General features: G+C 43.6%; 3 protein-coding genes, 1 long non-coding RNA gene and 2 pseudogenes across 9 annotated transcripts; 3 read left to right on the plus strand and 3 right to left on the minus strand.

Annotated features, from left to right (window-relative positions):
• Positions 1-3,723: 3,723 nt before the first annotated feature.
• On the plus strand, positions 3,724-13,905 carry LOC124033267 (protein unc-45 homolog B-like). Of its 3 annotated transcripts, none has more exons than XR_006838349.1 (21): positions 3,724-3,856; positions 4,403-4,573; positions 4,695-4,731; positions 4,878-5,053; positions 5,289-5,378; positions 5,531-5,698; positions 5,877-6,042; positions 6,276-6,446; positions 6,673-6,844; positions 7,103-7,403; positions 7,582-7,676; positions 8,066-8,207; positions 8,345-8,485; positions 9,154-9,281; positions 9,416-9,482; positions 9,631-9,744; positions 9,881-9,996; positions 10,355-10,472; positions 10,585-10,740; positions 11,097-12,142; positions 12,181-13,905. XR_006838349.1 is itself a non-coding variant. In XM_046345251.1 (20 exons), the coding sequence occupies exons 2-20, from the start codon at positions 4,403-4,405 to the stop codon at positions 11,367-11,369; spliced, it is 2,802 nt and encodes a 933-aa protein (XP_046201207.1). In that variant the 5' UTR covers positions 3,724-3,856; the 3' UTR covers positions 11,370-12,167. The 3 variants fall into 3 exon arrangements, 1 of the variants encoding a protein (XP_046201207.1); XR_006838350.1 differs by having other exon boundaries at positions 12,226-13,905; XM_046345251.1 differs by lacking the exon at positions 12,181-13,905 and having other exon boundaries at positions 11,097-12,167.
• Positions 13,906-33,136: 19,231 nt separating this feature from the next.
• Positions 33,137-68,592, plus strand: LOC124034234 (kinesin-like protein KIF2A). Of its 3 annotated transcripts, XM_046347129.1 has the most exons (22): positions 33,137-33,426; positions 45,341-45,435; positions 46,287-46,409; positions 46,751-46,805; positions 46,917-47,033; positions 47,246-47,290; positions 52,152-52,252; positions 52,447-52,542; positions 52,625-52,679; positions 52,863-53,025; positions 53,204-53,294; positions 53,518-53,581; positions 53,683-53,774; positions 54,178-54,320; positions 54,454-54,658; positions 56,023-56,133; positions 56,419-56,486; positions 56,937-57,059; positions 67,256-67,400; positions 67,552-67,653; positions 67,908-68,043; positions 68,318-68,592. In XM_046347129.1, exons 1-22 carry the CDS (start codon positions 33,366-33,368, stop codon positions 68,404-68,406), a joined length of 2,280 nt encoding a protein of 759 aa, XP_046203085.1. In that variant the 5' UTR covers positions 33,137-33,365; the 3' UTR covers positions 68,407-68,592. The 3 variants fall into 3 exon arrangements, with proteins under 3 accessions (XP_046203085.1, XP_046203086.1, XP_046203087.1); XM_046347130.1 differs by lacking the exon at positions 47,246-47,290 and having other exon boundaries at positions 33,140-33,426; XM_046347131.1 differs by lacking the exon at positions 56,937-57,059 and having other exon boundaries at positions 33,146-33,426.
• Positions 68,593-75,332: 6,740 nt separating this feature from the next.
• LOC124033268 lies at positions 75,333-75,984 on the minus strand. Its single transcript, XR_006838351.1, has 3 exons — positions 75,936-75,984; positions 75,671-75,723; positions 75,333-75,466 (listed from the first exon to the last, which is right to left on the minus strand). It is a non-coding gene; the product is annotated as an uncharacterized LOC124033268 (long non-coding RNA).
• A 426-nt stretch (positions 75,985-76,410) lies between these two features.
• Positions 76,411-79,377, plus strand: LOC124033270 (annotated as a pseudogene).
• A 9,069-nt stretch (positions 79,378-88,446) lies between these two features.
• LOC124034235 (mesoderm induction early response protein 3-like) lies at positions 88,447-104,306 on the minus strand. 2 transcript variants are annotated; one of them, XM_046347132.1, is made up of 13 exons: positions 104,248-104,306; positions 102,726-102,750; positions 98,161-98,306; positions 97,760-97,894; positions 97,307-97,430; positions 95,933-96,006; positions 95,642-95,711; positions 95,359-95,507; positions 95,065-95,146; positions 94,883-94,977; positions 94,575-94,702; positions 92,539-92,693; positions 88,447-92,373 (listed from the first exon to the last, which is right to left on the minus strand). In XM_046347132.1, the coding sequence occupies exons 1-13, from the start codon at positions 104,254-104,256 to the stop codon at positions 91,910-91,912; spliced, it is 1,656 nt and encodes a 551-aa protein (XP_046203088.1). In that variant the 5' UTR covers positions 104,257-104,306; the 3' UTR covers positions 88,447-91,909. The 2 variants fall into 2 exon arrangements, with proteins under 2 accessions (XP_046203088.1, XP_046203090.1); XM_046347134.1 differs by lacking the exon at positions 104,248-104,306 and adding an exon at positions 103,948-103,970.
• Positions 104,307-128,618: 24,312 nt separating this feature from the next.
• LOC124032997 lies at positions 128,619-138,326 on the minus strand (annotated as a pseudogene).
• Positions 138,327-144,179: the final 5,853 nt, after the last annotated feature.

Consider the following 144,179-nt stretch of genomic DNA (forward strand, 5'->3'; position numbering starts at 1 on the left):
CCGGTGTGCCAGGCTTCTAGCGTCATACCCAAGAAGACTCGAGGCTGTAATCGTTGCTTTTTTTATTTAATTATTAATTTACCAAAAAATTCGAAACCTGTTTTCTTTGTCATTGTGGGGTATTTATGTGTAGATTGCTGAGGGGATTTTTTTTTAAATCAATTTTAGGATGAGGCCGTAAAGGAAAGATTCAAGGGGTCTGAGTACTTTCCGAATGTACTGTACATGGTCTCTATTTCCCTCTATTTGTTTCTTACAACAGCTCTAAATAGATCAGTCAGGAGTACCATCAAGTAGCTCTCAAACCCTTCTCCGTATGTAAGGTTTTCAGTCATTACATTTGGCTCAGCGTAAACTACAATTCTGACGCTGTGTTAATGTTTCGAAACGTCAATCATCGCTTTCAATACAAAACACTTTTCAAAACGTATACTGATATGCCCCTTATCTTTCATGTCAGCAAGAAACAATCTTTCAAATAAAGATACACTGACTATAGCAGTTTTGCACAGATCTATACACTGTGTATGCCTCCAGTTGACGAACTACACTTCCTCTTCAGCACAGGTGGCAGTTTATGTCTTTCGTAAACTAACGCTTTAACATGGAGATATGGCCGTGTGGGAACACAAACCCTAACCCTATAAAGGTGTGTGGCAATTTCTCGTAGATGTGAAAGATACACAACCTTATGTTTCCAAAACAGTACCACAAGAGAATCGTGTTAATGTTTAGAGCAACTATCGGGGCTCTTAACAGAAGATGTCAGAAGATACTATCGTCAATAGGCGCTAAAGTAGTTTGCGTCCATGAAGTAGTTTGCGTCCATGAATGGAGTAACCCTTAAGTAGACCCAGAAAGTTGTAGAACATGCCTAACACACACTCACACTCGAGAGCTTTCTCTTTCTAGAACAGGCCTGGGCAATTATTTTTCATAGAGGGCCACAGAATATATTTTTGCAAACGCGGGCCAGAATCATATTACAGGATTATACATTGTGTATGACTGTGTTGACAGATATATCTACTGTAAATCACATCCAGATATGCTACTTATTTTACTTTTTTAACATGCACAGAAATAAACCACATCCATGTTCTCCTTTTGGTAGATATTTTCATTATAAGACATGCAATGAACGACACGGAGGGAAAAGTAAACTGTACATTCAGAACCACGGACAGAGCTCTTGTTAACGGGTATGCACAAAACACAAGAAAGAGAGAGCTTAACATTACATTTAAACTGATTAAACTTAATCAGTGTGAGGAGTGAAGTCTCTGATGGGCATTGACTAGAGCAGGGAAGTCAGATATAGTTTATGACGTCACTATGCGCAGGATTGCTGAGAGGTGAGAGTTAGTAAGAGATCTGTGCCTTGACTTGTTATATTTCATCACTGAAAATGTCTGTTCACATACATAGGTTGACCCAAACAGTACAAACATATTCTGAGCATGACTCCTAATCTTTGAAAACTTTTGTTCATCGAGAGATGCATAGAACCTCGTCAGTGACATTGTTATGAAAAGTTCTCAAATCACTGCATCAGACTGAAGATCGATAAGCTCGAGTTGCAGGTCACTGGGAGCGTTATCCACATTGAAGGTGAAATGAGAGGAAACCAACAGCATGTCCTTTTCCAACACTTTGAAATCCTTAAAATGATGAAAACTCACCGTTCAAAGCACGCAGCAGCGATGATGTCTACTTCTCTCGCTGGTCATCTGACAAATCAAATCAAATCAAATTTTATTTGTCACATACACATGGTTAGCAGATGTTAATGCGAGTGTAGCGAAATGCTTGTGCTTCTAGTTCCGACAATGCAGTGATAACCAACAAGTAATCTAACTAACAATTCCAAAACTACTGTCTTATACACAGTGTAAGGGGATAAGGAACATGTACATAAGGATATATGAATGAGTGACAGGGAACAGACTAGTAGTGTCGGAAGTTGGGTGATATTGTTGGCTTCTATTTGGCGGGTCAGGAGGAGTAATTTTACCTTTAAGGATTTGACAAGGATGTACATCTGATGTGCAAAAAGGCCCTTCCCCTGTAGTTTGAAATTCAGTTCATTCATGAGGGCCATGATGTCCACCATTCTTTATCTTGCAGTTGAGGGAAATCCACATTTTCCTTTCATTTGCAAAAACTCAGAAATCTCCTGGCTTCAGGTCCCACACCCTTTTAAGCACTTTCTCCAAACTCAGCCATCTCACGTTTGTGTGGCAGGGGAGATCTGCATCACCCGACTCTCTTCCAACAGTGAGACAAACTGCCTGTGGTTTAAAGATTTTGCTCTTATGAAGTTTACCACTTTAGTGACTATCCACAATATGGCTTATTTTCAGAAACCATTTACAGAGCACCTCCTGATGAATAATGCAATGCAGGAAAATAATTTGCTGATCTTGGTTTAGCTCAACTACTTGATATTGTATCCTTTTCAAAAGACCTTATGGTTCTGTTCTTCATTGACTTCATTCAGGGCCAAGGAGAAATAGGTTTAATTCTCTACCTTGTACTTCAGCTGTTGTTCCATATTCTCTGGGATGTCCTCAACATGCCGTGTCACTGTTCGTCTTGACAGCGAAACATTTTCAACCCGCTCTTTGTTGTCGGGGAAAAGTATTGCTGCAGTCAATTAAACATTATATCAATGGATTCGCCCTCAGCGAATGGCTTGCTATGTTTAGCAATATTGTGGGACAGTACATAGCTATCTCTCGCAATTCCGTCGTTTGCTGAATGCATTTTTGTGAAAAGTCCTTGCTGAAAAAGCAACATTTTCGATGCACTTGCCATCTGCTAAGAATGCATATATCTATATTTCCCTGCATTCTTCGTCTAGAAGTGTCAGGCCAAGTTGTAACGTTAGCGATGCTCTCTTTGCACACAGCTTTCCCTGATACCTCAATAAAGACATATTTCGATGTCCACTCTTGCTGGAACACCCTGCATTCATTGTCTACTTTCCTTTTCTTTGGAATCTTTAAAACGTATTTTTGCGCAATTTCTAGCTAGTTACGATGTGTAACTGACGTGTATGTCAGCTTGTCAGTCACTGTATGTTCTCGTGCAGGTGTTATTTATACGTGCCTTCAGAATAAATGTTCCACAAGCGGTGGGAGTTAAATCATTACAGAAAGCCGAGTATTCATTTGGCTTTTAATTTGAATAACAAATACGTTTTTCAAAACTTGACTATTGCAAATTCTTTATGTGATTTGAGCATGATTTCATGGGCAATATTGAATCAGGTTGCAGGCCGCATACGGTCCCCGGGCCGGCCTTAGGCCAGGCTTGTTCTAGAAGCTGCCAGGTCATTCTTGTGTGTTCCTACAGCTTCCAGTGAGCTGCCAGACCCCCCTACTACACCTACTCCCGCCTCACTAGAGGTGCACAAGCATTTTCTGGTGAGTTCTCAGCTGTCATCGAACCTATTCTTTAAATAGATCATATCAGGGCCAGACCATGTTTCAGGGGGTTACCCATGTCATAACGTACAAAAAGATAAACTACTACGCAATTATTTTAATGACTCAGCATTGGTATGTTGTCATAAAATAAATGAGACATTTTAACAAACCCGATCCAATGCTAAATGTGAGAATTCAGTGTACAGTTCTCTCAGGAAGTGTCTCTTCTGTGTAGAGTAGACCCCCATCCATTTTTTAAATGGTCCCACCCTGGTTTTGGCCCACCTCATGAGATGAGTATTAAGGAGAGGTGGGGTTGCACTAATACCAAAAAAATAGAACGCAAAACAATCAGGGAGTGAAGCTCAACACTGGACACTCAAGTGAAAATAAAAGGAGAAGAGAAGAACACACAATCCTGAAAGGTATAAATTATATGGCGCTATTGAGAGACATGTATTGAGTGTACACAGTCTTGAGTGACATGCTTGCCTGTCAGGGGCTCTAGGACAGGGGACAGAGGACAGGGGACATGTCTATCAGGAGCGGTGGAGTGGCTGTCCATTAGAATGATTGTATTAGTGGTAAGGCCCCCACTGTGGTGCAAAACAATGCCCAAGTAAGGCATGAGGGGTGGCCATTTAAAGTTAGAGAACGTGCTGGGCCATTTGCTAAAGGGGACTCGGGTAAGGAGACATTGTAGTGAGAACGGTAAGAAGAGTATTATTTTTTCTTACAATATTATATTTGTTTGTCATTTTTGGGACAGTGAGGTGTAATCACTCATGCTGATTTAGAATTTTGAACTGTGATTATATGTATTTTTCCGAGATCAAAATGAATGGAAACCTTGTCAAGGTGTTGTAATATGTGCTGTTTACTCTTTGAGTACCAGTCATTCATTGGCTTTAATGTTCAAGTCATACTGTAACCTGGAACTGTTGAACTATAACTTCTCATTTCCTCACCAGATGGGAGAGATGGCAGATCCAATCCAGTTAAAAGATGAGGGAAACAAGCATTTCCAAGCCGGTGAGGTGGACAAGGCCATTGAGTGCTACACAAAAGCCACCAAGTTGTGCAAAGACAAAAAGGTGCTCGCTGTCATCTACAGGAACAGATCAGCCTGCTTCCTGAAAAAGGTAAACACCTAACCTCAACCACAGGCCTTCAACAAGCAAAAACTGCTTTGTTTCCTAATTATTCATCCCTGGTTGTGATTCCCTGATCCTCTGATGTTTTTGAACTCTTTTTCTTTCTCAGGAAAGCTACACCAATGCAGCCTCCGATGCCTCCAAAGGTACGGTAGAGTCTAGGAAATGTTTAGGAATAAACATTTTGCCATGCTCACCATAACATAAACTGACAAATCATGGATTATGCTCATACCACAGTGGTATTTTCACTTCAACCCAGACACTTGTATTATTCTCTGCTCTCCATCAGCCATTGACGTGGATGCAGCAGACGTCAAAGCCCTGTTCCGGCGGTGCCAGGCTCTGGAGAAGCTGGGCAAGCTGGACATGGCCTTCAAAGACGTCCAGAGGTGTTCCACCATCGAGCCCAAAAATAAGACCTTCCTGGAGACCCTCAGGAGGCTGGGGGCGGAGATCCAAGCCAAGGTGTGCTACCAACTGGGACCATTTAGACACAAGCCATTGGTTTACTTACTGATAACTATGTGATTATAATATTTGTTTGACTTATGAACAAGACATAAAAACACATTACGGTACTTATCTGCATCTCTCTTTCCCTCTTATGCTCTCTCTCTTATGCTCTCTCTCTCTATGCTCTCTCTCTCTCTTATGCTCTCTCTCTCATGCTCTCTCTCTCTTATGCTCTCTCTGTCTACAGCTGAAGACAACCTTCTCCACAGACTCACGGGTCAAGAACATGTTTGACATTCTGCTTGATGAGGAGATGGACAAGGACAAGAAGGAAAAGGTTTGAATGACACCGAAGTAGAGATCAGTTCCATTGATTCCACTTACTGTGATAAGCATGATGCTGTGGTCTTTAATAATTTTACAGTCTGATATCAAATGCAATGTGTGTAACTTTTATGCCAGTATGATTAGTATTTACTTCCCATGTAGGCTGCTAACAACCTGGTGGTTCTGGCCAGAGAAGATGCTGGCGCTGAGAGAATCTTCCAGAACAACGGAGTGCCTCTGCTGTTGGATATGCTTGAGACCGGAAAAGTAGAGATGGTCCTGGCTGCTATCCGTACCTTCGCGGGAATGTGCACTGGACACAAAGCACGGGTGAGGGGCAGGTGAAGACAGGGCAGTGCGTACGGGATTCTGTAAGAAGGGGAGCCAATCCTCCCCATTCCTGGTCCATTGGGACAGATATGGATCCTTTTCAACGTTTCTATTGTAATGTCTAGCCATAGTCCCCCTTGTGTACACTCAGTTGACCTGTATGTTTGTCTCTAAACAGACCATGGCCATTATCCACCTGGTGGGCATTGACAAGCTGTGCAGCATCATGGCAGTCGACAATGAGGACATCGCCTTGGCAACTTCCGACCTGTTCCAGTGCATCAATGACTCCCTTACCGGAGGAGACCAGAGGATTTATGGGAAGGAGGAAGCCCTGGTTTTGGGTGAGACATCCACTTACGTTTCTGCATTCCTATCCTGTTCCAGTCAAAAGCCCTACATTTATATACATGTATGTAGGGTTTTTTACCCAATGCGTATTGCCTCCGAATAGCATCTATTAGCTATATAAACACATTGTTCTGTTTTATATTTATTTACTTGTTATATAGTTACTTGTTTGTGTTTTTTAAACGCTTCATAAAAGTGGTCTGACACTTATTCTGTTCCCCTGCAGATGCCAGCAAAGACTTGAAGAGCATCCTGATGGCCCTGCTGGAGATGGTTGCCAGTAAGAAGGTTTCAGGACACGGCAGAGACCAGGCCCTGAACCTGCTGTGCAGGAACGTGCCTCGCAAGGACAAGAAAGACCATGACCACTCCAAGAGCCTCTTCACCATCGACCATGGTGAGCGAGTCGGTTAGCTTTGATCATGATCTGTGACACTAAGTAGACCTTTGACAAATGTTTGTAGTGGAAATTCTTACACAGGGACACTGATTGTTTATGACACCAAAGACGAGATGAACATTCTCAAGACTGTTTCTTCACAAAGTAAAATGTCCTTCCTCACTGTTGCTCAACTTAATTTAGGGACTTTGTCATTCATCTGGCTTTGTGAACCCCCCGCCAGGTCTGAAGAAGATCCTGAAGGTGTGTGGCCAGATACCTGACCTCCCAGACCAGCTGCCCATGACGGAGAACACTCAGCTCATCGCCAGCGTGTTGCTTGACAAGCTCTGGGACGACCTGCGCTGCGACCCCGAGAGAGACCACTACAGGGAAGTCTGTGACGAGTACATCAAGTGAGTTACATATTAGTAACATAACAGTGACATATGAGTAGCATATCTAATCAGAGTAACATCATACAGAGATTGATAGGTATCTGTGATGCACGCGTACATCATGAGTAATGTTACAACGAGGGAACTATCTAACGGCACTACCGTTGATGATGGTGATGAGTACTAAGTCAGCTGACTAACATTTATTCCTGACCTCTCCCCACCTCCCTCATCTACCCTTAACACTACTCCCCCTGACCCTGACTCTCTCCACAGAGGCAAGTTTGACCCCAACGACATGGACAGGAACATCCACGCCATCAACGCTCTGTCAGGCCTGCTGCAGGGGCCATTTGAGGTTGGCAACCAGCTGGTGGGTCGCCAGGGCATCATGGAGATGATGGTGGCGCTGTGCGGCTCTGAGCGTGAGGTGGACCAGATGGTCGCCGTGGAAGCGCTGATCCACTCCTCGACGAAGATGAGCCGCGCCTCCTTCATTATCACCAACGGCGTGTCGCTGCTCAAAGACATCTACAAGAAGACCAAGAACGAGAAGATCAAGATCCGTGCGCTGGTGGTGAGTGAGCTGTAGATTTACATACTATAGAATAGACATTTGCTCTTTTGAGGGGTTCATTGATAGTTCTTCATGTTTGATAACGTTACAGTGACTCTTCAGATTGATCTAAGTGTAACTTTCCCTCCAAGTTCATGAACTCACTGTTTTGTGTGTGTTTGTGTGTCTCTTTCCCCAGGGTCTGTGTAAGCTGGGCTCAGCAGGTGGAGATGACTATAGTATGAGGCAGTTTGCTGAGGGCTCCACTGAGAAACTGGCCAAGCAGTGCAGGAAGTGAGTCTGTTTTTTGGAGTCGGTAGCTTTGAAAGCTTATCTTCCATTACGTAACTTTGTGGTCTTAATATCACTGAAGTATTCATAGACACAGTCGATCACAGCCAAAAAAAAGTATTATGGACTACAATTATCAGGAGTAATAGAATGTGAACATATCTGTACCCTTATACTTGACTAATTACACACCAAGTCCAGACAATTATGACTCTTTATCTGGATAATTATGTGCTATTTGTATTGATATATTGACGTGTTTCAGTTGCAGAGAGAACAATATTATATTCCCTCAGTGTGATTTAGAAATGGCTTCCCATTGTCATAATCTGAAGATGGAGGACCATTTCCTGTTAGCCCGGTTCCCTGTTAACCCTCTTCCTGTGTGTCAGGTGGCTGTGTAACTCTGCCATGGACACGAAGACCAGGAAGTGGGCTATAGAAGGTCTGGCCTACCTGACCCAAGACGCTGATGTAAAGGATGACTTTGTTGAGGACGAGCCTGCTATGAAAGCCATGTTTGAACTGGCCAAGGTAGGTACTGTACTATTAAAGACAGAGCAGAGACCCAACTCATAGAAGATGACCGGAGCATAGTGGCATTAAAGGGTGAATATGGGACCTGGACGAGAGTACCTAACTTCACTCTTCCCTGTTTCCCTGTGATACAGTCTAAAGATAAGACCATCCTATATGCTGTGGCCTGTACCCTGGTCAACTGCACCAACAGCTATGAGAAGAAAGATATCATGCCTGAGCTGGTTCAGCTGGCCAAGTTCTCCAAGCAGCATGTCCCAGAGCAGCACCCCAAGGTAAGATGAGAGAAAGACACAGGCCTCCCCCTGTCTGTCCAGCAGGCAGGGGGAGGCAACTTACACACAGCTCTGACACACACACAAACACACCAGACATGCCACCAGCTGTCTTTTCATAGCCCCCAAATGCAGAACAAATTCAAGAAAGCATACATTATATAGAGCCATTATTGCATGGAACTCCCTTCCATCACAAATTACTCAAATGAACAGAGAACCTGGTTTCAAAAAACAGATAAAGCAACACCTCACGTAACAACGCCTCTCCCCTATTTGACCAAGATAGTTTGTGTGTATGTATTGATGTGTAGGCTATGTGTGCCGTTATTAAATGTATGTAGTTCTGTCCTTGAGCTGTTGTTGTCTATTAATGTTCTGTATTATGTCATGTTTCATGTTCTGTGTGGACCCCAGGAAGAGTAGCTGCGGCTTTCGCAACAGCTAATGGGGATCCTAATAAAAAAAACAAATACCAAACAAGTCATCCTTATTTATATCAGGAAATAACTGGACACCAAGTCACTGTAAACTAAACTAGTATAAAAGCTATATACATGTGACTATGCTGCTCTCTACAGTTAGCAAAGTTTATTATTCCTATTTTGAGGTCCTAGGTATATTGACTGGGGGAGGTGCTGACAATACACACGCTTCTCTGCCCCTAGGACAAGAAGGATTTCATCCAGAAGAGAGTGAAGAGGATGCTAAAGGGAGGGGTCATCTCAGCTCTCACTGTCATGGTGAAAGCTGACAACCTTCTCCTGACTGACCAGACCAAAGAGATGCTGGCAAGGTGAGCAACCTGGGACTGTACTAGGCTTGAACATTTAGCTTCTTATCCAGAGCCAACCTACAGTCAGTACACGCAATAAGCAATGCTGCAGAACAAATCGGATTGAAATCAATGGTGTTTGCTTTCATCCGCAGGGTGTTCCTTGCCTTGGCAGATGATGCCAAAGACCGTGGCACGATTTGCGCCCATGGAGGGGGCAAGGTGAGTGACAGACACAACAGACTCATCAGATCCTCCGTTCTAGAATCATCACTATTTCTTATAGCCAGCCTTACATTTGATGTATTACCCTTATCTAACCAGAGGGTTTCTGACTGTCTAAACCTCTGATCTTTTGTGTGTTCCCCAGGCTCTGATCCCATTGGCTCTGGAGGGATCAGCTATAGGGAAAATAAGGGCCTCCCACGCCCTGGCTAAGATCGCTGCTGTGTCCAACCCAGAGATTGCCTTCCCAGGAGAGAGGGTAAGAACCCGTCTGACCACTTCCTGTTACGTGGGGGAGAGGGTGTGGGCTCTTTCTCATTCTGCTTCCTGCTCTCTTTCTCTCTCTTACCCTACCTCCCTCACACTGCCTTGTCATCTCTCTCTCTCTCTGACAGATCTATGAGGTGGTGCGTCCTCTGGTCAGCCTGTTGCACCCTGAGAGAGATGGGGTGCAGAACTACGAGGCACTTCTGAGTCTCACCAACTTGGCTGGTCTCAACGACAAACTGAGGTGAGGCCTGTTAATTTACCAACCACACCACAGTATGTATAACCCAACTAAACACCTGAGACTATTACAGATTATTCAACAATCACTATAAGGTAGTCGATGTGTGAGAGGACAAGTGTTCAATAAGTTTAACCAGAAAACAGCTGTGAGCTCAGATATGCTCTGGGGACATTCCAGAGTTGTTAGTGTTTTTTCACTGTTGCTGTCAGAGCGTTTTGAGTGGAGGAGATGAGATGGTTGCTGCCAGAGTGTTTTGAGTGGAGGAGATGAGACGGTTGCTGCCAGAGTGTTTTCAGTGGAGGAGATGAGACGTTTGCGTGATTTCTTAACTATTACTTCCCATCCTCCACGGCTCCAGAGTGAAGATCCTGAAAGAGAAAGCTCTCCCTGAGATTGAGCAGTACATGTTTGAAGACCATGATCATATCAGACAGGCAGCCACAGAGTGCATGTGCAACCTGGTGACGTGCAAAGAGGTGAGAGGACACCCCTCAATCTTAGGGAACAGTGTCATCACATATGGTGTGTTGTGTGTGCAGGTAACAAACGTGTCACCCAGTGTAACTAACGTCACCATTGTGTGTTCAGGTACAGGATCGGTACCTGGAGGATGGGAATGATAGGCTGAAGCTGCTGGTGCTGATGTGTGCTGAGGACGATGAAAAGCTCCAGAGAGCTGCAGCCGGAGCACTGGCCATGCTCACTGCCGCCCAGAAGAAACTGTGCACCAAGATGACCCTGGTGGTATGTCTGTCTGGTTGCATTCACACAAGTACACTCACCTTGGGGTGACCCAAAGGCAGTTCCTGTGCAAAGATATCACCGATTTGAACTGCCGAATTGTGCCAATCAATCACAACGCTGTATCATCGCAGCATCGATTTATAGTCGTGACAGTCGGTATGTATCATGACAACAATGACTAGTTATGTGTTACGTAATCAATATGTATAATCACAACACTGAATATTGTTATATATTACTTAATACATTTGTGTCATCACAACACTGATTATAGTTATACTTATTCCAAATGTATGGTGAGGCCTCATCCACTTCATCACTTTGACTGACCAGTGTTTTCTCGGTTCACTCCGCAGACTTTGCAGTGGATGGAGATCCTTCAGAGGCTCATTCTCCATGACCAGCCCCAGATCCAGCACAGAGGCCTGGTGATTGTGTACAACATACTGAACTCGGACGACAACGAGCTGGCCAAGAAGCTGATCGAGAGCGAGATCCTGGAGATCCTGACAGTGATTGGCAAAGCAATGGACAACCCCAAGAGGCAGCTTGTGATCGATGTGGCACGCACCTGCCTGGTCAAGGCCATGGACCTCGGCCTCATTAAGCCATTCACAACCCCTTCTTAAAGCAGTGTTTCTTAAGCTTTTTATAGTACTACGGACTGGCTTGCAATGGACCTACTCCCTTAAAGGCGCAACCCAATCAACCAGAAACAAATCACACAGAAATAAGAACATGTATGACAGTTCCATTTTAGTCCAATGAGTGTGTATATTTGGTGGGTACACTTGCAAACGCCCATACCCCTCACTGCCCACAGTCCTCCCAAAGTGTCAGGCCAACACTTGTTACAGTACATTGGACTTACAGTTTGTGCCTTTTAATGAAAACTGCAACGTGTGAGCTAATTACAGTCTGCCTAACTTGCTGATCAGATACACCCCACAGATTGAGGTCCAGAGACTGAAGATTGAGAAACTCTGTGTTGAGTGTGGGCCAATGGACAGGGAGGCCAGGAGATGGGACTGATGGTGCACCTGAACAGCCACCTATCATGAAATCAGAGACAGTACAAATTAATCTCTTTAGATATTTTATTTAGAATTTTCAGAAAGAAAACACCACGTGAACGTTTAACCATTTTTTAGAAAAGACAACAATGCCTGTCTTGGCATTAAAGCTCTGTCCTGCAGGGTAGCTCACTGCCAGAGCCAAGCGTCATATGAATGTTATAATAAAACTATAGGCAGTGAGCATGATACGCTATATCAAATCCCCCCCCCCCCGATGGAAGAAACAGAACCCACAGGTGGAGGCTGGGCTGGTGGTGGGACATCAGAAACAGAACCCACAGGTGGAGGCTGGGCTGGTGGTGGGACATCAGAAACAGAACCCACAGGTGGAGGCTGGGCTGGTGGTGGGAAACAGAACCCACAGGTGGAGGCTGGGCTGGTGGTGGGACATCAGAAACAGAACCCACAGGTGGAGGCTGGGCTGGTGGTGGGATATCAGAAACAGAACCCACAGGTGGAGGCTGGGCTGGTGGTGCGACATCAGAAACAGAACCCACAGATGGAGGCTGGGCTGGTGGTGGGACATCAGAAACAGAACCCACAGGTGGAGGCTGGGCTGGTGGTGGGACATCAGAAACAGAACCCACGGGTGGAGGCTGGGCTGGTGGTAAAAACCCTGAGTGTAATATTTTCAATTATCCACCATCTTGGTATACAGCTTATGTCAGAATTGACCTCCAGGTGACCCCTACCCCCACAAAAATAAGACTTCCATCTTGATGACTTCTAGAAAAAGAAGGCAAATAGCCTCACACAGATGTTGATGTGTGTGTGTGTATTGTTGCATGTGCAGTAAGCCCACAAGCTGATTCTTTCCTCCTTTCTTGGCAGAGATCTCAGAAATGGTTCATTTGTAAACCCCAAATTGATCACGTAGAATGTACACTGAGTGTACAAAACATTAGGAACACAGACTGACCAGGTGAAAGCTATGGTCCTGTATTGATGTATTTTGATAAATCCACTTAAATCAGTTTAGATGAAGTGGAGGAGATAGGTTAAAGAAGGATCTTTAAGCCTTGAGACATGGATTGTGTATGTGTGCCATCCAGAGGGTGAATGGGCAAGACAAAATATTTAAGTGCCTTTGAACTGGGTATGGTAGTAGGTGCCAGGCGCACCGGTTTGAGTCAAGAAGTGCAATGTTGTTAGGCTTTTCACGCTCAACAGTTTCCGATGTGTATCAAGTATGATCCACCACCTTAAAGGCATCCAGCCAACTTGACACAACTGTGGGAAGCATTAGTCAACATCCCTGTGGAATGCTTTTGACACCTTTTAGAGTCTATCCCCCAACGAATTGAGGCTGCTCTGAGGGCAAAAGGGAGTGCAACTCAATATCTTAATGTTTTGTACACTCTGTGTATATGCTATATCTCACATCAGGCCTTCCGAATAAAGTAATGTTTGCTGTGACACATAAAACATTTTCCGTAGGTCTGTATTATTCCGCAAAGTTCTATCTAGCGCTGCTGTGAGGGGGAGGAGCGCATAACCTTGTGATGTAGCGCCAAGGATTGTCTATTATATTGACAAGATATACACGTGACCACTCTAACAAAGGAAATACATGTCCTCAAAGATGGCAGGCAGGCGGGAGGAGGCGAGATCAGGTGGGACCATTCTAGCCAATGAGAGTGCAGATACGATTGAAAACAACAGGCCAGCGAGATAGAGGACTCATCTTTGTATCTGTTCCATTATAGCGTTTGTGACAGCATTGGCAGCACCATTGAGCCTAACTCCATTTTAAAGTAGATGCATGCCAGCAAAGCCACTACACAACACAAAACCGAACAATACATTAACTGCACTATAATTGTGACAAATGGTGCCCACAAACTATTAGGGCCTACATAAAACTGTCCCAACAGAAAAGCTTTCTTTTCAGCACCATGGAGTGAAACCTTACCACCGCTACACCTGGCTATCAGTAGATACTTATCTGGCAGCGAAGCAGTTAATTCAGCCTCATCTACTGCCTTTTAAAAACATAGTTGGTATTTTTTCATTAAATTGAACTTTTATTTAACTAGGCAAGTCAGTTAAGAAAACATTATTATTTACAATGACAGCCTACACCAGCCAAACCCAGATGACACTGGACCAATTGTGCCCCACCCTGTGGGACTCCCAATCACAGCCGACTGTGATATAGCCTGGATTTGAACCAGGGTATCTGTAGTGACCCCTCTAGCACTGAGATGCAGAGCCTTAGACCGCTGCGCCACTCGGGAGCTATGGCTGACTTGTGTCACGCCCTGACCATAGTAAGCTATTTTTTCTCTGTGTTGGTTGGGGCGTGATAGTGTCTAGGGTGGGTCATCTAGGGTTTTTTGTATGTCTATGTTGGCCTGATATGGTTCCCAATCAGAGACGGCTGTTTATTGTTGTCTCTAATTGGGGATCATATTTAGGTAGCCATTTCCCTTTTGTGTTTGTGGGATCTTGTCTATGTTTAGTTGCCTGTCTGCACTAGTTGTATAGCTTCACGGTTCATTCATTGTTCTTTATTGTTTTGTTTAGTGAGTTTCTCTTTATTCAAATCATGTAGAACTCTATGCACGCTGCACCATGGTCTCATCATTACGACGATAGTGACAGAAGATCCCACTAACAAAGGACCAAGCAGCATGCCCAGAAGGAGGAAGTATCCTGGACTTGGGAAGAGATCCTGGATGGGAAGGGATCCTGGACTTGGGAGGAAAACCTGGCAGGACCCCAATCATTTTTTGGGGGGAGGCACATGAAGCAGTCGGCGAAGTTGAGGGGTGAGTCCGAGACTGTCGAGGAGTTATTGGACGAATTGGAGGAGAGTGAACGGAAGGGCGAGTTACAACCTTTGAGGAGTTGTTGATCAAATTGGAGGAGTGAAGAGAGAGAGCCTTTGGTTTGGCGTAGTATGCACGGCATTCGCCCTGAGGAGCGTGTTAGCTGTCCGATGCCACCTGTGCCAGTTCCTCGTACTCGTCCTGAAACGTGTGTTAAAGTTCCGGAACAATTGATGCCGGCTATACACACCAGGTCTCCAGTGTACATTCACAACCCAGTACGTCCTGTGCCAACTCCTCACACTCTCCCTCAAGTGCGCTTTTCCAGTCAGGTGTGTCCTGTTCCTGCTCCCTGCACTCTTCCTCAAGTGCGTGTCCCCAGTCCAGTACATCCTGTGCCTCCTCCCCGCACTCGCTCTGAGGTGTGTGTCATCAGCCTGGTGCCACCTGTACCGGTCCCACACATCAGGCCTCCAGTGCGCCTCCACAGTCCAGAGCTTCCGGCTACGGTTCCCGGTCCGGAGCTTCCGGCGACGGTCCCCGGTCCGGAGCCATCGGCGGCGGTCCCCGACGGTCCCCGGTCTGGAGCCTTCGGCGACGGTCCCCGGTCCGGAGTCTTCAGCAGGGGTTCTCAGTCCGGAGCCTCCTGCGACGATCCACGGTCCGGAGCTTCCGGCGATGTGCCCTGCACCGGAGCCGCCCTCGACGCCCTGCGTCATCTATCCTAGATGCCCACCCGGACTCTCCCCTATTGAGTCAGGTTTTGTGGTCGGAGTCCGCACCTTTGGGTGGGGGGGTCTGTGTTGGTTGGGGCGTGATAGTGTCTAGGGTGGGTCATCTAGGGTTTTTTGTATGTCTATTTTGGCCTGATATGGTTCCCAATCAGAGACAGCTGTTTATCGTTGTCTCTGATTGGGGATCATATTTAGGTAGCCATTTCCCTTTTGTGTTTGTGGCATCTTGTCTATGTTTAGTTGCCTGTCTGCACTGGTTGTATAGCTTCACGGTTCATTCGTTGTTCTTTATTGTTTTGTTTAGTGAGTTTCTCTGTATTAAAATTATGTGGAACTCTATGCACGCTGTGCCTTGGTCTCAATGTTACGACGATAGTGACAACTTGCTTAAACAAATGTGGTTTCTACTGACAATTGAGAGGTACAAACTACGGCATAAGGGAATGACGAGCAGATTAGAAGCAATCCGTAATTTCGATTACGACATTAATGAGCGAGCTAGGATGGACGTAGTCAATAAAATTATTTGTTCAGCACTTTTGAAATGTACAGTGACAGAATTCAGAACATGGGCCATTCTTACAGTATTCTCCCTGTACACCAAGCCAGAACTGTAGGCTATGTTAAGAGGGGGAAAGGGACCGAATTATTAGGGTGAGACATATGGGCTACTAACAGCTTACTACACAACATACACTTCGTATTACTTTCTAAGCTACAGTATACATATCTACCTGGCATATTACATCATTATACAGTAGCATACAATACATTTTTGGACTCACCTTGTTCTGTACTCACTTGAACAGGAAGGTGGCGCAGCAGTCCTTCTTGTGGGAAAATGTTGACATCAAACTTTGTCATTAAAGTGTGGAATTCTCTAGATTTATGGTGCTGTCACGTCTACTCCCCCTCCTCCACTCCAGCATTTGACGTTGCCGGTTTACTAACCACCGGCTCTGGCAATCATCAATACGCACACCTAGCATCCATCATTACGCGCACCTGTGTCTCATCATGAGACCCACCTGGAATCTATGACTTCACTGAATACCTCCCCATATATCTGTCACTTCCTTAGTTCCATTCCCCAGGCAGTATTTACTGTGTTTCATGTCTATACGCTACTCGTGGTTCTTGTATTATTCTGTTTAATATTAAATTCACTACCTGCAATTGCTTCCCGACTCCCAGCGTATACGTTACAGAATACATCGTCAACAAATGGAAGAGGCAGATAATCAGGACATCTCCCAGACGGTTGACGAACAGGGATACCTACTCACGCAACTGGGGAAGGCTGTGGAAGAGGTTCTTCGCCTTCTTCAATGTCTCGAACATGCCCAAGCAGCGTTGCCTTCATCTAGAGGAGGACTGTGCCACCAGTCAACCTAGTGAGGTAGCACCAGTCCACTCAGTAGTCCACCCAGATCAGTGATGCCTGTCTGTCCCTCCTGGATATATATGACGGAACCCCATCTAAGTGCCGGGGCTTCCTACTCCAATTATCCCTCTATGTTGCGCACCAGATGGGAGCTCCCACCAAGGTCCAAGGTTGCCATTGTTATTTCTCTGCTGACTGGGCGGGCGTTGAATTGGGCTACAGCCGTCTGGGAGAGGAGGGGAGGAGCTGGGGGTTCGTATGAGGGGTTCATCGCTCTGTTCAGAGGTATCTTTGATCACCCACCGGAAGGCAGAGAGGGTGCGAACACTTATTCCAACTAAGGCAGGATGACCAGACTGCTGCCGAGTATGCACTCACCTTCAGGACTGTAGCAGTATCCAGTGGATGGAATGAGCCGACGCTCCGTATGCTATTCAGAAGAGGACTGCGCGAGGAGGTCCAAATGGAACTGGCATGGCGAGATGACAACCTCTCCTTGGACGCACTCATTGCGATTGCCATCTGTTTGGAAAACCTACTTTGGGAATAATGTCAGTACCCTCATTACTTCTCTCCCTCCCTCATTGACCACTCTGTATCAGAGCCTGAGCCCGTGGAGGCCTCCCTGCGGCTGAACGACATAGACAGAAACAGCTTGGGCTCTGTCCCTATTGTGGTCAAGGAGGACACCAGCTTCAGCAGTGTCTGGTACGTCCCAACTCGGGTTTCATGAGAGCAGAGGGACTGTCACGTGATCTTCCACCCCCTGGGGCAGGTGTGAGTATTCCATCTTCATCATTTTCTGCCAGTCCGTTTTTCGTGTCGATAGCTGACTGTCCCTCAGGTACTGTTTCTACAGCAAGTGGACTCCGGTGCCGCAGGGAGCTTTATTGTCCATTTCCGGTCCAAGCTCTTGATAATCGATCACACACATCACCACATCACTCACCCCCACCCTGAAGTCCATTCATCTGGAGAATATTCCCTTCCTCATCAGTAGTGCATCAGCTCACAAGATCATCCTCGGCCTCCCATGGCTCCAACGCCATAACCCCACAATCTCATGGTCGAGGATGAAAATCACAGACTGGTCACCCGAATGCCGGAGGACCTGCTATCCCTTTCCATCTCATGTCGTATCTCCTGTGGTCTGGGACGTAGATGTGGACATTCACCAGGCTCTGGAGAGGGAACCAGCACCCACTACCTGTTCTACTGAGCTCATCTACATTCCCACGGGGATAAGATAGTGGATGTTGACCTGGGCACACACAGCTGTCGTCGAGATCCTGAAATCACCCATACTATCCAATATCTCTCCGAGGAGTATTGGTGGCCCACCTTGGTGCAGGATGTTATTCAGTACATCAACTCCTGTTGGCACGCCTCAGCAGGGAAGCTCCTTCCCCTTCCCGTGCCTCAGGATCCCTGGTCTCATCTGTCCATTAACTTTGTTACGGATCTCCCCTCCTCTGAAGGTTTCACCACCATTCTGGTGGTTGTGGACAGATTTTCAAAATAATGCAGGTTTTGATTCCTCTCTCTGGTCTCCTCACAGCTCTCCAGGTTGCTGAGGCACTGTTCCAGCAGGTCTTCCGGCCCTATGGCCTTCAGGAGGACATCGTCTCAGACCGTGGGCCCCAATTCAATTCACGGGTATGGAGGGCGTTCATGGAGAAACTGAGGGTCACGGTCAGCCTCACTCCCGGGTACCGGCCTCAGTCCAATAGGAAGGTGGAAAGGTTGAACTAGAAGCTGGGGAGGTTCCTGAGGAGTCTATGCCAGGACTGGCAGAGAGAGTGGGCCCGATTCTTTCCCTGGGTGGAATATGCCCAGAAATACCTAGGTAATGCATTAATTTTAACATAGCTATTGTGAGCTGCTAATTTAATGGGAAGAGACAACCACCTTATTAAATCCTGCTTAGTGCGCTCCAGGAGGGTTTTGAAGTTCCAAAAATAAGTAAAGACCTGATGCTCTACCTTAAGGCAAATGGTCATACCCAATCCCTTCTGCAAACTGATTAATGGGGAGGAGCACACTTTTTGTTAGGTTTAACTTATAACCAGAGCATTTCCCAAAACCTTGTAGCATGTCCAAGAGATTGGGTATAGACTCCACAGGGTGAGAGATGTATAAAAGAAGATGGTCTGCATATAAGGGCACACTGTGAGTTATGTCGCCCCTTAATATTCCCTTAATCCTCTCCTCCACCCGCAGGGCGATATCAAAAAGCTCAATAGCTATATCAAATAGGAAAGGGGATAAACAACAATCCTGCCTGGCCCCACTGTGGAGAGGGAAGTAGCTGGAGGTAACATTGTTGGTGCGAACAGAAGCCACTGGGGACGAATACACAATCTTAATCCAGGAAAGTAATGACGGGCCAAACCCAAATAACTTTCGACCTTCGTCTCTCCCGAGCCCGTATGGGAGTTGTAGCGGTGAGACAAGATAGTAGCTACTAACAATTGGATACCACGAAATTGGGGAGAAAAAGGGGGTCAAATTCAAAAAAAAAAAAAAAAAAAAATGAGATGAATACATCTTCTTATTTAATGAAACGAAGAACACTTAAACTTACAAAACAACAAAACGAACGTGACGCTATGTATTTGATAAGTGCTGACACAGGCAACTAACACAGACAATCGCCCACTAATTACCCAAGGAATATGGCTGCCTAAATATGGTTCCCAATCAGAGACAACGATAAACAGCTGCCTCTAATTGAAAACCAATCTAGGCAACCATAGACATACAAAACACCTAGACAGGTGTCACGTTCTGACCTTTATTTCCCTTGTTTTGTCTTTATTTAGTATGGTCAGGGCGTGAGTTGGGGTGGGCAGTCTATGTTTGTTTCCCTATGTTCGGTTTCTGTTTCGGCCTAGTATGGTTCTCAATCAGAGGCAGGTGTCATTAGTTGTCTCTGATTGAGAATCCTACTTAGGTAGCCTGGGTTTCACTGTTGGTTTGTGGGTGTTTGTTTCTGTGTCAGTGTTTGTCGCCACACGGTACTGTTTCGGTTTTGTTTCTTCACGTTTCTATAGTTATTTTTGTATTCAGTGTTCAGTGCTTTCTTTGATTAAAGTTATGGACACTTACCACACTGCATCTTGGTCCGATCCTTACTCCTCTTCAGAAGAAGAGGAGATCTGCCTTTACAACAGGACAAAACACAACAAACCACCCCTTGTCACACCCTGACCTAACCAAAATAATAAAGAAAACAAAGAATACTAAGGTCAGGGCGTGACAACCAGAGCTAGACGGCTAGCTAACAAGCATTGTGAAGAGCGGCACCAGAATTAAAATAAAAACACATCTTACTTTTTTGTACTTAATAAATCCAATGTGAAACGTGATAACTATAATATTTTTAACTAGCATTGAAAAGGTGTATTTAAAAAAAAAAATCTCTCCTTCATTTCTGAATCATGTTTGTAACCTCAGTAGCTACAGTAGACTATGTTTCGGAGGGAGGAGGGGCAGATAGCCTACACACTAACACACACACTGGCAAAGATTTTCAGCTGGCAGTCAGTTTCTGAGTGACAGAGTGAGGGCTTTACATAGGCGCTTTGTTGCTTTTTTTGCGTGACTGGAAAAAAAATGCCCGAAACATAAAATAATGTTATTAACCAATTCCCATGCTTTTAAAATAATGGTTCTGTTTTGGAACAATATGTCCTCTCACTGTCAACTGCATTTATTTTCAGCAAACTTAACAGGTGTAAATATTTGTATGAACATAAGATTCCACAACTGAAACATAAACTGAACAAGTTCCACAGACATGTGACTAACAGAAATGGAGGGGGGGGGGGGGTCAAAATCAAAAGTAACAGTCAGTATCTGGTGTGGCCACCAGCTGCATTAAGTACTGCAGTGCATCTCCTCCTCATGGACCGCACCAGATTTGCCAGTTCTTGCTGTGAGATGTTACCCCACTCTTCCACCAAGGCACCTGCATATTCCCGGACATATCTGGGGGGAATGGTCCTAGCCCTCACCCTTCGATCCAACAGGTCCCAGGCGTGCTCAATGGAATTGAGATCCGGGCTCTTCGCTGGCCATGGCAGAACATTGCCATTCCTGTCTTGCAGGAAGTCATACACAAAACAGTATGGCTGGTGGCATTGTCATGCTGGGGGGTCATGTAAGGATGAGCCTGCAGGAAGGGTACCACATGAGGGAGGAGGATGTCTTCCCTGCAACGCACAGCGTTGAGATTGCCTGCAATGACAGCAAGCTCAGTCTGATGATGCTGTGACACACCGCCCCAGACCATGACGGACCCTCCACCTCCAAATCGATCCCGCTCCAGAGTACAGGCCTCGGTGTAACGCTCATTCCTTCAACGATAAACGCGAATCCGACCATCACCCCTGGTGAGACAAAACCGTAACTCGTCAGTGAAGAGCACTTTTTGCCAGTCCTGTCTGGTCCAGGGACGGTGGGTTTGTGCCCATAGCCGACGTTGTTGCCGGTGATGTCTGGTGAGGATCTGGCTTACAACATGCCTACAAGCCCTCAGTCCAGCCTCTCTCATCCTATTGTAGACAGTCTGAGCACTGGTGGAGGGATTGTGCGTTCCTGATGTAACTCGGGCAGTTGTTGTTGCCATCCTATACCTGTCCCTCAGGTGTGATGTTCGGATATACAGATCCTGTGCAGGTGTTGTTACACATGGTCTGCCACTGTGAGGACGATCAACTGTCCGTCCTGTATCTCTGTAGCGCTGTCTTAGGCGTCTCACAGTACCGACATTGCAATTTCTTGCCCTGGCCACATCTGCATTCCTCATGACTCCTTGCCTAAGGTACGTTCATGCAGATGAGCAGGGACCCTGGGCATCTTTCCTTTGGTGTTTTTCAGAAAAAACACCACACTGTTTCCCATGTTTGTAGAAAGGCCTCTTTAGTGTCTTAAGTTTTCATAACTGTGACCTTAATTGCCTACTGTCTCTAAGCTGTTAGTGTCTTAACGACCGTTCCACAGATGCATGTTCATTATTTGTTTATGGGTCATGGAAAAGCATGGGAAACAGTGTTTAAACCGTTTACAATGAAGATCCGTGAAGTTATTTGGATTTTTACAAATGATCATTGAAAGACAGGGTACTGAAAAAAGGATGTTTCTTTTTGTGCTGAGTTTAGATCACTTTAGTTCTGTTCCTCGATTCGGTTCCAACCCCTGCATGTTACCATGACTTTCTGGCCCTCTAAAATGCAGTAACAAAAGACCATGTTACACACAATGTTTGCAGTGGAATTTATAAAAAAATATATGTTGTTAAACCAGATTTTGCTTACATTGTGTACAGACAGATTATATTGAACATAATGCACAGGGTTACTGACTGAACATTTGTTTCAGTTGTTTTTGATAATATCTCCACCGTTTTTTGCGCTACTGTTTAACACTTCACAGAAAAGGTTTTCTCTAGTCTGGCATATGTTTCTAGATTCTTATTAAAGTAGACCTATCAATCAATAAAATGTATTTATAAAGCCATTTTTACATCAGCTGATGTCACAAAGTCCTATACAGACACCCCAAACAGCAAGAAATGCAGATGTAGAAGCATGGTGACTAGGAAAAACTCCCAAGAAAGGCAGGAACCTAGGAAGAAACCTAGTGAGGAATCAGGCTCTGATGGGTGGCCAGTCCACTTCTGGCTGTGCCGGGTGAAGATTATAACAGTACATGGCCAATATGTTCAAACGTTCAAAGATGACCAGCAGGGTCAAATAGTAATAATAATAGTGGTTGTAGAGGGTGCAACAGGTCAGCAACTCAGGACAAATTTGTGTATATGCTTTTCATAGCCTGTCATTCAGAGTTAGAGACAGCAGGTGCGGTAGAGAGAGAGGGTCAAAAACAGCAGTTCCAGGACAAGGTAGCACATCCGGTGAACAGGTCAGGGTTCCATAGCCGCAGGCAGAACAGTTGAAACTGGAGCAGCAGCACGGCCAGATGGACTGGGGACTGCCAGGAGTCATCAGGCCAGGTAGTCCTGAGGCATGGTCCTAGGGCTCAGGTCCTCCGAGAGAAAAGAAAGAGAGAGAGAGAGAGAGAGAGAGAGAGAGAGAGAGAGAGAGAGAGAGAGAGAGAGAGAGAGAGAGAGAGAGAGAGAGAGAGAGGCGTATGACATTTGAAATGTCTTTATTCTTTTGGAACTTCTGTGAGTGTAATGTTTACTGTTCATTTTTATTGTTTATTTCCCTTTTGTTTATTATCTACTTCACCTGATTTGGCAATGTTAACATATGTTTCCCATGCCAGTAAAGCCCCTTGAAATGGATTGAGAGAGAGAAAGAATTAGAGGGAGCATACTTAAATTCACACAGGACACCGGATAAGACAGGAGAAGTACTCCAGATATAACAGACTGACCCTAGCCGCCGACACATAAACTACTGCAGCATGAATACTGGCGGCTGAGACAGGATGGATCGGGAGACACTGTGGCCCCGTCTGACGATACCCACGGACAGGGCCAACCTGGCAGGATATAACCCCACCCACTTTGCCAAAGCACAGCCCCCACACCACCAGAGGGATATCTTCAAACCACCAACTTACTACCCTGAGACAAGGCTGAGTACAGCCCACGAAGATCTCCCCCACGGCACAAACCCCTCCTAGGGACGGCATAGAAGAGCACCAGTAAGCCAGTGACTCAGCCCCCGTAATAGGGTTAGAGGCAGAGAATCCCAGAGAGAGGGGAACCAGCCAGGCAGAGACAGCAAGGACGGTTCGTCGCTCCAGTGCCTTTCCGTTTACCTTCACACCCCTGGGCCAGACTAAAAGGTTGAGAGATTCATTAAAGACTTAAAGGTCGAGACCGAGTCTGCGTTTCTCACATGGATAGGCAGACCATTCCATACAATTTGAGCTCTATAGGAGAAAGCCCTGCCTCCAGCTGTTTGCTTAGAAATTCTAGGGACAATAAGGTGGCAAGCGTCTTGTGACCGTAGCGTACGTGTAGGTATGTACAGCATAGGTGTGTTTATTGCTAAAATAATGTATAAATGATTTCCCAGTTTTAGTTCTGCTAGTGCTGTTGGAGCTGGAGTTTTCTTTTGGAGGAAGTTTGTTGTCATCAGTACACATAATTGCTTGTTAGGCCTATACATGATCTTAATTTGACCACCGTGTTGCAGGAGAAATGTTCCTGCGCTGCATGAAATGAAAGCTTGTAGTTTATTCGAGGTTAAAAAGATGCTCATGTTTGTAATTTCTATTTTCAATGAAAGAATGTATCAACCCATACAGAAATATCCATTCATTATAATCCATGGTAATTCCCATTTCCCGTTGATGCAGGATTATTTTCCTGCTGTGAGAAACTGATCAAATTAAGATCTTATACCTGGATAGGTGTCTCGGATGACATCTCCATTAACGTTAGCGGGAACGTTCCAGTAATGTTTTCTCAGAACGAATTGAATTGAATCCAGACATGATTGCTGAAGAATGTTTAGGGAACGTTACTGGAACAATCATGTAATAACGTCACACCATAACAACTCTCTTAAAGTTATAGGTGTTTTTAATAGTGTGTGCATCAACATTACTAGAACCTTGCCGCAATGTTTTCTCAGAACCATTTCTATTGCTCTTACGTTTTGTTGTGACACTATGTTCTAAAACCATTACTGTTACATTGTGTTATTGCATTACCTAGAGTACATTCCATCGAAATACATATTGCTGTTAATTTACATGGGTATTCATTCAACATGCATTATGATGTTCTCTACAGAGACAAAAGAGCAGCAGGGTACATAAAGAATATGTTACATAAAGAATATAACTCGGATGGCACTAGCTGTCTCTCCATAATCTCACTCATTTGCTGTCTCCTGAGTTAATTCTGTGATTTACACCTCCATACTCTCTCTTAATGTTGTGTTTACGCACTGAAGGTAGGTAGGTAAGGAGTCAAAAGCAGGAGAGCAGAGATGTCAGTGTAGCGTATATTTTAAAAAGGGCAAATCCCCAAAAAATGGTACAGTACAATACCCAAAAACAACGCCCAAGACAATGGGGACTAACTGTACTCCCGTAAAGCGCAAATAAACAACGCACCTACTATACTAAACACACGCGAAATACACTGAGGAAAGCCTCCACAAGAAACAAGAAAATAATCCCGCACAAACATAAGCGGGGAAAAAGGGGTAAATATACACACGGAAATTAAAGCAAATGAAAACCAGGTGTGAATGAACCAAAGACAAAACAAACAGAAAAGTAAGCATGGATCGATGATGGCTAGTAGGCCGCCGAGCACCGCCCGAACAGGGAGCACCGCCCGAACAGGGAGCACCGCCCGAAACAGGGAGCACCGCCCGAACAGGGAGAGGAACCACCTTCAGTGGGAGTCGTGACACTTAATTTCTTCTTCCATACTTTAAACCCCAGAACGCAGATGTGCAGAACCCAAATGAGCAGGAGCCACTGAAAAGTAATGCTGCTCCTACAAAAGATGATGGAGCCCTTCTGAATGGGAATGCTGCTCATCCAAATCGGAATGTTGTCCTTCCGAACGGGGATGCTGTCCGTCTAAACAGGGATGCTGTCCTTCTAAACGGGGATGCTGCCCTTTAGAACTGTGATCCTGCCCTTCCAAAATACCACTGGGAGCCCTTCTGAATGGGAATGCTCCACAAATGAAAAGGGATGCTGCCTCTGACTGGAATTTATACAAAGAAGACTTGGCAAGAAAATAAACCCTTTGGAATAACCTGGATTTCTGACCTTCATCTAAGTCACAGCAATTGACAAACATAGTGTTCTTAAATAATAACACACTAATTATTTTATTTTTCTTGTCTATATTGAATACATAATTTCAACATTCACAGTGTAGATTGGAAAAAGTATGTGAACCCCTAGGCTAATGGCCTCCAAAAGCGAATTGGAGTCAGGAGTCAGCTAACCTGGAATCCAATCAATGAGACGAAATTGGAGATGTTGGTTAGAGCTGTCTTGCCCCATAAAAAACACTCACAAAATTTGAGTTTGCTATTCACAAGAATCATTGCCTGATGTGAACCATGCCTTGAACAAAAGAGATCTCAGAAGACCTACCTATGATGAAAATTATCGGCCTCTCTCATCTTTTTAAGTGGGAGAACTTGCACAATTGGTGGCTGACTAAATACATTTTTGCCCCACTGTAAGTTAAGAATTGTTAACTTGCATAAAGATGGAAAGGGTTACAAAATTATCTCTAAAATCCTTGATTTTCATCAGTTCATGGTAAGACCAATTGCCTATAAATGGGGAAAGTTCAGCACTGTTGCTACACTCCCTAGGAGTGGCGTCTTGCAAAGACGACTGCAAGAGCACAGCGCAGAATGCTCAATGAATGCTTAAGAAGAATCCTAGAGTGTCAGCTAAAGACTTGCAGAAATCTCTGGAACATGCTAACATCTCTGGTGACGAGTCTACGATACGTAAAACACAAAACAAGAATGGTGTTCATGGAAGGACACCACGGAAGAAGCCACTGCTGTCCAAAAAAACATGGGCCACTCCAGAAGGCGTATTTTCTTCTGTTGAAGCCATTCTGTTGTTGATTTACCTCTGTGTTTTGGGTTGTTGTCCTGTTGCATCACCCAACTTCTGTTGAGCTTCAATTGGCAAACAGATAGTATAACATTCTCCTGCAAAATGTCTTGATAACCTTGGGAATTCATTTTTCTGTCGATGATAGCAAGCTGTCCAGGTGCTGAGACAGCAAAGCAGCCCCAAACCATGATGCTTCATCCACCATACTTTTACAGTTGGGATGAGGTTTTGATGGTGTTGTGCTGTGCATTTTTTTCTCCACAGATAGTGTTGTGTGTTCCTTCCAAACAACTCAACTGTAGTTTCATCTGTCCACAGAATATTTAGCCAGTAGCGCTGTAGAACATCCAGGTGCACTTTTGCAAACTTCAGACGTGCAGCAAGTCAGAGTCCTGACCTCAACCCGATTGAGATGCTATGGCATGACCTCAAGCGAGCAGTTCAAACCAGACATCCCCAAAATATTGCTGAACTAAAAACGTTTTGTAAAGAGGAATGGTCCAAAATTCCTTCTGATCATTGTGCAGGTCTGATCCGCAACTACAGAAAAGTTTTGGTTGAGGTGTCATGTTTTGTCTTATATTGTCTTGTCATTTTGCTTTTCCCTCTGTTCGTTTTCCCCCTGCTGGTCTTTTTAGGTTCGTTCCCCTTTTTCTCTCTCCCTTCCTCTCTCTCTTCTCTCTATCGTTCCGTTCCTGCTCCCAGCTGTTCCTATTCCCCTAATCAATCATTTAGTCTTCCCACACCTGTTTCCTATCTTTTTCCCTGATTTAGAGTCCCTATTTCTCCCCTTGTTTTCCGTTTCTGCCCTGTCGGATCCTTGTCTAATGTTCACCGTGCTGTGTCTGTGTATCGCCCTGTCGTGTCGTGTTTCCCTCAGATGCTGCGTGGTGAGCAGGTGTCTGAGTCTGCTACGTTCAAGTGCCTTCCCGAGGCAACCTGCAGTTCATGATCGAATCTCCAGTCTGTTCTCGTCATTACGAGTGGAATTGTGCTTTATGATTGTATATTTACTTTACTGGATTAAAGACTCTGTTTTCGCCAAGTCGCTTTTGGGTCCTCATTCACCTGCATAACAGAAGGATCCGACCAAAGAATGGACCCAGCGACTACAGACGCTCGTAACACTGCCGTCGAGATCCAAGGAGCCATGCTCGGCAGACACAAGCAGGAATTGTCTGCTGCTCGCCATGCCGTGGAGAACCTGGCCGCTCAGGTTTCCGACCTCTCTGGACAGTTCCAGAGTCTTCGTCTCGTGCCACCTGTTACTTCCTGGCCTGCCGAGCCTCCGGAACCTAGGGTTAATAACCCACCTTGCTATTCCGGGCAGCCCACGGAGTGCCGCTCCTTTCTCACCCAGTGTGATATTGTGTTCTCTCTCCAACCCAACACATACTCTAGAGAGAGAGCTCGGGTTGCTTACGTCATTTCACTCCTTACTGGCCGGGCTCGAGAGTGGGGCACAGCTATCTGGGAGGCAAGGGCTGATTGCTCTAACAATTACCAGAACTTTAAAGAGGAGATGATTCGGGTTTTTGACCGTTCAGTTTTTGGTAGGGAGGCTTCTAGGGCCCTGGCTTCCCTATGCCAAGGTGATCGATCCATAACGGATTACTCTATTGAGTTTCGCACTCTTGCTGCCTCTAGTGAGTGGAACGAGCCGGCGCTGCTCGCTCGTTTTCTGGAGGGACTCCACGCAGTGGTTAAAGATGAGATTCTCTCCCGGGAGGTTCCTTCAAGTGTGGACTCTTTGATTGCTCTCGCCATCCGCATTGAACGACGGGTAGATCTTCGTCACCAGGCTCGTGGTAGAGAGCTCGCGTCAACGGTGTTTCCCTGCTCCGCATCGCAACCATCTCCCTCCTCTGGCTCAGAGACTGAGCCCATGCAGCTGGGAGGTATTCGCATCTCGACTAAGGAGAGGGAACGGAGGATCACCAACCGCCTGTGCCTCTATTGCGGATTTGATGGACATTTTGTCAATTCATGTCCAGTAAAAGCCAGAGCTCATCAGTAAGCGGAGGGCTACTGGTGAGCCCTACTACTCAGGTCTCTCCATCTAGATCCTGTACTACTTTGTCGGTCCATCTACGCTGGACCGGTTCGGGTGCTACATGCAGTGCCTTGATAGACTCTGGGGCTGAGTGTTGTTTCATGGACGAAGCATGGGCTCGGAAACATGACATTCCTTTCAGAGAGTTAGACAAGCCTACGCCCATGTTCGCCTTAGATGGTAGTCATCTTCCCAGTATCAGATTTGAGACACTACCTTTAACCCTCACAGTATCTGGTAACCACAGTGAGACTATTTCGTTTTTGGTTTTTCGTTCACCTTTTACACCTGTTGTTTTGGGTCATCCCTGGCTAGTATGTCATAATCCTTCTATTAATTGGTCTAGTAATTCTATCCTATCCTGGAACGTTTCTTGTCATGTGAAGTGTTTAATGTCTGCCATCCCTCCCGTTTCTTCTGTCCCCACTTCTCAGGAGGAACCTGGCGATTTGACAGGAGTGCCGGAGGAATATCATGATCTGCGCACGGTCTTCAGTCGGTCCCGAGCCAACTCCCTTCCTCCTCACCGGTCGTATGATTGTAGTATTGATCTCCTTCCGGGGACCACTCCTCCTCGGGGTAGACTATACTCTCTGTCGGCTCCCGAACGTAAGGCTCTCGAGGATTATTTGTCTGTGTCTCTTGACGCCGGTACCATAGTGCCTTCTTCCTCTCCGGCCGGGGCGGGGTTTTTTTTTGTTAAGAAGAAGGACGGTACTCTGCGCCCCTGCGTGGATTATCGAGGGCTGAATGACATAACGGTTAAGAATCGTTATCCGCTTCCCCTTATGTCATCAGCCTTCGAGATTCTGCAGGGAGCCAGGTGCTTTACTAAGTTGGACCTTCGTAACGCTTACCATCTCGTGCGCATCAGAGAGGGGGACGAGTGGAAAACGGCGTTTAACACTCCGTTAGGGCATTTTGAGTACCGGGTTCTGCCGTTTGGTCTCGCCAATGCGCCAGCTGTTTTTCAGGCATTAGTTAATGATGTTCTGAGAGACATGCTGAACATCTTTGTTTTTGTCTATCTTGACGATATCCTGATTTTTTCACCGTCACTCGAGATTCATGTTCAGCACGTTCGACGTGTTCTACAGCGCCTTTTAGAGAATTGTCTCTACGTGAAGGCTGAGAAGTGCTCTTTTCATGTCTCCTCCGTTACTTTTCTCGGTTCCGTTATTTCCGCTGAAGGCATTCAGATGGATTCCGCTAAGGTCCAAGCTGTCAGTGATTGGCCCGTTCCAAGGTCACGTGTCGAGTTGCAGCGCTTTCTAGGTTTCGCTAATTTCTATCGGCGTTTCATTCGTAATTTCGGTCAAGTTGCTGCCCCTCTCACAGCTCTTACTTCTGTCAAGACGTGTTTTAAGTGGTCCGGTTCCGCCCAGGGAGCTTTTGATCTTCTAAAAGAACGTTTTACGTCCGCCCCTATCCTCGTTACTCCTGACGTCACTAGACAATTCATTGTCGAGGTTGACGCTTCAGAGGTAGGCGTGGGAGCCATTCTATCCCAGCGCTTCCAGTCTGACGATAAGGTTCATCCTTGCGCTTATTTTTCTCATCGCCTGTCGCCATCTGAACGCAACTATGATGTGGGTAACCGCGAACTGCTCGCCATCCGCTTAGCCCTAGGCGAATGGCGACAGTGGTTGGAGGGGGCGACCGTTCCTTTTGTCGTTTGGACAGACCATAAGAACCTTGAGTACATCCGTTCTGCCAAACGACTTAATGCTCGTCAAGCTCGTTGGGCGTTGTTTTTCGCTCGTTTCGAGTTTGTGATTTCTTACCGTCCGGGTAGCAAGAACACCAAGCCTGATGCCTTATCCCGTCTTTTTTAGTTCTTCTGTGGCTTCTACTGATCCCGAGGGGATTCTTCCTTATGGGCGTGTTGTCGGGTTGACAGTCTGGGGAATTGAAAGACAGGTTAAGCAAGCACTCACGCACACTGCGTCGCCGCGCGCTTGTCCTAGTAACCTTCTTTTCGTTCCTGTTTCCACTCGTTTGGCTGTTCTTCAGTGGGCTCACTCTGCCAAGTTAGCTGGTCATCCCGGTGTTCGAGGCACTCTTGCGTCTATTCGCCAGCGCTTTTGGTGGCCGACTCAGGAGCGTGACACGCGCCGTTTCGTGGCTGCTTGTTCGGACTGCGCGCAGACTAAGTCAGGTAACTCTCCTCCTGCCGGTCGTCTCAGACCGCTCCCCATTCCTTCTCGACCATGGTCTCACATCGCCCTAGACTTCATTACCGGTCTGCCTTTGTCTGCGGGGAAGACTGTGATTCTTACGGTTGTCGATAGGTTCTCTAAGGCGGCACATTTCATTCCCCTCGCTAAACTTCCTTCCGCTAAGGAGACGGCACAAATCATCATCGAGAATGTGTTCAGAATTCATGGCCTCCCGTTAGACGCCGTTTCAGACAGAGGCCCGCAATTCACGTCACAGTTTTGGAGGGAGTTCTGTCGTTTGATTGGTGCGTCCGTCAGTCTCTCTTCCGGGTTTCATCCCCAGTCTAACGGTCAAGCAGAGAGGGCCAATCAGACGATTGGTCGCATACTACGCAGCCTTTCTTTCAGAAACCCTGCGTCTTGGGCAGAACAGCTCCCCTGGGCAGAATACGCTCACAACTCGCTTCCTTCGTCTGCTACCGGGTTATCTCCGTTTCAGAGTAGTCTGGGTTACCAGCCTCCTCTGTTCTCATCCCAGCTTGCCGAGTCCAGCGTTCCCTCCGCTCAAGCGTTTGTCCAACGTTGTGAGCGCACCTGGAGGAGGGTGAGGTCTGCACTTTGCCGTTACAGGGCACAGACTGTGAGAGCCGCCAATAAACGTAGGATTAAGAGTCCAAGGTATTGTTGCGGCCAGAGAGTGTGGCTTTCCACTCGCAACCTTCCTCTTACGACAGCTTCTCGTAAGTTGACTCCGCGGTTCATTGGTCCGTTCCGTGTCTCCCAGGTCGTCAATCCTGTCGCTGTGCGACTGCTTCTTCCGCGACATCTTCGTCGCGTCCATCCTGTCTTCCATGTCTCCTGTGTCAAGCCCTTTCTTCGCACCCCCGTTCGTCTTCCCCCCCCTCCCGTCCTTGTCGAGAGCGCACCTATTTACAAGGTACGTAGGATCATGGACATGCGTTCTCGGGGACGGGGTCACCAATACTTAGTGGATTGGGAGGGTTACGGTCCTGAGGAGAGAAGTTGGGTTCCGTCTCGGGACGTGCTGGACCGTTCACTTATTGATGATTTCCTCCGTTGCCGCCAGGATTCCTCCTCGAGTGCGCCAGGAGGCGCTCGGTGAGTGGGGGGGTACTGTCATGTTTTGTCTTATATTGTCTTGTCATTTTGCTTTTCACTCTGTTCGTTTTCCCCCTGCTGGTCTTTTTAGGTTCGTTCCCCTTTTCTCTCTCCCTTCCTCTCTCTCTTCTCTCTATCGTTCCATTCCTGCTCCCAGCTGTTCCTATTCCCCTAATCAATCATTTAGTCTTCCCACACCTGTTTCCTATCTTTTTCCCTGATTAGAGTCCCTATTTCTCCCCTTGTTTTCCGTTTCTGCCCTGTCGGATCCTTGTCTATTGTTCACCGTGCTGTGTCTGTGTATCGCCCTGTCGTGTCGTGTTTCCCTCAGATGCTGCGTGGTGAGCAGGTGTCTGAGTCTGCTACGTTCAAGTGCCTTCCCGAGGCAACCTGCAGTTCATGATCGAGTCTCCAGTCTGTTCTCGTCATTACGAGTGGAATTGTGCTTTATGATTGTATATTTACTTTACTGGATTAAAGACTCTGTTTTCGCCAAGTCGCTTTTGGGTCCTCATTCACCTGCATAACATGAGGTTATTGCTGCCAAAGGAGGGTCAACCAGTTATTAAATCCAAGGGTTCATATACTTTTCCCACCCTGCACTGTGATTGTTTACACGGTGTGTTCAATAAAGACATGAAAACATATATGAATTGTTTTGTGTGTTATTAGGTTAAGCAGACAGTGTTTGTCTATTGTTGTGACCTAGATGATCAGATCAAATTTTATGATCAATTTATGCAGAAATGCAGGTATTTCCAAAGGGTTCACATACTTTTTATTGCCACTGTATGTCAACACCATTGATACATTTTGTTGCTCAACAAACATCAACAACATCACAGATTGTTTAAAGGGGCAATCTGCTGTTCAAACAATAATAAAGCGTACACCCCACCACTTTTTTGGTAAACAGCTGAGGGATGGGGCTGGAGAAATGTAAACACTCAAATTCAAAGACAGATCAATGGATGCGCCAAGGACTGAAAATCTATGATATCAAAAGGATATTTTTAATCATGACATACAGTGTTTGTTTACAATGACATTGTTTACAAGCTTATATTTTGGGTTCTGATGGGGTAAGACAGTTGAACTAAGATCATGAGGCATTTGTAAGTAATATTATTCAAGAATCAATGGCTATATATCATGAATTTAAAAGTTCAAAAATTGATGTAGAAGTCACAGATAAGACTCTTTAATTTACAAGCGCATTCCCGGCAACTTTAAAAAAAAAAAAACTCTTTATATCGGAGATGGCTATGCATATTAATGACATGCGGCTAGTAGGATAGGGTCTCTCTCCATTGAATACAAGCGGTTGACGTCAACGACCCTCGTCGAATATTCAAAAATAGATAACAATATTAAGATGTATGTACCAATCCAAATAAAGGATAGGCGGGAGCTAGACAACCTGACTTGTTGCTTTGTGTACAACGACTCCCATCGTTAGGGCGGAGAGACATGTATTTTGTTAGTATATCCATAATCGTTGGTGATTCATCGTATGTCACCATTCACCTGTACAGTAGGCCTAATTTGAATTTGGAATGGATGAAAACCTGAAGTTGGTCAACACCTTACACAAGGCACCTCTGAGCATGCGTAGTTACACAGTTTGATCACTTCCTATCTTGCTGCTGTCGGCTTCCTCCTCTCCCGGTCAAAATTTTTGATATTTCAAACACAAACAGACTAGCTGTATTTTTCTGAATATTCTCTTCACTGATGAAGAATGGCGGGTAGTTTTGGAAAGATCATCGTTGGCGTATATGTTGAAATAAAGAGAAGCGATGGTAAGTGCTCGATACATTTCGCTCACTGGGAGTTGTTGGGGAAGCTTTTGTGTTGCTGTGGTGAACACACAGCAACCGTAGACGCCGAGACTGAGGCAGCTGCAAAGTTGGGGTGGCTTTATTGAGTAGCTAGCTAACGTTAGTCAATTTAGCTAGCCTAACTTTAACTAACGTTAGCTCACGAGCTAGCCAACGTTACTAGACAACCAATGCACATTAATAACCTATTAGCTCATCTGAATGCGTATCAATTAAACTAGCATGTGTTGTTATAGCAGCCTAACTTGGTTAACGATATGGTTGCTATAGTTAGTTATGTCTAAATTACCACATTAGTTAAAGTTAGCAGCTTGTTGCTAGCTAAAGGCCCTGCCGCGGATGTAACTAAAGGTTACGGTAGCTAGGTATTTTAACGCCAGTCTGGTGAACTTTACTAGTTAACGTAGCTAACGTTAGTTAAGATAACTACTTAGCGTGTACGTACATGACTGGCTAGTTATTGTATGTATACTAATATTCGCTATCCGTGTGTCATAGTTAGCATAACTAGCTAAGTTACATATAGGTCTATTGGTGGGTATAACGGTAATCAACTGGGGTTTTGTCTAGGTAGCAGATTCTAACGTGCAAACGTAATGTGAGGCTCCACATTTAGCTGTTACAGGTTAGGTACTGTTTGGTGTACTGTTAGCTATCACAGATAATTTTCGACCAACCTTAACTTGGCAATACTAACGTTAAGCCGACTTGGAAGACAACCAATGTCTTCTAAACGTCCATGTCTAGTTGCAGGGTGTTCGTTTGAATTTAAGAAATGTTACACTTAAATCAATTAAATCAATGTTTTGCTCCAATTAAAAAAATGTTAAATTTATTAAATTAAATCAATGTTTTGCTCCATGAAGGAATCCAACAATGTGTACGTAAGGTTGGTCGAAAATTCTTTGCTATGCCAAGCAATATTGTTAGCTTTCTATCTACAGTAATAACACCGTTCAGCCACCTGGAAAATAGTAAGTTAATGGTCTGATAAGGCGATCATTTTAATTAATTGTTGGGCAAGTACTATTGATTGTCTAGCCATGTCATGTATATAGATGTTAGCTAGTAGGCAAGCAATGGTCGTAAAAAGATCATATTGACAACCAGCCAGGTGGAATCATTATTTTTCTGTGAAATCCAGAGGACAAGGAGACTTGCTTTTTTTATATATTAAGACCAACTTGATCTTATAACATGGAGTAGGTTTGCAGTGAAACCAAGATGAGCTTGAGATGTCATGGGAAGGGGAGAGAAAGAGGCTGTTATTTTGATTTGTCTGTCTGAATGCCAGCTTCATTCTAGCATCTCCATACCATCAATTGTACTGTGGTGATTACAGGCAGCCAAAACCGAGTAAAGAGTCATGAGGCTCCTCCTGTTCTGAGGTGTAGCACAGCAACATGCAGGAACCACCATATCCCTTCAGATTACTACAAACTCTGGGTAAAGAGGGTTGCTGTTTGTTGTGAATTAGACTGTTGTGGTTTACGTTGGTTTTCATCTATAACGGTGTGCATTATTCTTGAGTGCATCATAGCTAGGTCTAGCCCCCCCCCGGCCTGAATGGGAAGTGTCTTATCTAGCCTAGCATGCGTACCATAGGCAGGCTGACTGATGTGGCATGGTGAGTACGGATTGCCCTCTCTGTGGTGGTCGTGGGGGGTTGGCGGCTGGGGAAGCCCGATTCAACCTATTAACAACCACCCCATCTGTTGTAGGCAGCTCTCTGGAATATGCCAGGAGGAATCTCTTCTCGATCACTAGGCCTACCATTAGCAAGGCAGTGACGGGCTCTAAGTGTGTGTTCACACATTGTCACTTTCAGACAATTTTTGTGAACTCAGTGCAGTTCGCTTAATTGTTTGTGCAGTGTGAACACTCCAAAGGAACTGAGACCCCTCCAAAAGGGACCAAACTAATTGTCAAGGATCCACAGAAATTCCAAAATGTGTTGAATTTTGTACTGACACGATGTAAAGATGATTTATTTGCCATATGTGTTCTTTGGGCTAAGAGAGCTTCATACGCTATTTATTAGATCATTGGGTTTGAATAGTGTGAGTAGATATATTTTGTCATAACATAGAGTACAAAATCAAGGTCCTTCCTATCCGCCTTGGGACATCCCAACTCTGACGTTACCCCATTGAAGTTGATATTTTAAAATGGTTGGGGTAGGGTTTCGGATTTTGGTTTTAGATGTCCCAAGGATCCCAGATAGCATTGATTTTGTGGTTTTCTCTATCTCTTAAAGGGACAGTAGCCTACATTGAGTGTACAATTGTATTATTTAATCTGCCTTAATTTTTTGCTATTTATTCTGTTACCAATAATATTTACATGTTACTATTATCGTATTCTAATTATTACGTCTAATCTTTTAACTAAATGCAATCTATTATCTTCCAAAATGTAAGTAGGTATATCTAGATAGCATGATCTGATGGAATGGCTTCTCCTGCATTTTGTAAAAATCCAGAGTGCATTGTGTGAATGTTGGGAAAAAGATATTGGTTCCTTTCTAAAGATAGCAATGTGAATGTAGAGAGGACTCTGACCACAAAATAGGTGAAGTGAACTGGCAAAAGAGTTGAGTCCTCATTCAAAGGCAAGGGCAATGTGAATACAAATAGAGGTTGAATTCTTTCGCTTTTCTTTATCCCGGAGTTCACTTTAAAAAGGCCTGAGATTGGATATTTTAAAGGGGACTGTATCTGAAAACAGGCTCAGATTAAACACTCAACCACAAAATATGGCTTGCCTGCCATAATGATAGCTGACTATCAATTTCACTCTTCTTGCCTTCCTAAATGATGTTTACATTACAGTCCAGTCTACTAGTATTTTAACTGAGCAGGGTGTATCAGACACCAGCATTAATTTTAATCCCAGCCTGGACAGGAAAAACTTTGGCCATTTTTCAATGGAATAAGATATATTTAATCTTCATTGTGGATTATCTACTCTATTGTACCCATTTCTGCATGAACTTATCCCCATTCAGTGTCTTTCAAAGTAGATGGATTCCTCATTTTGGAACAAGGGAATGCTTAGCACCTAGCAGTCAGTAAAGTAAAGATTGTGGAATTCTTCCCCGTTGATGTCATGATGACAGATTCAGATTCTGACAGAGTCTTTGTTATGGGAGTGAAACTAATGTGTTCAGGGCTTTGTTCCTCCTGCTATGCAGTGTAACCCCCCTTAAACATATGGGTGGTGTCAACACACCCACTCAGCCAGGTTTCAGCACTAAAGTGGCCAAACATGGTTACCAATGCAGCCAGTCTCATCTCTGCTCTTTAAGGCACCTGCATGCTTCCCATCTGAAACAGTTTGGAACAGTTGGCATATTTTGTTTTTGTTGGTTCTGGTGTTCGGCAAGGGTTTTTTCAGCTCTTCGTGCACAAATATTTTTTTATCGAGTCAAGCCGAAATCCAAGTCCCTTTGTCTGTGATTGGTCAACAGGAGGGATATTTCATACATTCTTTTGCACATTTACCTCAATTTCATGAGAGCCTATTGTTAGTTACAGTTTCGTCCCATCGCTGCAACACCCCTATGGACTCTGGAGAGGCGAAGTTTGAGAGCCAGCTGCATTGTACTGTATCATCTAATTGAAAGAACTGAAAATATGGATATGCGAGTCCATAGACTACACTGTAACAGGTTAGACTGGCCTCTGCATGATGCAACCAGCTTCCAGGTGTGTTCTTAGAGCTGGTGGTGTAGGGTGGACCGCATGCTCCATTCGCGGCAAACATGGTGTAGGCTGTTTGTCACATTTTCACCCCACAGTATTTAGGCTAATCCGTTCCCTATGATTTGTTCCCCCTAGTCAGTGACTGAGGTTCTTTCTGAATGTGACACTGCGCCCTTTGCAGCTTACCTGGGGTTCTGTCTCTGTCATCATCATGCCTTGGGAGGCTCTGCTGTGTCTGTTGACCTTATGGCTGAAGTAGAGTAGAGACCCAAGGCAAACTTAGCCAATGTACTGTTGCAACTTGCAACAAAGCAAGCAGATGCAATTTACATCCTTCAGCCCTGTGTTGTCAGTTAATGACCTTTGGAATAGAACTAAGAGCCAGAGTATGGCACTGCAGTCAGTGCACAGGGTCGGGGCGGCAGGGTAGCCTAGTGGTTAGAGCGTTGGACTAGTAACCGGAAGGTTGCAAGTTCAAACCCCCGAGCTGACAAGGTACAAATCTGTCGTTCTGCCCCTGAATAGGCAGTTAACCCGCTGTTCCTAGGCCGTCATTGAAAATAAGAATTTATTCTTAACTGACTTGCCTGGTTAAATAAAGGTAAAATAAAATAAAATTCAACATGATTAACTGGATGTATTCTATACAGTGCTTTCAAAAAGTATTCATACCCTCATTCAGGTCTGAAAAGTCAATTTCAGGCAAAATATGTATAGAAAGTTTCATTCAAATCAAAAGGGGTGCGGTCAAAAACTGATTTGAAATCAAATGCAATGACCCTATAGCATGCCAACTTTTTGTCATTCAATCTTTGGTATGTTCTCCCAGCAATACAGCCTATATCCACTAGTAGTCTGGTCAATGTGGACTTGTTTCACTGTGACTAGTGACTACGAGACTTTTGATATGCTTGCTGGCTGTTGCCCATGCTCCCTTCAATCAGGGCGAGTTGGTGGTTTCTGTTCCTAAGGTGTGTGTCCTCGTCAAATCCTCCTGAAAACTGGGCTCTGTCACCTTTCATGTGTCCCTTCTCTTAATATAACGCTGTCTGTCTGAGGTCGGGTGTCCACAGTATCGCCTTTTGTTGCCAGGGTAGCTTGGCAACCACCCTGATGATCCACCATGGGATTTAACAGCCTGCCACCTGGCTCTGGTCCAGCTCTACCGTACAGATCTCTGGAGACACAGCTGTCAGAATCCCACACACAGTCTATGTAGCAAGACACTAACTAACAGGGGCTAAGAAAATCAAGACTGCATGTCAATGTAACCGGTGTGAATTGGCTAGCTAGTTAGCGGTGTGCGCTAGTTATTTTACAATCAGTGACGTCACTCGCTCTGAGACCTTGAAGTAGTTGTTTACCTTGCTCTGCAAGGGAGTCGTCTTTTGTGGAGAAATAGGTAATGATGCTTCATGGGAGGCAGGTTGATGTGTCCAGAGGGTCCCTGGTTCAAACCCAGGTTGGGACAAGGAAAGGGACTGAAGTAATACAGTTACACCATGGCATTCAGGCTATTCCACTTCAGCAAGTTGTATTTCTTCAGGTAGTAGTGCATAGGCCCACACAGAAACACACCAATTGGTGTGTGTAAAGTTGGACCTAATCCCTCTTGACCAGAAGTATGTTTGTCTAGAGCAGATATCACATTTTATTTGTCACATGCGCCGAATAACACAGGTGTGGACTTTACTGTGAAATGCTTAGTTAAAAAGTATGAATACAAATAACGAGGCTGTGAAAAAGTATTTGTCCCCTTCCTGATTTCTTATTTTTTTGCATATTTGACACACGTTAATGTTTCAGATCATTAAACAAATGTAATTATTACACAAAGATAACCCAAGTAAACACAACATGCAGTTGTGATGATTTTATTCAAGGGATAAAAGCTATCCGAACCTTCATGGCCCTATGTGAAAAAGTAATTGCCCCCTAAACCTAATAACTGGATGTGCCACCGTCTGCAGCAACAACTGCAATCAAGTGTTTGCGATAACTGGCAATGAGTCTTTCACATCGCTGTGGAGGAATTTTGGCCCACTCTTCTTTGCAGGATGATTTTCGAGCATGAACTGCTTTTTTAAGGTCACTAGGCCACTCCAAAACCTTAATTTAGTTTTTTTAAAAGCCATTCAGAGGTGCACTTGCTGGTTCAGTGTTTTGGATCATTGTCCTGCTGCAGAACCCAAGTGCGGTTCAGCTTGAGGTCATGGACTGATGGCCGGACATTCTCCTTCAGGATTTTTTGTTTGATGGAAGCATGAATTCTGCTCTCTATCACAGCAAGTCGTCCAGGTCCTAAAGCAGCCCCAGACCATCACACTACCATCCCCATATTTGACAGATGGTATTATGTTCTTTTTCTGAAATGCTGTGTTACTTTTACGCCAGATGTAACGAGACGCACACCTTCCAAAAAGTTAAACTTTTGTCTCGTCAGTCCACAGAATATTTTCCCAAAAGTCTTGGAGATCATCAAGATGTGAGATGAGCCATCAGTTGGTTCATGGTCAGCAGTGGTTTTCGCCTAGGAACTCTGCCATGGATACCATTTTTTTCCCAGTCTCTTTCTTATTTTTGAGTCATGAACACTGTTGTGGGTTCTTTTGTGACCTCATGGATGAGTTGTCGCTGCGCTCTTGGGGTAATTTTGGTAGGCCGGCCACTCCTGGGATGGTTCACCACTGTGTTTCACCACTGTGGACAAAGGCTCTCACTGTGGTTCGCTGGAGTCCCAAAGCTTTAGAAATGGCTTTGTAACCATTTCCAGACTGATAGATGTCAATTACTTTGTTTCTCATCTGTTCCTGAATTTCTTGCTTTTTGAGATCTTTTGGCCTACTTCACTTTGTCAGACAGGTTCTATTTAAGTGATTTCTTGATTCAACAGGTCTGGCAGTAATCAGGCCTGGGTGTGGCTAGTGAAATTGAACTCAGCTTTCCAAAATTGTGATTAACCACAGTAAATTCATGATTTAACAAGGGGGGGCAATTACATTGTCACAGCGCCATGAAGGTTCGGAAAAGCTTTTTTTCCCTTAATAAATAAAATGATCACATAAACTGCATTTTGTGTTTACTTGGGTTATCTTTGTGTAATATAAAAATGTGATCTGAAACATTTAAGTGTGACAAATGTGCAAAATAATAAGAAATCAAGAAGAGAGCAAGTACTTTTCCACAGCACTGTACAAAGAGCACTGGTACCGAGTCAGAGTACGAGGTAATTTGTACATGTAGTTAGGGGTAAATGTGACCTGGCAATCAGGATAGATAATAAACAGAGTAGCAGCAGCGTATGTAGTTTGTGAAAGTCTATATGTGTGGCATCAATATGCATTTGTGTGTGTGTTTGAGTGTCAGTGTAGTATGTGTGGGTAGAGTCCAGTGAGTATTCATAGACCAGTGCAAAAAATAAAAGGGGGTCAATGCAAATAGTACAGGTTTTCACTTGATTAACTGTTCAGCAGTCTTATGGCTTGAGGGTAGAAGCTGTTCAGGAAGGAGCCTTTTGGTCCCAGACTTGGCGCTCTGGTACCCTTTGCCGTGCGGTAGCAGAGACAACAGTATGACTTGGGTGGCTGTAGTCTTTGACAATGTTGAGGGCCTTCCTCTGACACCACCTGGTATTTATTTAACCTTTATTTAACTAGGCAAGTCAGTTAAGAACTAATTGTTATTTTACAATGACGGCCTACCCCGGCTAAACCCTCCCCTAACCTGGATGACGATGTGTCAATTGTGTGCCGCCTATGGGACTCCCGATCACGGCCAGTTGTGATACAGCCCGGAATCGAACCAGGGTCTGTAGTGACTCCTCTAGCACTGAGATGCACTGCCTTAGACCACTGCGCCACTCGGGAGCCTGGGACGTCAAAGTAGAGGTCCTTGATGGCAGGGAGCCCATCCCCAGTGATGTACTGGGTTGTACGCACTACCCTCTGTAGCACATCGCGGACGGATGCCAGGCAGTTGCCATATCAAGCGACGATGCAGCCAGTTAAGATGCTCTCAATGGTGCAGCTGTAGAACATTTTGAGGAGCTGAGGGCCCATACCAAATATTTTCAGAATATTGAGGGGGAAGAGGCATTGTGCCCTTTTCACAACTGTTTTGGTGTGTATCGACCATGATAGGTCCTATAGGTCGACCGATTATGATTTTTCAACACCGATACTGATACCGATTTATTGGAGGACCAAAAAAGCCGATAGCGATTAATCGGCCGATTTTTAAAATAAAAATGTATTTATAATAATGACAATTACAACAATACTGAATGAACACTTATTTAAACTTAATATAATACATCAAATTCAATTTAGCCTCAAATAAATAATGAAACATGTTTAAATAATGCAAAAACAAAGTGTTGGAGAAGTTACGTAAAAGTGCAATATGCGCTATGTAAGAAAGCTAACATTTTAGTTCCTTGCTCAGAACATGAGAACATATGAAAGCTGGTGGTTCTTTTTAACATGAGTCTTCAATATTCCCAGGTAAGAAGTTTTAGGTTGTAGATATTATAGGACTATTTCCCTCTATACCATTTGTATTTCATTAACCTTTGACTATTGGATGTTCTTATAGGCACTTTAGTATTGCCAGTGTGTGTAACAGTATAGCTTCCGTCCCTCTCCTCGCTCCACCCTGGGCTCGAACCAGCAACACAACGACAACAGCCACCACATCGAAGCAGCGTTACCCATGCAGAGCAAGGGAAACAACCACCCCAAGGTTCAGAGCGAGTGAAGTTTGAAACGCTATTAGCGCGCGCTAACTAGGCAGCCATTTCACTTCGGTCACACCAGCCTCATCTCGGGAGTTGATAGGTTTGAAGTCATAAACAACGCAATGCTTGACGCACAAAGAGCTGCTGGCAAAACGCACAAAAATGCTGTTTGAATGAATGTTTACGCGCCTGCTTCTCCCTACCCCACCGCTCAGTCAGATATTTAGATACTTGTATGCTCAGTCAGATTATATGCAACACAGGACACGCTAGATAATATCTAGTAATATCATCAACCATGTGGGGTTAACTAGTGATTATGATTGATTGTTTTTTATGAGGTAAGTTTAATGCTAGCTAGCAACTTGCCTTGGCTTACTGCATTCGCGTAACAGGCAGTCTCCTTGTGGAGTGCAACGAGAGGCAGGTCGTTATTGCGTTGGACTAGTTAACTGTAAGGTTGCAAGATTGGAACCCCCGAGCTGACAAGGTGAAAATCTGTCTTTCTGCCCCTGAACGAGGCAGTTAACCCATCGTTCCTAGGCCATCATTGAAAATAAGAATGTGTTCTTCACTGACTCGTCTAGTTAAATAAAGGTGTATAAAATGTAAAAAATCCGCAAATCGGTGCCCAAGAATATATGAATTTGAAATCGGCCCTAATTAATCGGCCATTCCGATTAATCGGTCGACCTCTAGTCCTTAGTGATGGTGACTCCAAGGAACTTGAAGCTCGCGACACGCTCCACTACAGCCCCATTCACAACAGCCCCCTCGGCCCTCCGTTTCCTGTAGTCCACGATCAGCTCCTTTGTCTTGATGATTTTGAGGGAGAGGTCTACTTCCTCCCTATAGGCTGTCTCATTGTCGTTGGTGATCAGGCCTTCCACTGTTATGTCGTCGGTCAACTTAATGATGGTGTAGGAGTCGTGCGCGGCCACGCAGTTGTACGTGAACAGGAAGTACAGGTGGGGACTAAGCACGCACCCCTGAGACTCCTCTGTATTGTGCTGTTGCCTACCCTCACCACCTGGGTGCGTCCCGTCAGAAAGTTCAGGATCCGGTTGCGGAGGGCAAGACATGATGGTGAACTGACGTGCATAACTTCCTACGGTCTTATTACGCAGACATCTGACCACGTGTTCCACATTTGACTTGCCTCCTCTCAGCCAGTGGGATGTAGGCTGTTTTACATCACTGACACTTACTACTACCTATGGGTCTCGCGTGCCATTGATATGAAAGAGTCAACTCAAATCTTCGCAATGATAGTCAGCCAAAGGGTTTCCTTATTCTCTTACTGAGTCGTTTATTTAGCCTACACTGTGCTTGTGCTGAAGTAGAATCCTTGCACGGGTAGAACCCTCCAGAGAACAGTCAGAAGACTTAGAGCGTCATAGAGCTCAGGGCTCTAAATAATAAATACCGGAACATGTCGTTGTCCCGAACAGAGTCAGCAGGGAATGTTTGTGTCAGGGACCAGGGTTAGGCCCTCACAAAGACATGGTGGAAGGAGCAGTAAGCTTGCTGGTGATTATGGAGCAGGCTAAGCTCATGCTGCCTGTGTTGTGTGTATTTAGACCAGCAGCTGGGAAGGAGGACAGGGAAAGGGTGACTGATTTCATCATGGTCCCTGATCTGTACTAAACAAAAATGCTTAATTGTGGATATGATTGTCATTCTCTCCATGGTGATGTATCCTAAATAGGTACACATATATAAATATGCAATATCCTAATTTGCATATTTGTGTATTCTACACACAGGCAATTTTTTTTAAATGACCTCTGCCCCCAAACAAGACCAGTTTTGGTTGGACCAGACCAAATCTGAACCAATCATAGATGTCTATGGTTCACAAGTTTGAGTACAGTGTAAAAACAATAGGGTAAATTCAGTGACATTTGTTTTAATCACTTAATAAATAATAAACAAAATTGATATCTGTATAAAAAACAACTAATTAGGTTAACTTGTTACTTCTGTGAACTTTCATTTTCCTCCACGAGGGAGAGAAATGAGAAAATATCTTAAAGCTATGTGGGTTTTTGTTAACCTTGGGCTAGGCTTGCCGCTAGCGACACACCTCGACAACATCCAGTGAAAATGTAGAGCGCCAAATTACAAAGATAGTAGTAGTAATAATAAACATTCATAAAAAAACAAGTTATTCATCGGTTAAAAGATTAACTTCTTGTTAATCCAGCCGCTTTGTCAGGTTTCAAAAAGGCTTTACTGGCGAAAGCATACCATACGATTTATCTGAGGACTGCGCCCCGCTTACAAAAGCATATAAAACATTTTCCAACCAAGCAGAGGTGTCACGAAAGTCAGAAATAGCGATAAAATAAATAGCTTACCTTTGAAGATCTTCCTCTGTTGGCAATCCAAAGTGTCCCAGCTACACAATAAATGGTTGTTTTGTTCGATAAAGTCCCTCCTTTATAACCCAAAAACTCAGTTTTGTTGGTGCGTTTTGTTCAGTAATCCACTGGCTTATAGGCGGTCAAAACATGCAGAAGAATACATCCTAATAGTTCCGGTAAAGTTTGTCGAACCATGTCAAACGATGTTTATAATTCATCCTCAGGTTGTCAATTAACTAAATAATTGATCATATTTCAACAGGACAATAGTGTATTCAATAGAAAGGAAAAGGAACTAAGAGCAAACCAATACTGCATGATTCCATAGACCACTTACCAAAAGGCCTTATTCTTTGTTGTTTTTCAAAAAACAAGCCTGAAACCATGTGTAAAGACTGTTGACATCTAGTGGAAGCCCTATGAACTGCAATCTGGGCTAAACCCCTATATAGTCAATAGGCTTTCAATGGAAAACCACTCGCATAAAAACAATCCCTTTACCTGGATGGATTTTCCTTGGGTTGTCGCCTGCCATATCAGTTCTGTTATACTCACGGACATTATTTTAACAGTTTTAGAAACTTCAGAGTTTTTCTATTCATATCTACCAATTATATGCATATCCTAGTATCTGGGCCTGAGTAACAGGCAGTTTACTTTGGGCACGTTTGTTGTCAAAATGCTTGTCAAAATACTGCCCCCTAGCACAAAAAAGTTTTAGGAATTTCAAAAGAATTTCAAAGCACAGGGCAATGTTTATTAAACTTACTGAAAACAAAATATTAGTGTTGATATTAGTTGGCAGGCTTCTTCAACATTGTCTGTTGATGTATTTCTAATAACTTTTAAGACTTTTCTGGTATCTGTTTGACCAGAAATCAAAGCCTTTGTTTATTTAAATTTTTTATGATGGAAAAGGGTTGAAAAATGTATATATACCTTTTTTAATTTCTGAAAAATAGACACCCAATTTGACATGCACCTATGAACCTCAGGTGTTGGTGCTCATGGATCATTTTACGTGGAAATTACCTTAGATAATGACCAACCACACGTGCTTTCTGTTACAGGACGAATACACCAAGCCATGGTCACATCGTTGAATGAAGACAATGAGAGCGTCACCGTGGAGTGGATAGAAAATGGAGACACAAAAGGGAAAGAGGTAAAGAAGCCTAGCTAGGGGCTCGCACCACAGCTGGCATCCACTCAGCTCTTAGGCAATGAGCTCTATGAATAATGCATCTGAAGACCATTGTAGAGCTTTGGATCAGTCTTCCTGCATGTTCTACAGTTCCGCCAGACAACATTCTCTGCCCTGAATATACATGAGTTCAGAAATCCTTACAGCAGTCATATTTCCTGAGTTTTGCTGTTGAATACAGATGTTTCTTCTCTTACTGCTCTGCTCCTCTGAGCTACACAGATGTGCCTCCCTGCCCTCTATACACTGTAACATGGGCACATTCTTCACTTTCTAGCTCAGCTAACCAAACCATCAGTCCTCCTAACATGCTATTATGAAAAATTGAATTAAACAATGCCTGTAATGCTTTCAGTTTGACTTTTGCTTTCAAAAGCAGCTCAAACAGAGTGTAAGAATGAACTTCATAGCTGTTGGTTATTTCTGTGCATTACAGAGAAACAATGCATACTCTAGATTGTCCTTTCAGCCAAGCAGTACCGTGGTATGATATGTAAAGTATATTGTGTTAATTCTCCTGCTGAATATTGACATTGAAGAATATGGCTCGAAGGATAATTAAAAAGGGTGAAACCAACTGGTGGTGGACTCTGCAGGAAGTTCCAGTGACATTGGTACAATTTTCTGTTAGAAGGTGTGGTAATGACCATTAGGAGACAATGTACATTGACAGTCCACACTTTCATTGCCACACCACACAGACAGACACGCACACACACCAGAAGGGTAAAGAGAACAGACTAGTGGAAATGTTGAGAAATGACTGTATCAGTTATCTACAATTACAGTAACACACTCTTCTCTCTGTCCAGATTGACTTGGAGAGTATATTTGCACTAAACCCAGATGTGGCCCCAGAAGAGGAGACTGCCCCCAGCCCAGAGACCCCGCCTCCACCAACGCCGACCTCTGTGAAGGTCAACAAGATCCCCAAGGTGAGCTCAGTTTTGTTTTTTTGTTTTCTGTTATGGACTGCTAGTATAACCACCGCAGGGTGAAGTCTGCTTGTGCAGTGAGTGTCCTCAGTGGCAGAAGAACCACTGAACAGAACAATGGACGCTCCAGTAATAAGAAGTAATCTGATTCTCAGTATTTGTCCATTTTTATAACCCTTATTTTGCACTCATGTGAGTTAGAAGTGTTCAACTCTTCAGGCTTGTGTTCTAGCAAGCTCTGTGAAATCTCTCTCGTAAGCCATGACTACTGTTTAATCCTCATGTACTTCAATTATTTTTGTCTAAGTGTTTATCTTACCCCCATCTTTTTTCTTTTGTAGAACCGACGAACAATAGCACCCACCAAGAATGACACTCCGTCCAGGGATAACAGAGGTGTTCTGAGTGACCATTGACAGTTTTTATTCTATTTGTCTTGGGTGCCATGTTTGATGTGTATAATATAACTCTAACCTCTGACCTCTGTTGTTGTGCTGGGTTCCACAGTGGTGTCGACCAGGGCCAGACCAGCTCAGCCCCAGCAACTAGAGCCTGCTCCCCCTCCCCCTGTCCAGCAGCCAGCCCAGCCCACCCAGGCCCAGACAGCCCAACAGTTAGCTAACGGTAGGAACTACCTACATCCATTTATGGAGGATTTACATTTTGAGTTATTTGATCTGTGCAAAAACGGAATGTTCTTTCGTTTTCACCCTCTTAAACAAGCACTGGGACTTTTTTTTGTTATTTCATGTGTTGTGTGTGTATGTTATAGAATTTTACCAAAATACTTGATGTTCCTGAATTTCTACGTTTTGTTGATCATATGTGTATCACAGAAGCGTCAATGCATCATCTGACAAGAAAGGAGTTTGGACAGCTTTGTATGTATCAACTCTCCCAACCCCAATGGTTTATGTTGTCGTGGAACCCTTCCGCTTGCCTCTGAAGAACCTGTAGTTTGTGATTATTACTCACCTTAAAGGCTTCCGCTATATTCAAAGCAGTAATAGGAAAGTATAAATGTAATTCAGCCAGCAGACAGGCTTTCTGGATTTACAGCAGAAAACACTGATTATAGCACTGCTATGGTCCCCTTTTAAATTCCACTGAATCTCTCTCTCTCTCACACACACACACACACACACACACACACACACACACACACACACACACACACACACACACACACACACACACACACACACACACACACACACACACACACACACATATGGGCTCGTGGTAATGGCTGGAGTGGAATGGTATCACATACATGGTTTGTTGCCATTTGCTTTGTTCCAGCCATTATTATGAGTCGTCCTCCCCTCAGCAGCCTCCACTGATACATACAGTGCCTTCAGAAAGGATTTATTTCACACTTTGTTGTTACAGCCTGAATTAAAAATGTAATTCAATATTTTTTTTCTCATCCTTCTAGACACACAGTACTCTATAATGGCAAGGAGAAAACAACATGTTTTTAGATATGTTTGCAAATGTATTGAAAATTAAATACAGATATCTAATTTATTCACACCCCTGAAGGAGAGGTCAGTACAGGTGCATCAAAGCAGCTGGGACCGAGAGACTGAAAAACAGCTTCTATCTCAAGGCCATCAGACTGTTAAACAGCCACCACTAATATTGAGTGGCTGCTGCCAACACACTGACTCAACTCCAGCCATTTTAATAATGGGAATTGATGGGAAATTATGTAAAATATATCACAAGCCACTTTAAACAATGCTACCTAATATAATGTTACATACCTTACATTATTCATCTCATATGCATACGTATATACTGTACTCTATATCATCTACTGCATCCTTATGTAATACATGTATCACTAGCCACTTTAACTATGCCACTTTGTTTACATACTCATCTCATATGTATATACTGTACTCTATACCATCTACTGTATCTTGCCTATGCTGCTCTGTACCATCACTCATTCATATATCTTTATGTACATATTCTTTATCCCCTTACACTGTGTATAAGACAGTAGCTTTGGAATTGTTAGTTAGATTACTTGTTGGTTATTACTGCATTGTCGGAACTAGAAGCACAAGCATTTCGCTACCCTCGCATTAACATCTGCTAACCATGTGTATGTGACAAATAAAATTTGATTTGAGGCAATACATGTTAGAATCACTATAACTAGGCCACTCAGGAACATTCTATGTCGTTTTGGTAAGCAACTCCAGTGTATATTGGGCCTAGTGTTTTAGGTTACTGTCCTGCTGAAGGCTGGATTTGTTTCCGGTGTCTGTTGGCAGGCAGTCTGAACACCAGGTTTTTATCTAGGCTTTTGCCTGTGCTTAGCTCTATTCCCTTTTTATCCTAAAAACCCCTAGTCTTTGCCTATGATAAGCATACCCAATAACGAGAGCGGTAATCAGTGATGTGTTGGGTTTGCACTAAACATAATGCGTTGTATTCAGGATATAAAGCTACATTCTTTGACACTTTTTTTTTTGGTGTGTTTTTTGAATATTTTTTAAATTCTTCCTTTTCACTTGATTTTAGTATTGTAGATAACTACAATGTTGTTGCTCCATCCTCAGGAGAAAACTATCACAGCCTTTAAACTGTAGTTGTCTTAAAGTCACCATTGGCCTCATCTACCAATAGGTGCACCTTTGCTAGGCATCGGAAACCTCCCTGGCCTTTGGTTGAATCTGTGTTTGAAATTCACTGCTCGACTGAGGGACCTTAAAATTATCTGTATGTGTGGGGTACAACGATGCGGTAGTCCTTCAAAAATCATGTCCAACACTATTATTGCACACAGAGTGAGTCCATGCAACTTGTGACTTGTTAAGCACATTTTTACTCCTGAGCTTATTTAGGCTTGCCATAACAAAGGGGTTGAATACTTAATGACTTAAGACATTTTGGCTTTTAATTAATGAATGAATGAATTTTTGACTTTTTATTTTTTAAATATTTTTTAAATATTTAAACACGGCCATTATGGGGTTTTGTGTGTAGGCCATTGACACATTTAAATTAAACAATTTAAAATTCATTCTTTAACACAACAAAATGTGGGAAAAGCGAAGGGGTGTGTACTCTCTGAAGGCATTGTACGTACAGTACCAGTCAAAGGTTTGGACACCTACTCATTCAAAGGTTTTTCTTTATTATTTACTATTTTCTACATTGAGGAATAAAAGTGAAGACATCAAACTATGAAATAACACATATGGAATCATGTAGTATCCAAAAGTGTTAAACAAATCTAAATATATTTTATATTTGATATTCTTCAAAGTAGCCACGCTTTGCCTTGACAGCTTTGCACACTCTTGGCATTCTAGTTTTGATGTCTTCACTATTATTCTACAATGTAAAAAATAAAGACAAACCCTTGAATGAGTAGGTGTCCAAACGTTTGACTGGTACTGTACATACAGTGCATTGGGAAAGTATGCAGACCTTGTCCTTTTCCACATTTTGTTACTTTACAGCCGTATTCTAAAATGGATTAAATACATATTTTTCCTCATCAATCTACACACAATACCCCATAATGACAAATCAAAAACAGTTTGTTCAATTTTGGGAAAATGTATTACAAATAATTCAGAGCCTTTGCTATGAGACTCACAATTGAGCTCAGGTACATCCTGTTTCCATTGATCATCCTTGAGATGTTTCTACAACTTTCTACAATTGGATTACACCTGTGGTAAATTCAATTGAATGGACATGATTTGGAAAGGCACATACCTGTCTATATAAGGTCCCCCCGTTGACAGTGCATGTCAGAGCAAAAACAAGCCATGAGGTCGAAGGAATTGTCTGTAGAGGCCCGAGACAGGATTGTGCCGAGGCACAGATCTGGGGAAGGGTATGAAAAAAATGTAAGATCACAATTTTAAAGGTCTCCAAGAACACAGTGGCCTCCCATCATTCTTAAATGGAAGAAATTTAGAACCACCAAAACTCTTAGAGCCGGCCGCCCGGCCAAACTGAGCAATCAGGGGAGAAGGGACTTGGTCAGGGACGTGACCAAGAACCTGATGTTAACTCTGAAGGAGCTCCAGAGTTCCTCTGTAGAGATGGGAGAACCTTACAGAAGAATAAACCATCTATGCAGCACTCCACCAAAAAGGCCTTTAGGGTAGAAAATAGCTGTGTACCAATGCTCCCCATCCAACCTGACAGCGCTTGAGAAGATCTGCAGAGAAGAATGGGAGAAACTCTACAAATACAGGTGTGCCAAGCTTACAGCGTCATACCCAAGAAGACTCGAGGCTGTAATCACTGCCAAAGGTGCTTCTACAAAATACTTTATAAAGCGTTTGAATACTTATGTAAATGTGATATTTCAGCTTTTTATTTTTAATACATTTGCAAAAAAATAAACTGTTGTTACTTTGTCATTATGGGATATCGATACAATCCTTTCTTGGAGCTCTACGGACAATTCCTTCGACCTCATGGCTTGGTTTTTGCTCTGACATGCACTGTCAATGGGTGGGACCGTTTTATATAGACAGGTGTGTGCCTTTTCAAATCATGTCCAATCAATTGAAGTTACCAAAGGTGGACTCCAATCAAGTTGTAGAAACATCTCAATGATGATCAATGGAAACAGGATGTACCTGAGCTCAATTTCAAGTCTCATAGCAAAGAGTCTGAATACTTTTGCAAATCGTTCTAAAACACTCTTTTTGCTTCGTCATTATGGGCTTTTGTGTGTAGATTGATGAGGGAGAAACTATTTAATCCATTTTAGAATAAGGCTGTAACAAAATGTGGGAAAAGTCAAGGGGTCTGAATACTTTCCGAATACACTGCACACGAACACACACAGTAGCCTTTGACACTGCAGTTTTCCCTCAGTAGGTCCTAGCAGAAACAATTGTTATTTTTCATTTCCTTCCACTCCCCCTTTGTGTGGTTATCTGCTACCACCAGTGGAATCAGAGACAATCTCGTAGCGCTCTCTCAATCCCGTTCCCGCCGGCCTGCCTAGCCTGTCTCTGACCTGGCCCTGCTCCCCCAGATTACTGCAGATTATTCATCTTTGCTTTCTGCTTTGAATGACAAGCCTGCAGGCGTTCGGATGGGCTGTATGCTGGAGTAATGGTTGCAGTGGTGCTCAGCCGGATATCTTTGGGTCTGGTGGAATCAGAAGGGATTACTGACCCTCATTTTATACTGCCCTCTTTTCTTAATCCGATGTGGGTGTTCAAGTGATGAATTGGGTTTCTATGTTCAAATAATCATATTGGGTGTTTCTGTGCGTTTCAGAGTCAAACTAATGTGAGGGGGGGATTTATTTAACTTTTGAGGAACCGAGAATGAAAGTCCCCTATGTACTCATGTCTCAGCTTTCCCCAGTCAAGAAGCAGTGATTTGACTGTTGTTGTATCAGTGGTTTGTCAGTCAAGAAGAGCCCTGTACTAGTGTAATAGTATAGTAATGTGAATTGTTAGCAGGGAGCTGCAGGATCTGTCATAAAGCCCTTTAGAGATGCAGACTTTGAGAGCTAGAGGCCATGTGTGTAGAGCTGCTGTCCCCCTGGGTGCTAGCTAGGCCCAGTCCCCCAGCCAGACACCACTGTCTGAACAGCCCTAGAGTTAAGGGATGCGCCAGAAGATGGCGAGAGGAAGAGATCCCTTTCAGATAGGCTGAGGGTGTGTATGTTCTGTGAAAGGCAGCATTTGTGACGGCCTTTCCTGTTCCTTCTGCCTGTGTTTTTTTGTTCCTCTGTGGCAGCGAGGAGGAAGTCCAACTGTGTGAAGGAAGTGGAGAAACTGCAGGAGAAGAGGGAGAGACGACGGATACAACAACAGGAGCTGAGAGAGAAGAAAGCACAGGTACAGGGGAATCCTCTGACCCCCTCCCTCCATATCTTCTCGAATACCTTTTTTATTTTATAAAATGAGAGAATTGGCTCACTTATTTAACCTCTCTATAGCCACGTTAGTCGTTGAAAACATTGTCTTTTGTGGTTACTTGAAAAATGAATGAACGCATACATTGAACAGTATCTTAACTCTTTCCGTCTCAGGAGGTGGACACCACCGTCCCGAACTATGAGATCCTGTATATGATCAGAGACTTCCGTGCCAGCCTGGACTACCGGCCGCTGTCCACCGCAGACCTGGTGGGTACAGACGACACTGCTCTCTCTGTCCAAATAGAGGATAACCCACAACGGCCTGATTAATTTGTTTTTATTTTGTCAGATTGAAGAGCACAGAATATGTGTTTGTGTGAGGAAACGTCCACTCAACAAGAAAGGTAAGGAGGACTACCTTCATCAAACAGAGCCTTCAATCATAGATGAGGAACGGATCATGAGTTTCCCTACAATGAGCCTTTGGACGGTCCGAATCTGTCATTTTCAGGTATTTCCTTATGGCCCGCGCTCAGGGAAACTATCTTCTTTGTATCCTTTCGTTAACATGGCCGTGTGTGTTCCAGAACTGACCATACGGGACCTGGATGTGATCACCATCCCCAGTAAGGATGTGGTGATGGTCCATGAGCCCAAACAGAAGGTGGACCTGACACGCTACCTGGAGAACCAGACCTTCCGCTTCGACTACGCTTTCGATGACAGCACCACCAATGAAATGGTTTACAGGTCAGACAGTGTGTGTGTGTGTGTGTGTGTGTGTGTGTGTGTGTGTGTGAACTATTTTGATGGCGTGTGTTTGTTAGGGTGTTTTAGATGGAATGTGTTCAAGTGTGTGTTTTGCTAGACAGTGTGTTTACACACATATACTGATGCTTGGATGTGTGTGTGTGTGTTTCCCTTACAGGTTTACTGCCAGGCCCCTGGTGGAGACTATCTTTGAGAGGGGCATGGCCACGTGCTTCGCCTATGGACAGACTGGTAGTGGCAAAACACATGTGAGCCAGACACACACACCACACACACCAGCCTCCTCATCTCGGCTGCTGATTCGTGACAGTTATTTCAGCACTCAATTAACAATAACATATATCAGCGACATCCACGTTCAGTGTGTACAATCGTTGTTGCATTTCCATTTCTTAAAGGCCTAGACATTTTTTTAAATTAATCTTCCAACCCATGAGCAGAACTGTGAATATTGAGGTCTTTGTTTTTCAGACTATGGGTGGAGATTTTTCTGGAAAGAACCAGGATTGTTCTAAAGGAATTTACGCATTAGCAGGCAAGTGATTCTTAGTGGACTATTATGAGGTTTGGTGGTGTACTGCTCAGATCCTATTAAAATGGTAAAACTCTTTATATTTCCCCTTTGTCCTCATTCAGCTCGGGATGTGTTTGTCATGTTGAAGAAACCCTGCTACAGGAAGTTAGAACTTCAGGTGTACGCAACTTTCTTTGAAATCTACAGTGGAAAGGCAAGTGATTTAATGAGTTGTTTATTGAGCATCAACTTGTGTTTGACCCGGACTGTAATGGGAAGGTATGTGTATTGATCCAGTGGGTGGTTATGTCGGCAGAGTGACAAACTAGTTTTGTGTTAAGTTGACCGTGTGTGGTTGTGTTGTGGTCTTATAGGCGTTTGACCAGACTGTGGCTGTATTGTGGTTGTGTAGTTATTTGATCTGATGGTTTTGTTAAACGTGTGTAGTTACAGGTGTTAGAGGATGGTTGTCATTTGTTCACCTGTGTGTGGTTGTGGTCTGTTGACCTGAAAATGTGGGGTTGTGCTTGTATTGTGTAGGTCTTTGACCTGTTGAAGCATAAAGCCAAGCTGAGTGTATTAGAAGTCTGTGGTTATGGTGTGGTCCGGTCCTATAGGTGTTTGACCTGCTGAACGGTAAGGCTAAGCTCCGGGTGTTGGAGGATGGGAAGCAGCAGGTGCAGGTGGTGGGGCTGCATGAGAGAGACGTCAAATGCACAGAGGACGTCCTCAAACTCATAGAAGTGGGCAACAGCTGCAGGTATTTGTGCAACATCCCAGAGTTTCCCTAAGTGATGACATAACCATTGATCTTTAAAATGTTATTGTGCATTACATTTAAACTCTGTCTCTGTCCCTCTTTCTCTGTACTTCTCCATTTCTGTCTCTCTCAGAACGTCAGGTCAGACTTCGGCCAACGCCCACTCGTCCCGTAGCCATGCAGTGTTCCAGATCATTCTAAGGAGGAAGGGGAAAATGCACGGCAAGTTCTCCCTGATCGACCTGGCGGGGAATGAGAGGGGTGCCGACACGTCCAGCGCTGACCGCCAGACACGCCTGGAGGGAGCCGAGATCAACAAGAGCCTGCTGGCACTAAAGGTCAGAAGGGAGAGGTCAGCGGGAGCTGCAGAGGAATCTGACAGAGAGCCCAAATTGACCAGTTTATTAGGTACACCCATCTAGTTATAGCTTGGACCCCCCTTTGCCTCCAGAACAACCTGAATTCTTCAGGGCATGGAAATGTTACTCAATTCGTATCAAGGGACCTAACGTGGGCCAGGAAAACATTCCCCATACCTTTACATGACTCAACGTGAACCGGGATTTGTCGGACCAGGCAATGTTTTTCCACTCCTCAATTGTCCAGTGTTTGTGATCTTGTTTTTAGCTGATAGGAGTGGAACCCGGTTTTGTCGTCTGCTGCAATCGGCTGTCCGTGACACAGAGTGACAAGTTGTGTGTTCAGAGATACCGTTCTGCACACCACTGTTGTAATGCGCTGTTATTTGCCTGTTTGTGACCTGCCTGTTAGATTGCACGATTCTTGCCATTCCCCTTCAACCTCTTATCAACAAGCTATTTTCTCCCATAGGACTGCAGCTTACTGGAAGGTTTTTGTTTGCTGCACCATTCTTGGTAAACCCTAGACACGTGTGTGTGTGTGTGTGTGTGTGTGTGTGTGTGTGTGTGTGTGTGTGTGTGTGTGTGTGAAAAGCCCAGGAGGCCGGCTGTTTTTGAGTTACTGGAACTGGCGCGCCTGGCACTGATGATTGTACCACGTTCAAAGTCGTTTAGGTCACTGGTTTTGCCCATTTCTAATGTTCAATCGATCAGTAACTGAATACCTCGATGTCTGTCTGCCAGCTTTATATAGCAAGCCATGGCCACTTGACTCACTGTCTGTAGGCGTGAACCATTTTCGTGAATGGGTACCTAATAAACTGTCCACTGAGTGCATGTCGCGTAGCTGAGAATGGAGTGTGGTGATGAATGGATTCAGTCTGGGTTCAATCTATCGCCCTGATGAGCCCTTCCCTGCTAGTTGGCAACAACAGCAGCATGACCCTGGTTAAAACTTGTAAAAGGAAGTGGGGTTTATTTCTATGTGCGAGGGAGAAATAACTTTATTGGTCACCATTTAGATTTGGTCACCATCTCCGTTTTGTTCCATCCCACTTGATTGTAGTTTGAGTAGGATAGCAGCCAATACACGAGAAATAACTTGTAATATTGGTAGTACCATCAGCGATTACAGCTCCATCATGTGCTGTCTGACATGTTTTTTTGATTCAGCCGAGCAGAACTAGCAGTCCTAGTTGGAAATAACTTAATGTTATAGAAATGGTCAACTGCATTTTTCTTGTCCCCCTCTCTCAGTATGTGTATATCTGTTAGTCAGCCAGCCAGTCAGGCCTTGCAGTAGACCGACTGTAGCTCATCATGTCTCTCTTTAACCCTACCAGGAGTGCATCAGGGCGCTGGGGCGGAACAAACCTCACACTCCGTTCAGGGCCAGCAAGCTCACCCAGGTCCTCCGAGACTCCTTCATAGGGGAGAACTCCCGCACATGCATGGTGAGTTCATCATTAGTTATTGGATTTGGTAATTAGTGATTTCACTCTCCTCACTGGCATTGGGCTCAGTCATCTCTGATTTTATGAATAATTTCTATTAAAATAAACTATTTTTAAGATTCCCGGGCCTATGACTACACTGACCATGTAGAGGTCAGTATACAGGGTGTATATTCTCCTCACTTTGAAAGTAAACACACTTTATGCAAAAGACAGGCTTCCTTACTAGATCTTTGTACCTCCCTTACCGCCACTGAGTTTCTCCTTACCTCTTGTCCCATCCAGATAGCAACTATCTCTCCTGGTATGACGTCCTGTGAGAACACCCTCAACACGCTACGCTACGCTAACAGGTGGGCACACACGTTACAGCTGGCCGTGGGAATCTGTCTCGTACACCTGTGCTTTCCAGCTGCGATCTGCAGAGAACTCTAGTCTGGGGGACAAAGGAATATAGGAACCTCTTCTTTGACCACTCTCCCTTTAGGTTTCTATGGTAACTGATCACACCCACAAGGTGTAGTAATGACCTTGAGGTCTTCACTGTGCTCTTCTACGCAGCGTTGTTGTGCTTAGCTATGGGCAGATAATACTTCTGAGCCTCAATAGACAGAATTGGGTATATCTGCCTGCAGCAGTTTGATCAGATGTAGGCTACATATGTGAAAGACTGAAGGAGTGCCGCTGTGGTGATGGTGAATGGAAAATAACTCGTCTGTAGCTCTGTGTCCTGACCCTCGTCTCTTCTCTCGTCTTTCCTGCTCCTCCTCCCCTCTTCCTGCTCTGGGCCTGGTGCTGTGCAGAGTAAAGGAGTTTGGGATCAGTCCCTCAGACATCCCCTTCTCCCAGGGCGGTGGAAGTCGCTCGGAGCTCTCGGAGCTCTCGCCCACCTATGAGTATGATGACTTTGCTACCTCTCCCAGCAGGTCAAGCACTTTCCCATTGCGTGCGCGCACACACACACTGCACACGTAACTTTTATTTTGCCCACACATACACTTATCTACATGCATTTCCTGTATGCATATATTAGTTGTAAAATACACATTAAACACTTATTCTTTGTTCCATCGTTCTCACCAGTCTCTGTGGAGGACTTGTTCACACGTCTTCTTTTCCTTCCCCTTTTATTTCATCTCCATGACACGTTCTTTCATCCTTGGCATGCGCTTCTCCTTTCATCTCTTGCTGTGCTGAGGTTGTGCTAACTGTGGAATGCTGCTGTTCTTCTCATACACTCTCATGGACGATAACACACAACGTGTGTGTGTCTGTGTGCATTTGATCAAATCATTTCTTGGTGTTTTCACTTGGTTGAATATAATCTGTTATGATACATGACACCATAAACAGTCAGCCCTATTAGTTAACCCTCTAAGGTCAATGTCCATGCCCCCCGCGGAAGCTTAATCCAAATATCCCCATTTAAAAATGTCTGTTTTAAGCTAGAGATGTTTTTTGGCAGTGGGTGCGTCTCAATCCACCACATCCACCTATGTAAGACTTCCACATCTGTGGTGGAAGGTGACAGAGCTAGAAAGGTGTTTGTCAGACCCTGCGACATCCCGAAAATCGGTCTTCTCACAAAATTGTCCGTAGCATCTGAATGGTTTTTCTCTTCAACCCCCACAAGCATCTTGGGACTCGTCTGAAGTTGTTTTGCTCTAGGATGCCCACAGGCCTCACAAGACTCGTCTGAAGTTGTTTTGCTCTAGGATGCCCACAGGCCTCACCAGACTCATCTGAAGTTGTTTTGCTCTAGGATGCCCACAGGCCTCACAAGACTCGTCTGAAGTTGTTTTGCTCTAGGATGCCCACAGGCCTCACCAGACTCATCTGATGTTGTTTTGCTCTAGGATGCCCACAGGCCTCACCAGACTCGTCTGAAGTTGTTTTGCTCTAGGATGCCCACAGGCCTCACCAGACTCGTCTGAAGTTGTTTTGCTCTAGGATGCCCACAGGCCTCACCAGACTCATCTGAAGTTGTTTTGCTCTAGGATGCCCACAGGCCTCACCAGACTCATCTGAAGTTGTTTTGCTCTAGGATGCCCACAGGCCTCACCAGACTCATCTGAAGTTGTTTTGCTCTAGGATGCCCACAGGCCTCACCAGACTCATCTGAAGTTGTTTTGCTCTAGGATGCCCACAGGCCTCACAAGACTCGTCTGAAGGTCCACCTGTATCAGTTGAAAAAATATGGAAGTACTGTATATATGGAGACTGTTTAGTGAATAAGGGGTTAAATGCAAAACAAATGACATGTTTCCAGATCTTATATCTCTCCGATATAGGATAGACACTTCAAAACAAACTTCCTTTAGTTTTTAGTTTTTGTTTGGGGGGGGGGGGGGGGGGCTTATCTGTTCCATGTAGGGAATCTGTTATTCAATGTGTTTGTATGGGCTAATAGCAGTAAGGCCAAATACAACTTTTCATCAAATAATTGTTTCATATATGTACTTATTTTTTAATATTTCATGGGGTCTTAAAATTCAAAATCAAATAGCAAAATGATCCTTGATATTTGGTATTTATTAGGATCCCCATTAGCTGCTGCAAAAGCATTGGCTACTCTTCCTGGGGTCCACATGAAACATGACAGTACAGAAATAGATGCATTTAAAATGTCACACACAGCCTACATATCAGTACATACACACAATATCTAGGTCTAATACATAGTACAGTGCAAATTACAATACAAGATATATTAAAGTTTCTGTCTCTTCACAGTCCCATTTGTGCAGTAAGGTGTTATTTTATTGATTTAAAAAAAAATGGTTTTATTGCTAGCTTGAGTTACCTGCTGTGGCAGAGTTCCATGTAGTCATGGCTCTATTTAATAGTGTGTGTTACCCAGCCTCTGTTCTGGACCTTGGGACTGTGAAGAGACCTCTGGTTGCATGTCTTGTGTTGTACCGATGAGTATCTGAACTATGTGCCAACTGCTTGAACAGACAGTTCGGTACATTCAACAGATCAATCCGTAGCACAAAGACCAATAGTGATGCAGTCAATCTCTCCTCTTTGAGCCAGGAGAGACTGAAATGCATATTACTGACACTTTCCCTCAACGTACATCTAAGTGCGATACATGCTGCTTTGTTCTGGACCAACTGCAATTCACCTATGTCCTTCTCTGCCGCACATGTCCACACAGCTGGGCAGTACTCCGGGTGCGATAAACTAGGGCCTGTAGGACCTGTCTGGTCAATTGAGATGTCAAGAAGGCAGAGGAATGCCCCATCATGGACAGACCTTTTCCCATTTTAGCAACCATTGAGTCTGTTTTGACCATGACAGCTTTCTATCTAGGGTTACACCCAGTTTAGTCTCCTTAACTTGCTCAATAGCCACATTTTTCAATATTAGATCTAAACGAGGTTTAGCGTTGAGCAAGCTAAGCGTCAGTACAGAGACAAAGTGGAATCTCAATTCAATGGCTCAGACACAAGAGGCATGTGGCAGGGTCTACAGTCAATCACGGACTACAAGAAGGAACCCAGCCCAGTCACGGACCAGGATGTCTTGCTCCCAGGCAGACTAAATAACTTTTTTGCCCGCTTTGAGGACAATACAGTGCCCCTGACACGGCCTGCAACGAAAACATGCGGTCTCTCCTTCACTGCAGCCGAGGTGAGTAAGATATTTAAACGTGTTAACCCTCGCAAGGCTGCAGGCCCAGACTGCATCCCCAGCCGCGCCCTCAGAGCATGCGCAGACCAGCTGGCCGGTGTGTTTACGGACATATTCAATCAATCCCTATACCAGTCTGCTGTTCCCACATGCTTCAAGAGGGCCACCATTGTTCCTGTTCCCAAGAAAGCTAAGGTAACTGAGCTAAACGACTACCGCCCCGTAGCACTCACTTCCGTCATCATGAAGTGCTTTGAGAGACTAGTCAAGGACCATATCACCTCCACCCTACCTGACACCCTAGACCCACTCCAATTTGCTTACCGGCCAAATAGGTCCACAGACGATGCAATCTCAACCACACTGCACACTGCCCTAACCCACCTGGACAAAAGGAATACCTACGTGAGAATGCTGTTCATCGACTACAGCTCGGCATTCAACACCATAGTACCCTCCAAGCTCGTCATCAAGCTCGAGACCCTGGGCCTCGACCCCGCCCTGTGCAACTGGGTACTGGACTTCCTGACGGGCCGCCCCCAGGTGGTGAGGGTAGGCAACAACATCTCCTCCCCGCTGATCCTCAACACGGGGGCCCCACAAGGGTGCGTTCTGAGCCCTCTCCTGTACTCCCTGTTCACCCACGACTGCGTGGCCACGCACGCCTCCAACTCAATCATCAAGTTTGCGGACGACAACAGTGGTAGGCTTGATTACCAACAACGACGAGACGGCTTACAGGGAGGAGGTGAGGGCCCTCGGAGTGTGGTGTCAGAAAAATAACCTCACACTCAACGTCAACAAAACTAAGGAGATGATTGTGGACTTCAGGAAACAGCAGAGGGAACTCCAACCTATCCACATCGATGGAACAGTAGTGGAGAGGGTAGCTAGTTAAGTTCCTCGGCATACACGTCACAGACAAACTGAATTGGTCCACTCACACTGACAGCGTCGTGAAGAAGGCGCAGCAGCGCCTATTCAATCTCAGGAGGCTGAAGAAATTCGGCTTGTCACCAAAAGCACTCACAAACTTCTACAGATGCACAATCGAGAGCATCCTGGCGGGCTGTATCACCGCCTGGTACGGCAACTGCTCCGCCCTCAACCGTAAGGCTCTCCAGAGGGTAGTGAGGACTGCACAACGCATCACCGGGGGCAAACTACCTGCCCTCCAGGACACCTACACCACCCGTTGTTACAGGAAGGCCATAAAGATCATCAAGGACATCAACCACCCGAACCACTGCCTGTTCACCCCGCTATCATCCAGAAGGCGAGGTCAGTACAGGTGCATCAAAGCTGGGACCGAGAGACTGAAAAACAGCTTCTTTCTCAAGGCCATCAGACTGTTAAACAGCCACCACTAACATTGAGTGGCTGCTGCCAACACACTGTCATTGACACTGACCCAACTCCAGCCATTTTAATAATGGGAATTGATGGGAAATGATGTAAATATATCACTAGCCACTTTAAACAATGCTACCTTATATAATGTTACTTACCCTACATTATGTATATACTGTACTCTACATCATCGACTGCATCCTTATGTAATACATGTATCACTAGCCACTTTAACTATGCCACTTTGTTTACTTTGTCTACACACTCATCTCATATGTATATACTGTACTCGATACCATCTACTGTATGCTGCTCTGTACCATCACTCATTCATATATCCTTATGTACATATTCCTTATCCCCTTACACTGTGTATAAGACAGTAGTTTTGGAATTGTTAGTTAGATAACCAACAAGTAATCACTGCATTGTCGGAACTAGAAGCACAAGCATTTCGCTACACTCGCATTAACATCTGCTAACCATGTGTATGTGACAAATAAAATTTGATTTGATTTGAGCAAGTGATTTGTCCCAAAAAGGTTTTTGGGTTTTGAGATATTTAGCACAAGCCTATTACTAGTTACCCATTCTAAAACTGACTGGAGCTCTATGTTAAGTGTCTGTTATTTATTTTACTGTTGCAGCCGACATGTATACGGTTGAGTCATCAGCGTATATACAGTTGAAGTCTGAAGTTTTCATATGCTTAGGTTAGTCAATAAAACTTGTTTTTCAACCACTCCACAAATTTCTTGTTAAACTATTGTGTTGGCAAGTCTGTTACATCCACTTTGTGCATGACACAAGTCATTTTCCAACAATTGTTTACAGACAGATTATTTCACTTATAATTCACTGTATCACAATTCAAGTGGGTCAGAAGTTTACATACACTAAGTTGACTGCCTTTTAAACAGATTGGAAAATTCCAGAAAATGGCTTTAGAAGCTTCTGATAGGCTAATTGACATCATTTGAGTCAATTGGAGGTGTACCTGTGGATGTATTTCAAGGCCTGCCTTCAAATTCAGTGCCTCTTTGCTTGACATCATGGGAAAATCAAAAGAAATCAGCCAAGACTTCAGAAAAAATATTGTAGACCTCCACAAGTCTGGTTCATCCTTGGGAGCAATTTCCAAACGCCTGAAGGTACCACGTTCATCTGTACAAACAATAGTACGCAAGTATAAACATGGGACCACGCAGCTGTCATATCACTCAGGAAGGAGATGCGTTCTGTCTCCTAGAGATTAAAGTACTTTGGTGTGAAACATGCAAATCAATCCCAGAACAGCAGCAAAGGACCTTGTGAAGATGCTGGAGGAAATTGGTACAAAAGTATCTATATCCACAGTAAAACGAGTCCTATATCGACATAACCTGAAAGGCAGCTCAGGAAGGAAAAAGCCAGACTACGGTTTGCATCTGCACATCGGGACCAATATCGTACTTTTTGGAGAAATGTCCTCTGGTCTGATGAAACAAAAATAGAACTGTTTGGCCATAATGACCATCGTTATGTTGGGAGGAAAAAGTGTGAGGCTTGCAAGCCGAAGAACACCATCCCAACCGTGAAGCATGGGGGTGGCAGCAGCATGTTGTGGTGGTGCTTTGCTGCAGGTTGGACTGGTGCACTTCACAAAATTGGATGCAATCGTGAGAAAGGAAAATTATGGATATATTGAAGCAACATCTCAAGACATCAGTCAGGAAGTTAAATCTTGGTCGCAAATGGGTCTTCCAAAGGGACAATGACACCAAGCATTCTTCCAAAGTTGTGACAAAATGGCTAAAGGACAACAAAGTCAAGGTATTGGAGTGGCCATCACAAATCAAATCCAAATCAAATGTATTTATATAGCACTTCTTACATCAGCTGATATATCAACGTGCTGTACAGAAACCCAGCCTGAAACCCCAAACAGCAAGCAAAGCAGGCGTAGAAGCACGGTGGCTAGGAAAAACTCCCTAGAAAGGCCAAAACCTAGGAAGAAACCTAGAGAGGAACCAGGCTATGGAGAGGTGGCCAGTCCACTTCTGGCTGTGGCGGGTGGAGATTATAACAGAACATGGCCAAGATGTTCATAAATGACTAGCATGTCCAAATAATAGTAAAACAGTGAACAGGTTAGGGTTCCATAGCCGCAGGCGGAACAGTTGAAACTGGAGCAGCAGCATGGCCAGGTGGACTGGGGACAACGAGTCATCATGCCAGGTAGTCCTGAGGCGTGGTCCTAGGGTTCAGGTCCTCCAAGAGAGCGAAAGAAAGCGAGAATTAAATTCACACAGGACATCGGATAAGACAGGAGAAATACTCCAGATATAACAAACTGACCCTAGCCCCCCGAAACAAACTACTGCAGCATAAATACTGGAGGCTGAGACAGGAGGGGTCAGGAGACAATGTGGCCCCATCCGATGATACCCCCAGACAGGGCCAAACAGGCAGGATATAACCCCACCCACTGTGTCAAAGCAAAGCCCCCACACCACTAGAGGGATATCTTCAACCACCAACTTACCATCCTGAGACAAGGCCGAGTATAGTCCACAAAGATCTCCGCCACGGCACAACTCAAGGGGGGGGCGCCAACCCAGACAGGAAGACCACGTTAGTGACTCAACCCATTCAAGTGACGCACCCCTTCTAGGGATGGCATGGAAGAGCACCAGTAAGCCAGTGACTCAGCCCCTGTAATAGGGTTAGAGGCAGAGAATCTCAGTGGAGAGAGGGGAACCGGCCAGGCAGAGACAGCAAGCTTGGTTCGTTGCTCCAGTGCCTTTCCGGTCACCTTCACACTCCTGAGCCAGACTACACTCAATCATAGGACCTACTGAAGAGATGAGTCTTCAATAAAGACTTAAAGGTCGAGACCGAGTCTGCGTCTCTCACATGGGTAGGCAGACCATTCTATAAAAATGGACCTCTATAGAAGAAAGCCCTGCCTCCAGCTGTTTGCGTGGAAATTCTAGGGAGAATTAGGAGGCCTGCGTCTTGTGACCGTAGCGTACGTGTAGGTATGTACGGCAGGACCAAATCGTAAAGATGGGTAGGAGCAAGTCCATGTAATGCTTTGTAGGTTAGCAGTAAAACTTGAAATCAGCCCTTGCCTTAACAGGAAGCCAGTGTAAGGAGGCTAACACTGGAGTAATATGATCCATTTTCTTTGGTTCTAGTCAGGATTCTAGCAGCCATATTTAGCACTAACTGAAGTTTATTTACTGCTTTATCCGGGTAGCCGGAAAGTAGAGCATTGCAGTAGTCTAACCTAGAAGTAACAAAAGCATGGATACATTTTTCTGCATCATTTTTGGACAGAAAATTTCTGATTTTTGCAATGTTATGTAAATGGGAAAAACTCTCCTTGAAACAGTCTTGATATGTAAGTCAAAAGAGATCAGGTTCCAGAGTAACGCGGAGGTCCTTCACGGTTTTATTTGAGATGACGGTACAACCATCAAGATTAATTGTCAGATTCAGCAGAAGATCTCTTTGTTTCTTGGGACCTAGAACAAGCATCTCTGTTTTGTCCGAGTTTAAAAGTAGAACGTTTGCAGCCATCCACTTCCTTATGTCTGAAACACATGCTTCCAGCGAGGGCAATTTTGGAGCTTCACCATGTTTCATTGAAATGTACAGCTGTGTGTCATCTGCATAGCAGTGAAAGTTAACATTGTTTTCGAATGACATCCCCAAGAGGTAAAATATATAGTGAAAACAATAGTGGTCCTAAAACGTAACCTTGAGGATCACCGAAATTTACAGTTGATTTGTCAGAGGACAAACCATTCACACACACAAACAGATAAGATAAACCAGGCTAGAACTTGTCCGTGTAGACCAATTTGGGTTTCCAGTCTCTCCAAAAGAATGTGGTGATCAATGGTATCAAAAGCAGCACTAAGGTCTTGGCGCACGAGGACAGATGCAGAGCCTCGGTCTGACGCCATTAAAAGGTCATTTACCACCTTCACAAGTGCAGTCTCAGTGCTATGATGGGGTCTAAAACCAGACTGAAGCATTTTGTATACATTGTTTGTCTTCAGGAAGGCAGTGAGTTGCTGCGCAACAGCTTTTTCAAAATTTGTTGAGAGGAATGGGAGATTCGATATAGGTCGATAGTTTTTTATATTTTCTGGGTCACGGTTTGGCTTTTTCAAGGGAGGCTTTATTACTGCCACTTTTAGTGAGTTTGGTACACATCCGGTGGATAGAGAGACGTTTATTTTGTTCAACATAGGAGGGACATGCACAGGAAGAAGCTCTTTCATTAGTTTAGTTGGAATAGGGTCCGGTATGCAGCTTGAAGATTTAAAGGCCATGATTATTTTCATCATTGTGTCAAGAGATATAGTACTAAAACACTTGAGTGTCTCCCTTGATCCTAGGTCCTGGCAGAGTTGTGCAGACTCAGGACAACTGAGCTTTGGAGGAATACGCAGATATAAAGAGGAATCTGTCATTTGCTTTCTAATGATCATGATCTTTTCCTCAAAGAAGTTCATGAATTTATTACTGCTGAAGTGAAATCCATCCTCTTGGGGAATGCTGCTTTTTAGTTAGCTTTGTGACAGTATCAAAAATAAATTTGGGATTATTTTCCTCAATTCAGTTGGAAAAATAGAATGATCGAGCAGCAGTGAGGGCTCTACGATACTGCACTGTACTGTCTTGTGGTGTGGTGCCATTTCCGTTCCAATTTTCTGGAAGCTTGCTTCTGAGCTCGGGTATTTTCTGAATACCAGGGAGCTAGTTTCTTATGTCAAAGCCCTGACCTCAATCCTATAGAAAATTTGTGGGCAGAACTGAAAAAGCGTGTTCGAGCAAGGAGGCCTACAAACCTGACTCAGTTACACCAGTTCGGTCAGGAGGAATGGGCCAAAATTCACCCAACTTATTGTGAAAAGCTTGTGGAAGGCCACCTGAAACGTTTGGCCAAAGTTCAATAATTTAAAGGCAATGTTACCAAATACTAATTGAGTGTATGTAAACTTCTGACCCACTGGGAATGTGATGAAAAAAATAAAAATCTGGAATAAATCATTGTCTCTACTAGTATTCTGACATTTCACCTTCTTAAAATAAAGTGGTAGGATTAAATGTCAGGAATTGTGAAAATCTGAGTTATTCAAGGTCAGTTGAAGATCATTTGTAAAAACAAACAATACTAGCCCTAGCCGGCTGCCCTGCGGTACACCATACTCAACTGAATTTGCATGAGAGAAGCTCCCATTAACAAAAAAAACTTTCTATTAGATGGGTAACACTCCCAATCCATAATAAGTATGACTTACTTAAAACAATTCCATATAGCTGAGTAGTAAATGTTTTTTTTCTTTTTTCTTCCTGAAATGTCTTAACTCTCAGATATTGGGCAGACACTTCAGAACAAACTTCCTTTAGACTTTTTGGGGAGACTATCTGTTCAATGTAGTGAATCTGTTATTAAATGGAATTGTATGGGCTAATAGCAGGCCAAAAATATTTTCCCATAAATATTTTGTATATATTTTTGATACTTCAAGGGGTCTTAAAATTCAAAATCCAAAAGCAATTATGGACTGTCCACAGCACTCATTGTGCTCTACATGCAAGTAGCCTGAGTACCAGTATATTTGTGCTATCATGCCAACTCCTTGTCACTCATTCTCGTGCAAAACATGGCTAACATGCAAGAGCCCCTGAAACAGGTTCTATAGCATTATCAGTTAGAGATACTTTAGTGGGGAACAACTGAACAAGCACTCCGAATTTGACTAACCTTAGCTATTCTCATATTGCTTAATTTGGTTTCATCAAGGGAAAAAATAAAAGGCACAGTTTCACTGTGTACTAAAATGGAGAGTTTTTATGCTGGCTATAGTTAAAGTCAACCAATAAGACACAGATGGAATCCCGTTGGCTGTGCATGGTGTCATGATGGTATCTTGGCATCTTTTCAATGGGGCAAAACATTCAGTCAGAAATGTATTGCATAGAACTTGCATGACTTAATATACTTAGAAATGAATGTGACTACCTGCATCATTCTGAATGTTGGGCCCTTAGTGAAGATGCCCATGTTGAGTGTAGTGTACTTAACTGGGCTGAGCAGCAGTTTGTTAGCTGACCGAAGGTGTTGATTGACCCACAGAGTGAAGGAGCTGACGGTGGACACTAATCAGGTGATAGAGGGGGTCCGGCCCAACATCCATGTGGTGGACCAGCTGGATGATGACTGGGACCACCTGGGCAGCTCCCCCCAGAGAGATGACCTCAAACTGCTCTGTGAGCAGAACGTAAGCTACACTCTTAATGCACTCCTATGCTCACACACAGCATTTATCCTCAATGGTTTTCTTACTGTGTGCATGCATTTGCATCCATTTCCCCAATAGAGGTGTTGTCTAGTGATGCTGGTTGTGTGTCTTGACTGTTTTCTCTCCCCAGCTGGAGGAGGTGTCCCCCCAGCTCTTAACCTTCCATGAGGCTGTCTCTCAGATGGTGGAGATGGAGGAACAGGTGCTGGAGGACCACAGAGCTGTCTTCCAGGTCAGGCTACATTAATAACTGGCTCCTCTTAGATCCTTTCACATATAGTTAGTGAGGAGGCTCGAACTCTGAGATGAATGAATCTGCAAGCTTGAGGTCCTGTGAAGTGTGGCGCCACTATCCATGAAATGCTCTAAATCAGGTTCTTCAAACTAATGTGATGCTGACTCTACAGGAGCAAAGTAATTGATTAAGGAATATGTTTCAGTGGGAAGATGAGATGAGTAAGTGAGATGCTAATGTGTGTGTTGCAGGAGTCTATCCGGTGGCTGGAGGATGAGAAGGTTCTGCTGGAGATGACTGAGGAAGTGGACTATGATGTGGACTCTTACGCCACTCAGCTGGAGCAGATCCTGGATCAGAAGATTGACATCCTCACGGAGCTCAGAGGTAGGCATGGACATAAATGTTATTAGTGACATGGTACCGTTTGTCTGATGGAAGAAAATCTCTTAGGGATGAGCGAGAATTTGAACTCCTGGCCTATGCAAGACAGCATTTGTATTATTTACCTCCTGAGGTTCTTTTTCAATCTTTTGTTGGTTTGTCTCTATGCAGATCACCCTTGACATTCATTCATAGGTTCACTTTTATTAATGTGAATCATGGTATTTTTTGATAAACAATAATATCTAATCCACTGTCTGTGCTCCTCTTTTCTCAGATAAAGTCAAGTCGTTCCGCTCGTCACTCCAGGAAGAAGAACAAGCCAGTAAGCAGATCAATCCTAAGAGGCCGCGTGCCCTGCTGTAGACCAGGCCAGGGAGGGGTGTGTGGAGGGGCAGTAGCACATACAGGAACATATACACTAGATGCACTATATATACAAAAGTAATGACACCCCTTCAAATTAGTGGATTTGTGGACTTACTGAAGAGCTCAATGACTTTTAATGTGGCATCGTCATAGGATGCCACCTTTTCCAACAAGTCAGTTTGTTAAATTTCTACCCTGCTAGAGCTGCCCCGGTCAACTGTAAGTGCTGTTCCTGTGAAGCATTTAAGAGCAACAACGGCTCAGCCGCCAAGTGGTAGGCCACAAGCTCACAGAACAGACCCGCTGAGTGCTGAAGCGTGTAAAAAATCATATGTCCTCTGTTGCAACACTCGCTACCGAGTTCCAAACGACCTCTGGAAGCAACGTCAGTAATAGAACTGTTCGTCAGGAGCTTCATGAAATGGGTTTCCATGGCCGAGCAGCCGCACGCACACAAGCCTAAGATCATACTCTGGAGTATTGGAAACGTGTTCTCTGGAGTGATGAATCACTCTTCACCATCTGGCAGTCTGACGAACGTAAATGGTTTGGTGGATGCCAGGTGAACGTTACCTGCCCCAATGCATAGTGCCAACAGTAAAGTTTGGAGGTGGAATAATGGTTTGGGGCTGTTTTTAGTGGTTCCGGCGAGGCCCCTTAGTTCCAGTGAATTTTAACGCTACAGCAAACAATGATATTTTATACGATTCTGTGCTTCCAACTTTGTGGCAACAGTTTGGGGAAGGCCCTTTCCTGTTTCAGCATGACAATGTCTCTGTGCACAAAGTGAGGTCCATACAGAAATAGTTTGTCAGATTGGTGTGGAAGAGCTTGACTGGCCTGCACAGAGCCCTGACCTCAACCCCATCTAACACGTCTGGGATGAATTGGAATGCTGACTGCGAGCCAGGCTTAATTGCCCAACATCAGTGCCCGATCTCACTAATGCCCTTGTGGCTGAATGGAGGCATGTCCCCGCAGCAATGTTCCAATGTCTAGTGTAAAGCCTTCCCAGAAGAGTGGAGGCTGTTATAGCAGCAAAGGGGGACCAACTCCATGTTAATGCCCATGATTTTAGAATGAGATGTTCGACGATCAGGTGTCCACATACTTTTTGCATTGTAGTGTACTTAACACAGCTGTCTCACCCTGTCACAACCGCCTGTGAAAAGACAAAAGAAAGGACTCCTTTGTTTTCCAAATCAGGGTCACGGATGGCACCAGAAACAACTGGAGGGGAATGCAACCTGGGATCCCTTTTTTTTCCTGATTTAAAATGTTCTGTTTTTTTCCTGTTCTATTTTATTTATTTACTTATCTTTTTTATCCCGTATTTCTTTCAATTGAACGGCTGTTGACTTTGCTTCATCATAGACCTCTCCATGTTGGTTGTGCTTTAGGGTTCTACGATACCAGTGTTTTGGATTCTGGTAGGTCTGACTGACATGTAGCCATGTGCCACTCTGTATGTTGGCCTCCATCATGCATGTGGCTGGGTCACTCCTCAGTTAACACTACAGCATATAGATGTTACTCTGTAGGACCAGTCTTTCTCTTGCTCCTCTGAGATTGAGAGGTGTCAAATCAAGCTGTGCTTCTCATGTTGTCTTTCCTCCCTCTTGTATCCATGTTTTTCCCTCAAAGAACAGTCTATAGTTTGATTTAGTTGTGTTCATGTTTTGTGGCGACCCCAGTTAATTTGTTACCCCTTTTACTTTTATACTGTGAAGTCATTTTTCACTCACTTTGTAAAAAAATAAAAATAATGGAACAAAAACCACTAACAAATGAATAGCATAAACCACTGACCTACTGCTGCATATGTTACTCAGTGTTTGCACCAGATGTAACATTGCCTCAATAAAGAACCACCTGTTTTGATTTAAACTTTGACCTGCACCAATGAATTGACATGTGGTGACGTTGAATTCTTTATATGGCATTAGAACCTCTAGTCTTCCCTTGAGCTCTGAAAGAAATGCATGTGGTCAAAATACGACAAAGGATGTAGGTCGGGTATGACAGGGCTGACTAGCCCTGTGTGTATGATGAAAATGTTTGTTTTTCAGTCTTCATACATAGGTAGTAAAGGCTCTGACAGTGGTTGATAATGATAGGCTTTACATTTGTCTGCTTAGTAAGCAGTGTGATGTTCTGTGTTTGTAGGGCCCAGAGAGACAGCAAAAGTTGCCAGGAAGGGAGACTGTGGTGACTCTGGCCCTGTCACTCAGCAGTAGTGTAGTCAGTGACACCAGCAGCGCCATCTAGAGGCAGACTTCAGCTTCATCGTGAGGACAGTCCGCACAGGGAGACACCAGGGGGATCCTACAGCGTAGCAATGGCCCAGTTTGAATATTGTCGTAGTTGTAGCTACATCTTTAAGATAGAGATATACTGTAAGTCAGTATGTATTGTTTTGTGGTGGTAAAGAAGTCATAAATTGCTGAACTTCTTGAAATACACCAACACTGTTTCAAAAACTTATCTCAAGGCTCTTCAACAACCCTGAAAGTCAGACAGCTGACAAAATATTTTTTTCAACCTGTCCATTACAACTAAGCACGTGTCAGGTTCAACTGATACTTAGGGATGACCAACTACATTGTAGTGCATCTATTTTATGTATGAGTGTTAGCTGTACACTTGCCTGATGACTCTTAACAGAATTATTACGCTGCTCTGTTCACTACATACTTCAGTCAGACTGCCATCGTTGAAGTCAAAATGAGTGGTGTTATTCAAAAAGTAATCAGCGATTGCATCATCTCTAACCAATCAGAGTATCAAAGCCAATGACTAATTTTCTAAATGCTGCTTTACCCATGTGTTCTGGCCCAACCCACCACTTTCTGGATCCAATCAGAACGGTTAGAATGTGTTTGCGAAATTTGCGAGGTACTCAGACCCAGACTCGTCACGGAGAAGAAGGTTAACGACCACGGGTGTGGCGTAGCGTTTGGCCGAACCAGGGAGTTTGGGTAGCTATACACGTAACCACTTAATAAATATGTACATTTCACTGAAAAGGCATAACGAAGGTAGTCCAGAGGGGTAAGCCAGTATGGTGTTTTGCTGCATTGATCTACCCAATGAGTGTTGTCATCATCCAACAGTCCATAACAGCTTCCAGTTGCCATTCCTTAAAGAGCACTGGAGGTTTAAAAATTGGATAGGTTTCCACAATATTACTTTCCTGCACCAAGTCCTCAGCAGTAAATTCTGCTTAGGATAAGTGGATCCCAGCAGAGTTGAATGCGTGAAGTCTGGACAGAAGACATTATGAAGGTTATGACATGAAGAATCACTAGTTAACGTAACATTAATACAAAATATAACGCACACATAAGTAGAATAGTCCAGCTCCACTTACACCATGAAGTCGTCTGTCTATGCTCCTGGCTCACTTCTCACTGAACAATATCTCCTGCAGAACACTCTGGCTTTGGCCAGATATGGTTTTGACATCCATTGAGAATGACTAATTCCTCAGTGTATTTGAAAAATCTTTACAGCACTCTCCTTTTCGATAACTCAACGGGAAAGGGAAAAATGTCATGCTCTGATCCAGTTGAAACATCTTAAAATAGGCCTACCTGATTACTTCTTATTCCTTGCGCAAATAGCCTACAGCTGTGTCTGTCGAGCTCACTGGTGCAGGAAACTGAGGGCCCAGAATTATTTTATAGAATGTTGTAAGTTAATAGTTGATACAATGTGATTTATAGGATATTTCTTTTTATCAGGATATTTTCTATGTGCAGGCTGCAATGTTTTTGCATAAAGCAAGCTCAATGCATATATAGTTGATTTGAATTAAACACACTGTCTATACAGTGCCTTCGGAAAGTAGTCAGACCCCTTGACTTTTTCCACTTTATTACGTTAATCTTATTCTAAAATGGAGTACATTAAAAAAGAAATCCTCAGCAATCTACCCACAATACACCATAATGACAAAGCAAAAACAGGTTGACATTATTGTTGATTTATTAAAAATTAAAAACATACCTTAATTACATATCTATCCAGACCCTTTGGTCTGAGACTCGAAATTGAGCTCAGGTGCATCCTGTTTCCGTTAATCAATGTGATTGGAGTCCACCTGTGGTCAATTAAATTGATTGGACATGATTTGGAAAGCCACACACAAGTTTTTATAAGGTCCCACAGTTGTCAGAGCAAAAACCAAGCCATGAGGTGGAAGGAATTGTCCGTAGCGCTCCAAGACAGGATTGTGTCAAGGCACAGATCTGGTGATGGGTACCAAAACATATATGCAGCATTGAAGGTCCCCAAGAACACAATAGCCTCCATCATTCTTAAATGGAAGAAGTTTGGAAGCACCCAGACTCTTCCTAGAGCTGGCCGTCTGAGCAAACTGAGCAATAGGGCCTTGGTCAGGGAGGTGACCAAGAACCCGATGGTCACTCTGACAGAGCTCTAGAGTTCATCTGTGGAGATGGGATAACCTTCAAGAAGGACACCCATCTCTGCAGCACTCCACCAATCAGGCCTTTATGGTAGAGTGGCCAGACGGAAGCCACTCCTCAGTAAAAGACACATGACAGCCTGCTTGGAGTTTGCCAAAGGGCACTTAAAGACTCTCAGACCATGAGACACAAGATTCTCTGGTCTAATGAAACCAAGATTGAACACTTTGGCCTGAATGCCAAGTGTCACGTCTGGAGGAAACCTGGCACCATCCCTATGGTGAAGCATGGTGGTGGCAGCATCATGCTGTGGGGATGTTTTTCAGGGACTGGGAGACCAGGCAGAATCGAAGCAAAGATGAATGCAGTAAAGTACAGAGAGATCCTTGATGAAAACCTGCTCCAGAGCTCTCAGGGCCTCAGACTAGGGCGAAGGTTCACCTGCCAACAGGACAAGGACACTAAGCACACAGCCATTACCACGCATGAGTGGCTTCGGGGCAAGTCTCTGAATGTTGTTGAGGGGCTCAGCCAGAGCCCAGTCTTGAACCCGATCAAACATCTCTAGAGAGACCTGAAAATAGCTGTGCAGCACAAATCCCCATCCAACCTGACAGAGCTTGAGAGGATCTGCAGAGAAGAATGGGAGAAACTCCCCAAATACAGATGTGCCAAGCTTGTAGCGTCATACCCAAGAAGACTTGAGGTTGTAATCACTGTCAAAGGTGCTTCAACAAAGTACATAGTAAATGGTCTGAATACTTATTTAAATTATATTTTATTTGTATAAATTAGCACAAGTCTAAAACCTGTTTTTGCTTTGTCACGATGGGGTAAGGTGTGTAGATTGACTAGGGAAAAAATATTTAATATTTTGTCGAAAAATGAAAGGGTCTGAATATTTTCCGAAGGCACTGTATACCATTTCCACACACACGAAGACAGATCCAACTCAGAGGCCCATCTCGTAAGCTCTAATAGCAGCAGATTTGAATTTAGAATGGAAAATGAATGTGTTTCAGTAAAAACATGCTAGTGCGTCGAATCGAACCGAAACGCAGATGATTTCCTCTAAAAGAGACTGCATGGTCAATCGGCATCTGATTTGGAGCGATTTGCTGATGTCGCCGTTGTGAAAAGAGTGCCCCATGGTGGCGGTGGAGTTATAGTACGGACAGGCATAAACTATGGACAACCATCACAATTGCATTTTATCAATGGCAATTTGAATGCACAGAAATGCCGTGACGAGATCCCGAGTCCCATTGTGCGGCCCATTTTCTTAAAAAGGTATCTGTATTCCCAGTCATGTGAAATCCATAAATTAGGGCATAAGACATTTATTTAAATTGACTGATTTCATTATATGAACTGTAACTCAGTAAAATCTTTGAAATGGTTGCATTTATATTTTTTGTTCAGTATAGATAGCTAAAAAACATCTGGCACAGGCTGGCTCTCATACATTAATGCTAGTTATCTACTAAACAAGCCTTGAATTTTTTTACTACTTGGTTCTTTTTTCTGCTCTACCTTGTCATTATTTGAGTCGGCTGAGAGACACATGCAAAGAATGACAAAATGACACAATTTTGAGTCGCAATAATATTTCCAACACTTGGAAATATATCATGACTTGAGTGTCAAGTCTACAGGAAATATTTTTACTTCTGCAGTAATTAGAATGGTAGAGACCGTGGCCGATTAGTTTGTACCGCACCTACTGGCAGAGCCATACTCCTGTGGTTTCATCATGCATAATTTATTTTCCATAATCTCAATAGAATAACTATTATATTTCAAACAGATTATTAGTAGATTTATTAATAAAAACTAAAGTTAAGGTCAATACAAAGTGCAGTGCAACTGCAGTACAAATGTCCATCTCTGATGCAGTGTATTATGTATGTATTTTACTAAGTGCTCTTAAGATCAGATTTTTTAGATTTGACATTACTGTGATATCAACACTTTGTTCCTTCTCTCTCACTACAGCTTCTGATAACTGTACACATTATGCTTAAACAATGTTACAATTTATTTTCCTTCCATGCTGACTGCTCATTCCTCAGAGATGGGAATGTCCTCCAACGTCATGGCGATGGCTCTCAGTTTGGGGTCATCTCGCCAGTTCACTTTACTGGCAATGATGATCCCCTGGAGAAAACATCGCAACATGATTTTGACATAACAAAAACAGGTGCTGTCATATGCTGTCATTCTCTTTGCACTAAGACTGTGTCCCACTGATATCCTCTTCCTCCCGAAGTGTGCAGTAGTTCACTTCCCTTTACTGGTTCGAAAGGAAACGACTGGCATAAGAAATATGGTGGAAATTCCCACTAGCCCATGACTCCACCAATCCAATGCTTTTAGACTTGTGAGAAGAAGTGAATGGGTGCACACTTCAGAAAAAAGAGATTGGGACACATCTTAAGAATAAAAAGAAATGTATTCTTAAAGATAGAAAAATGCCCATTTACCCGCAGGACATTCTGTGTGATGGTGGCCATCTTCTGGTATTTCTCTCGGTGAGACTGGCCTTACTGCAGGATGTTTCTGTACTTCACCTCGGGGCGGCTCCCTCTTCAACTCATCCATCTTCTCATGCGTGAGACGCTTTGGATCTGCAGAGGAGAAAAATAAAATGCAAACTATTTAAATATGTTTGAAGGAGTTTCATTTTTTTTATTAAGTTCTCTGCTCCACCTGAACTACAGGGCAAAGTATGAAAACATGAACTAAAAGGGGATTGAATATCTTCAATAACATTTTGTGAATTCCTGTATATCCTCCATGGTAAAGCATCCATAGTGTGGATGATGAAATACCTAGCCTCTGCTTTTTGTAGGTCTGTGATTTGGTCCTGAAGCTCATATGATTCCTGTTGACAAAGCAAACAAGAGGTCAGAAATAACATTCCATAAATCCACAACAGTTGGCAACACAATACAGCAGCAGAACCAAGCCAATGACCATCATTTTTATGATGAAAGCAATAAACATTCTGTTCTAATTTATAAAGCTGTTAGTTACGGTCACACAGATTGGTGAAAACATCCATTGTCAAACCATATTGATAACAGATGCACCCACCTGCTGAAGTGTCTTCATCTTTGAACAAAGGTCTAGACTACGATTGGTCAGTTCCCTCATTGCTCTGGGAAACAAAATACAGGCCCCACTCTATACATCAAGTTGTGCTTAAAACATGCATTTACATTGTTTTTTTTTCCATTGGCAGGTGCAGTGTAATTACAACATCAGTGGGTAACCAACTGATCCCCGTTTCTGTTTTGTGTGACTGACATTTTTGACAAACAATGCATTGAAATCTATCCCAAAGTAGATCAATGGGTAGTGCTAATAATATTTGTTTTTCTTCTCAAAGCCAGTTTAGGAGGAGCTGTTTGAGTCCAATAAGACAGTGGCTGTGTCAAATGGCACCCTATTCCCTATATAGTCCATGTTAGGCTGTATGATAGGCTCTTGGTGCGACCTTTGAATGTACCGCTCGGAAGTGACCACTAATCACGTGACCAGATAATTATTCAGCAACCCCCCCCCCGCCCCCTTCAGCAATCTCTAGGCTAACTGAAAGATAGATATGAAGGTTATATGCCTTTGCTAGCTGCGTTTGTCATTTGGTTCACCATTGTCTATAGTACTTATTTTAACATGTAAAACGAGGTTCATTTTCAATGGGCACTGAATAGCTCAAATTGGTTGATGGAATTTGTCTGCTACCAGCATTTTATCCGATTAAGAACGGTTTTCTTGTGCTATTCTTAGAAATCAACTCGGTGCAAACAAACGTCATGGTTTGGCAGTATGGCCTGGGAAACTGACCTGAACGTTTATTTTGTTTTCGAATAATATAACCTACTTTCAGCTGACAGCATCAAGCCAAAGGTAAGACATTGTATGTTACAGACAATTAACTCAACTTTTTAAGACATTAGATCTGATATGGCCGGGTTTGAAATTCGTATACATGTCTAAGATGTGTTTTATTGTGTATTTTACTCTGAATGGGATGGTGTTATCCTCCGATGCCCCGTTAAATTTTTGATAGCTCACATTAGCATCCATGCAGTAGAATGTCTCCTATCACATACCGTTGTTCTAAACCTATGGTTTATATACTGCGGACATAGTCGTTTTCCATTTTCACATGACAACTCCCTCTTCTGGTACTTTTAGGAACTGAGGATTGTTTTCACCCGGAAGAAGACCCGCGAGGACATGGGTGGCAAAGTCAGTAGCACAATGGCTGCAGTTGGACGGGTGGTACAGGTACGCTTGTCAAACTTGGATATTTATCGCTCTGCAACAACACTTGTAACTCAAGTGAGTACTTTTAAAAGTTCAATAGTCAATGCAAGTTGCGATTTCCAAGTTCAGAAGTCAACGACACTTGTTTTCGCTTTGTTCTTGCTGTGCATCCCCAAACTAACGAGCTAGCTACCCATGCTAATGCCCTTGTTGGTCTGCATGCAATTCAAAAGCTTGAGCACGTAGCTAGCTACCAACTATCATGTACATGTTCGTAAAAGTCGACTCACTCAGTTCAAACGAACTAATGCGATGTTAACTGCCATAGTCATACACGGTTAGTCGTTGAACTAAGGCTAGAAATAGCACGTTCGCTGATCAGTATTCTCCCTGTCAGTGTCTAGCTACCCAACTTATCTGGCAGTTTATTCAAGGCAATGATAAACATTTTGTTCGCCTACTGCTATATGGTAGCAATAAGCAATATATAATTGTCTGGCTGCAAAAGAGAAGTCTTGAAGTGATTGAGTAACTTGTCTGTTTTCATTCGACTACCTTTCAGGCTGTGAAACCTCATGCTCCGCTAATGAAGTTTCCCAGTAGAGAGGGGGTCCCCAGGCTGAGTGGTGAGTAAGAACTTGCCAGTGTGATGTTTCATTACCTATTGTTATTTTTTTCGTCCATGGGTAGTGCTCACCCTATTGAAGAGGACATTCCACCCTTTGTCTGTTAAGGGACAACGCTACTGTATGCAATTGTGCGTTGTTAGTCAAAATGTAGCCTGTTGGTTGAATATTGTTTGGTTGTATCAACTTTAACTCGATAGACAGTAGAAACTGCGTCAAACAATGTGCAATTGTAATTATTTCTCTGTAGCTCTCTGCCTTAAAAAACATTTTCCTCTATCGGTTTGACATTTTGTTGTTGAAAAACCTGGGTATTGTTTTCAGGTGCTTTTCAAATCAAAGATGGAAACACTGACTTGTTTTCCTTTTTTTTGTCAACCCCAGTATTCTAGTAAGGGGTTGTTTTAGTCCTTTCCAATTTCATTATAAAATAGTGCTGTGAGTAATGAATAAAATGACATAACACAAAGGATGTCCAGTGTTTCACCTCTATGCATTTAGCAGCGGTGCACTGGATGGTAACTTTCAGTGTATACTTAAATGACTAAAACCAGAAGGTATTCAGAAAGGATAATGGAGTAATATTTTTTAAATAAGAATCCCTGAGAACGAACAATCACCCAAATAAAAATGAGACTGTTGAGAAGAATCTGAAATTCCAAATATAGTATGGCATGGGGCCCCCATTGATTTTGAGTCACAGATAGAATAAGCCATGGCAAAATGTGTGTAATTGCAGGAAATTTGATTTGAAACTGCTATTTTTATTTCAGGCCCATGACAAATGTGTAGAATTGCAGGAAATTAGCTTTAAAACAAGAATAGTCTCTGTGACAAAGAGGGTGGCCTTAAACTGTGCCCCCCACACACACACACACTTAATTTGCCACTGCTGGAAATATTTGTAGGATAAACACTGGATGTCTAAAACAATAACATCACTGATTTAAAGCTACCTATTCGGCTAATGTTTTAAAACAACCTTTTCCTCTGTTTCAGTCCAAGAGACTCTTAAAACATTAGCAGTCGGCTCTCCTAGTTCACCTCCAGTTGTAGCACCGCCGCTGTTATCGAGACCCCCCCAGACCTGTCACTTTACTCTCTGGAACCCCAGACAGTGTGGCCACAGTGAAGGAACTCCCCCAGAGATACCGCAGGAGGGCATTGGAAACAGACGAGATGGACTATATTCAGGTGAGTGCCTAGCTGGGGCACTGAAGAAGTGCTGTAATTCTTGTATTTTTTTATTTTAAAAAGTGTTCATACAAATACTGAAAGGGGTGATATTTTTGTGACATGCAGTTACACTCATGGGTTGGGCCTGTACTTTAATTAGATCTCTGCTTTCGGTTTACCCCATAGTGTTAGAGAAGGCATTCTGAGTACTCCAAGTGCATTAACTGTTGTTACCGGAGTCTTGCAATACAGGGAAGATTTCACTAACCACCAACTCTTTTGTTTTATCTTTTCCAGCGTGGTGGACCAGAGTGATGTTAAGTCCTTACCTGTGGAAATCAGTTTGTGTTTTTGCCTAATTTTGTTCCCCAACAAGAGAGGACCTGCTGCCACACCTCATCAGACACAGAATAATACTATAATAACTGAAACTGTACAAATAAAGTATATTTTTAAAGATGTGATTGTGTAGATCTTTATTTCAATGGACATTTTTAATTTGTTTGTCTCGGAAGAAAAGCAATTACAGTAAATCAATTATATCACTATTTATTTGTTCAGCTCCCACCTCATTCAGTGCCCGTTATTTCACACCTTCACTTAATTAAATCCTTTAAGGTTGATGTGAGTGTTGGCATGATCCACTGTACATTAGATTTGAATTGACCAGTAAGTTTTCCCATCTCTACACTATTGTTGTCCATATTCAAAGCTGCTTTCTTAGTTGCACATTTTGCTCTGCATTTTTATGATGCCACATCCAAACAAGGACCAGACTGAATTTCACCCCTAGAATGAAGAAAATCAAGGGCTCTTTTCTTTCCTTGCCCCTTCAGTCAGGGTTGGCATTATGGATGGGCCATTAGGGGCCTGGCCCACCCTACCGTACATCCTTGCCCGTCCAAAATAATGATCATTTATTTGACCGTAAGACGCATCAATGTCAGATGAAACATCTGTGTGAGTGAAGTGGTGCCTCTCAGTATGTGTAGACCATGTATCTGATGTCTTGACAAAAAGATTATGGCATGTCATACTATACAGCGTCAGATACATGTACTACATATAGTGAGACAGAGGGGTGCCGTTTCGCTCGCTAGTCTCAGCAGGGGTGGTGAAGTGAAAGGACTTGCGCGCCAACCAACTTTGGGACAAAGATGAACATTGTTAGGATGGAGACATGAGCATCTGGTCATTATATACAGATCTCTGGTTTCAGCTACTTGCGAATTGGAAAGGAAAGTTGGCAGGGGCACAGTGCACTGTTCGGATGCTGGCTTCCTCTAGAGTAAATGGATGTTTTGCCAAAATTATGTCATTACTTCTAAATAAAAACATTCAAAATACTTCACCAGGGAGCATGACTTAGCCACAGAGGATCATTAGCTTCTTATAAAAAATGCCTATTTGGGCAGCGTGAGCGGCAATAGAACTAGCTGACTTGCAGCTGTCAGTGAAAAGTGTCAATATGTGTCAAGATAATGTTGTTATTTTGATAAATTCCCCATTACATTGTTTATTTTCTTTCCAAAACACTGCAGTCTGATCAGCTTTCTCATCTCTCAGAACAAATTTCTTGACCCACACCAGTCACGCTTCAAGACGGGTCACTCAACCAAGACTGCTCTTCTCTGTGTCTCGGAGGCTTTCTGCACTGCCAAAGCTGACTCTCTTCTCTTGTTCTCTTCCTCCTAGATCCATCTGCTGCCGTTGACACCGTGAACCACCAGATCCTCCTCTCCACCCTCTCAGGGCTGGGTGTCTAAGGCTATGCACACTTGGATTGCATCCTACCTGGCAAGCCGCTCCTACCAGTTGACGTGTAGAGGATCTGTCTGCACCGCATACTCTCACTACTGGTTCCCCTAGTGCTCGGTTCTAGGCCCTCTATTCTCTCTATACACAAGTCACTTGGCTTATCTCTATACACAAGTCACTCCTATCATTGTTATACGGATGACACTGAACTACTTTTCTCCTCCCCCCTTCTGACACCCAGGTGGCGAAACGCATCTCTGCGTGTCTAGCAGATATGTCAGCTTGGATGTCGGCCCACCACCTCAAGCTCAACCTCGACAAGATGGAGCTGCTCTTCCTCCCAGGGAAGGCCTGCCCGCTCAAAGACCTCCATCACAGTTGACAACTCTACAGTGTCGCCCTCCCAGAGTGCAAAGAACCTTGACGTGACCCTGGACAACACCCTGTTGTTTTCTGGAAATATCAAAGCAGTGACTCGCTCCTGCAGGTTCATGCTCTACAACATCCGTAGAGTACGACCTTTCCCCTCACACAGGAAGTGGCGCAGGGTCTAATCCAGGCACTTGTCCTCTCCCGTCTGGACTACTGCAACTCGCTGTTGGCTGGTCTCCCCACTTGTGCTATCAAACCCCTGCAACTTATCCAGAACGCTGCAACCCGCCTGGTTTTCAACCTTTCCAAGTCCTCTCATGTCACCCCTCTCCTCCGCACACTCCACTGGCTTCCAGTTGAAGCTCGCATCCACTACAAGACCATGGTGCTTACCTACGGAACAGCAGGAGGAACTGCCCCTCCCTACCTTCAGGCTATGCTCAAACCCTACACCCTGACCCGAGCACTCCGTTCTGCCACCTCAGGTCTCTCGGCCCTTCCACCCCAACGGAAGGGCAGCTCCGACTCAGCCCAGTCCAAGCTTTTATCTGTCCAATGGTGGAACCAGCTTCCCCCTGAAGCTAGGACAGCAGAGTGCCTGCCCATCTTCCCACCTAGCTCTGACAGCTACATTGAGGAAAAATGTACTTTCCATGCCTGTGATATGTGATTGTCCCACCTAGTTATCTTAAGATGAATCCACTAACTCCAAGTCGCTCTGGATAAGAGCATCTGCTAAATGACTCAAAAGGCCTAGTAAATGTAAACGTTGTTTGCAGAGTTCACAACCTACTACACTTGTAAGAAACAACTTTTGGTTTATTTCATAACCATCATTTACGAGTTTTGAAATTTGTTTCATTGTCTTTTGTTTGGAATGCTCCATGTGAGCAATGTGCTTGTGTCTGGGTTCTTTGTCCTGATAAAGTTAGCCTGCTGCACACAAATTTAGGAAAGTGCCCATTTGGAGATTCTGATTGATTTACCTCGACACGTCCACCACTAATAAGCTGAGCTTCTCAGTGATTTTTTCTTCACCCCACACAGTAAGTCAACGAAGTCTGTTTATCATGATCTGATGATTCCATGTATCCAGTGGAAATGTCATTAAAAAACTGCTGTCTGTCCCGAGCTTACTGGCACAGGAAATTGAGGGCCCGGAATAGGCTAGTTGATACTTCACTAGCTAAAGTCAAGACAGATAGAAAGGAAGGCAGACAGGTGAAGTAGAGAGATTGTGATTGAAAGAACATACATTTTTATTAGTTGGCTTTAGGCCAATGTATTTGACTTAGTTGATGATGGAAGTTAAAGGCTCTTGCATTAGTTGAATTGAAACCATTTTTTATGTGACGGTTTTGACTTGGTTGTTTTTTGATCGGGGTGCCAGGTAGGTTGTACCTACCAGAGAAAATATTGATTCTCCTTTTTGTTTGTCTGGGAATGAGTCCGTCCATTCTGTCAAGTCTGTACCAATTCAAAGGAATCCTGTAAAAACAGTGGTGGAGAAAGTACCCAATGTTCATACTTACATAAATGTACCTTAATAGAACATGACTCAAGTAAAAGTGAAAGACCCTCAGTAAGATACTACTTGAGTTAAAGTCTAAAAGTACTTGGTTTAAAATATACTTAAATATCAAAAGTAAATGTAACTGCTAAAAAAAATATACTTAAGTAAAAATAATTTAAAATGTCTTATTAAGCAAACCCTGTCTGTCTCTGTCTGTCTCTGTCTGTCTGTCCGTCCGTCCATCTGTCCGTCTGTCTGTCTGTCAAAAGTAAACACCCAGAGAGCCTCTGTATTGAAATAGGCTACTCTTGCTCCCCTAGTTAGTTACTTAATATCTTCACAGAAAATTCTGAGTGTTTACATTTCGCTCCTCTTTTAGCCAACATTTAATCAATGCAGGCGAACCAAGCTATTCATACTACATCAGTTGTCCCTGCCTGGTGCCAGGCCCAACAGATGCAGCTTCAGGCTCAGCAGCCCTGTCTCCCCATACCCCTGAACCAGCCCTGTCTCCCCACCCCCCTGAACCAGCCCTGTCTCCCCATACCCCGGAACCAGCCCTGTCTCTTACCATACCCCTAAACCAGCCCTGTCTTCCCATACCCCTGAACCAGCCCTGTCTCCCCACCCCCCTGAACCAGCCCTGTCTACCCATACCCCTGAACCAGCCCTGTCTCCCCATACCCCTGAACCAGCCCTGTCTCCCCATACTCCGGAACTAGCCCTGTCTCCCCATACCCCTGAACCAGCCCTGTCTCCCCATACCCCTGAACCAGCCCTGTCTCCCCATACCCCTGAACCAGCCCTGTCTCCCCATACTCCGGAACTAGCCCTGTCTTCCCATACCCCTGAACCAGCCCTGTCTCCCCACCCCCTGAACCAGCCCTGTCTCCCCATCCCCCTGAACCAGCCCTGTCTCCCCATCCCCACCCCTCTGAACCAGCCCTGTCTCCCCATCCCCCTGAACCAGCCCTGTCTCCCCATCCCCACCCCCTGAACCAGCCCTGTCTCCTCATCCCCATACCCCTGAACCAGCCCTGTCTCCCCATACCCCTGAACCAGCCCTGTCTCCCCATCTCCCTGAACCAGCCCTGTCTCCCCATACCCCTGAACCAGCCCTGTCTCCCCACCCCCTGAACCAGCCCTGTCTCCCCATCCCCCTGAACCAGCCCTGTCTCCCCATACCCCTGAACCAGCCCTGTCTCCCCACCCCCCTGAACCAGCCCTGTCTCCCCATCCCCATACCCCTGAACCAGCCCTGTCTCCCCATCCCCATACCCCTGAACCAGCTCTGTCTCCCCACCCCCTGAACCAGCCCAACTCCCAACCGAAGAAGGAGGTGAGCAGCATTGTGTTGAGTGACATGTCAATTGGCATAATTGCAGGTACTGCAATACATTGAGGATGGGAATCTCACAGGAAAAATCTCACTTGACACAGATGCAGCCAATATCAGAGCCGTAAAGGAAGAGATGCAGTCTCTTAGAGATGGATGAGGGTCTCTCCTGTCTGAGGCAACACTGATTGCTACGCAAATGAATGTTGCACCTCAATTTAGGAACACAGCCGCCAGAGGAAAAGGAAGAGATTCCATGATGAGATCTCTGAAGAGGAGACAGCTCAGGGCAGTGCAGCAACGGTGTTTCCGAACACAAGTGTTTTTTACTGCTATGGACAACATCATAAGTGACTTGGACACTAGGTTCCACACCAATGCAAACATTGTAGAATCCTTTTCTGCTGTTCTGAAAGTTGGGCAGATTAGTGAGGATAAAGTCCCTTCTGTGTGCCAACCACTGATCATATATTTCAGAGATCTCACACCGGAGTTTCAAAATGAAGTAAGACACCTGAACACTGTATATGCTGCCACTTTCCCCTCTTGGTCTCCTGAACGCTATTTGTATGATGCAGCTGCAAAGCATTGTTGGAGAAGTGTGCATTGCTTTACGTATATTTTGCACACTGCCTGTGACTGTTGCTGGTGGTGAGAGAGCTTTCAGTAAGCTACAACTGATTTTTTTTTACTATTTGAGGTCCACTATGGACAGGCTTTGCAGTCTTGCTATGCTGTCCATTGAAAGTCAGTTAGCTAGAAAGCTGGACTTCAAAGACTCGATGAGTGACTTTGCTAGCAAGAAGACTCAACGCTGGACTCTTGGTGAGTGAGGTCGAGCAAGGGCCAGTGACAACTGTTATTAAATGGCATCGCTTTGGATATTGGATCACTACACGCATGATGCCCACAGGCTGAGAACAAGACTGAGAACAAGATATATCTCAAAGTAATGGCTGGATTGCCATAACATTTGTTGTGCACAATCAAGACCCCAAGTGGAAGAACCCTATTGATTTGGTGACCACTTGACCTTTCCTCTAGCGCCACCATCAGACCGTTCCATTTCCATTTTGTTTTGCTTTTCCACTTTCCCAGCTGCTTATTTTCTAATTGGTACTTAGTTCAAAAATCTGCTGTTGATTTTAGCACATTTGCCTGGTTGTTCTTTAAACGTGCTTTCCTCACCATCTTAAATAAGCCCCTTTCAAAAAATATAGAACTAAGAACAGATATAGCCCTTGGTTCACTACAGAATTGACTGCCCTTGACCAACACAAAAACACCTTGTGGTGTACTGCACTAGCTTCGAATAGTCCCCGCAATATGCAACTTTTCAGGGAAGTCAGGAACCAATACACACAGTCAGTTAGGAAAGCAAAGACTAATTCCAAAAAGTTTTGGGACACTGTAAAATCCATGGAGAATAAGAGTACCACCTCCCAGCTGCCCACTGCACTGAGACTAAGAAACACTGTCACCACTGATAAATCCACGATAACCGAGAATTTCGATAAGCATTTCTCTACGGCTGGCCATGCTTTCCACCTGGCTACCCCAACCCCGGCCAACAGCTTTGCACCCCCCCGCAGCAACTGGCCCAAGCCCCCCCCACCACCCCCCTATATTAATCCTGCCCTGCCTTTCTAAAGTCTTCAAAAGCCAATTGAACAAACAGATCACCAACCATGGTTTCCGAGCTGGTCACAGGTGCACCTCAGCCACGCTCAAGGTCCTAAACGATATCATAATTGCCATTGATAAAAGACAGTACTGTGCAGTCATCTTCATCGACCTGGCCAAGGCTTCCGACTCAGTCAATCACCATATTCTTATCGGCAGACTCAACAGCCTTCGTGTTGCTAATGACGGCCTCGCCTGGTTCACTAACATCTTCTCAGAGTTCAGTGTGTCAAATCGGAGGGCCTGTTGTCCGGACCTCTGGCAGTCTCTATGGGGGTGACGCAGGGTTCAATTTTCGGACCGACTCTTTTCTCTGTAAATATCAATGATGTTGCTCTTGCTCTGCGGGTGATTCTTTGATCCACCTATACGCATACGACACCATTCTGTATACATCTGGCCCTTCTTTGGACACTGTGTTAACAAACCATACAACACTCCTTCTGTGGCCTTCAACTGCTCTTAAATGCTAGTAAAATTAAATGCATGCTCTTCAACCGATCGCTGCCCGCACCCGCCCACCCGACTAGCATCACTCCTCTGGACGGTTCTGACTTAGAATATGTGGACAACAATAAATACCTAGGTGTCTGGCTAGACTGTAAACTATTCTTCCAGACTCACATAAAGCATCTCCAATCCAAAGTTAAATCTTCCTATTTCGCAACAAAGCCGCTTTCACTCATGTTGCCAAACATACCCTTGTAAAACTGACTACATTTACATTTACATTTAAGTCATTTAGCAGACGGTCTTATCCAGAGCGACTTACAAATTGGTGCATTCACCTTATGACATCCAGTGGAACAGTCACTTTACAATAGTGCATCTAAATCTTAAAGTGTGGGGGGGGGGGTGAGAGGGATTACTTATCCTATCCTAGGTATTCCTTAAAGAGGTGGGGTTTCAGGTGTCTCTGGAAGGTGGTGATTGACTCCGCTGTCCTGGCGTCGTGAGGGAGTTTGTTCCACCATTGGGGGGCCAGACTATCCTACTGATTCTTGACTTCAGCGATGTCATTTACAAAATAGCCTCCAACACTCTACTCAGAACATTGTATGCAGTCTATCACGGTGCCATCCGTTTTGTCACCAAAGCCCCATGTACTACCCACCAATGCGACCTGTATGCTCTCGTTGGCTGGTCCTCGCTACATATTCTTGGCCAAACCCACTGGCTCCAGGTCATCTATAAGCCTTTGCTAGGTAAAGCTCCGCCTTATCTCAGCTCACTGGTCACCATAGCAACACCCACCTAAAGCACGCGCTCCAGCAGGTATATTTCACTGGTCATCCACAAAGCCAACACCTATTTTGGCCGCCTTTCCTTCCAGTTCTCTGCTGCCAATGACTGGAACGAATTGCAAAAATCACTGAAGTTGGAGACATATCTCCTTCACTAACTTTAAGCTTCAGCGGTCAGAACAGCTTACCGATTGCTGCAGCTGTACACAGCCCATCTGTAAATAGCCCATCCAACCAACTACGTACCTCATCCCTATATTTTGTTTTTCTGCTCTTTTGCACACCAGTATTTCTACTTGGACATCCTCAACTGCACATATATCACTCCAGTGTAAATTGCTAAATTGTAATTACTTCGCCACTATTGGCCTATTAATTGCTTTACCTCCTTATTTAATTTGCACACACTGTATACAGATTCCTCTATTGTGTTATTGACTGTACATTTGTTTATCCCATGTGTAACTGTGTTGTTTTTGTCGCACTGCTTTGCTTTATCTTGGCCAAGTTGGAGTTGGGTTGATTGGGTTCTGGGGGTCTGTGTTTACAGCAATTGCGCAGGGTTGGTGTGGCCTGTGATGGTGGCGTCCAATGTGATATATTTTCATGGGGTCCAAAATCCCTGGCGGCGCCCCTGATCCTTCACTCTGGATCCCGCAGATTGCAGGAGGCTTTGACCTTTAAGGAAGGTCAGTTTGTCAATTCCAACAAGGACCGCTTTGACATCTGAGGCCAATGTCCAGTTAAATATAGTGCGGTCATCATCAACAAAATGAATGCCAGCCTCTCAATTCATTACGCACCCCCTCAGCCTATGACAAACACCTTGCCTTGCACCTTAGAGACATCTCTCAGGTAAAGCTCTGAACAATAAGAGAAGCTGAATATCTGCTCTTGCATTACATCAAAGCCCAGGCGGTAGAATTTGTCACGTAATTCTCCCGTGGCCTAGTGCTTTGTTTGATCAAAGAACTCACCGGTTATTGCATTTCTTTTGCCGTGTTTGATCAAGGAACGCACCGGTTATTGGCTTTTCTCCGTGGCATATCACACCATTGCAATCGAAAAGGAAATCTTTTGCATTGAGCAGATTCCAACATCCCTTGAAGCCGAAGACGCGCGCGCTGGCCATTCTGAATGTTCGATATAGCCAATCTCTCACCCTTTCTTTGTGAAAAATGTCTGTCTGCTAGCCACGTCTCTGCAAATGTGCAAAAGCCTATTGCAATGTAATACGTTTCACCACCATTTGAACACGTCAATGACAGTTGACATTTCACAAGCAACAGAATAAACAAGATTTAACCACGCCATGTCTGTAGGCCTAATGACAAACCCATGAAACGGCAGCACTTTAACAGGTTCGACAAATGTAATGTGTACAACATTTATAACGTTGTAACATTGTGTCACCATTAATGGTTTAGGCCTGTAACTTTTTTTGCATGTAAAAAAAAGGGAAAGATATTAAGGCCGAAAAGGCCCATTTTGGCTTAAGTGTAGGGATTAGGCTATTAGGGGACGGCGACCAATTTTGGGAGAGATCCACCACAAAAAGCTGAAATTCACTTGTGCTGTCACACAAGTTAATGCACATAAAACTGAGTAAAGCAGAAATCTTGAGACCTTTTCCAGAGCTTTATTTCTGGATCTGTACATCAGGTATTAAAGAACAGAAAATACAAAATGTTTAACAAAACCCAAAGAAAAAAAACAATTCAGTGTCTATGTACAATTCTTAAACAAAAGCGAGTTTCTCTTGAACATTCGATAGTAAATATGTTGATTGTCTATATTTCTGGATATACATATGTTTTATTCACAAAAAGGTGTTTTCTTTACTTCAAAGAACTAGATATTATTTTTTTTAAACAACCACAACTGCTATATCTTTTTATACTATTAAACTTCAAAACACAATACAAAATATAAAAAGAAATTAGTGCTTTCTTACACACAAGTCTCTCCAGAGATTACCAAAAAATATCACATTATGAGATTTCAGGACAGGGTTGTAAAATCAAAATATGAATCTACTAGTCAATGGCCTTTACATTCAGACAGTATTTCTGAGTCTTTATACCAAACCATAGGGTGAAATAAATACCACTGCACTGCTAAAGCTAGAGAGAGCCTGGAGACACCCACGACATCTGCACTTTTGATGATGGTGAGTAACAATGGTCTGGTACATACCCCTAGGCACTTGATGTATCTGAAAGCATTGGATAGGTATAAGCAATATGGTAGTAGTTCATCTGCCATTTTGGTTCCATCTATCCAACCATATTCACAAAGCGTCTCAGAGTAGGAGTGCTGATCTAGGATCAGTTTGGCCTTTTAGATCACAATGAATAAGAGCCTTTGTGGATACGGCCCAAATCTATGAAAGTACCTAAGGGACGAGGGCTTGATTCTGAACCAGATGCAGCTTTCAACATACTGACTACAGAAGCCATCCCTTTCACCAAGACAAAGACAGAAATGTGTAAAGGAAATAAATGAAGTGGGATTTGTACATTATGATTGCAACTTCAAAATGCAACATTGAATAATATATTAATACGTCTTAGGTAAAGCCTTTTTAAGTTGTACATTTTCGAGAACTGTCACACAGCTAGCATGCATTGTTTTGCTGACTCCCACTGCCAAGGGAACCCCCCCCCCCCCAAATATCCAAACACCAAAAGTCAATCAGTAAAATGTAAAAACACGTAATGTCAGTACATAGACACATTATTGCCTTTTGACAAGGAATCTAATTTTAAGTATTTGTATCAACACAGATTCACAAGTTTAAAGAGGTCAATGAAGACATTTAAGGCTATTAGTTAATTATTTACATGAAACTGTCCACATTTGGGGAAATAATGCAAGGTGAACAAACAGCTGACTCCAATGTCTGCCATAGAAACAGAATGACTAAATAACACCTAGCTAGGTAAAACCAATGCAAAAAACCCGTCTGTACATACTCAGGATAGTGAATTATTGTATGGTAAATGCTTATGTAAGAAATCTATGGACTTTTGTGGGTGACATTCAGAATTATACTGAACAAAACTATAAATGCAACATGTAAAGTGTTGGTCCCATGTTTCATAAGCTGAAATAAAAGATCCCAGAAATGTTCCATATGCACAAAAAGCTTATTTCTCTAAATTTTGTGCACAAATTTGTTTACATCCCTGTTAGTGAGCATTTCTCCCTTGCCAAGATAATCCATCCACCTGACAAGTGTGGCATATCAAGAAGCTGATTAAACAGCTCGGTCAATACACAGGTGCACCTTGTACTGGGGACAATAAATGGCCCCTCTAAAATGTGCAGTTTTGACACATAACACCACAGATGTCTCAAGTTGAGGGAGCGTGCAATTGGCATGCTGACTGCTATTTCTGTCTGTAATGAAGACCTTTTGTGAGGAAAAACTAATTCTGATTGGCCTGGCACCCAGTGGGTGAACCCTTGCCCAGTCATGTGAAATACATAGATTAGGGCCTAATTCATTTATTTCAATTGACTGATTTCCTTCTGTAAACTGTATCTCTGTAAAATTGTTGAAATAGTTGCGTTTATATTTTTGTTCAGTATATATACACCCCTGAAACCAACTAATTATCAAATTCACAATGCATAGGTAAATTAAGCAATCACTACTGCATACATTAAAAAGACAATGATGAACCCCCCCCCCCCTCCCCCAACACTCAACAATTCACAATTAGTTCAGTCTAGAGAAATAGAAGTTGAATCTCTGTTAGACTGCAACTGGACATTAAATTATGGACTGGTTAATACAAGGCATCCTCCAGTCAGTACAGTGGAAGTTGCAGAAAGGGAAAAAAAGTGGCTTTAAATAATGAAATAATACTGCTAACAAGCTTATGCAGGCCTTTTAAGTAGTTTCAATAATGAACAATACAGTAGAGGGAAAAAAATAAACCCTAACTTTTGCAGATTGATCAAGCTCCATGATGAACATGCAAACAGCACAATTAGCACTCAACTGGGGCCAAATAGATTTATGAAGAAATACATGTGCTAAGAGTATAGGGCAGAAACTATATACATTACTGGAGCTGAACACATGACATCTCAGTGCAACGCTATAACGCCAATCCAAAAACTGTTCTGTCATAATGTAAAATATTGTCATGATATTGGTTAATTTCTGGGGCAATAAGAGACCGATTTATAAGGGCATGTTTCAGATAATATGATGGACAGATAAAACTGCCAAGATTAGTTGGGTGTCAGACCCAGCCTTTTAGTCTTTACATTGATCACTTGACTCCGCTAATAAAATTGGCGGATTTAAAAAAGGTTTAAAATGTTTTGGCAAGCTCTGTCACAGCTGAACACTGAGGAAAATCATCATATAATATTTTGTTAAAAGTCTAGAGCATTCTCTTCTGGTTTGGCCACTTCAGACTGTTAAAAGTCTGAAAAAAGCAAGCCGAGTACAAAAGAAGCTTCCACAGGAACAAAAACAAAGGCGAGAGGGAGAGAAAAACATCCTAGCAACTGATATGCTCCTAGTTCAAATCTACACCGCCTCAACACCAACGAGTGTTGCATTAAGTACAAAACCCAGGCTCCTCTCGGACAAAACACATTTGACCAAGCTTGGTTTCTGCAAGTACCTGTAAACACTGATTGTTAATCAAAAATACCACTTTAATAATGAACAAACTTAGTAAACCAGAACAAAGCTGGTTTGGCAACTGTATATGAGTGGCAGGATTACGTAGCTTTGAAGAAGTCGTCTGTAGATGTGGGTGTGAGGGATGAGGAACAAAACACAACTGTCTATCCGCAGCCTCCGGGACAGGCTGGGCTGGGCCCCACACTACATGGACACTGACATCTCAGGGCCGCGGAAAATAAATGGCTATATAAACTCTTGAGAAATCAAGATTTTTTGTTCTATACGATAAAGACATCACTGATGTCATATTTCACAAATAAAATCAAAAACGAAATAGATGTGTATATATAATTATTAAACAAAAATCTCCAGTGAGTGAGTCTTATGTACACATGGGATGGTGGATTTAAAAGAGGGATTCTGGGGGCGGGGGTGGTCACTCTGACTGGAGCGCTGTGCTGTGACGTCGTGCATGTGCTCCCATAAACCCATTGGGCTCCCCACTGCCCGCCAAGCCCCCAAAGTCCGTGACGGACACCGCCATCTTGGCGCCGGTGATGCGGTGGTGTGCAGTGTTCCGCCGCCCCTCAAAATCCACTCCGAGGTTACCCACAGAAACGTCGTTGATGAAAGAGTCGGGCAACGCCAACTTGAGCCTCTTAGAAGGCCGCTCGCAGTCCTTGCCCCCGTACACCCCTCCCCGCTGGCCCAGGTCTGAGTGGTAGAAGCCAGCATCCAGCATGTTGAGACAGTCGGGATCTCCTCCGTTGGAGGGGAAGCCCAGGGGCTCTTCCTGTGCCAGGGACCCCCGGTGGAGGCTCTCCAGAGGGGGGAAACCGTACGAGTCCAGGCAGCTCACTTCCGCTGGGCTGCACACTGTCGCCACGCTGTTACTCAGGGCTGAGGGATGGGAAAACATAAATTAACTACTTGGTTATCTGTGTAATGTAATACCGAACGCCATATCTGAAGTTAGAGTAACTATTTTTCACCAGCCTATCAAGGAAGGAGAGGGTCCGTTTGTGCTACATACCATGTTGAGAGTCTGAGACCCTGTTGACTAACCTGTGAGGTCGCTGGCAGTGATGGAGTTGAGCAGGCTGAGCTGCTGCTCTGTGGTGGGCTCCATCCTCACCCCCCCTCCTCCGCCTGAGCACACAGAGGAGGAGCCGTCTACTGCCAGGCCCTCCGCCTCGTCCACCAGCCGGTCCATCAGGTCCCTGCAGGCAGGGGGAACACACAAGATGTTAACATACAGACACATACTCCCATAATAACCATTAGCAATGTCCACCCCTTTTGTGTAGTTGCAAGTACATTAAAATAAAATTTGCTTTCACAGGCCATCAACATATTCAGAGAGAACTCCGTCGACATACACTACCGTTCAAAAGTTTGGGGTCACTTAGAAATGTCCTTGTTTTTTAAAGAATAGCAAAAAAAATTGTACATTAAAATAACATAAAATTGATCAAAAATAGAGTGTAGACATTGTTAATGTTGTAAATGACTATTGTAGCTGGAAACGGAAGATTTTTTATGGAAAATCTACATAGGCGTAGAGGCCCATTATCAGTAGTGAAAAGCAAAAAAAAAATCAAAGATGCTAGAGGAGTACTTAACGCCATCTGTCAAAAATGGTGGAGGCAATGTGATGGTCTGGAGGTACTTTGGTGGTGGTAAAGTGGGAGATTTGTACAGGGTAAAAGGGATCTTGAAGAAGGAAGGCTATCACTCCATTTTACAACGCCATGCCATACCCTGTGGACAACGACCCAAAGCACAGCTCCAAACTGTGCAAGAACTATTTCGGGAAGCAGCAGTCAGCTGGTATTCTGTCTAATGGAGTGGCCAGCAGTCACCGGATCTCAACCCTATTGAGCTGCTGTGGGAGCAGCTTGACCGTATGGTACGTAAGAAGTGCCCATCAAGTCAATCCAATTTGTGGGCGGTGTTTCAGGAAGCATGGGGTGAAATCTCTTCAGATTACCTCAACAAATTGACAACTGGAATGCCAAAGGTCTGCAAGGCTGTAATTGCTGCAAATGGAGTATTCTTTGACAAAAGCCAAGTTTGAAGGACACAATTATTAATTCAATTTTTAAAAAAATCATTATTTCTAACCTTGTCTTGACTATATTTCCTATTCATTTTGCAACTCATTTCATGTCAACTCAGCATTTCTGGGGGGAATGGCCCTAGCCCTCACTCTTCGATCCAAAAGGTCCCAGACATTCTCAATGGGATTGAGATCTGGGCTCTGGCCATGGCAGAACACTGACAATCCTGTCTTGCAGGAAATCACAACACAAAACAAGCAGTATGGCTGGTGGCATTGTCATGCTGTAGGGTCATGTCAGGATGAGCCTGCAGGAAGGGTATCACATGTGGGGGAAGGATGTATTCCCTGTAACACACAGCATTGAGATTGCCTGCAATGACAGCAAGCTCAGTCCGATTATGCTGTGACACACCGCCCCAGACCATGACGGACCCTCCACCTCCAAATTATTGCAATTTATTTCCCTGGCCACATCTGCAGTCCTCATGCTTCCTTGCAGCATGCCTAAGGCACATTCACGCAGATGAACAGGGCAAAAAATGGCAATGTCCATACTGTGAGATGCCTAAGACAGCGCTATAGGGAGACAGGACGGACAGCTGATTGTCCTCGCATTGCAGGGCATCCTGCGGGACAGGGGATGCACCTGGGCATCTTTCTTTTGTTGTTTTTCAAAGTCAGTAGAAAGGCCTCTTTAGTGTCCTACGGTTTCATAACTGTGACCTTAATTGCCTACCGTCTGTAAGCTGTTAGTGTATTAACGACCGTTCCACAGGTGCATGTTCATTAATTGTTTATGGTTCATTGAACAAGCATGGGAAAAAGTGTTTAAACCCTTTACAATGAAGATCTGTGAAGTTGTTTGGATTTGACAAATTATCTTTGAAAGACAGGGTCCTGAAGAGGGGAAGTTTTTTTTGCGCTAAGTTTATGTTTTCATGGAAAACAATGACATCTCTAAGTGACCGCAAACTTTTGAACGGCAATGAATTCAGACCTCAGTTACTACGGTTGTTGAGCATACTGAATGATCACTTACGTTACACCAGGATAGCTGCTATACTTCTTCTTGCCAAAGCGATTCTGCTGGACGAAGAAATCAAAGCGCTCCGACTTCTTCCACATGTAGTAAAAGGCCACACATTCAGCTACCGTCCGTGTCTTAACCTGATGAAGGGCAGAAATACATGATGAAAAGAAGAGTTCTCCAACACAGGAAGTTAGTGCCACCGGCTTTTTAAAGAAAGGGTAAATAAAGTATGCATGTTCATATCCTTACAGAAGCTATCAACATAATATTACAATCATTTCATCACCTTCTAAAATCAGTAACAGAGAGAGTCCCACCTTGTGCTTCTGTATGAGGTGAAAGTTCTTATCGTATAGCTGTAGTGCATGTTCAAAGTTTCTGCATTCATCTTCAGACCACGGTGGGGATTCCTCTGTAATAATCACAAGGGGTCATTTTCTCTCTCCCAACAGTGACATTTTTGAAAGAGTCTACTAATTATTCAAAATGGTGACCTTACCCTGTGATGAGTTCACATTACTGCAATACCTCTCCAGTGCTTCAGGGGTATTGTAGTTACATTTCACAAGCTCATACAGAGCCTACAGGGAAACAACAGAGGAATAGGTCAATGACTTACATTGACAACAACCATGACAATCATGTAACTTTGACAGACGGACAATAACTTTGAGATGGCAGCTGGAGAAAGTCTAATGTTATGACATCCAGCGAGTCTTAAAGAAGTCTTCCACAATGCCAGTAAGACAGACCGCTAGATGAAGATTGACCATCACGTTTAGCGATGACTGACCTGCTCATTGTCGCTCACATGAGCCCCTGCCATGTCACTTCCTGTCCTCTCATCGGTCGCCCGTGACGACGCCTCACACAGGAAGTCCCTGACCTTGCTTTCTGACAACACGCCCGGGCTCCATAGCAACTGGTCATCATCTTCGTAAACTTCATGAAAATGGCAGATGAGAATCACAATGTTAGACACTCTGTGCAATGTTACACTTGGAAACACTGCTAAATGTCTGACTGTCAAGTGCAACGGGTTTATGGGTTAACCTCTTGAGAAAGCCTGCACTCACCCTTATCGTCGCCATAGTGACAGAGGTGGGTGGGGACCTCTGCTTGGTGCTGCGACCCCACCATTATTTCCTGTGAAATGCAAATACAAAACAGATTTACCCCCAGAACATGCAGCCCCATGTTTCTACCATCAGTAAATGCAGGTCTAGGATCATTTAACCGAATAACGTTACTAAACAACCTTAACCATTGAAAAATAAAATAACTGACCTCCAAGCTGTGCTTATGGGAAACTTAATCCTGTATCTTCTTCAATCAAGTCACTTTTAAAAGGAGGACAAGATTCTTACCTTTCTGGAGTCCTCTAGGCTTGGGCCGTCCTCCTCACACTCGGACTCCTTATCACCGTCGTAGATAGTATTAGCTGACAATACAAAGACAGAACGGGCACGCCCCATTAGAATGCTTGTGATACGAATGGGACCCTGTGCTTATCAACTAATCACGTGACAAGGCCATTAAAATATGGAATGAATGTTTAGGAGGGTATAAATTCTGTCAAAGCTAACAAGATAAATAAGTTAACGTCTTATGGCTGGGGGACAGTTTTGAGTAGCTTGGAAGAATAAAGTGGCCAGAGTTAACTGCCTGCTACGGCCTGCAAAACTGCCTGTTACTCAGGCCCAGAAGCGAAGATATGCATATTATTAGTATTTGGATAGAAAACACTGATGTTGAATTTTTTTTGTTGAATGATGTCTGTGAGTATAACAGAACTCATATGGCAGGCAAAAACTTGAGAAAAAAATCCAACCAGGAAGTGGGAAAATCAGAGGTTTGTAGGTTTTCAAGTCATTGCCTAATTTGGTCCGATTGCATTTCCTAAGGCTTCAGATGTCAACAGTCTTTAGAACCTTGTTTCAGGCTTCTACTTTGAAGGGGGAGTGAAGTGAATAAGAGCTGTTTGAACCAGGTGTCTGGCAGAATGCCATGACCTGAAGTCTCACGTGCAGCCTTGAGAGCGAGCTGCGTCCCCTTTCATTTCTAAAGACAAAGGAATTGTCCGGTTGGAACATTATTGAAGATTTATGATAAAAACATCCTAAAGATTGATTGTATACATCGCTTGACATATTTCTACGAACTGTAATATAACTTTTTTGACTTTTCGTCTGGACCTGGTTCTCGCGAACAAAAAGGAAGTATTTGGACATAAATTATGGACTTTATCGAACAAAACAAACATTTATTGTGGAACTGGGATTCCTGGGAGTGCATTCCGATGAAGATCAAAGGTAAGTGAATATTTATAATGCTATTTCTGACTTTTGTTGACTCCACAACATGGCGGGTATCTGTATGGATTGTTTTGGTCTCTGAGCGCTGTACTCAGATTATTCCATGGTGTGCTTTCGCTGTAAAGCTTTTCTGAAATCTGACACAGCGGTTGCATTAAGGAGAAGTATATCTTTAAAGTACTTTTGTTTATAATGACACCTGCACTTGACAGTATTTTTGACATTATTATGAGTTTTCAATGACGGTATACTGCAGGCTAAACTTGGGAAACAATAACAAACAAAACATTGCAGTGGCTCATAATATTCACACTATAAAACATTACATGAATTTGACCAATTGTGTTTTATAAGTGTGCTCTTGAGCTCTGACAATGTCTTATCATTTATCCCTGAGATGTCCTAATAAAGTTTGAATTGCCTTACATCTGAGTGTTCTGGGGAAGAAGTCGGTGGCCTCATGGGAGGTGACCGAAGGGGTGAGGTCATCAGCGGATGACTGGGTCTCCTCCTCATAGTCCCCTGATAGCAGGTCTTTAGCTATCTCCTCCTGTGGAAGAACCCAATTATTGTTAGTAACCATTAGCTACATCAGTAACTGATATTTAGGGCTGGGAGCCCACCAAGGATCAATTGATCCTAAAAGCTACAAGTTGTTTTGTTCCATATCTGTCGTAAACACACTTTGTAGGTAATACAGAAGTAAAACAGACACTTATAATGTAATCACAGTTGGGATAGATGCCTACTGATTAGATCACAGATACATAAGGGAACTTGATTGAAAACATCTTTGAATATCTACAAATTGGCTCTACAGTACACTGTGACAATATTCACTTAACCAAATCGGAAAATATTGGAATGAATTTTGTTCACCTTGTCCAAAGTCATATCTGGCAGCTCATCAGTCAGCTCCCCAGAAAAGCTGTCCATGCTGGAGCCCGCAGCCGTACTGACAGACGCCTCATAGCGGTAGATGGCCAGCAGTTCCTCCAACGGCATGTTCCCCTCCTGTTACAACAAACAGAAATCACTTTAGATCACGTCTCTACAATCCAAATTATGATAATACATGTCTGCTATATGAAGAATGGTTTGACAAGAAGTTCCATGTGATACAATACCCCCCCCTAGCCTATAACGTTTGATTAATTATAGTAGGGAAGGAAGTGGTCATTCAAACATTGACAGAATGAAAAACCTTCCGATAAAAGCAACAACTACATTTCCTGTCCAAAAGAAAACTGGGAATTATTTCCTGTTATTAGCCAACCAACCTTCTCCAGATCGGCTATCTCTGAGTTAAAGTTTCTCTCGCCCTCCAATGACTCTTCCTCCTCCAAAGTCCTCTCGTCGTCATATTCGTGGACTAGCATCTCTGCTGTCGGATCGAAGTCATGATCTTCAGACGATAAAGAGCCAACTGTGGAGTGGGAAAACTATTTTAGATCACAGTTGAATGGCAAATTAGATACACTCTGCAAAACTGGCACTGCAGATGCCATTGTCGCACCCGAAGCATCATTTTCATGGAATTATTTTCTCAATATTTCTTAATTAACAGATTTAGCTTCATGGTATCATAATAAACATCACCTGAACAGAAAATGGACATGTCATATTCATAACTTAAGTGTTCCATTAAAACTGGAATCCTTAGTTGCGATATCAATATACAGTACCAGTCAAAAGTTTGGACACACCTACTCATTCAAGGGTTTTTCTTTTTTTACTATTTTCTACATTGTATAATAATAGTGAAGACATAAAAACTATGAAATAACATATGGAATGATGTAGTAACCAGAAAAGTGTTAAACAAAACATATTTTAGATTCTTCAAAGTAGCCACCATTTGCCTTGATGACAGCTTTGCACACTTTGGCATTCTCTCAACCAGCTTCATGAGGAATGCTTTTCCAACCGTCTTGAAGGAGTTCCCATATATGCTGAGCACTTGGCTTCTTTTTCTTCCCCCTGCGGTCCAACTCATCATCTGATGCAGCACTCAATCACGCTCTTTCTTGGTCAAATAGCCCTTACACAGCCTGGAGGTGTGTTGGGTCATTGTCCTGTCAAAAAACAAATGATAGTGGGACTAAGCGCAAGTCAGACGTGATGGCGCATTGCTGCAGAATGCTGTGGTAGCCATGCTGGTTAAGTGTGCCTTGAATTCTAAATATATTGCAGACAGTGTCACCAGCAAAGTACCCCCACACCTCCTCCATGCTTCATGATGGGAACCACACATGTGGAGGTCATCTGTTCACCTACTCCATGTCTCACAAAGACACAACGATTGTAACCAAAAATCTCTAAATTGTACTCATCAGACCAAATGACAGATTTCCACTGGTCTAACACCCATTGCTCGTGTTTCTTGGCCCAAGCAAGTCTTCTTAATATTGGTGTCCTTTAGTAGTGTTTTCTTTGCAGCATATAACCATGGCTTGATTCAGTCTCCTCTGAACCGTTGATGTTGAGATGTTGATGCTTGATGTTCTTGACATTTTCCAGATTGGCTGACCTTCATGTCTTCAAGTAATGATGCACTGTTGTTTCTCTTTGCTTATTTGAGCTGTTCTTGCCATAATATGGACTTAGCCCTATTTGGAAGATAGCCCTATCTTCTGTACACCACCTTTATCTTGTCACAACACAACTGATTAGCTCAAATGCATTAAGAAGGAAAGAAATGCCACAAATTATTTGTATTATCTTTATTTAACTAGGCAAGTCAGTTAAGAACAAATTCGTATTTACAATGACGGTCTACCAAAAGGCAAAAGGCCTCCTGCGGGGTCGGGGGCCTGGGATTAAAAAAATAAATACAATATAAATATAGGACAAAACACACATCACAACACTACACAAAGAGAGACCTAAGACAACAACATAACAAGACCGCAACACAACATGGTAGCAGCACAAAAACATGGTACAAACATTACTGGGCAAAGTCAACAGCACAAAGGTCAAGAAGGTAGAGACAACAATACATCATACAAAGCAGCCACAACTGTCAGTAAGAGTGTCCATGAGAGTCTTTGAATGAAGAGATTGAGATGAAACTGTCCCGTTTGAGTGTTTGTTGCAGCTAGTTCCAGTCGCTAGCTGCAGTGAACTGGAAAGACGAGTGACCCAGGGATGTGTGTGCTTTGGGGACCTTTAACAGAATGTGACTGGCAGAACGGGTGTTGTATGTGGAGAATGAGGGCTGCAGGAGATATCTCAGATAAGGGGGAGTGAGGCCTAAGAGGGAGTTATAAATAAGCATCAACCAGTGGGTCTTGCGACAGGTTCCTCAGATGACCAATTTATAGAGTATAGAGTACAGTGTCCTATAAGGAGTATTGGTGGCAAATCTGATTGCCGAATGGTAAAGAACATCTAGCCGCTCGAGAGCACCCTTACCTGCCGATCTATAAATTATGTCTCTAATCTAGCATGGGTAGGATGGTCATCTGAATTAGGGCTAGTTTGGCAGCTGGGGTTAAAGAGGAGGAGTGTACCATCTAGCCATACTCCCAAGTACTTGTATGAGGTGACTACCTCAAGCTCTAAACCCTCAGAGGTAGTAATCACACCTGTGAGGAAAGGGGCATTTTTCTTACCAAACCACATGACCCTTTTTGGAGGTGTTCAGAACAAGGTTAAGGGTAGAGAAACCTCGTTGACACAAAGAAAGCTTTGTTGTAGAGCATTTAAGACAAAATCCGGGGAGGGGCCAGCTGAGTATAAGACTGCATCATCTGCATATAAATGGAGAAGAGAGCTTCCTACTGCCTGAGCTATGTTGTTGATGCAAATTGAGAAGAGCGTGGGGCCTAGGATTGAGCCTTGGGGTACTCCCTTGGTGACAGGCAGTGGCTGAGACAGCAGATTTTCTGACTTTATACACTGCACTCTTTGAGAGACGTAGTTAGCAAACCAGGCCAAAGACCCCAATACTCCTTGGTCTACCATATCAAAAGCTTTGGCCAAGTCAATAAAAATAGCAGCACAATATTGCTTAGAATCAAGGGCAATGGTGACATCATTGAGGACCTTTAAGGCCATAACCTGAGCAGAATCCAGATTACATACCCGAGAGAATACTATAGACATCAAGAAAGCCAGTCAGTTGATCATTGACAAGTTTTTCCAACACTTTTGATAAACAGGGCAAAATAGAAATAGGCCTATAACAGTTAGGATCAGCTTGATCTCCCCCTTTAAATAAAGGATGAACTGTGGCTGCCTTCCAAGCAATGTGAACCTCCACAGAAAGGAGAGACAGGTTAATAAGGAGAAGTTTCTAAATTTCATGTATAATAGTCGTATCTTTATCAATGTTTATTATGTCCTTGAAGTAGTAGTTCCCCTTGCTCTGCAAGGGCCGCGGCTTTTGTGGAGCGATGGGTAACGATCCTTCGAGGGTGACTGTTGTCGTTGTGTGCAGAAGGTCCCTGGTTCGCGCCCGGGTATGGGCGAGGGGACGGTTTAAAATTATACTGTTACATAACTATGAACTTTATCAAACAAAACATACATGTATTGTGTAACATGAAGTCCTATGGGTGTCATCTGATGAAGATCATCAAAGGTTAGTGATTAATTCTCTCTCTATTTCTGCTTTTTGTGACTCTTCTCTTTAGCTGGAAAACATGGCTGTGTTTTTCTGTGGCTTGGTGGTGACCTAACATAATCGTTTGTGGTGCTTTCACTGTAAATCATTTTTGAAATCAGACACTGTGGCTGGATTAATGAGAATTTTATCTTTAAAAATGGTGTAAAATACTTGTATGCTTGAGGAATTTTAATTATGAGATATTTGTTGTTTTGAATTTGGCGCCCTGCACTTTCACTTGCTGTTACGTTAAGGAGCCAGACCTAGACAGGTTAAGAAGGTTGGAGATAGGCTTTGTGATGATAGGGGAAGGAACCATAAAGAAGAAAGGGTCGAAACCTAACCCAGATGTTTTTTGAGGGTCAAGGAGCTCCTTTAGCACTTCGGACTCAGTGACTGCCTGCAGGGAGAAACTTTGTAGCGGGGCAAGGGAAAAAGAGGAAGAAGCATCGGGGATAGTTGCATTAGAAGGGATGGGAGATGAGGAAATGTTGGACGGGCAAGGAGGCATGTTAGAGTCAAATAGGAATCCCGACTTAATGAAGTGGTGGTTAAAGAGCTCAGCCATGTGCTTCTTGTCAGTAAGAACCACATCATCAATATTAAGGGACATGAGCAGCTGTGAGGAGACACAGCTGTTAATTGAACTGCATTCCAGGTGACTACCTCATGAAGCTGGTTGAGAGAATGCCAAGAGTGTGACTAAGCTGTCATCAAAGCAAAGGGTGGCAACTTTGAAGAATATCAAATATAAAGTGTGTATATATATATATATATATATATATATATATATATATATATTTTTTTTTAAATTGGTTACTACCGGATTCCATATTTGTAATTTCATAGTTGGATGTTTTCACTATTATTCTACAATATAGAAAATAGTAAAAATAAAGAAAAGGCCTGGAATTAGTAGGTGTGTCCAAACTTTTGACTGGTACTGTATGTATGCATGCATGCATGTATGTATGCTTGTTTTACTCCAATATTTGTAAACAACATAAATGTAAACAAAACACTATTGCTTCAAAACATGATTAAAACTATAATTTTTATATCATGGATGGTCAGTCCTTGAATCCATACCCCTGTCTATGAATTTGAGAGTGGTTACACATTTATCCAGACCCATCCCTCCGATTTTTTATAAAAACAGCCGGAGTGACGCTTTGTTATTGTTTGAATTAAGGATTGTGTTTAAAAAATATATATATATCATTTCTACATTACCTGGGCTCGAACTCCCGAAGGAAGCCTGTTTAGAAGAACAAAAATATATGAGCACAAATGAAGCAACATTGAAGATGAAATACTATTCATGAATGTAGCCTGAGCTGTCGCTAGTGGGCTTTATGGATCTCCACCATTAGTGTACAACCAGTAATGCACTCAAGTCCCCAGTGACCGGTTTGTACATAAAACATTCTTCATTCACATCAAGCCCATAATAGACATCCATAAACCCCACTAGCAGCTGCCCAGGCTAATGTGAATGCTGCTCTGTTACACTGTCGAAAACATCAGTCGATTCTTGTAAAAATGTAAATTACAACCAACTTTTCCTTGTACATACTAGCTTCGTAAGATGAGATTCAATTGGCTCCATGCTATCTGGGACCCTTGGGATGTCCCTACTGCATTGACAATTACATTTTTGGTTCGGGTTAAGGGTTGGGTTTAGCTAAAAAGGGTTAAGGTTAGCTCAAAGTAGTGGAAAAGTTGCTAACGATCTAAAATTATAAAGTTATCCGTGATTAGATTCGAACTCGCAACCTATTCACCCACCCATCTGTCTTATGGAACCTGACCAAACGTAACATATCATACTAAATGGAGCATCTCGGATTTACGTACAGAATAATATGAAATGCTCTGAGACCAGTTTGCAACCGAGCAACACAAATTAGATAACAGTCGGTGGTTGTATTTGCTAAAAGTTTTAGTAAAAGCATTAATTTCAGCACCCTGCGAAAGGACCGCAGTTGTACAGGACAAACATTGGTACAAGTAAGCGGTTTTAGAATTTACATTTTGACAAGAATCGACTGATGGTGACACAAGGTTGTTGCTAACAAATCCCGCGACCAGTTATCAAAACTCAACTCCGCCTCGATATAAGAGAACGGAGTTGAGTGTTCCTCAGCCAGTTACCAACCCTATAGATAAGCGGTTTGATGTAATGTTATCGTATTAATATTAAATATGCTAGCAATAGGATAACATTTGGATGTGGGACGCAAAATAACATCAACAGACAGTTTTCCCACAAACTGTCGGTGTTCGGAAATGGTAGAGAAAGGTAATCTTATTAACTAACGTTACACAGGAAAACCTAGGCTAGAGGGAAAAAAATCGTTTTGTTTAGCTACACGGTATTTCTAAAACTGGGAACAATTCCCCGGTCATTAAAGATTTTTTACATTATTTTGTATTCACAAGAACCGAAAAATACCATCGCAATTACTTGCAAATAATGTCTTATTTTCTTCCTCCACCAAATTGCCGTCTCAATCTACCGAGTCGATGTTAGCAAAGCAGCTGAGAACGCGCACAGGCCTTGTCGTGAAAGATCGGTATATACATTTCAACATATTTTAGAGGCAATTGCGGCAATCATTACACAAAACCACACATATAGAACAAAAAAACATTAATCTATGAAATCGATAACATTTAAAAAGAAAGTTAACGACAAAAATGTAAAAAAACATCGATTTAAAATCTGATGCTTCTCCCCTATTTTCCCTCTTACCTCCGCCATATTGGTACCTATAGGCTCTTTCCAGCCTTCCAGCCAAGTACCCGGATCGACTCTCTGAGCCAATCAGAGATCCAGGTAACAGTAGTAGTGACGTCTTTCTAACTAAATACTGGTAGGCTACCTGTCATAATCTAGGAATGTTACTATATAAATGGACTTTGATTAAAAAAAAATGTATTGATTGGCAAACATTAAATCGGTTTGTATTTATAGGCGTGTCATTTGAGACCTAAGAGTAGCCTTACTTACCACTAATCAAAGCAGACAGTGTCGAAACACATAAATATCTAATCATGATGAATTTAATTTTCCTTGAATAAAGGAAAATCAAACAATTTACTAAAACTAAATCAGACAATTTAAATCAGTCAACAGGCCATTTATATAGCCCCTACCGACCCCTTGCAGACCCAAATTGCATTACCAGTAGGGGGCACAACTGAACTATAAATGGAGTGAAATTCTCTCACCCTTTTCTTTTTCTTCCTTGCATATTTCTGTATTTCTAAGCAAATCAGTGACCTTAAACCACCCTCTCACTTGATCTTTTGCATCCAGAGAGTTAGTGTTTTTGTGTGTGTAAGTAGCCTATCGGAGGAAAACACTCTGACTCCACTTGTTATTCCACATGCTTCATCAGTTTGGGGAAGATGGGATTTTTACATCATAACAGCTGTGTCACTTATATAAACTGTGTCAAGTGATGTTGGCCTCCATGCACACTGAAGGCCAAAATGGTCCTTTTCTCTTTGATTTTAGTTTGTGAAAGGTTGTTTAGGAGACACTCTCTAGATATGGAGTAATCACAGCCCACAACTGTTTATCATTAGGACCCATTTATAAGGACAGAGGTCCAAGGGGTTTGTCAAAGTGACTAAACACTGCGGTGTTTTGAAAGCAGATGGCCCCAAAAGGAAGCAGCGTGGCCCTATCGGTGAGCAGGTGGGTGGCGTGGCCGTGGGTTTAGATTACAGAACAGATAATTACATACTTATTTACTGGGCTCAGGAAGACACAAAGGCATGTTTCATTGCCTTTATTGTGGAGGGAGTTAGTTTGTGCTCGAAGGACAGAGATGGGCAACAACCTCAAATCAGGGTATGAAAATGTGAAATTTGGAAATACTTTGCCCGTGTCAGATTTTTTTCATGGATTTCCCGCTCTCTGCACATGCATCATCTCCCCCCTATGACCTCCACCATCATCACCACCACCAATATGGTTCAGTTCCAGGGTTGTTAATACATAATCAACTACCACAATACCATTTGTAGGAAGAAGCAGGGTTTTGACCAAAATCAACAATGACGTCAACAATCAACAATAGGTTCTAATAATGTTGTGTGTTATGGATAGAGAAGAAAGAGTGGGTTGGCTGGGAATGCATTGTTCTGGGCCTACAGGCTTGTGATTCAGACTCCTCTATTCACTGCAGAGCCTGTGCCCACACTACTGATACAATTACTACGAGTGGGGTAGCCCGAGAATGCACTCTCATGCTAATAGCAGGGGGGACATTACAGTAAAATGGCTATTTCATGCCATGTGTCTTTCCAGTGGCGGCGTCTGGAGAGACCAAAACAAACAGCATCAATTACATTTTCAACAATGCAACATCTTCGAAAGCATTGGAGTGAACATGCAAGTTTTGATTGTGTTCTGGGTGAACGTTGTAGATGATTCAAAAGGCAAAATGTTGGAGCTTGATGCCTCCACTGAACTTCTACCCTGACATAGAACTGTGTGTAGGGTACTCACAAAAGCACACAAGTTGGAGGACAACTGTGAAACTATACATTACATGCCTGATACCATTGTAATAACACGAGAAATACCCATGCATGTACAGTGTAATATTAAACATACTTGTAAATACATTGTGCTTTGACATTCATTTTCTAAAGTCAGATAATGTACACGCACTTGACAAGGATGGCAACTTTCAAAAGGGTTGCCATGTTAGCACCTTGTGAGGGGGTGGTTGCTAACTAGTAATTAGAATAAAAATGAACTCAGCAGTTACCCATGACGATCATGATGACGACCACAATGCCACAAATGAGATGTCTGAGACAAGAGCCCGGCTGCCAACCCATCACAACAAAAATGATCACAATTCCATGGAGAGGGGTATTTTAAGATAGAATTCAATTACAAGGCAGACGTTGGTACATGGAATTAAGAAGTGTGGATGCAAAAGGCTACATGACACACAAACTACAGTTTTCTTTGTGTTTCTCTGAGGTGCTCGGCTGGACTGCATACCTTTCCCTTGTAGCGATCAGTCCCAGAAATGTACTTTTCCTTTTGTTTATAATGAGTTCATCATTAGGACTTGAAGAATAAGGCCATGCATTAATGCAGTTTTCCAGTCTGGATCCTAGTTAATAGGACATATTCTAGGAAATGGGATGAAGTAGAATTTATTTTGCATAAGCTATCCATAGAGTTGTTCCATTGTATACAGAATGTTACTGGGCTTAGTTCTACCTGGCTTCACAGGAACTCACCCAGGACTTCTAAGAAATGGCCATGAGTAACATAAACAAGACATGACTGAGACACATCAGACACAGGAAAACTAAACTCACTGCTGCTCATTATTTATTGTTAACTGTGAGGCTACTTTTATCATTCGTCATGTTTACAAACTCTCCCCAACGCTACAAGTCTCAAATGTAAGCAGAAGTCCGTATCTGGCAGGCTATCATGTTCAACTGTTTCACAATTTGTCTTCAGTGAGTCTTACATTTACATTTGAGTCATTTAGCAGATGCTCTTATCCAGAGCGACTTACAGTTAGTGCATTCATCTTAAGATAGCAAGGTGGGACAACCACATGTCACAGGCATCGTAAGTACACTTTTCCTCAATAAAGTAGTTATTAGCAAAGTTAGAGCTGGGGGGGTTAAGGAAGGTCGAGGTGAGGAGGGGGATTATTTAAGATACTCTTTGAAGATGTAGGGTTTCAAGTGCTTTTGGAAGATAGGGAGGGACTCTGCTGTCCTAGCTTCAGGGGGAAGCTGGTTCCACCATTGGGGTGTCAGGACAGAGGAGGGAGGGCCAAGAGACCAGAGGTGGCAAGACAGAGTGCTCGGGTCAGGGTGTAGGGTTTGAGCATAGCCTGAAGGTAGGGGGGGCAGTTCCTCTTGCTGTTCCATAGGTAAGCACCATGGTCTTGTAGTGGATGCGAGCTTCAACTGGAAGCCAGTGGAGTGTACAGAGGAGCAGGGTGACATGAGAGAACTTGGGAAGGTTGAAAACCAGGCGGGTTGCAGCGTTCTGGGTAAGTTGCAGGGGTTTGGTAGCACAAGTGGGGAGACCAGCCAACAGCGAGTTGCAGAAGTCAAGATGGGAGATGACTAGTGCCTGGATTAGACCCTGCGCCACTTCCTGTGTGAGGTAGGGTCGTACTCTATGGATCTTGTAGAGCATGAACCTGCAGGAGCAAGTCACTGCTTTGATGTTTGCAGAGAACAACAGGGTGTTGTCCAGGGTCAATCCAAGGTTCTTTGCACTCTGGGAGGGAAATACTGTGGAGTCTGCAACCATGATGGAGAGGTCTTCCCTGTGAGGAAGAGCAGCTCCATCTGATCGAGGTTGAGCTTGTGGTGGTGGGCCGAGACCCAAGCTGAGATATCTGCCAGACACGCACAGATGCGTGGGTGTCAGAAGGGGGGAAGGAGAAAAGTAGTTGAGTGTCATCCGCATAGCAATGATAGGAGAGACCATGTGAGGATATGACGGAGCCTAGTGACTTGGTATAGAGAGCGCCTAGAACCGACCAGTGTCTGTTTACATGAAGGCTACAGTATCTATGTAAACCTCCATTTCTAAACAGCGAGGAGGAGTAGCAGCTGCAGTGCAGGTGCTTCTCTACCAACATAGCTGTTCTAAGAAATTGTTTTGTTGTGAAAGCCTGGATGCATGCAGCTGAGACGTTATAGACCAGTAAAAACTTTATTGGTTTGGAAGCTACAGAAGGAATGTAAAAAGAAATACAATTACTTTTGTTTAATCCTCAATTTGGCCGAATGGTTGTTCTTCTGATGGGGCTGTGCCATAGGGTATATCGTAATAGCAGCTATGGGACCAGTAACATGGCATCATGCATGCATGAATAGCACTAGGCCTGTTAGTTAGCATTGGCCCATTTGAAATGAAGTGTTTGGTTTTTCTATGCTCCGCAGATGCATCACTTACTGTACTTGAGTATGGATAATTATTTAACCAAATTACATCCAAATCTGTGAGTCAAATCACTGAGTCATCATCATACCTCTTGACATCCAACACTATCTATGAGCTGACGTGATTGGACAGCACGCATGGCAGGAAAAGCGAGATATTTTATTTTTTACAAAGAATCCTACAGACAAGGTGCAAAAGAAGGCCAATCACGTTGTGTCCATAGGAGGCTGGTGGTGGGAGGACGGCTCATAATAACTTCTGGAATGGAGTGGTGTGAAACACATGTTAACCACATGTTTCATGTGCTTAATAATAACATTCCATTTATTCCGTTCTAGCCATTACTATGAGCCTGTCCTCCCCAATGAAGGTGCCACCAGCCACCTGTGGTTATGTCTTAATAAAGATCTTCATCCCCTCTGAACACCCACACTGCACCCATCACCTCTGACTCATCTGCATGTTGACTCTGCTCAATTTCATTTGCATATAGCACAGAATTCTAGACATGTTTGAGCATAGAGCAGAAACGTGTGTGGGTGCTGCTTCACTTCCGACTGAATATGTAAAGTCCACCCTTGACATACAAGGGTGGATTAATAGTTAGCCATCACACAAAGATATGATATCAAATGTCCTTCACGTCTCCACATCAAACTCCTCAACCTGACCAATCATAGCTGTGACCTGGAATATTTATGTTGCCTAAAGGGGACTGTAGTAGATGTTCTGAGTGTGAGTGGTATCTGTAGTTTAAAGTGCTTTGTAGAGATGGGAATCTTTGATAATGGCTACATTAAAGGTCCAATGCAGCCATTTTTATCTCAATATCATTTTATTAGTATTTTTTATATTGAACCTTTATTTAACCAGGAAGGGCTCATTGAGATTTGAAATCTCTTTTTCAATAGTGTCCTGGCCAAGATAGGCAGCACCAAGTCATTATCGCAATTACAGACAGACAACATGAAAAACTACACATAATCTAGTAAAAACCACAGAATTCACAAGAGTATAACAAAATCATAAAACAGCAAATTAAAAACATTGACAGGTCAGGGAATCCGCCTCAAAATCCTTCATCAGTGATTTAAAAACACCAATTGGGACAAGTTCTTCCAGTTTAAAAGTATTTTGTAAGGCGTTCCAAGCAGATGGCACAGAGTACATAAAATCCCTTTTACCAAATTCAGTTCGGACATTTGGAACAGCTAGCAGGATAAAGTCCTGCGAATGAAGAGAGTACCCACCACATTTCTGAACAATAAAAATGGTATTAAACCCAAAATGTCTTTGTAAAGTGACTGAGCAGTGACTGAGCCTAGGAGTGACTAGAGAAGGCCAGCTAACCCTGGTATATAAAGTGCAGTGGTGCGTAAGTGTTTTGCAGTTTAAAATAAATCTCAATGCTCCATGGTAAAGGGTGTCAATTGATCTCAAATAGAGCGGAAGCATTCATATATAAAATATTCCCATAGTCTAGTAAAGGCAGAAACGTAGCTGATGCTAGCCTCCTTCTGGCTTCAAAATAATAACAGGCCTTATTCCTAAAATAAAATCCCAACTTCAGCTTCAATTGTTTTGTAAGTTGTTGAATATGCAATTTAAAAGAGGCCATCATCAATAACAATTACAAGATATTTATGAGGTTACAGTCTCAATCTCATTGCCCTGACAGGTGAAAGGTGAAAGGTGAAAGGTTCAGAGATATATTTCTCTCAAAACCATTAGTTTAGTTTTGTCAGTATTGAGGATAAGCTTCAATTGACACAAGGTATGTTGAACAGTATAAAAAAGCAAGTTCTGGACAGCTTTTGTGAGAGATGAGGCACAACAATAAATAGTATCAGTATCATCAGCATAAAAGTGAAGTAGCGCACATCTTTGTCTAAATTATTTATATAAATAGTAAATAAGCGGGGACCAAGTACAGAGCCCTGGGTCACACCATTACACACAGACAATTTAACAGACATGAGCCCATCAAATTGAGTGCACTGAGTTCTATCAGACAGATAGTTAGCAAACCATGCAACTACATGCTACGAAATACCTACACTCGATAATATCTGCCTCAGTATAGTATGATCAACTGTATCAAAAGCCTTAGAAAGATCAATAAAAAGTGAGACACAGTGTTGTTTTTTGTCAAGGGTTTCAGTGATATAATTTAAAACCTTCATGGCTGCTGTAATTGTGTTATGCTTCTTCCTGAAGCCTGATTGGTGCATTGATAAACTATAGTTATTATATTTAAAAAAATTCGCTGTTCACTCACAAGGGTTTCAAGTATTTTCACCAGGGGTGACAGCTTTGAGATTGGCCTATAATTATTTAAGAGTTGGATCTCCCCCTTTTACAAGTGGTAGGACAAATGTTGATTTCCAGATCTTTGGAATTTCATTACATTCCAGGGATTTCTGGGTAACAATGAATTACCTTACTGTGATTGTTTTCACTTAAAATTATTTTTTTAAAGTAATATACAGTATATAGCTGTGACCAGCAATGAACATTGTTCACAGCATGACAGTTACAAAAGTACAGTACAGTGTGGCTATATTTGAGTGAATACATTATTTTCTTCTTAAAACCATTAAAGACTGATGTAATGAGTCTGAATGCAGTGGTCAGTGCATAAACTAATGAGGAGTTGAACATACACTGAGTGTACAAAACATTAGGAACACCTTCCTAATACCGAGTTGCACCCCACTTTGCCCTCAGAACAGGCTCAATTTGTCTGGGCATGGCCTCTACAAAGTATCGAAAGCGTTCCACAAGGATGCTGGCCCATGTTGACTACAATGATTCCCACAGTTGTCAAGTTGGCAAGATGTCCTTTGGTGGGTGGACCATTCTTGATACACACGGGAAACTGTTGAGTGTGAAAGACCCAGCAGCGTTGCAGTTCTTAACACACTCAAAACGGTGCAACAGGCACCTACTACCATATCCTGTTCAAAGGCACTTAAACCTATTGCCTTGCTCATTAACCCTCTGAATGACACACATACAAAATCCATAGCTCAACTGTCTCAAGGCTTAAATATCCTTCTTTAACCTGTCTCCTCCCCTTCATCTACACCGATTGAAGTGGATTTAAGAAGTGACATCAATAAGGCCTCATAACTTTCACCTGGATTCACCTGGTCAGTCTGTCATGGAAAGAACAGGTATTCCTAATGTTTTGTATACTCAGTGTATTTGTCTGAAAACAAACGAGTCACCAGTTATTGTTGCCTGTGGTGTAATCATATCTAACCAATTTGCCAATGTGGCCTGTGTGCCCATGAGCTCCTGAGTCTAGCTACATTTCAGTCAGTTGCCACCTTTGTAAATGCAGTGGTCATAAACTAGATATGAGTTGAACATATGTGTCTGAATTTCTCTATGGGGACTTATGTGAAATTCAAGTGATTTGCTTTTTTTTAAATAAAAGAACAGACTCACAGCCTCATAATGGTATACACTACAGTTGGAGAAATATATGGGAAAGGTATGCTGCTTTAAAAGTTGATTCCCTTGTACACGCAGTTTTGAGGAAAGTTTTTTGCACTTGCCAGAGAGCTCTTTTTTAGTTTACACCCTTTCAGCATAGTTCACACCCTCTTAAACCTTAGCCCCACCCATCTCTTTAAGGATTCACATGGGGATGTGTGTCTGTATATGGCTTTGTACTAAACCGAGTGAGAGTGGGGAAAGTAGTAGCCTACGATAAGGAATAGCTCCAGGTAAAAAATACACTATCTAGTCCTTAGCCTATATCCTAACCTGACTTTGGTCCAGGTCATGCAGGTCTTCACATTATGGTCTCTGGTAAACACACACTATCTAGTCCTTAGCCTATATCCTAACCTGACTTTGGTCCAGGTCATGCTGGTCTTCACATTATGGTCTCTGGTAAACACACACTATCTAGTCCCTAGCCTATATCCTAACCTGACTTTGGTCCAGGTCATGCTGGTCTTCACATTATGTTCTCTGGTAAACATACACTATCTAGTCCTTAGCCTATATCCTAACCTGACTTTGGTCCAGGTCATGCTGGTCTTCACATTATGGTCTCTGGTAAACATACACTATCTAGTCCCTAGCCTATATCCTAACCTGACTTTGGTCCAGGTCATGCTGGTCTTCACATTATGGTCTCTGGTAAACACACACTATCTAGACCTTAGCCTATATCCTAACCTGACTTTGGTCCAGGTCATGCTGGTCTTCACATTATGGTCTCTGATAAACACACACTATCTAGTCCTTAGCCTATATCCTAACCTGACTTTGGTCCAGGTCATGCAGGTCTTCACATTATGGTCTCTGGTAAACACACACTATCTAGTCCTTAGCCTATATCCTAACCTGACTTTGGTCCAGGTCATGCTGGTCTTCACATTATGGTCTCTGATAAACACACACTATCTAGTCCTTAGCCTATATCCTAACCTGACTTTGGTCCAGGTCATGCTGGTCTTCACATTATGGTCTCTGGTAAACACACACTATCTAGTCCTTAGCCTATATCCTAACCTGACTTTGGTCCAGGTCATGCTGGTCTTCACATTATGGTCTCTGGTAAACACACACTATCTAGTCCCTAGCCTATATCCTAACCTGACTTTGGTCCAGGTCATGCTGGTCTTCACATTATGTTCTCTGATAAACACACACTATCTAGTCCTTAGCCTATATCCTAACCTGACTTTGGTCCAGGTCATGCTGGTCTTCACATTATGGTCTCTGGTAAACATACACTATCTAGTCCCTAGCCTATATCCTAACCTGACTTTGGTCCAGGTCATGCTGGTCTTCACATTATGGTCTCTGGTAAACACACACTATCTAGTCCTTAGCCTATATCCTAACCTGACTTTGGTCCAGGTCATGCTGGTCTTCACATTATGTTCTCTGATAAACACACACTATCTAGTCCTTAGCCTATATCCTAACCTGACTTTGGTCCAGGTCATGCTGGTCTTCACATTATGTTCTCTGGTAAACACACACACTATATCAAACCAAATCATACAAAAATCTCATCCACAGGATACATCAGGTTTAAACGGTACATGGCAAACTGGTTTTGTCGCCACCAACTGGAAAGGGATAAAAAAAAATACAAAGGAAAAGTACATTGCATATGGGAAGGGAAAAATTTCATCAAAGATGCACCCCAGGATCTTAAGAACTAGAAATTCACAAAATACAGTACAAATTGGATTCGTAACATATCATACAATTCAAAAATATGTTACGTCCTTTTTTTTTGCAGGACGCAACATTTCATACGAAATGGATTACGCAGTACACAAACAACCTGGACCACTTTTGGCTCGTGAGCATCACTTTCAAAACCTCTGGCTGAAATTACACAAACGTTTGAGAGTGCATCTTTAATCCAAACAAAAACATAGTCCCACTATAAAAATAGATACATTCCCACTCCTTCAGTCTAATCGAAACTGAAATACCCTGCTCATGTTCTGGGGCCTGAGAGGGTGGGTACGCACCAGACAGTTCTCCACGCTGCACCACAGATGTAAAGTATTTGTATCCCAGAAAGGGTTCAGCTGCAGAAACAATGATGTCAATCTTTCTTTACTTCTTTTCCACTTGTGCAATTCTGTTTTTCACCATTGCTGTAAATTAAAGTCTACTTTCTTCACTTAAAGATACTCAGGTTTCAGTGTATGTTGATGTGTATAGTATAGACTGAATAGACTGAACTGTCCTGTATAGACTGAACTGTCCTGATTTTGGCACCCTCCATCTCTTTTACCCTATTTGGGCATTCCAAGGATGTCGCCTCATGTTCTCCACCACAGTTAAAAACGATATCTTAACTTACGATATCGTAAATGAGAACTTGTTTTCAACTTGCCTACCTGGTTAAATAAAGGTAAAAAAGTCATGTTAGCTTGGGACAAGATCACAAGATCACATAAAATGTATTTACTGTCCTGGGGGCAGCCATGGACTTATCTAAATGATATGCTATGGTTATCTTCACCCAAACTAACATTACTGCCCTAGGGGCAGCCATGGACTTATCTAAATGATATGCTATGGTTATTTTCATCCAAACTAACATTACTGTCCTAGGGGCAGCCATGGACTTATCTAAATGATATGCAATGATTATCTTCACCCAAACTAACATTACTGTCCTGGGGGCAGCCATGGACTTATCTAAATGATATGCTATGGTTATCTTCACCCAAACTAACATTACTGTTCTGGGGGCAGCCATGGACTTATCTAAATGATATGCTATGGTTATCTTCACCCAAACTAACATTACTGTTCTGGGGGCAGCCATGGACTTATCTAAATGATATGCTATGGTTATCTTCACCCAAACTAACATTACTGCCCCTGGAGCAGTATTTAACGAGTGCATTCCAATTTCTAGTTTACCAATTATTTTAGCATCTTGTCATTTTCTAATTTACTGGCATATTTGAGAGCTAGATAGCTAGCTATTCAACATTAGTAAGAGGTAGCTAGCTATCTGCTTAGTCAGCTAATTCAGTTTAGTGTAGCATTTTACATTTCTGCCCCCAGGGAAGCATAACATTCCATTTTTAAGTGTATAAAGCTTATTCAACTATAAAAAGTAGGCTTAGACACTGGTCTGAGGCAACGTACGCCCTTCAGGAACCACACCACCAGAGGAGAATTACTTCATCAAGCGTCGTTTGATCAGCTTTTTCAAATCATGTGTTGCAAAATGCGAGATCCCACTGATTTCTTCTTCTTCTTCGGTGAGGTGTAACAGTGGTTGGCATCCAATATGTTGCATTACCGACCCCAACTGAAAGATAGTATAGATCAATTACACTTTATGATATAAAATGGGAAAGGGAAGTGGGAAAAATGTAAAATAAATATACCTATTTTAATTACTGACCCTATACTCATTAAAACCCATCACTTCATTCCACTACTTTAACTTTAACCCTATCTGATCAAATCAAATTGGATGACATGTACCTGCTATTTGTATTTAGAGCTAAGCCCCCTCCTGCTCCCTATTTAAGAGGTGATGACCACTCTACCACACTACCATTGTCAACTCTCACATGATGTGAACTGAAGCCACGTCTCATGTCCCCGCTCATCCACTGGCACATTGAGTGTTTCCTTTCCAAGCACTGTGAGGACCCCTATTAATATTCTCTCGTTACTGTATGTCAATCACATACACAAAAACATTCACATTATTACACATCAATGATTTTACTTCATGCTTGGACTAACTCATTTATAGCTCTTTTGTATAGCTGTGTAATGTGTTGTGTTATTGTTTTTTTATCTTCCCAGTCAAATCCTGTCCTGCACTGGTCAAGCCTCTGAACACCTCATCTCATGCCTCATACCCTCGCTCAATCACTGCTTGGATCCCTTCCCAACACTGTGTAAGTAGCTCTCTCCTTCCCATTTATTAAATGCTTTATTAATTGCTTTATTAAATGCACACTTTTGTCGTCTCCATGCGTTCCGCGCCTATACTGTAGGTCTCCCGTCCTTCTCAATCTTTCAAGTCACCAGCCTCCACTGTGATGCTGTGCCTGGTAGGTTGGTGTCCATGCCATCATCAGGGCTCTGGGTGTTAGAACATTGTGCCCTGCAGAACAGCACAGCAGGCTAGGACCTTAACATAGCACTCTCACCTATCTCACCTAAATGAGGTACATGTTTGACCTTATAAGTCATCCTCTCATGTAAGCCTGGAAACCTGTGTGTGTGTGTATGTGTGTGTGTGTGAGTGGTTGAACTGGAGGTTAAGTAGTTATCTCTTGAGAACATTCTACCTTCATTTCCTCTTCCCCAAGAAGCATTTGTGACTGTGCCTTCTACCAGTGGAATAAATGCTGAAGACTTGATTTATGTAATGGAAAAATGTCATTTACATTGGAACCCACACACTGTCCTCTCATAATAATAGTTGGAGCAGTAGAAGTACAATGAGTGGGCACAATCATTTATTTGTTTTACCTTCACTGTATTACACTCCTGTGACTAGCTGCGGAGGTGTGTGTGTATCTTTACTTTGCGTCACACAGCAGACTTCTATATTAAATGACTTTTTCTACAACGGAAATGACCATTTAAAGCTAGACCTAGCTTCAGACTTAGCTTTGTCAATTTAGAATCCTCGTAGTTGCTCATCTGAAAAACATCCCTGTGGGAGTAATGGAATGATGCTCCCGGTGTCATGCAGGTGAAAGAGGACCCAAAAGCGACTTAACAGAAACAGAGTTTATTTAAGTCCAAACAGGGAATAACAGAAATCCTCTAGTCTGTAGAGGGGAATAACTGGAGAAGCGGCCACAGACTGCAGGTCGCTAGGCGCAGGCCGTAGTTGACAGAGACACCTGCTCACACGCAGCATCTGATGAAGGCAAAAAACACGACAGGACAGGGCGATACACAATCACAGCAAAAACACGACAGGACAGGGCGAAACGCAATCACAGCATGGTGAATACTAAACAAGGAACCGACGGGACAGGAACGGAACACAAAGGAATAAATAGGGACTCTAATCAGGGAAAGGATCGGGAACAGGTGTGGGAAGACTAAATGATGATTAGGGGAATAGGAACAGCTGGGAGCAGGAACGGAACGATAGAGAGAAGAGAGAGCGAGAGAGTGAGAGAGGGAGGGGGAGAGAGAGGGATAGAAGGAGGGAAAGAACCAAATAAGACCAGCAGAGGGAAACGAATAGAATGGGGAGCACAGGGACAAGACATGATAATAAATGACAAACATGACAGTACCCCCCCACTCACCGAGCGCCTCCTGGCGCACTCGAGGAGGAATCCTGGCGGCAACGGAGGAAATCATCGATGAGTGAGCGGTCCAGCACGTCCCGAGACGGAACCCAACTCCTCTCCTCAGGACCGTAACCCTCCCAATCCACTAAGTATTGGTGACCCCGTCCCCGAGAACGCATGTCCATGATCTTATGTACCTTGTAAATAGGTGCGCTCTCGACAAGGACGGGGGGGGGGGAGGGAAGACGAACGGGGGTGCGAAGAAAGGGCTTAACACAGGAGACATGGAAGACAGGATGGACGCGACGAAGATGTCGCGGAAGAAGCAGTCGCACAGCGACAGGATTGACGACCTGGGAGACACGGAACGGACCAATGAACCGCGGAGTCAACTTACGAGAAGCTGTCGTAAGAGGAAGGTTGCGAGTGGAAAGCCACACTCTCTGGCCGCAACAATACCTTGGACTCTTAATCCTGCGTTTATTGGCGGCTCTCACCGTCTGTGCCCTGTAACGGCAAAGTGCAGACCTCACCCTCCTCCAGGTGCGCTCACAACGTTGGACAAACGCTTGAGCGGAGGGAACGCTGGACTCGGCAAGCTGGGATGAGAACAGAGGAGGCTGGTAACCCAGACTACTCTGAAACGGAGATAACCCGGTAGCAGACGAAGGAAGCGAATTGTGAGCGTATTCTGCCCAGGGGAGCTGTTCTGCCCAAGACGCAGGGTTTCTGAAAGAAAGGCTGCGTAGTATGCGACCAATCGTCTGATTGGCCCTCTCTGCTTGACCGTTAGACTGGGGATGAAACCCGGAAGAGAGACTGACGGACGCACCAATCAAACGACAGAACTCCCTCCAAAACTGTGACGTGAATTGCGGGCCTCTGTCTGAAACGGCGTCTAACGGGAGGCCATGAATTCTGAATACATTCTCAATAATGATTTGTGCCGTCTCCTTAGCGGAAGGAAGTTTAGCGAGGGGAATGAAATGTGCCGCCTTAGAGAACCTATCGACAACCGTCAGAATCACAGTCTTCCCCGCAGACAAAGGCAGACCGGTAATGAAGTCTAAGGCAATGTGAGACCATGGTCGAGAAGGAATGGGGAGCGGTCTGAGACGACCGGCAGGAGGAGAGTTACCCGACTTAGTCTGCGCGCAGTCCGAACAAGCAGCCACAAAAAGGCGCGTGTCACGCTCCTGAGTCGGCCACCAAAAGCGCTGGCGAATAGACGCAGTGTGCGTGAGTGCTTGCTTAACCTGTCTTTCAATTCCCCAGACTGTTAACCCGACAACACGCCCATAAGGAAGAATCCCCTCGGGATCAGTAGAAGCCACAGAAGAACTAAACAGACGGGATAAGGCATCAGGCTTGGTGTTCTTGCTACCCGGACGGTAAGAAATCACAAACTCGAAACGAGCGAAAAACAACGCCCAACGAGCTTGACGGGCATTAAGTCGTTTGGCAGAACGGATGTACTCAAGGTTCTTATGGTCTGTCCAAACGACAAAGGAACGGTCGCCCCCTCCAACCACTGTCGCCATTCGCCTAGGGCTAAGCGGATGGCGAGCAGTTCACGGTTACCCACATCATAGTTGCGCTCAGATGGCGACAGGCGATGAGAAAAATAAGCGCAAGGATGAACCTTATCGTCAGACTGGAAGCGCTGGGATAGAATGGCTCCCACGCCTACCTCTGAAGCGTCAACCTCGACAATGAATTGTCTAGTGACGTCAGGAGTAACGAGGATAGGAGCGGACGTAAAACGTTCTTTTAGAAGATCAAAAGCTCCTGGGCGGAACCGGACCACTTAAAACACGTCTTGACAGAAGTAAGAGCTGTGAGAGGGGCAGCAACTTGACCGAAATTACGAATGAAACGCCGATAGAAATTAGCGAAACCTAAAAAGCGCTGCAACTCGACACGTGACCTTGGAACGGGCCAATCACTGACAGCTTGGACCTTAGCGGAATCCATCTGAATGCCTTCAGCGGAAATAACGGAACCGAGAAAAGTAACGGAGGAGACATGAAAAGAGCACTTCTCAGCCTTTACGTAGAGACAATTCTCTAAAAGCGCTGTAGAACACGTCGAACGTGCTGAACATGAATCTCGAGTGACGGAGAAAAAATCAGGATATCGTCAAGATAGACAAAAACAAAAATGTTCAGCATGTCTCTCAGAACATCATTAACTAATGCCTGAAAAACAGCTGGCGCATTGGCGAGACCGAACGGCAGAACCCGGTACTCAAAATGCCCTAACGGAGTGTTAAACGCCGTCTTCCACTCGTCCCCCTCTCTGATGCGCACGAGATGGTAAGCGTTACGAAGGTCCAACTTAGTAAAGCACCTGGCTCCCTGCAGAATCTCGAAGGCTGATGACATAAGGGAAGCGGATAACGATTCTTAACCGTTATGTCATTCAGCCCTCGATAATCCACGCAGGGGCGCAGAGTACCGTCCTTCTTCTTAACAAAAAAGAACCCCGCCCCGGCCGGAGAAGAAGAAGGCACTATGGTACCGGCGTCAAGAGACACAGACAAATAATCCTCGAGAGCCTTACGTTCGGGAGCCGACAGAGAGTATAGTCTACCTCGAGGAGGAGTGGTCCCCGGAAGGAGATCAATACTACAATCATACGACCGGTGAGGAGGAAGGGAGTTGGCTCGGGACCGACTGAAGACCGTGCGCAGATCATGATATTCCTCCGGCACTCCTGTCAAATCGCCAGGTTCCTCCTGAGAAGTAGGGACAGAAGAAACGGGAGGGATGGCAGACATTAAACACTTCACATGACAAGAAACGTTCCAGGATAGGATAGAATTACTAGACCAATTAATAGAAGGATTATGACATACTAGCCAGGGATGACCCAAAACAACAGGTGTAAACGGTGAACGGAAAATCAAAAAAGAAATAGTCTCACTGTGGTTACCAGATACTGTGAGGGTTAAAGGTAGTGTCTCAAATCTGATACTGGGAAGATGACTACCATCTAAGGCGAACATGGGCGTAGGCTTCTCTAACTCTCTGAAAGGAATGTCATGTTTCCGAACCCATGCTTCGTCCATGAAACAACCCTCAGCCCCAGAGTCTATCAAGGCACTACATGTAGCACCTGAACCGGTCCAGCGTAGGTGGACCGACAAAGTAGTACAGGACTTTGATGGAGAGACTTGAGTAGTTGCGCTCACCTGTAGCCCTCCGCTTACAGATGAGCTCTGGCTTTTACTGGACATGAATTAACAAAATGTCCAGCAACTCCGCAATAGAGGCACAGGCGGTTGGTGATCCTCCGTTCCCTCTCCTTATTCGAGATGCGAATCCCTCCCAGCTGCATGGGCTCAGTCTCAAAGCCAGAGGAGGGAGATGGTTGCGATGCGGAGCAGGGAAACACCGTTGATGCGAGCTCTCTTCCACGAGCCCGGTGACGAAGATCTACCCGTCGTTCTATGCGGATGGCGAGAGCAATCAAAGAGTCCACATCTGAAGGAACCTCCCGGGAGAGAATCTCATCCTTAACCACTGCGTGGAGTCCCTCCAGAAAACGAGCGAGCAGCGCCGGCTCGTTCCACTCACTAGAGGCAGCAAGAGTGCGAAACTCAATAGAATAATCCGTTATGGACCGTTCACCTTGGCATAAGGAAGCCAGGGCCCTAGAAGCCTCCCCACCAAAAACTGAACGGTCAAAAACCCGAATCATCTCCTCTTTAAAGTTCTGGAACTTGTTAGAGCAATCAGCCCTTGCCTCCCAGATAGCTGTGCCCCATTCTCGAGCCCGGCCAGTAAGGAGTGAAATGACGTAAGCAACCCGAGCTCTCTCTCTAGAGTATGTGTTGGGTTGGAGAGAGAACACAATCTCACACTGCGTGAGAAAGGAGCGGCACTCAGTGGGCTGCCCGGAGTAGCAAGGTGGGTTATTAACCCTAGGTTCTGGAGGCTCGGCAGGCCAGGAAGTAACAGGTGGCACGAGACGTAGACTCTGGAACTGTCCAGAGAGGTCGGAAACCTGAGCGGCCAGGTTCTCCACGGCATGGCGAGCAGCAGACAATTCCTGCTCGTGTCTGCCGAGCATGGCTCCTTGGATCTCGACGGCAGTGTAACGAGCGTCTGAAGTCGCTGGGTCCATTCCTTGGTCGGTTCCTTCTGTCATGCAGGTGAAAGAGGACCCAAAAGCGACTTAACAGAAACAGAGTTTATTTAAGTCCAAACAGGGAATAACAGAAATCCTCTAGTCTGTAGAGGGGAATAACTGGAGAAGCGGCCACAGACTGCAGGTCGCTTAGGGTAGGCGCAGGCCGTAGTTGACAGAGACACCTGCTCACACGCAGCATCTGATGAAGGCAAAAAACACGACAGGACAGGGCGATACACAATCACAGCAAAAACACGACAGGACAGGGCGAAACGCAATCACAGCATGGTGAATACTAAACAAGGAACCGACGGGACAGGAACGGAACACAAAGGAATAAATAGGGACTCTAATCAGGGGAAAGGATCGGGAACAGGTGTGGGAAGACTAAATGATGATTAGGGGAATAGGAACAGCTGGGAGCAGGAACGGAACGATAGAGAGAAGAGAGAGTGAGAGAGTGAGAGAGGGAGGGGGAGAGAGAGGGATAGAAGGAGGGAAAGAACCAAATAAGACCAGCAGAGGGAAACGAATAGAATGGGGAGCACAGGGACAAGACATGATAATAAATGACAAACATGACACCCGGAGTGGTCAAGACTAATCCATATGTATATTTACTGTAGGTTTAATTTGATTTAACATTTGTTCATCTGTCATTTAACAATGTGTCTTTTTCCCTCCTGTGTTGAAGTGCATTATCTTACAAAAAAATACATTGAGGAATATAGAATAGACTGAGAATTTTGTGTGTGTGAAAAACCATGTGGGTGATGCTATTTACTATAGAAAACCATCTATGACCAAAACAGTTGCCTAAGTACATACGTTACTGTACACTGGAGGGTGTTATCCTTGAAAGGGGGGATCTCATACTCCCACACATACTGTCAAATGTATTGCCAAATGTTCACAGGAGTAACTCATTTAGAAACTTGCTCACACACTAGCTGGCAAAAACAAGACAACTATGAGAGAAAGTGCAGTGGCAGATACTTTGTAGTTATATAGTGTAAAAGCCTGTGACTTCCTACTTGGTAAGGACATTGTCACACATCTGTTAATTCACTTAATTTCTGATTTAAAGGACCAGCTGCTGATGGAACACTTGAGTCTCCCTTGCATGATGAACAAGATTGCCAGTTGACCTGAACCAAAGATCTCTTTGCACAGTTTCCACCATTATCTAAGCCCGAGCCGATAAACAGAGTCAGACAGAGCGCTAAACGTTTTCTGCCTCCTTTCGATAGCAATGATTCACACCCTCTTTGGCTAGCTATTGGCCCACAACGAGTATTCAAAGACTTCCTGCTGCACTGAGCGCTGACCTCTGGCAAGACATTTAATCAAGGTAGAATTGCTCGTAATGGTATTGCAGCCCCAATGCAGGATAGAAATAGCCTATACTGGGTTTCCGAGTGGAGCAGCTGTCTAAGGCATAGCAGTGCTAAAGGAATCCCAACAGACCCTGGTTCATTCCCAGGCTGTATCACAACAGGCCTTCGGTTGTCGGGTGAATGATGTTTCCTCTGACACATTGGTGTGGCTGGCTTCCGGGTTAAGCGGGCGGGTGTGAAGAAGTGCGGTTTGGCGGGTCATGTTTGGGAGGATGCATGACTTGACCTCCGCCTCCTGAGCCTGCTGCAGCGATGAGACAAGATCGAAATTGGGGAGAAAAAAAGAGGGTAAAATACACTGTTACTTGTAGTTTAGCCCTCGAAAAACAGATGTAATTACACTGTACATACACTTATACTGTACATTACTGCACAGTCCATGGGCATGTTCAAGCAGATACCATTTGTGGGTAAATTGTGACTGAGTAACTGATCTACAAATATTAACGAGTATTTATTTATCATGCCTGGTGCTTTGTAGATCAGTCTGTCTTGACTCGCCCTGCTAAGTCTGCTGCAATGTCGAACAAGCCCAGTGTCTACCAACCTTGCCTGATTGCTGTGGCATATCAATGTGGAGCAACCTAGGAGCTTCCAGCCGGGGACAAAGGCAGACAGCACTCCCACCTGCACAGACATGGATTACCAGTCATGCTAAATCAAGCCCCTATTATGTTTATATACAAGGGCCAGGGTCAGATTTACTGTGTGTGTGTGTGTGTGTGTGTGTGTGTGTGTGTGTGTGTGTGTGTGTGTGTGTGTGTGTGTGTGTGTGTGTGTGTGTGTGTGTGTGTGTGTGTGTGTGTGTGTGTGTGTGTGTGTGTGTGTGTGTGTGTGTGTGTGTGTGTGTGTGTGTGTAGCTTCCACATGTACAGTGCTAGCACCTGTTCTTTTCCAGAGGTAGTAAGACGTACAGGGGTAGTAGAACAAAAGGTTTTTAAAAAGTGTAGAAAATCTCAAAGTTGAAGACAGTTTCATGCATCTAGCTTTGTTTTATGCATTTTATTCTCTTCTGAAGGTAGCAGGTGCAAACTTTGCACTTGCAGGTACAAACAGTCTGGAAATCAGTCACCCCAGTATTTGTGCTTTAGCCCATCTTCCTCACTGTGTCTGGCTGTTTCCTTTTCCAATCTCTCTGCCTGTATGTTATTCACATGAGAATCCACCCACCTACTGCAGCCTTCCACCCATCAGACTGTGTACTGCCTGTCAGTGTCCACCCTCCCTCCTGCCTCCTGTCTTTTTGTCTTCCATCTGGCCAACAGTAGCAAACCCCACTGCACTGACAGCCCACTCTCTACTGTTACTCACTCGATCTAGTGGTGAAGTAGGTGCCCTGTGTTGTCTGTCACTGTTTATTAGATTGGAACAATCCTTTGGCAGAGTGTTCTAAGTACTGTATGCACGTAGCTGGGCGGCAGGAGTAAGTGTCTCTGAAGTGCAAATAGAAGTTCTAATGTGAAAATGTGAATGAACCACAGCATGAAACTGAGGGCAGTGTACATCGACATGCTGCTGCTCCCCACAGTGCAAACACAATGCTGCTAGTGTAACGGCTGTCGTGGGAAGAAGGTGAGGACCAAGGTGCAGCGTGGTAAGTGTTCATGATTTTTAATAATAATCAAAACTGACCACTGAATAACAAAATAACAATGAAACAACAGAAACAGTCCTGTCTGGTACAAAGACTGAAAAAAAACACCCACAAAACACACTAGAAAAACAGGCTACCTAAATATGGTTCTCAATCAGGGACAACAATTGACAGCTGCCTCTGATTGAGAACCATACCAGGCCAAACACAGAAATAGAAAATCCTAGAAAAATGAACATAGACAACCCACCCAACTCATGCCCTGACCATACTAAAACAAAGACAAAACAAAGGAACTAAGGTCAGAACGTGACAGCTAGATAATTAACAGGTTAGATTGGGATCTCCACTATTACGCAAGACAATTTCATCATGAAGTAGCAGTAATGTGTGATTTAATTGGGGTGTCAGAGTTAATCAGTTGAAAAATTTGCATGTGTAACGGATGTGAAACGGCTAGTTAGTTAGCGGTGGTGCGCACTAAATAGCGTTTCAATTAGTGACGATGGGTAACGATGCTTCGTGGGTCACTGTTGTTGATGTGTGCAGAGAGTCCCTGGTTCGCGTGAGGGAACGGTCAAAATTAATATTTTTGTTTTTCTTTGTTTTAGTATAGTGATTAAATCCAAAGTCCAATATAATTATGTTGGAAAACTGACTAAATCCTTTGGCTATTGCAGAGGAAATGAGTGATGAAGTTTCTCTGTAAATAACTATTCTTCCCTTCCCACTGGGCACACACTGGTTGAATCAACATTGTTTCCACGTCATTTTAATGAAATTACATTGAACCCATGTGGAATAGATGTTGAATTGAAGTCTGTGCCCAGTGGGTTGTATGTTCCATCAAAGGACACCCCTTAGAGATGAATCAACCAGCGCTTCTCTCTAACCAGTGTCTATGGGGGGGGGGAGGTGCTGGTCATCCCATTGGATGGAAGCCACTGGGTGAACATGAAGGTCCTCATCAAAGACCTGCTCTCAAGAGGCCAAAGCATCACAGTCATTTGTCCATCCACCAACTGGTACATTGAGAAAAAGTCCCCTCACTACTCAAGCATCACCATCCCTATCTCTGGTGGTGGACTTGACAAGGAGTTCTTTAGTTGGTTTTTGCCCAGACTACTGCAGATCCAAAGAGATGGTCAAGACTTGTTGGCTCTAAAGGGTCTGCATCTTAAAGGGATGAAGCACTTTACACAGGGATGGGTTGGAGATGGTGACTCGGATATTTGAAGATACCGAGCTGTTGCTGTCATTCCGTGACGCTAACTATGATCTGTTTCTGATGGATCCTGCAAATGGTGGGTCTGTGTTTCTGGCTCAACACCTTGGTGTTCCTTTTGTCTTTAACGTCAGGTGGACAGTCCAGGGCAAGAGTCACTTTGCGATTGCCCCCTCACCTCTCTCATATGTCCCAATGATAGGAGCAAAGTTGACAGACAAAATGACTGGGCACAAACTGGTTGAACCAACATTGTTTCGTACATTGTCAATGTATTGTGACATGGAATCTACTTGAAAAATACATTGGATTTGAAAAAAGTCATCAACTTAAACTGTTGTTTTGAGGTTAAAATGTCAACAACAAGACAAACCTTGTATAAAATAAGTTGAATTTGTACCTTTGAAATAATGTGAGATTTGCAACGTTAAATCCACTATCAGAAGAAACAAACAAACTGGGCAGCTCCTCCTACTGGAGCATTGGCATATATACAGGTGTCCAAATAGTTCAATAGTGGGGTCTGAAATGATTGACACCCTTAATAAAAAAATAAGCAATAATGACTGTATAAAATAAATAATTAAAATACTGAGCTGAATTGTATTCTCCAAAAAATGGGAAATTATAGATTTTATACTAATACAATTGCTCAGAGAAAGAGATTTTAGTCATTTTTTTAAATCTCAAAAAGGTAGGGGTCAAAACTATTGACACCCCTAAATAAAGTAGTCAAACGTTTGTTATATTCCTCAAAATTATAGGAATATGGGAACAATTACTAATGTGCCTTTCGTGAAAGCCCCTGTTTTTCCGGATGACTGTGTGATCTCGGTGGCCGATGTGAGCCAAATGTTGAAACAGGTCAACCACAAGGTCAGTGAGCCAGACGGAATACCAATGCGTGCTCTCAAAGCATGCACAGACCACCTGGCAAGTGTCTTCCGGGACATTTTCAATCTATCCGTGTCCCAGTCTGTAATCCTGTAACCATGTGCTCTGAGAGTCTGGAAGCAGGTTCAGGGAGTGAGTGTTTTAATAAAATAATCAAAATACAAAACAAGAAACACTAACGGCACAGAGAGAGTAAACAGAAACAATAATGCCCAAAGGGAGTGACATATATAGGGAAGGTAATCAGGGAAGTGATGGAGTCCAGCTGAGTCTGTTGATGCGGAGGTGCGTGTAACGATGGTGACAGGTGTGCGCCATAACGAGCAGTCTGGTGACCTAGAGGCTAGAGTGGGGGCTGACATGACAAATCCCTACATATTTCAAGCTGACTACCATTGTCCCTGCTCCCAAGAGCTCCAAGGTAACTGCCTAAATGACTATCGCCCTGCAGCACTCAGATCTGTAATTATAAAGTGCTTTGAAAGGATGGTCATGACACACATCAACACCATCATCCCAGACACACTAGACCCACTCCAATTCGCATACCGCCCCTACAGATCCACAGATGATGCAAACTCAATTGCACTTCACATGGCCCTCTCCCACCTGGACAAGAGGGGAAATAACTATGTGAGAATGCTGTTCATGTACAGCTCAGCGTTCAACACCATAGTCCCTTCCAAGCTCCTCACCAAGCTAGGGACCCTGGAACTGAACACCTCCCTTTGCAACTGGATCCTGTACTTCCTAATGGGCCACCCCCAGGTGGTGAGTGTAGGCAACAACACCTCTGCCATGCTGACCCTCAACACGGGGACCCCTCAGGGGTGTGTGCTTAGTCCCCTCCTGTACTCCTTGTTCACTCATGACTACGTGGCCACGCATGACTCCAACACCAACACACGACCGTGGTAGGCCTGATCACTAAAAGTGATGAGTCAGCTTACAGGGAAGAGGTCAGAGACATAGCAGTGCGTTGCCATGACAACAACCTCTCCCTCAACATCAGTAAGACCAAGGAGCTGATCGTGGACTATAGGAGAATATCAACAGGGCTTTTGCATCTCTAAGGACCTAACATGGTGCACACACACCGCACAGTCGTGATGCGGGCACGACAGTGCCTCTTCCCCCTCTTCCCCCTCTACATTATGTGGGATAGCCTGTGTTGGGTTGGTGTAAGCTAGCCCGTGTCGAGCTAGTGTTGGCTTGCTGTGGGCTAGCCTGTGCTGGGCCAATCCGTGTTTGCGTGGCGTTGGCTTTGTGTGGGCCAGGCCCTGCAAACTCTGCCCACCAAATACCCACATGGGGTGATGTTTACTGGGAAGCTGCTTCATCATGATCACCATTATAAAAAAGAAAGTGATTGTTTTAATGGAAACAAAGAAATTGCTTCATCCTTATTATTCAATTATGAAAAATGCTGAAAGAGCAATGTGGTGTATGTCTGTGTTTGTCTGGAACTCCCTCTCTGACTGTATTATCTTTAAAGGGGCACCAGGGGCACAGACATGTATATTATTTGAGTGGCAGTGGCAGTTGTACTCAATGTGAATTATGTATGACATTTCTGCCATGCTGCTAAATCGAACAATACAATCACCCAGTTTTGACCCACTATGCTGTTTACTTTCTGCATCTACATCAAATCGCTGAGTCCACCTTTAAATAAAGCAAGGAGTAAACTCTAGTCTGCCAGCCTTCACAAGGATACATCTGTCTTCTTCCATTCTACTCTGAACTCTTCCCTTTCCATAACGTCCTGCCGATGATGGCAATTTGTATTCACCCAGCAATCCTCAAGGCCTTGTCCTTGAGACATTCTCTGTGTTTAATACTGTATGGTGTTTTCATCAACAATATTGGAAAAAGCGTTGAGTAATGCAATCCTTTCCTCTGGGTTCATAATGGTAGCCTAGTGTGGGCTTGATTCAGGACCTATTTAGTAAACATTGTGTAATGGCATTTCGAGGATGAAATCTCTGATGTCCTACCGATGCACTTAGAGAGTGTGGGGGCTGGTGGAGAGCCCTGACCATGTTGACTGAAATTCACTGGCACTGAACAACAGGCTGGCACAGCAGCCACTTAGGCCTGTAGCTCTAATGGGAAAGTGTAGCAGATGACCGCTAATCGACGCTAGCTTAGTGTCTCACAGTGAGGTCACCTTCCCCAAGACCCAAAGTACAGCAAAACAAAGAGTAGGGTCCCCTAGGCTGGTCTTTGTGTAGCCTGGACTGCCTTTGCATGTTCTCCCTGTAGGACGGCTCATAGAGGACAGTCTTCAACATCTCCAGGGAGACATCTCTGTCTACGGTGGAGATGTCCACTATCTTAGCCACTCCCTTAGCCACTCCCTTAGCCCTCCTCCTGTTGAGCTTAACAGGCCTATCGAAGATAAACGGGAGGCCAACTATGGAGACACCTTGGTAGATGGCCTCCTGGACTCCGTTGGTGCCGCCGTGGCCAATGAAGGCCCGGGTCTTGGGTTGTCCCAGGAGGTGCCAGTCTACCAGTAAGGTACTGATGCCCAGGGAGGCGGGTGTCTTCCTAGTGTGCCTCCAGCGGCGATTTCCTCAGCGTTGTCCTCAGGTAGCTGTCCTACCAAGGTCTCCAGGGACATGATGATGACCCCATGGTCCCCGGAGCTCTGGACAAAGTCCTCCACGGCCTGGGGAAGCGGCTTGGAGGGCTTGCACTGGAAGCCACCCATTTAGGCCATGTTTGGAATGGTGGGACACGGAAACTCCAAGATAAACTAATTCTTCATGAGCCAAATGACTGCTGCCTGGAAAAAGCCAGGTAGTGAATGTCAGGGCCGAAGTGACGTTGGACAAACGAAATGTAGCTAATGGTTTAGAACGTATGCGACCCCCCCCCCCTCCAATTCGCCTCCCCTAATTAAAATCATAAAACAGGACATCCCAGTGGGCACACCATGTCATTTCAATGTGGAAATGTGGGTAATATTTGTTTGAGGTGTTGATCAATGAGATTTCAACCTTTATTCACCCACTCAAAAAGACTGCCAGAAGTTTGTTGAATTCTCAATGTGTCATCACTGGAACCATCTCAAAGGGCAACCAAATTCCAATGAAAAAAACATTGTCAGATTTTTGGTTTAGTTGTCATCTATATGTGTTATCACTGCTCTTTCAACCATTTAAAAGCAGAACAAAGGCCTAGATCTGATCAAGTGTTAACCGGCGATAGCCGACACCTGCAAAGCTGGCGGGGTTAGAGCTGTCAAATCAGAGCGACTTCTCATTGTCACAAAGCCACACCGTCCCACTCGTATTAGAAGTTACTGGTTTGCAACCCTACTTAGGGCCATGATAGTTTGGATGTCTGAAGCTGTAGGTAGGAGACGGCTGGAAATAGAAAAGTCAGAATGTACACTACGATTAGACACAAGTTTTAGAAACTAGACACACTTAAAACTTCAATATGTCCATCAATTACTTGAAAAGGGTACTCTAAAATAATTTGAAAAACTGAGCTATGAGTTTAATATACCAAGGTTAGACTTCTTCAGTTATCTACAAATACGGAGCTTTCTATCCCAACATCCAAACTGGATAAGGTTACAAGGCACCCCCTCGGCCATTGAACAATAATTAGCCAGAGTTCAGGAGAATGAATACTCCGGCTTTATCAGCCAAGAACATTTACATTTTAGTCATTTAGATACAAATTCATAATTTAGATGTTGGATTCACGTATCCATCTCAACCAAAAGTGAAGTGTTCTGTTGTGTAATTTAAAATGTTTTTGTAAGTTGTACACTGCCAATGATGAAGTCTGTAAAAAGATTCAAATGCTACCCACAGTTGTGTCAAGTTGGCTGAATGTTCTTCGGGTGATGGACCATTCTTGATAGACACGGGAAACGGTTGAGCACGAAAAACCCGTCAGCGTTGTAGGTCTTGACACAAATCGGTGAGCCAAATGCACTTAAATATTTTGTCTTGCCCATTCACCCTCTGAATGGCACACATACACAATCCATGTCTCAATTGTCTCGAGACTTAAAAATCCTTCTTTAACCTATCTCCTCCCCTTCATCTACACTGATTGAAGTGGATTTAACAAGTGACATTGTCACGCCCTGACCATAGAGAGCTTTTATTCTCTATGTTGGTTAGGTCGGGGTGTGACTAGGGTGGGTCATCTAGGTCATTATATTTCTATGTTGTCCTGGTATGGTTCCCAATCAGAGGCAGCTGTTTATCGTTGTCTCTGATTGGGGATCATATTTAGGCAGCCATTTCCCCTTTGTGTTTTGTGGGATCTTGTCTATGGATAGTTGCCTGTCAGCACTATTGTTAGCGTCACGGTTTGTTTTGAGATTTATTGTTTTGGTTTTGCTATGAGTTCCACTTAGAAATAAAAAGATGTGGAACCCATATCACACTGCACTTCGGTCCACTTATTATAAAGATCGTGACAGACATCAATAAGGGATCATAGGGTTCACCTGGTGTTCATAATGTTTTGTATAGTCAGTGTAAGTACAGTGCCTTCAGAAAGTATTCATACTCCTTCACCAAATTTTGTTGTGTTACAGCCTGAATTCAAAATGGATTAAATATTTTTTTTTCAAAGTGAAAACATGTTTTTGGAAATGTTAGCAAATATATTGAAAATGAAACACAGAAATATCTAATTTCCATAATTATTCACACCCTGAGTCAATACATTTTAGAATCACATTTGGCAGTGATTACAGCTGTGAGTCTCTCTGGGTAAGTACCTAAGAGATATGCACACCTGGACTGTACAATATTTGCACATTAATATTCTTCAAGCGTTGTCAAGTTTTTGATCAACTTGACAGCCATTTTCAAGTCTTGTTTAAGCCTATTTAAGGGAAAACTGTAACAAGGCCACTCAGGAACAAATAATGTTATCTTGGTAAGCAACTCCGGTGTATATTTGGCCTTGTGTTCTAGGTTATTGTGCTGCTGACAGGTGAATTTGTCTCCCAGTGTCTGTTGGAAAGCAGACTAAACACCAGGTTTTCCTCTAGGCTTTTGCCTTTGCTTAGCTCTATTCCATTTATTTTCTATCCTAAAACACTTTCTAGTCCTTTTTGATGACAAGCGTACCCATAACATGATGCAGCCACCACCATGCTTGAAAATCTAGGTTACTATTGTGGAGTAACTACTGTCGTTGATCCATCATCAGTTTTCTCCCATCACAGCCATTGAACTCTGTAACTGCTTTAGGTCACCATTGGCTTCAAAGTGAAATCCCTGAGCGGAGTTAGGATGGGCGCCTGAATCATTGTTGTGACTGGCTGTATACACCATCCAAAATGTAATTAATTACTTCACCATGCTCAAAGGGATATTTTTGTTGTTGTTGCCATCTACCAATAGGTGCCCTTCTTTGCGAGGCATTGGAAAACCTCCCTGGTCTTTGTAGTTGAATATGTGTTTGAAATTCTGTACTTGACTCAGGGACCTTACAGATAATTGTATGTGTGGGGTACAGAGATGAGGTAGTTATTCAAGAATCATGTTAAACACTATTATTGCTCACAGAGTGAGTCCATGCAGCTCATTATGTGACTTGTTAAGTACATTTTTACACCTGAACTTACTTAGGCTTTCCATAACAAAGGGTTTGAAAACGTATTGACTCGAGACATTTCATCTCTTCATTTTTTATTCATCTGTAAAATTGTTGAAAAACACAATTCCACTTTGACATTATGGGGCGTTGTGTGTAGGCCAGTGACAGAAAGTTTCAATTTAATCTGTTTTAAATTCAGGCTTTAACACAAAAAAAAAATAGAAAAGTGGTGTGAATACCTTATATATCATAGCGACACCTGATCCAAAAGGGTGGGCTCATTTCATGCAAAGTGAAGGCTGCCCTTGGGGCCACCCACCTTGGGTCCAACGTGTCACCACTGAGCAAAGGCGCATCATCCCAATGTGGGAAGCCTACATGGGTCTAATGTTTTAACCTGTATTGGGCCCACATTATGCCAATGTGGGCATGTTTGCTGGGTTGCCTCCTGATGGGATCCTTCACAGGGAGAGAGAGGACACTGGTGTCTTCCTATTAGTATTGCATTACTCTCCCAGAACCTCAGACAGCCTTTAATGAAGAAGAATACGCTTCTGTGCCAGACAGAAAGAGGGAGGGGAGAGAGATTAAGGAATGAGGAGAGAGAGGGTGAGAGAGGAAGAGAGAGAGAGAGCGAAAGAGAGAAGGGGGGAGAGAAAGAAAGAGAAATAAATCATTATAATTGAACCAATAATAAGCCTGTTCAACAGGAACAGTCTGCTGACAGATGCAAATCATTTTTCATTTTCATCAGAGCACCTCTGTTTGCGGGGTGTCAATCTATCACAGGACAGGTTGGATTAAGCATGACGTGCCGTTAGCACCCTGTAAGCATGACAAAGCATCTGAGTAGACGTGCAGTGAAGGAATGCTATATTTTAGCTCAGTGATACGGCATCTTGATGACCATCAGATATTGCTTTAAAGACAAGACCCCTTTGCTGCTATCATTAATCATAATCTCTTAATAGACACATTTGAAATCACACATATGGACAAACATCATGAGTGGCGCAGTCGATTAAGGCACTGCATCTCAGTGCTAGAGGCGTCACTACAGATCCTGGTTCGATTCTAGGCTGTATCACAACCAGCCGTGACTGGGCGGCACACCATTGGCACAGGGTCATCTGGGTTTGGCCGTCATTGTAAATAAGAATTTGTTCTTAACTGACTTGCCTAGTTAAATGAAACATCTAGTTAACTGGCACATTTCGTTCTGTAATAATAAAAGTGTGTGCAGTACAAATGTAGTTTATTTTAGATCCAATGGAGATACTGTATCTACATTAGTTTAGCAGTTTGTCTGAAAATACATTGAGTTCAGAGATAGATCGAGTAGGCCTAGTGCATTTACGGAAGATTCGACCAAAAGATTAGCTTTCCTTTTAACTGTGTGGACCACCATTGCCATACTAACTACACGGTACCTGATTGTTCATCGCAGTCACCCTTGACAAGCAAGAGCATTTCCCCCACCAGGTGTTTTTAAAGACCAGGAGACTATATTGTCATTATCATCACAGTAATTCTCAAAATCGCACTTGATTGACCCAATCAGCCTGTTTCTCTGCAGGGCATAGCTCTCATCTGTCTTGCTGGGAGAGGAGCTGGATAGGAGGCAGTTCTGTAAGCAGAGCCCTCAAGAACACACAGCCAGGTGTATGTTCAGTAAAACTCAGAGACACCTGTGAGACACGATAAGGGTCCTTCTCATTCTGGGATTTTCATCCCGGGGGCCTCTGTTATGAATGAATCTCCAACTGTTAGTCTGTCTCTTTCCATTCTCACACACAGCGGTGTCTGCTGGGGAGGCTCTGTTTTGTGAGCATGTATCAGATTTAAATGTAGGAAAAAATGAAAATGATTAATTACTTTTTAGCTCCTCTGCTCCTTTCAAACTCACTTTGGGGAGCTGAAATTCGAATAGAGTGAGAGGGGAGTGTGTTACGTGAGCAGCTTCTGAATTGACCTCGGCAGAATATGTATGGATGTGGGTACGCAGGCCTGCGAGCAACTGCGGCCCCTCATGATGAGTTCAGATTTCTTTGTGCCCCCCACCCGCATCAAAGTTGCCCATCCCTGCTGTACATGATAATTATTCAATTGTAAAGTAATGATGAGCCGTGGCACTTTTTGTTTCCGTCTTGATTGGCCCTTCTCCATTTTGCCATGAAAATCAAAAACAACAAAAATCTATTTTTCATTTTCAGTAGTGTGATTTTTTTCATTGATCTAGTTTGTCAGTGTCTATTTTATGTAAAATGTACTGAAATTTTATTTTTGGAAAGCACAACAAATCAACCCTATTCTTTTATATGCACTACTTTCCACCAGAGCTCTCTGAAAATATTGCAATTTGGGACGTATCCGGAGACTCCACCCATGTTTGCTTTTGATGATGGAACCAGCCTGAGGTGGTGATGGAGAGGAACACTGATCCAATGCTGCCTGGTACATGCAACCCTGCTCTTAGTAGATTTGATAAATCCCACCCATTGTGTTTCCATGGTGGCCCCTCTACCTCACAACTACAGGCCTTTTTAAGGAGGGTGAGTGGTTTGTTTGGAATTGGAAAAGGATATCCCGGAGGAATAGGCTTACGTTATAGTACATACAGTATTTCCCTTGGCTGAGTTTCCTTTCCTTCATCCCTCCTTTAGCCTCTGCTACGGCACAGAAAGCTTTGCACAGAATTCGGTATCAGTGTCTGAGATCATTGTTCTAATTCTATATCAGTGTTCTAATTCTATATTGGTAATCTAATTCTATATCGGTGTTCTATTCTATATCGGTGTTCTAATTCTATATCGGTGTTCTAATTCTATATCGGTGTTCTAATTCTATATCAGTGTTCTAATTCTATATCGGTGTTCTAATTCTATATTGGTAATCTAATTCTATATCGGTGTTCTATTCTATATCGGTGTTCTAATTCTATATCGGTGTTCTAATTCTATATCAGTGTTCTAATTCTATATCGGTGTTCTAATTCTATATCAGTGTTCTAATTCAATGTCAGTTTTCTAGATCTATATCGTTTTAATATATTTTTTCCATTATGAAGTCTTAGTAAGAAAAGCAGACCTCATGTATACAGTTGAAGTCGGAAGTTTACATACACCTTAGGCAAGTACATTTAAACTCAGTTTAAACTCAGACATTTAATCCTACTAAATATTCCCTGTCTTAGGTCAGTTAGGATCACAAACTTTATTTTAAGACTGTGAAATGTCAGAATAATAGTAGAGAGAATTATTTATTTCAGCTTTTATTTCTTTCATCACATTCCAGTGGGTCAGAAGTTTACATACACTCAATTACTATTTGGTAGCATTGCCTTTAAATTGTTGAACTTGGGTCAAACGTTTCGAGTAGTCTTCCACAAGCTTCCCACAATAAGTTAGGTGAATTTTAACCCATTCCTCCTGACAGAGCTGGTGTAACTGAGTCAGGTTTGTAGGCCTCCTTGCTCGCACACGCTTTTTCAGTTCTGCCCACTAATGCTCTATGGGATTGAGGACATGAGCTTCGTGGCCACCCCAATACCTTGACTTTGTTGTCCTTAAGACATTTTGCCGCAACTTTGGAAGAATGCTTGGTGTCATTGTTCATTTGGAAGACCCACTTGCGACCAAGCTTTAACTTCCTGACTGATGTCTTGAGATGTTGCTTCAATATATCAACATTATTTTCCTCCCTCATGATGCCATCTATTTTGTGAAGTGTTCCAGTCCCTCCTACAGCAAAGCACAATCACAACATGATGCTGCCACCTCTGTGCTTCACGGTTGGGATGGTGAACTTTGGCTTGCAAGCCTCCCCCTTTTTTTCATCCAAACATAACAATGGCCATTAAGTAGATGTCCTAACCGACTTGCCAAAAGTATAGTTTGTTTACAAGAAATGTTTGGAGTGGTTGAAAAACAAGTTTTAATTACTCCAAACTAAGTGTATGTAAACTTCCGACTTCAAATGTATGTTTGTGTATACCTGTGTCTGTGTGTATTTGTGAAACCTCGAGTGTACGTGTGTAAGGTTCTCTCTCATGTCCCCTCTTTACCCCAGTAGTCACTCTGCAAGACACTTTCCCATGTTTGCATGTCACGAGGAGAATACAGCCATTCCTAGCCTATTGTAGGTCTGTCAGGCTAAATATAGGGCCTGTGTGACATCCTAAAAACAAGGAAGTTGTTGTGTCCGTTTGCATCCTCCTTGCTATTCTAATCAATGAATGGGGTTTTGAAACGTGAGAATGCTCATGACATTATATTTTTTGGCAGAATGACATGGAAACCTTGACAGAGGAAGTCACAAGTCTGTTACTTCTGGAACTGTAATTAAAAATAAGGTTAAAGTCAATTATAGAATAGATATCTCATGGAAATGGTAAGAATCAAACGAACAAAATCCACTATGATTTAAACATCAAAGCTAGACCCAGATCAGTTTACAAAAGAAGATGAAGCCTCCATCATACTGTCAAAAAGCCTGCAATGTAGGAGGACCATAGTGAAAACAACATATTTGTATAATGGATTTAAGATCTTTTTTTTTGGTATGTGTTTTCACAAAATCCAATGAAATTATATCAAACCAGACTAGACCAGACCAAATGCCACTGGAATTAAATGTCACAGTATACTGGTTCACACCATACTGTCATAATGATGGACATACTGTAAAGCCTTTGGGGTAACAATATTTCACTATAGCATTCTAATGGAGAGCCTGGGACGTGCTCAGTCCAGGTCTCTCCCCTCTGATTCACAAGGCCCTCCCACCGTGACCTGGGTGGCAACTGACTTTCACAGCATTGTTCTGAACGATCCGTCCTTCGCCATCTTGTTTCCTTTTCAGGACAGGAAGTCCTGTCGCAGCTGTTCCCACACACACACACAAACACACATATATACACACACACACACTCACTCACACACTCACACTCTCCTTGAGCTCAGGATGTCCCCCTCTGTTCTAGTTTTGACCTCCAGGGGCGGTGAGATGCAGACAGAAGCAAGTATGCTTACCTCTGCAGAAACACCTTCCTGATAGCACAAGGAAACATGATTGCTAAAGCATGACACCGTCTGCATGGACAGTCCTGGAAGAAGAAAAACATCATGACAGGGATATACTAGAGTACCAGAATGCCCGTGGAATCAGCCTGGTCTCATAGACTAACATGGTTAAATCCGGGACTCTCAAATTCGTATGATATGTTACGTTTGGTATGGTTACATAAGACAGGTGGTTACTAAGCCAAAAACAAAAGTAGGGTGGGTGGACATATAACACGAACGTCTAGCAACCCAAAGGTTAAAAGTTTGAATCTCATCACAGACAACTTTAGCTAATTAGCAACTTTTTAACTACTTACAACTTTTTAGCTACATTACAACTACTTAGCGTGTTGGCTAACCCTTCCCCTAACCCTAACCTTAACCCTTTAACCTGACTCCTAAACTTAACCTTAACCCTAACCACTAGCCCAGCTAACGTTAGCCAGCTAGCTAACCATAGCCACCTAGCCAGAATTCGTAACACATCATACATTTTTCAATTTTTTTACATATTGTATGTTTTGTAAATTCGTAATATATCATACGAAATGGGTGATGGACATCCACAAATTAGTATATACCATACGTCACGGGTTACTAGGAGTGGTGGGTAGGAGTCAGTGATTTGTAGATTTATTTCTCCGGCAACAAAACGGTCACACCAAACACAGGGAGCATCAACACTGACCAGCCCAAACACAGGGCAAACGATCTGGAGAACAATGAAAACACACCCACAACCGACAGAGAACACAAATAATCCCGCACAAACCTAAGCGGGCCTAACAGGCTTAAATAGACCAGGAATCAAGAAACACAAATGGAACAGGTGCAACTAATAAGACTAAACTAACAGAAAAGGAAAAAGGGATCGGTGGGGGCTAGTAGACCGGCATCAACGACAGCCAAGCACCGCCCGAACAGGCAGGGGAGCCACCTTTGGTGGGAGTTGTGACAGTACCCCCCCCTCGAGGGCGATCCGGGTGGAGGCGGTGGAAGTCCCTCAGAAGTAAAGGGTCCCAAATGTCCCCCACCGGTACCCAGCACCTCTCCTCCGGACCGTACCCCTCCCAGTCCATGAGGTACTGTAGGCCCCCTCACCCGGCGTCTCGAGTCCACCCATTCCTCCACCGCAGGAGCCTTGGTCTGGTTCTGATGCCATGGAGACAGGACCGGCTGGTAGCCCAACACGCACTGGAACGGAGACATGTCTGTAGAGGAGTGGCGAAGGGAGTTCTGAGCGAGCTCCGCCCATGGGACGTACCTCGCCCACTCACCAGGCCGGTCCCGGCAATGCGACCGCAGAAACCTACCCACATCCTGGTTTACTCTCTCCACCTGCCCATTACTCTCGGGGTGGAAATCCGAGGTCAGGCTGACCGAGACCCCCAGCCGTTCCATGAACACCCTCCAAATTCTGGACATGAACTGGGGACCACGATCAGAAACGATGTCCTCAGGCACCCCGTAGTGCCCGGAAGATATGGGTAAACAGAGCCTCCGCTCTGGGCTAGTAGACCGGCGACGACGACCGCCAAGCACTGCCTGAACAGGCAGGGGAGCCACCTTCCGTGGGAGTCGTGACAACGTAACATATAATTTACGTACAGAATAATACAAAATGCTCTAGAGCACGTTGGTGGAATTGATCCAAATACAAAATGAACACACACACACACACACACACAAAAAACAAGTATAAGGTTTTATCAACATGATATACCAACAGTACCGTAAAGGCATTGCAGAAGAAAACCTCTCCACAAATTCCATGTGGCCGTATCAATGATTTACTGTCTTTATGACAGACACGAACGATGATGGACACGTGATGATCTATTGCTCATAGACGCTGGTTAAACGGTACCATACTGCAGCCTACGCACTGTAGTGTGGTGGTATGACGAATATAGTTATTCCAATAAAACTGCTACAATATGATCACTGCATCAAGTTCACTGTCAATGAAAATGTGTCCCAAATATCAACAGCCATTTATTTGACAGGAAATGCACAGTATTATACACCACACAAAATCTATCATCTACATGTTCACATGTTAGCAACCAGTGGTGTAACGGCTGTTGGAAGGAGTAGAGGACCAAGGTGCAGCGTGGTACGTGTTCATCTTTATTATTTGAACTGAACACTGATTAACAAAAATAACAAAGAGAATGAACGAAAACCGAAACAGTTCTGTCTGGTGCAGAAAGACACAAAACAGAAAACAACTACCCACAAAAACCCTGTGGGGAAAAGCTACCTAAGTATGGTTCTCAATCAGAGACAACGATCGACAGCTGTCCCTGATTGAGAACCATACCCGGTCAAAACAAAGAAATACAAACACATAGAAAAAGAACATAGAATGCCCACCCAAATCACACCCTGACCAACCCAAAATTAGAGACATAAAAAACTCTCTACGGTCAGGGCTTGACAAGTGGTCTCTATTCCCATGCTCTCTGTGTCAGTTACTGACCTGAGGTTTCCTCTCCATTGCTGTGGGAGAAACCTGGGTGATAAAGGAATGAGGAGAACAGTGGTCTGATATAAGTGCTACTCCAGGCTGGACATACAATAACAATAGCCAATGCTGATACAGTAAAAAGGATGGACGCTCATGCTTAGCTGGCCAGTCAAAGATATTAGAGTTTATCGCCTATTTATCTCTGGCTACGTCTATGCATGGGAAAGCTCTTAGTGGCTGGGTCCTTACATAGAAACTGATGCCCAAATGTCTGCCTGATTTAAACATGCTAGAGTGATAAAGTGTATTCTGGCGCTATGCTGTCATCAGGTGGAAGATAAGACATTAATCTACATGTTGTAGGCCTGCTGTATCTGACTTGACTGTTTATTGTTTCAGTGCAGTAAGTGATAACCTTTCTTCTTGGCTGCAGTAGAGCCAACCACTAGGACCCATATTGAACAGCACAGCAGCATGGTGATAGCTATTCTAATACGTGCACCTTTGCCAGTGCTGGAGGACAGTTGTTTTTAATGTAATTCAATGTAATAAAATGTATTCATCCCACAATTGGAAACTGGGCAGCATAGATTGGGGCCATAGTCTGTTATCCTAGACCAAAGCTTTTCTTCCCACTGGGCAAAAACTGGTTGAATCAACGTTGTTTTCACATGATTTCAACCGCAAAAAACAAATGTAGTATTTTTTTCACCAACATTTTCACCTAAATCCAATGACATGGTGACATTCAACCAAATGTAAATCAAAACTAGACGTTGAACTGACGTCTGTTCCCAGTGGGATGGAGCTTTGTAGGTACGATTCATTGCAAGCGCCATTGGTAAAATCGATTATTGGTCACATGGTCAAAATGCATTTCTGTGCAATGAAACTATTCCACCCTTCATGGATGAATGCAACACTCAATCATACAGTTGCTGTAAAAACCGGTAGCCCCTACCACTATTCACCCATACTGTACCTTTTATAGCAGTGTGATTATTTAATGGGACACAGGCAGCTTTTACAGGGCAGATTGTAGATATGTTGGTCTGAGATGGAACTTTGTGTTCCAAATGGCACCCTATTCCTTATATAGTGCTCTACTTTTGTACAGAGCCATATGGGCCCTGGTCTAAAATAGTGCAGAGTAAAGAAAATAGTGTGCCATTTGGGATGCAGATATTGCCCGTTATTGCCCGTGCTCTACTTATCACCCACTTCCTGTGTCACCGTAGCCCAGACTGCGTTTTCCAAAAGCTGTTAAAATAGAGCATGGAGGGAAAAACATCATGTTGCTATGTGAACCACTGATTACTTCTGATTAAATGTCAAAACAATAATAAAGCTAAAAAATAAAGTAGAAGAGGGGTGTCATGACTAAGACACACTGCTCTGTTTGTAAGCTTAGACTTATTTCATAGACTTCTTTGTTTGGTCTCCCATCAACAACACAATATATAGACACATTCTTACACCAAACACAAAATATAGGACCAGATAACAGGACATCCTACATACACTGACACCGGACCAAACAGCCTCTCTCTCTGATACTCCTTCACCCAGAAGACACCTCTAAATCTCTCACAAATACCTAAAACTGGTACAGGTTGACTTCGTCTCCAGATCCCTTCAGTTTAACATCGGAGGAGTTCACTTCCTGTTTGCCTCCTTTACTCTGCTTCCTGGCCTCTTGAAGGGAAGGATGCCATCATTCCCCTCCCTGCAGATGGTTCCTCCCGTCCCAAACCCTAACACCCCCGCATTCAAGTTCAACAGGGATGTCCGGAGGTGTGTGGTACACAGAATAGGAACCCGACAGCCCATTTGGAGATAGTGTCACAGAATAGGAACCCGACAGCCCAGTTGGAGCTAGTGTCACAGAATAGGAACCTGACAGCCCAGTTGGAGCTAGTGTCACAGAATAGGAACCTGACAGCCCAGTTGGAGCTAGTGTCACAGAATAGGAACCTGACAGCCCAGTTGGAGCTAGTGTCACAGAATAGGAACCTGACAGCCCAGTTGGAGCTAGTGTCACAGAATAGGAACCTGACAGCCCAGTTGGAGCTAGTGTCACAGAATAGGAACCTGACAGCCCAGTTGGAGCTAGTGTCACAGAATATGAATAACATTCAAATGCATTCCAATTAGAAGACAATTGTCTTAGAACTTATGGCGCAAACAAGGTGTTTACAAAGTATGCCGACCTATAGGAGGGGAATGCACAGAATAGACTATTCTCTTTTTATATCAAATCAAATTGTATTGGTCACATACAGTTGAAGTCGGAAGTTTACATACACTTAGGTTGGAGTCATTAAAACTCGTTTTTCAACCTCTCCACAAATTTCTTGTTAACAAACTATAGTTTTTGCAAGTCGGTTAGGACATCTACTTTGTGCATGACACAAGTAATTTTTCCAACAATTGTTTACAGAAAGATTATTTAACTTATTAATTCACTGTATCACAATTCCAGTGGGTCAGACGTTTACATGCACTAAGTTGACTGTGCTTTTAAACAGCTTGGAAAATTCCAGAAAATGATGTCATGGCTTTAGAAGCTTCGGATAGGCTAATTGACATAATTTGAGTCAATTGGAGGTGTGCCTATGGATGTATTTCAAGGCCTGCCTTCAAACTCAAGGCCTGCCTTCAAACTCAATGCCTCTTTGCTTGACATCATGGGAAAATCAAAAGAAATCAGCCAAGACCTCCGAAAAAAGATTGTTGACCTCCACAAGTCTGGTTCATCCTTGGGAGCAATTTCGAAATGCCTGAAGGTACCACGTTCATCTGTACAATCAATAGCACGCAAGTATAAACTCCATGGGACCACACAGACATCATACCGCTCAGGAAGGAGACGCGTTCTGTCTCCAAGAGATGAAAGTACTTTGGTGTGAAAAGTACAAATCAATCCCAGAACAACAGCAAATGACCTTGTGAAGATGCTGGAGGAAGAAGGTACAAAAGTATCTATAGCCACAGTAAAACAAGTCCTATATCGACATAACCTGAAAGGCCGCTCAGTAAGGAAGAAGCTACTGCTCCAAAACATTATGTGGATATATTAAAGCAACAGCTCAAGACATCAAAGCTTGGTTGCAAATGCGTCTTCCAAATGGACAATGACCCCAAGCATACTTCCAAAGTTGTGGCAAAATGGCTTAAGGACAACAAAGTCAAGGTATTGGAGTGAACATCACAAAGCCCTGACCTCAATCCTAAAGAACATTTGTGGGCAGAACTGAAAAAGTGTGTGCGAGCAAGGAGGCCTACAAACCTGACTCAGTTACACCAGCTCTGTCTGGAGGAATGGACCAAAATTATCCTAACTTATTGTGGGAAGCTTGTGGAAGGCTACTCGAAATGTTTGACCCAAGTTCAACAATTTAAAGGCAATGCTTCCAATTACTAATGGAGTGTATCTAAACTTCTGACACACTGGGAATGTGATGAAAGAAATAGAAGCTGAAATAAATAATTCTCTCTACTAGTATTCTGACATTTCACATTCTTAAAATATAGTGGTGATCCTAACTGACCTAAGACAGGGAATTTTCACTAGGATTAAATGTTAGGAATTGTGAAAACTGGGTTTAAATGTACTTGGCTAAGGTGTATGTAAACGTCCGGCTTCAACTGTACACGTGATTAGCAGATGTTATTGCGGGTGTTGCGAAATGCTTGTGCTTCTAGCTCCGACTGTGCAGTAATATCTAACAAGTAATATCTAACAAATTACACAACATATACACACAAATCTAAGTAGGAATGAATTAAGAATATATACATATGGACGAGCGATGTCAGAGCGGAACGGACTAAGATACAATAGAATAGTATAGAAAACAGTATATACATATGAGATGAGTAATGCAAGATATGGAAACAATATTAAGTGAATGAGATACCATAGAATAGTATAGAAAAAGTAGATACAGTTGAAGTCAGAAGTTTACATACACCTTAGCCAAATACATTAAAACTCAGTTTCCACAATTCCTTACATTTAATCTTAGTACAAATTCCCTGTCTTAGGTCAGTTATTATCACTTTATTTTAAGAATATGAAATGTCAGAATTATAGTAGAGAGAGTGATTTATTTCACAGTCAAAAGCGGCAGCGATGAAAAGCGCGCAGCTATGACTAAAAGCTGGAGGAGGAGGACTGTGAGATAGACTGCAGGCCTGTTGGCTTGGGTGGAGGGGCGGAGGACGGTTTGCTGGAGAGCTTGTTAAACAGTTGAATCATCGGAACCAAGCGATTGTCCAGGTGGGTGAAACTCCCCTCCGGCTTCTCCTGAGGAAAGCCTTCCCACCAGGGCATTCAACACCATGGCAGAACCTCCAAAGGGAGATAAATCATTATTTTTAGATAATGAGCACATTCAGCTAAACACAGGGCATGGCAAAGTGACTGGAGGAGGATTGTTTTAAAGTTGAAGCTCATTTACTGCATTTCTGCATCATGCAAAAACTAAATAATTGACTCCAGCCAATATCATTTTGGCTGCTGTAACTTCATTCACCTCAGTCAATATGGGGACTTAACATTCTACAAACACGTCATACAGCAATTAGCT

Source organism: Oncorhynchus gorbuscha, linkage group LG04, assembly GCF_021184085.1.
Source record: "Oncorhynchus gorbuscha isolate QuinsamMale2020 ecotype Even-year linkage group LG04, OgorEven_v1.0, whole genome shotgun sequence".
Taxonomy (NCBI): domain Eukaryota; kingdom Metazoa; phylum Chordata; class Actinopteri; order Salmoniformes; family Salmonidae; genus Oncorhynchus; species Oncorhynchus gorbuscha.

Coding starts and splice junctions, on each gene's coding strand:
- LOC124034234 (XM_046347129.1), top strand. CDS start 33,366: ATGGCGGGTAGTTTTGGAAAGATCATCGTTGGCGTATATGTTGAAATA. Junction 33,427..45,340: donor TGAAATAAAGAGAAGCGATG/GTAAGTGCTCGA, acceptor TTTCTGTTACAG/GACGAATACACCAAGCCATG. Junction 46,806..46,916: donor TCCGTCCAGGGATAACAGAG/GTGTTCTGAGTG, acceptor TGGGTTCCACAG/TGGTGTCGACCAGGGCCAGA.
- LOC124033267 (XM_046345251.1), top strand. CDS start 4,403: ATGGGAGAGATGGCAGATCCAATCCAGTTAAAAGATGAGGGAAACAAG. Junction 6,447..6,672: donor CCTCTTCACCATCGACCATG/GTGAGCGAGTCG, acceptor ACCCCCCGCCAG/GTCTGAAGAAGATCCTGAAG. Junction 8,486..9,153: donor TCCCAGAGCAGCACCCCAAG/GTAAGATGAGAG, acceptor CTCTGCCCCTAG/GACAAGAAGGATTTCATCCA.
- LOC124034235 (XM_046347132.1), bottom strand. Junction 95,508..95,641: donor TCACTATGGCGACGATAAGG/GTGAGTGCAGGC, acceptor ATTTTCATGAAG/TTTACGAAGATGATGACCAG. Junction 94,703..94,882: donor ACCTCATACAGAAGCACAAG/GTGGGACTCTCT, acceptor GCCCTTCATCAG/GTTAAGACACGGACGGTAGC.